This window comes from Neoarius graeffei, chromosome 21, assembly GCF_027579695.1.
Source record: "Neoarius graeffei isolate fNeoGra1 chromosome 21, fNeoGra1.pri, whole genome shotgun sequence".
Classification (NCBI taxonomy): Eukaryota; Metazoa; Chordata; class Actinopteri; order Siluriformes; family Ariidae; genus Neoarius; species Neoarius graeffei.
The window spans coordinates 26,556,447-26,700,625 of record NC_083589.1 but is presented as its reverse complement, the minus strand read 5'-3'; the positions used below and the strand labels follow the sequence as shown (position 1 = coordinate 26,700,625).

General features: G+C 42.4%; 4 protein-coding genes and 1 pseudogene across 7 annotated transcripts in view; 4 read left to right on the top strand and 1 right to left on the bottom strand.

The window, feature by feature from the left end:
- Positions 1-19,660, top strand: part of LOC132870057 (angiopoietin-related protein 5-like) — a 32,133-nt gene extending 12,473 nt beyond the window's left edge. Inside the window, exons 3-6 of the mRNA XM_060903601.1 lie at positions 6,586-6,677; positions 6,964-7,081; positions 17,608-17,793; positions 18,314-19,660. Coding sequence (XP_060759584.1) covers positions 6,586-6,677; positions 6,964-7,081; positions 17,608-17,793; positions 18,314-18,615 — 698 coding nt within the window. The 3' untranslated portion in view covers positions 18,616-19,660. The remainder of the gene's footprint in view (positions 1-6,585; positions 6,678-6,963; positions 7,082-17,607; positions 17,794-18,313) is intronic.
- Positions 19,661-28,604: 8,944 nt separating this feature from the next.
- On the top strand, positions 28,605-65,397 carry mapk11 (mitogen-activated protein kinase 11). The gene is made up of 12 exons (XM_060902909.1): positions 28,605-28,717; positions 43,323-43,452; positions 49,835-49,893; positions 50,171-50,282; positions 50,427-50,456; positions 52,292-52,339; positions 52,482-52,596; positions 55,793-55,864; positions 57,124-57,203; positions 57,450-57,528; positions 64,992-65,165; positions 65,324-65,397. The coding sequence occupies exons 1-12, from the start codon at positions 28,605-28,607 to the stop codon at positions 65,395-65,397; spliced, it is 1,086 nt and encodes a 361-aa protein (XP_060758892.1).
- A 10,202-nt stretch (positions 65,398-75,599) lies between these two features.
- On the top strand, positions 75,600-90,287 carry LOC132870056 (mitogen-activated protein kinase 12-like; annotated as a pseudogene).
- Positions 90,288-103,870: 13,583 nt separating this feature from the next.
- On the top strand, positions 103,871-119,678 carry LOC132869613 (uncharacterized). The gene is made up of 5 exons (XM_060902896.1): positions 103,871-103,937; positions 104,126-104,188; positions 110,971-111,219; positions 111,347-111,601; positions 119,348-119,678. The coding sequence occupies exons 1-5, from the start codon at positions 103,883-103,885 to the stop codon at positions 119,437-119,439; spliced, it is 714 nt and encodes a 237-aa protein (XP_060758879.1). The 5' UTR covers positions 103,871-103,882; the 3' UTR covers positions 119,440-119,678.
- The window catches only part of rpap3 (RNA polymerase II associated protein 3), a 66,771-nt gene continuing 41,914 nt past the window's right edge, over positions 119,323-144,179 (bottom strand). For all 4 annotated transcript variants that reach the window (XM_060902892.1, XM_060902894.1, XM_060902895.1 and 1 more), the window contains exons 2-17: positions 143,372-143,544; positions 142,942-143,088; positions 142,742-142,852; positions 138,895-139,022; positions 136,647-136,768; positions 136,433-136,503; positions 134,176-134,313; positions 133,899-134,026; positions 132,467-132,588; positions 130,612-130,682; positions 130,194-130,283; positions 128,137-128,360; positions 126,608-126,806; positions 125,475-125,572; positions 125,163-125,263; positions 119,323-119,880 (exon numbers count right to left, since the gene is read on the bottom strand). In XM_060902892.1, coding sequence (XP_060758875.1) covers positions 119,795-119,880; positions 125,163-125,263; positions 125,475-125,572; positions 126,608-126,806; positions 128,137-128,360; positions 130,194-130,283; positions 130,612-130,682; positions 132,467-132,588; positions 133,899-134,026; positions 134,176-134,313; positions 136,433-136,503; positions 136,647-136,768; positions 138,895-139,022; positions 142,742-142,852; positions 142,942-143,088; positions 143,372-143,524 — 1,989 coding nt within the window. In that variant the 5' untranslated portion in view covers positions 143,525-143,544 and the 3' untranslated portion in view covers positions 119,323-119,794. The remainder of the gene's footprint in view (positions 119,881-125,162; positions 125,264-125,474; positions 125,573-126,607; positions 126,807-128,136; positions 128,361-130,193; positions 130,284-130,611; positions 130,683-132,466; positions 132,589-133,898; positions 134,027-134,175; positions 134,314-136,432; positions 136,504-136,646; positions 136,769-138,894; positions 139,023-142,741; positions 142,853-142,941; positions 143,089-143,371; positions 143,545-144,179) is intronic.

The window sequence follows — 144,179 nt, the reverse complement described above, 5'->3', positions numbered from 1 at the left end:
TGAATGCATGACGTCACGGATTGATGCCCGCATTTACATAGAAAAACGTTATTTTATAAATCTATAATTTATTGTCAAATTGTAGAGAATATTGATGTTGGAGCTAACTTATCTTTTACAAATATAAAAACAAAACAAAACAACAAAACAGTCCCTATGAAAAGGGCACTTTGGACAGCAAACAGAAAAGGGGCAGGGGCTAGAGCACCTGTAGCACCGGTTCATTGCACGTGGGTGATTTACAGGGTCTCTTCTGTTTGAGATCCATGCCCTCTGGACCACTGAGGGGGTGTGTTGGTATGACCTATGTGTCCAATGAGAAGCTCTGCCAGAGGACTGAACAACCAAATATCCTCTGCATCATTGCACAATGCCGTGTTCGTTGGCTTGGACACGTCCTGTGCTGCACAGACACGTCCTGCACTGCACAGACGACCACTGCACAAGAGCCATTTACAAGTTTGATCCGCCAGTGGTGGGATGGAGACACCCTTGCGGCTGACCATGCACCCGTTGGAATGATGTCATTCGTCAAGACCTCCAGCTGATTAATTTGAGGTTGGAGGACGTCTTGGCACTCAGCCAAGATTGTAAGAGATGGTGGAGTTTGGTGGCACTGGTGGGTTCAACGCCATGCTGGCATGAGGTTTAGGAGAAGGAGGGTTCTGTTGAGAGGTGAAAAAAATATATCAAAGGAAAATGTGTCTTCTTTCTGCCTCTCTTTTCCTAAAAGTGATGTCATGCTCCGCTCCGGACATCCACTCCGCAGATTACGAATCTCTCACGCCAGCACCGATCCGAATCCGGAACGGGAATTCCTTCATGCCTGCATTCACTTCCTGGTTTTCCTCTGCTGTTATAAAAATGCCTTTCTCAGACAGGAACTTTGCCAGAACATCTCGCTTTGCTTCTAGCCATTTCTGTGCCTCTGTTATGTTTCATGGTTGTTTGCTCAAGCTCACTTTCCTATTTCATGGTTTTTGCACTTAGGGTTTATTTCTAGTTCATGATTTTTGCACTAAGGCTTTATTCTAGTTCATGTTTTTTTTGCACTGGTTTTTTTTTTTTTTCTTGTTTTTTTTTTTTGTCCTTGCCTGTTTCGTGTTTTTGTCTAGTTCTCTGTCTCTTGTTATCTGGATTATTTTTGCCATTTGTTTTTGTCCTGTTTGTTTACCCTTGTGCCACACCCTTTTCCCTGGATTAAATCTCTCTATTTATTTGATTACTGTCTGTGTTCTGCTTGTGGATCCTTATCTCACCACACCTCCACGACCCCTAACAGTATGTTCTGGCCAACATGGATCCAGCAGAACTCACCCGTCTGAAAACAGCCATCCAGCAGCAAGGGACTCACCTTGGGACCCATCAACAAAACCTCCAACAGATTACACAGAACCTCGCCACCCTGTCCAACTCACTCAACCTCCTCACCACACAAATGCAGCACTATCAAGCCGTGCCTACCTCTGTCCAGCAGTCTCCAACTTCAGCTCCTGCCACTGCCTTTTCCCGTGAGCAGAGACTCCCAGCTCCTCAGCCCTACAATGGAGAGCCAGGTACTTATGGATTGTTCTTGTCTCAATGCTCATTGATCATGGAGCTGCAACCTCTGACCTTCGCCACAGAATGCTCCCGGGTGGCATCATCATGCTTCTCACTGGCAAGGCCAGGGAGTGGGGAACAGCGGTCTGGGATGCTGACGCTCCCTTCTGCTCCTGTTTCAAAGATTTCTCTGAAGAGATGAGGCGAACTTTCGACCCCTCTCTGTCTGGCCGGGAGGCTGCTAGGGAACTTATGGAGCTGCGGCAGGGGTCCCGGTCTGCCTCGGACTATGCCATCGAGTTCCGGACATTGGTGGCATCGTGCGGTTGGAATGAGAATGACCAGGTCGATGCATTCCTGCATGGCTTGTCTGACGTCATTAAGGATGAGCTGGTATCATGGGAACTGCCATCAGACCTCTCCAGTCTCATGGACCTCACCAACTGCATTGATGCCTGGATCCAGCAACAGAGGAGAGAGAAGACCCACCCCAGCTTCACCTCCTCTCCACCTCCCGCCTTGTCCGTCGAACCTATGCAGGTAGACCGGGTACAGGTGTCAGTGGAGGAACGACAATGCCGGCGGAGCACAGGGTCCTGTTTCTACTGCGGTCAGCAAGGACACACCTGCTGAGCCTGCCCGCTAAAAGGATGAGTCCCACCAGTGAATCGAGGGGCCCTGGTGGGCAACACTCGGAACCATCCCCCCGCTGATCAACCATTACTCCCTGTCATCATTATCCACGACAACCAGCATCACTATCTCCAGGCCCTTGTCAACTCGGGGGCAGACAGGAACCTAATCTGCTCCACCACTGCCAAGCCAAGCGTCTGGGCTACTCGTCCTCGACGTCCCTCTCACAGTCTTGACACTCAATGGCACCGGCTTGACCACCATCACCCACCTTACTGCCCCACTCACCCTGAGGATTTCTGGTAACCACTCAGAAACCATCCAGCTCCATGTCATGAACAACCCCCACATGCCCATCATCCTAGGATTACCCTAGTTAATGCTGCACAACCCTCACCTAAACTGGGCCAATAACACCATCCTAGGCTGGAGCCATTCCTGCCTGAACTCCGCTCTGCCTCCTGCCAGACCATTGCAGCCTCCAGCCAGCAAGTTTCCCGACCTCTCTCATGTGCCTCCGGAATACCTGGACTTAAGACTTGTTTTCAGCAAGACCCAAGCAGTGTCCCTCCCTCCTCACAGACCCTATGACTGTGGAATCGACCTCCTGCCCGGGACAGCGCCACCCAAAGGGCGACTCTACTCTCTGTCTCCCGTCGAAAGTCAAGCTATGGAGAAGTACATCTCTGAGTCTCTGGCAGCTGAGATCATCTGCCCTTCTTCCTCCCCAGCAGGGGTGGGATTCTTCTTCATGGATAAGAAGGACAAGTCTCTCCGCCCATGCATTGATTATCGAGCTCTCAACAACATCACAGTCAAGAACCGCTACCCACTACCGCTCATGACTAAGGCCTTTGAACTACTCCAGGGAGCCAAGATATTCACCAAGTTGGACTTACACAATGCCTACCATCTCATCAGGGAGGGGGACTAGTGGAAGATTGCCTTCAACACCACCACTGGCCACTACGAGTACCTCGTGGTCCCTTTCGGCCTGACCAATGTGCCTGCAGTCTTCCAGGCACTCGTCAGCAACATCCTGAGGGATTTTCTCAACATCTTTGTTTTTGTGTACCTGGATGACTTCCTGATCTTCTCTCGCTCCCTGGAGGAACATCAGGGCCATGTCCGGCAGGTCCTCCAGCACCTACTAGAAAATAAGCTATATGTCAAGGTGGAGAAAAGCAAATTTCACCAAAGCTCTTTCTCATTTCTGGGGTTCATCATCTCCCCAGCTAGGATCCAGATGGACCCCTTCAAGCTTGAGGCAGTCACTGACTGGCCCACCCCATCCTCGTGACGAGAGCTTCAGCGTCTCTTGGGATTCGCCAATTTCTACAGGCGCTTTATCCGCAACTTCAGCACAGTGGCTGGACCTCTCACAGCTTTAACCTCAACTAAGACCTCATTCAAGTGGGGGGAGGAAGCGGAGAGAGCCTTCTCCATGCTCAAGCACAAGTTCACCACAGCACCCATTCTCACCATACCCGATCCCACAAAACAGTTTATTGTGGAGGTCGATGCTTCTGAGTCTGGGGTCAGAGCCATCCTCTCCCAGAGGGCCAATGATAACAAGGTCCACCCCTGCTCCTTCTTCTCTCGTTGGCTGTCCCCTGCTGAATGAAATTACAACATCGGCGATGGAGAGCTGTTAGCCGTCAAGCTAGCCTTAGAGGAGTGGAGGCACTGGCTCGAGGGGTAGGATGTCCCCTTCCTTGTCTGGACCGACCACAAGAATCTGGAATACCTCAAATCCGCCAAACGCCTTAACTCACAGCAAGCCCGATGGTCTCTCTTCCTGTTTCCAATTCACGCTCTCCTACTGCCCAGGCTCCAAGAACGGCAAACCCGACGCCCTGTCCAGGATATTCTCTGCCAGCCAGGAGGAGTCTAGTATGCCTGAAACCATCCTCCCTCCATGCTGTCTGGTGGGGGCTGCCCTACTTAGGGTAGAGACATTGGTGCAGAAGGCCCTGGAGCAGGATCCCGGAGAAGGTAACTCAAGCAACATACCACCTAACCATCTGCTTGTTCCCTGTTCTGTGTGAATCCAGGTGCTGCAGTGGGGTCATGGCTCCAAGTTGGCTTGTCATCCGGGAGCTGCTCGAACCCTGGCACTCATCCAACAGTGCTTCTGGTGGCCATCCATCAAGGAAGACATCCAGGAGTTCGTGGCAGCCTGTGACACATGTACCCAGAACAAGACAGCCAATTGACCCCCTGCCAGCCTGCTAAGACCCCTCCCGATTCCTCATCGACCCTGGTCTCACATCGCCCTGGACTTCGTCGCAGGACTCCCCAACTTAGGTGGCAACGCATACATCCTCACCGCTTCTCCAAGACTGTCCATTTCATCCCTCTGCCCAAGCTTCCCACAGCTAAAGAAACCACTGAATTACTCATCCTTCATGTTTTCTGCCTACACGGACTCCCTACTGACATCGTTTCCGACCAGGGTCCTCAGTTCACTGCGCAATTCTGGAGGGCCTTCTGCAAACTCATCGGGGCCTCCTGTAGCCTCTCCTCAGGGTTCCATCCTCAAACCAATTGCCAGGCGGAACGGGCGAATCAAGCTTTGAAGGTGACACTCAGGTGCATGACGTCCAGGGATGCTGCTTCTTGGAGTAAGTACTTACCTTGGGTCGAGTACACTCAACACTCTCCCTTCATCTGCCACAGGCCTCTTGCCCTTCCAGTGCTCCCTAGGTTACCAACCACCACTCTTCCCCAACCAAGAGGAGGAGTTCGCCGTACCCTCAGCCCAGACCTTCATACGCTGCTGCAGGAGGACGTGGGCATCAGCTCTGAGAAGACTCATTCACTCCACCCTAGCATCCAAGAGGCAGGCCAACAAACACCGCTCTAAGGCACCCACTTACCGGGTGGGGCAGCGAGTCATGCTCTCCACGCACCATCTGCCACTCAGAACTGTCTCCCGCAAGCTGGCTCCCAGATACCTAGGACCCTTCCTCATCAGCAAGCTAATCAATCCATGTTCCATCAGACTGGCATTACCACTCACCATGTGACATTCACCCCACTTTCCATGTGTCACAGCTTAAACCTCTGGTCTCTAGTTCTTTGTCCTAGCATTTTTTGTCCTTGCCTGTCTCGTGTTTGTCTAGTTTTCTGTCTCTTGTTATCTGGATCATTTTTGCCGTTTGTTTACCCTTGTGCCATGCCCTTTTCCCTGGATTAAATCTCTCCATTTATTTGATTTACTGTCTGTGTTCTGCGTGTGGATCCTTATCTCACCACACCTCCACGACCCCTAACAGATGTATAGATGTTATTTTAATTACAACCCCGATTCCAAAAAAGTTGGGACAAAGTATAAATTGTAAATAAAAACGGAATGCAATAATTTACAAATCTCAAAAACTGATATTGTATTTACAATAGAACATAGACAAGATATCAAATGTTGAAAGTGAGACATTTTGAAATTTCATCAATTTCAATGCATCAATTACAGCATCATGGCTGCATAGAAGAAGGGTCCAGGCACTGAACTGGCCAGCCTGCAGTCCAGATCTTTCACCCATAGAAAACATTTGGCATATCATAAAATGGAAGATACGACAAAAAAGACCTAAGACAGTTGAGCAACTAGAATCCTACATTAGACAAGAATGGGTTAACATTCCTATCCCTAAACTTGAGCAACTTGTCTCCTCAGTCCCCAGACGTTTACAGACTGTTGTAAAGAGAAAAGGGGATGTCTCACAGTGGTAAACGTGGCCTTGTCCCAACTTTTTTGAGATGTGTTGTTGTCATGAAATTTAAAAATCACCTAATTTTTCTCTTTTAAATGATACATTTTCTCAGTTTAAATATTTGATATGTCATCTATGTTCTATTCTGAATAAAATATGGAATTTTGAAACTTCCACATCATTGCATTCCGTTTTTATTTACAAATTGTACTTTGTCCCAACTTTTTTGGAATCGGGGTTGTAATTCAGTATTTTTAGAGCTGGGTTTCTGGTACTAGGATTTGTTTTTGCTTGAATGCATGGATTGTTATTTTGAAGCTGAATAGCATTAATGTACAAGGGCATGTCCAAAAATATAAAAAAACCTTCAACGTGTGACATAAAATTGTTTCCAGAGAAGTCTGGACATTCATTAAACACTGGAACACATGCCCTGAAGGAAATGGAGATTATGTAGAAAAATGTTACTCTTTTGTGACACCTATTTGCAATTAAAAAAAAAAAGGTTTACATGTGATTCACCCTCATTTTATGGGTTAGTTAATTTTTAAGTTGTCGAACAAAGATACTGGTTCTGTGGGCTGAGTTTTTTGTTTTGAGGATATCTTTTTTTTTAATAGGAGGATAAACAGAACTTGGATCTCTCTCTCTCTCTCTCTCTCTCTCTCTCTCTCTCTCTCTCTCTCTCTCTCAGGGCCAGACTGCACACAAATAAAAACAACTTCCCCGACTGCAGAGAGTGGTGTCTATACTATTAAACCATCTGGGGTTAAAAAACCATTCAAGGTAAGAACATTTTATCAATAGTCAAATCAAAAATAACAGCTGAAAGACTGTTTTCAAATAATCTACATTATAGGTGGGAACAGTTTAAATGCATTTTCAAAGCAATGGCCATAAGAGTATTTTAAATTAAACTACATGTATATTTATATGTACAATTTCAGGTTTATTTATTTAATGTAAATATCCTGCTGCACTGTACAGGTCAAGTTATCTTTGATCAGTCATGTACAGTAGCACTTTACCCAGTGCCCATACACATTTTAAACACTTTTACTGTGGTTTATAGGTTTACTGCGAGATGCGAAAGGATGGGGGATGGACTGTTATCCAGAGGAGGTCTGGTGGAAAGGTTTCCTTCCACAGGAACTGGAAAGAATATAAGGAGGGATTTGGAAACCTTCTGGGTTCGTGCTGTCTATCAGGAATTTTTACATCCACGTTAACTGGATATTAGCAATTGCATGCTCTGATTGGCTACTCTACTACTAGGCTATCAGCTCATATACCATACCATGAGTAGGGAAAAACAAAATGGTGGATGTTTACATCAGGTGAATACTATTGGATTGTTTTATGTGGTTATCCCCTTTCTAAGGAACCAAAAGCAACTGGACCAACTAATCCATCCATCCATTATCTGTAGCCGCTTATCCTTTGCAGGGTCACATGCAAGCTAGAGCCTATCCCAGCTGACTATGGGTGAGAGGTGGGGTACACCCTAGACAAGTCACCAAATCATCGCAGGGCTGACACATAGAGACAAACAACCATTCACACTCACACCTACAGTCAATTTAGAGCCACCGATTAGCCTAACCTGCATGTCTTTGGACTGTGGGGGAATCTGGAACACCCAGAGGAAACCCACGCAGACATAGGGAGAACATGCAAACTCCACACAGAAAGGTCCCCGTTGGCCACTGGGCTCGAACCCAGAAACGTTTTGCTGTGAGGCAACAGTGCTAACTATTACACCACCGTGCTGCCCTGGACCAACTAATATAATCGTAAATTAAATAATCATTTTTATTCCCTGCTGGCTGAAAGGCCCGAAGGGGGATTATGTCGTGGCGATGTCTGTCTGTCCATCTGTCAGTTGGTTGTTCGGTCGGTCGAAGGAAACTCACCTTCTGAAATCAACTCTCACAATTTTGGGGGGAATTTCACAAAACTTGACAGGATTCTTTGTTATATGTCAGTGTGACAGTTCGTATGAGTGGGAGGAGCACAGAAGAACAGCAGGCCAGAACTGAGTTCACAAAACTCTTTTATTTTGCTCTTTTCAGTCGCAATTTACTCTCCCAGCCACGCACGCACGCGCACACACAAGTCGTCTGGTTGGGGAGAGAGCTCTCCTCCTCTGCTCTCTCTCGTTATATAGGGCGCGGTCACTGGGGAAGACACACAAACAGACGTTAATAGACATCAGGTGCAGTGATTCTGCCACTTACCTCCCCTGACTCCGCCCTCCAGTCACAGACCGATGCTTGACCACGCCCCTGCTGCCACATACCCCCACCACCCGACTCAGGCCCGGCGGCCGTCCGGCCTGCAGCCGACTCCCCCCGACGGGAGAGGAAGTCCGCCACGACCATCTGCGTCCCCGGCCTGTGGATCACCTTGAAGTTAAAGGGTTGGAGTGCCAGATACCAACAGGTGATCCGCGCGTTGGCATCCTTCATGTGGTGGAGCCACTGGAGGGGCACGTGGTCCGAACAGAGGGTGAAAGGGCGTCCCAGCAGGTGGTAGCGGAGGGCGAGGACCGCCCACTTGATGGCCAGGCACTCTTTCTCAATGGTGCTGTAGCGCCCCTCACGCACCGACAGCTTTCTGCTGATATATAGCACTGGATGGTCCTCCCCCTCCACCTCCTGGGACAGAACAGCCCCCAGCCCTCTGTCCGACACGTCCGTCTGCAACATAAAGGGGAGAGAAAAGTCAGGGGAGTGTAACAGTGGCCCCCCACACAGTGCAGCCTTCACCTCTGAGAAAGCCCACTGGCATCACTCCATTCCACTGGACCAGATTTGGTGCCCCCTTTTTAGTGAGATCAGTCAGCGGGCTGATGACGTCCGAATAATTAGGTATAAACCTACGATAGTAGCCAGCCAGCCCCAGGAACTGTCTCACCCCCTTTTTGGTTTTGGGCCTCGGGCAGGCCGCAATTGCTGCGGTCTTGTTAATTTGGGGATGCACCTGCCCGTTGCCCAAGTGGAAGCCCAGATACCGTACTTCCACCCGACCAATCACACACTTCTTCGGGTTGGCTGTGAGACCCACCCGCCTCAGCGACCTAAGGACGGCCCTCAGATGTTGCAGGTGCCACAGCCAGTCATTACTGTAGATAATGATGTCATCGAGGTATGCAGCCGCATAGGTGGCGTGGGGGCAGAGGACCATATTCATCAGCCGCTGGAACGTAGCAGGTGCCCCAAACAGCCCAAAAGGTAGTGTGACAAACTGGTGTAAGCCAAATGGTGTGGAAAAGGCAGTTTTTTCTCAGGATAATGGAGTCAAGGGGATCTGCCAATAACCCTTTGTCAAATCCAGTGTCGAGTAAAAGCGAACCGTGCCTAGTCGATGGAGCAACTCATCAATACGAGGCATTGGGTACGTGTCGAATTTAGACACCGCGTTGACTTTTCTATAATCTACACAGAACCGGACCGACCCGTCGGCCTTGGGTACCAAGACCACCGGGCTGCACCAGTCACTGTGGGACTCCTCGACAATGCCCATTTCAAGCATGGCCTTGAGTTCTTCCCAAACCACTTTTTTCTTGTGTTTGGGTAGCCTGTAAGGGCGGCTGTGCACTACCACCCCCGGGGGCATCTCAATGTGGTGCTTTATGAGGTCGGTGCGGCCGGGCAGGGGCGAGAACACGTCTGAAAATTCAGTCTGCAACTGGGCGACCTCCTTGAGTTGGGTCGGGGAGAGGTGGTCTCCACAGGGGACCAGAGAGGTACGCGATGCCAGTGTTCCCTTTTGAACCACCGGCCCCAGCTCCGCCTTCTCTGGAACCACCGACACCAACGCCACGGGGACCTCCTCGTTCCAGAGTTTGAGCAGATTGAGGTGGTAAATCTGTAGTGCCCCACCCCTGTCCGTTCACCTCACCTCATAGTCGACGTCCCCGACTCGCCGTGTGACCTCAAAGGGTCCTTGCCACTTGGCGATCAATTTGGAGCTCAATGTGGGCAGCAGTACGAGTACTTTATCTCCCGGTGCGAACTCCCTAAGGCGCGTCGCGTACCCCTGTCGTACAGGCAGGTTTGCCATTCTTGGGTCTGCTGCAAATTCTCCTGGGTTTAGGTGTGTGTGTGTGTGTGGAGTTTTGCACGCAGGTCAATAACGTATTGAATTTCATTTTTACTAGGTGAAGGTCCCTCCTCCCAATTTTCTCGCAGCACATCTAGAATGCCGCGCGGCTTACGCCCATATAACAATTCGGACGGGAAGAACCCCGTGGAGGCTTGTAGGACCTCTCGCACTGCAAATAACAAGGGTTCGAGCCATTTATCCCAATTACGTGCGTCCTCACTTAGGAATTTTTTAATTATATTTTTGAGGGTGCGATTGAACCGTTCAACTAAACCGTCTGTTTGTGGGTGATGAACGCTGGTGCGGATCGGCTTAATTCCTAATAACCCATACAGTTTGTTCAGTGTGCGTAACATAAACGAGGTGCCTTGATCAGTCAGAATCTCTTTGGGGATTCCAACTCGGGAGATGACGCGGAAGAGTGCTTCCGCAATACTGCGTGCTGAGATATTGCGAAGAGGCACTGCTTCCGGGTATCACGTTGCATAGTCCACCAGAACTAAAATAAAGCGATACCCTCGTGTTGACCGATCTAATGGCCCGACGAGATCCATCTCAATTCTTTCGAACGGGGTCTCGATGAATGGGAGGGGGCGCAAAGGCGCTTTTGGAATGGCCGCTGGATTTACTAATTGGCATTCGCGGCACGCCGTACACCACCTACAGACATCGCTGCGAATCCCTGGCCAATAGAACCACGCCATTATTCGGGCTAGTGTCTTATCCACCCCTAAGTGTCCAGCCATGGGATTAAAGTGAGCCGCCTGGAATACCAATTCCCAGCGGCTCTTTGGAATCAAAAGCTGCGTGACTTGTTCTTTAGTCTGAGTGTCCTGCGTCACTCGATATAATCTATCCTTCATAATAGAAAAATAGGGGAAGGACAGGGTGGCGTTTGGCTGGAGCGTTTGACCATCGATTACTCTCACTTGATCAAACGCATGCCACAGAGTCTTGTCTCGCGACTGCTCTAATGGAAAATCCACGAGGGATTCCCCAATAGAAGGAGGGGCCTGCTGCTCCTCACTCTGTCGTGGAGATGACCTAGACGGCTCTGTGACGGCTGCTTCCACCAATGCGACACCGGGACCTCCCCCTGCTGAACTATGGCAGGACCCACTCTTCACTAAATGACTCATTAACTCCCCAAATCCCAGGTTTCAGCACCACTGTGACAGTTTGTATGAGTGGGAGGAGCACAGAAGGACGGCAGGCCAGAACTGAGTTCACAAAACTCTTTTATTTTGCACTTTTCAGTCGCAATTTACTCTCCCAGCCACGCGCACACAAGTCGTCTGGTTGGGGAGAGAGCTCTCCTCCTCTGCTCTCTCTCTCTCTCTCTTTAAATAGTATGCTCTCTACATGAACGCTGTCTAGTGTGCATGCTCTCTACATGAACACTGTCTAGTGTGCATGCTCTCTACACGAACGCTGTCTAGTGCAGACATAACCAAGTCTCCCGGAAGTTCCAGGAGTCTCCCGCATATTGTTAGTGGCTCCCTGATGCCTGCAAACTGGATAATATCTCCCGGAATCTAGAGCATGCATGCAAAACATTACTGTCTGCATCGCGCATATGACAGAGTGCACGAGGGAGAGCGAGAGAGACTGCGTGTGTGCCTGTTCATGTAGCGCATGCTAGACAAAGAGCATCCTGATTGGTTTACAGACATCCAAACTCATTTCAGGGAGGTGTCGTGACACCGCTGATGGGGAAAAAAGTCATGCATCATGACACCTCCCTGAAATGAGTTTCTGCAGGTTGGGATGTCTGCTAGTGTGTATACTCCATTGTTCACAGACTCGTGTTTCTGCCTCCGTTTAACATGTCGCAATGTGCTGATAGAGCACAAACATGTCATGATGAACACACAACTAGAAGATGACCACGCTGTCCGTTAATGTAAATATGATGGCTAAACATGCTGCTAACGTTAGAGTAGCCAGGTGTGCTGCTGCTCATTTAGACATATTAAGGCTACAGGTCTGAAAAGCTACATTTCCCCCCGTATGTTTCACAGTAACTCAAATATGGGTCAATATATGACAAAGCATTCAGTTGTTGTCCCACCAAAAATCCCTGCAGGACAAGTTTTACTCATGACATGTTAATTGAATTTAAGTTAGCTTAACCAAGCCAACTTTAGCATGAAGCTAGCGCTCCCATTCATTTTCGCCAGGTCACGGTGTTGTGGAAAACTTCATAGGAAATTCATCACAGACCGATTGTTGAGTGACATTAACCAAAACTAGCAAACGTATACATAATCTGTTAAGGACTTCTAACTTACCGTCGCAGAAATAGCAGCATGGTGAGCCTTTAGATGCCTCTTGAGGTTGGTCGTATTCGTGCCACGTAGTTTATAGCCACAGCGTGTACCTCTGTCTCCCACTACAAGGCATTCCGTTTTATTTTCTGCTGGATTATGTGTAAAGTATGTCCATAAATAGGGTGACCAGATTTCCCGAGTCTGAAACCGGGACACTTTTGCGCGCGATCATGCTCATGCACGCACACCTTTTTTTACGTAAACGTGACACTCAGAGAGGTGCTCTTATTTTGTTGAAGCTCACATTTAACAACATCTCACATGAAATAAAACAAACAGGCATTTTGTTATCTAGTAGCATAGTGGTATACAGATCAGTTAAATTATGGTCAGACAACAGATTTTGTAATGGCTGAGAATAGGCCAGGCTATGTCCATAGGCCAAATTTAAACTGATTTATTTCACCTGTTTGTGAGAACACCAAGAAGAATGCATATGCACATGTAGGCTATATCTCTAAAATTGTATGCACTATAGCATGAACTTAAAAAGTAGATATGTGACCTCAACATAGCCTAGGTCAGAATCAACCTTACTAACCATTCCCCACAACTGAATGAATAAAGCAAGAAGATGTGTACAAAAGTGAACACTTTAATGGAAGGTGCAACAAGCTGTTCAACACAGCAATATGGCCAAACTGTCAGAATGGTATGTTAAACAGAAACAAAAAAGAGACAAGTGATTTGAGAATATATACTACGGAAGCCGCGAGAGGCCCTTCTAGGGTTGCCAACCTTCTCTTATCCAAATGAGGGACACTTTGTTCCGGGTGTGGACAAGTACCGGTACAGGCCCTGTACACGCACCCCAGCGCCCCAAAATAGTTACCGAATCGCCTTTAGGTGAGGGTTTCAAATGTAGGCCACTACAAATTCATTTCTAAAATAGAGCTTTTAAAAATGAATAGACCAATTAATGGATTTTTTTTTACATGTATGTTTATTGATTTCACATATAAAAAGTACAATTGACATTGAAAGCTTCATTTTCCATTTTTTTTCCCTTCAAATAAACCCTTTCATTCCCCACCCTCTCCTACCCTCCTCACTACATACAATACAATGTGCATATAACAATGTAGCTAAACAAGCTACCTTCAGAGATGCATATAGGTATGTCCTTTTATCAGTTAACATGTAATTATGAAGAGAAAAAACCCAACATATATACATTATTTAACTGAGCACACATGAAAATTATAGAACAACAACAACCACACCAAAAAAAAAAAACAGAAGTCGGTTAGGGAGTAAGATAGCAAGGTCAAATTCTGCTTTAGCAATGCTTAAAGATCTTCAAGTGTTTTTAATTTATTTATGTATTCTAGTGCGGAGTTCCAGGTTAACTCAAATTTCTCAGGAGCCCCTCTTAAATTGTATTTGATTTTTTCCAGACTAAGAAACATCATGAGGTCTTTAAGCCATGTGGATGCTGTAGGGGCAAGCGGTGATTTCCAGCCCAGTAATATTCTTCTCCTCGCAAGTAGGGATGTAAAAGCAATGACGTTCTTTGCCCACTTTGTGACCTTCTCATGATTTGGTATTATCCCAAAGACACCAATTTCTACACTTGGTAGCAATGTGATATTTTTAAGTAACTTAATGCAAAATAACAAACAATTCTAATATTATTGTCTCATTTTTCTCTTTTAAACTTTGGCCAAATAATTCATCAGGCCATATTTATGAAGGCAATGTCATAACCCAAAAAAGTATTTGCTGTAGCTGTAAAACCCTGATATTTGCTTAATTGTCCATTTGAAAACCCTAAGAACTTTCTGCAATGCTTCATAGCAGAAGAAGAAGAGAGAAAGATATCACAAAGGCAGGAGTGAGGCAGAAAAGCTCCCCTTCTATAGGCTGAGGTCTATCCTTTTTCGGAAGGGTTTTTTTTAAGCTATCTGCTATCATTATCGAACAGTTAGGCTGTATCCACTGGCTGCACCATCTGCTGTAGTTTAATTTGATGCCTATTTTGTCAGTATAGCTTAAAAATTCAGGATATGGCAGCCTTTGACAGTGAATGATTTTAAATCGCAGATGACCGCGACTCGCGGTAATAACGCGATTTGTACCACAGCATTGGAGCGAGGGGCAGGATCTGTCCCTGACGGGACAAATTAAAATTACCCAAAAAACGGGATGTCCCGCCCAATACGGGACGGTTGGCAACCCTAGGCCCTTCATATAATCCTTTTTTTTTTATTCACCTTGTTATCCCGAGATAACGACATAATTAATTCAGAATCTCGAGAAAACAACACAACTAATTCGAGATCTCGAAAAAACAAAACCGTTATTCTGTGATCTCGAGAAAACAAAACAATTATTTCATGATCTCGAGTAAACAGCTGAGAAATGGTTCATTCAGGTGCGCCAAGAGACTTGTGATATGCTGACTTTGGGGCTATTTCTCATTCTGTATAGACGCAACTTTGGTCATTAGAATGTCTGGAATAATCGATCACCTAATAAGGCAATATTTTGATCAGGGGTTGACACAGGGAGAGATTGCATTAAGTCTTTTAATAAGGGATAATTTCAAAATTAGTCCGTGGCACCTCCGCAGAAGACTGGCCCGGCTTCGTCTCTACCGACGGAGATACAGTGATCCAGCTGAGATCATGAAATAATTGTTTTGTTTTCTCGAGATCTCGGAATAACGGTTTTGTTTTCTCGAGATCTCGAATTAATTATGTCGTTATCTCGGGATAACAAGGTGAATAAAAAAAGATTATATGAAGGGCCTCTCTCGGCTTCCGTAAATATACACTCAAACAAAACAGCAATAAAAGGAGGAGTGGGCGACAGCCCGAGGAAAGCCCCCACAGGAGCGCACAGCATTTGCAGCATAGGCTACCCAACTCAGTACAAGAACAAAGCGCTTACAGTGTGTGCAGTCGGCTTCGGGCGCATTGTTCTGCACCTCTCGGAGGAAGGGGTAGGTGCCCTGTAAATCTTTGGAAAAGGTAAATTTTCTTTTTGGCATAATTGCTGCGGCATTACTGCTGCTAGCTGCTAGACAAAGAACATTCATGCCAGTTAATGTTTATTTTATTGTTGCATGGCAACACCTTCTGTTGTCTGGAATAATGTGGCTAAATAAACACCCATGCCACAGGGCCAGGGGGCAGTAACCAGGAAAGTTTGCGATTCCTGTCAATTAATCAAAATAGTAAATGCAGACATTTCTCCGCTAATGATTCCCACGCTGCTCAGTCGCAAACGTCGCGAGTGGCGAAAACCGGGACATATCCATGTCCTGACAGACTTTTGTCGGGACTCGGGACACACAACCCCAAATCGGGACTGTCCCAGTAAAACCGGGACGTCTGGTCACCCTATCCATAAACCATCACGTCTTTTCCGCCCACCAAGCCCTTGTGCTGGCGTTGCCGCCGCCATGGTCCATGAACTGTGTGGCTGCCCCGATGTGCACCATGTCTGGACATTCCTGGTGGTGGGTGTGACCAAACAAGGACAGGATGCAGGTGCATTGCTGATATTTTCAGCATTTGGCAGACTGATTGCACGCACCGTTGGAGGAAACGCCATGCATTTTGATAGTCCTATAGCCAACCCACTAACATTTTTGTCTCGTCAACAAAAACAACAGATACGTCTCGTCATATTTTCGTGATCAAAGAGTTATGTTTAGCTCGTCACTGTTTCGTTTTAGTCATGAAAAAAGGTGCATTAATGAAATCATTGTCATCGTTAACGAAAACAACACTGCCTAATACTTAAGTGCCTTTGATTGGATAATTACTGCAGTGAATAGTATGTTTCAGTTGGCAAACATTCTTTTAACTCTAACTGATGCAGTGAGTAGCTTCATATTTCTTAAATAACCATGTCAGAAGATGTATCCCGTGGCCATAGAAAAGATATTTTGTTTCAGAAGGTCAAATTATTGGCCTGCATCAAGCAAAGAAAACAACTAAAGAGATTGCTGAAATGGCTGGAATTGAGAACTGTCTGACACATTATTAAAACCTGGAAGGCTAGTGGTGAACCATCAACTTCATGGAAGATATGTGGTCGGAAAGAAATCTTGACTGAGCGTGATCAGAGGTCACTTAAACGTTTGGTGAAGTAAAACAATCGACAGTAGAACTCATGGCTATTTTTTAATAGTGAAAGTAAGAGCATTTCCACACTCACAATGTGATGAAAACTCACAGGATTGGGACTAAACAGCTGTGTGGCCATAAGAAAACCACTTGTTAGTGAGGATAATCTGAAGAAAAGGCTTCAGTTTGCTAGGGAGCATAAAGATTGGACTCTGGAACAATGGAAAAAGGTCATGTGGTCTGATGAGTCCAGATTGACCCTATTCCTGAGAGATGGGTGTGTCAGGGTAAGAAGGGAAGCACCCATCATGCATAGTGTCTACTGTACAAAGCTCTGTAGGGAGTGTTATGATCTGGGGTTGCTACAGTTGGTCAGATTGAGACTCAGCAACATTATGGGGCAATAAAATAGTCAGCTGATGACCTGAATGTACTGAATGACCAATGATATCACATCAATGGATTTTTTTTCTTCTCTGATGGCACAGACATACAATTAGGGTTCAGATTGTGAGGGAGTGGGTGGCACAGTGGTGTAGTGCTTAGTACTGTCGCCTCACAGCAAGAAGGTCCTGGGTTTGAGCCCAGCAGCTGACATGGACCTTTCTGTGTGGAGTTTGCATGTTCTCCCCGTGTCTGCGTGGGTTTCCTCCGGGTGCTCTGGTTTCCCCCACAGTCCAAAGACATGCAAGTTAGGCTAATTGGTGGCTCTAAATTGACCGTAGGTGTGAGTGTGAATGGTTGTTTGTCTCCATGTGTTGGCCCTGCAATGATTTGGCGACTTGTCCAGGGTGTACCCCACCTCTCACCCATAGTCAGCTGGGATAGGCTCCAGCTTGCCTGCGACCCTGCACAGGATAAGCAGCTACAGATAATGGATGAATGGATGGATGGATTCTGAGAGAGTGGTTCAGGGAGCATGAAGAATCATTTTCACACATGAATTGGCCACCACAGAGTCCTGACCTTTGCAGAGTGGTTTGACTCTTCTGTCATCAAGAAAAGATCTAGGAGAGAAATTACTGTAACTCTGGATAGAAGTAAATGATGTGATGCTGTATAAGGTTGTTGAAACAATGCAATAGCGAATGCGTACCAGAATCAAAGCTAAAGGTGGTCCAAAAAAATATTAGTGTGTGACTTTTTTTCTTTTTTTTTGCTCGGGCAGTGTATATTTAACTTTTTTTTTTAACTTGTTTTCAGATGAACACTGGCTGGGCCTCGCCAAAATATGGGCTCTAACCAAAAGCAAACAACATAAATCAATGCTCAGAGTAGACCTGTGGGACTTTGAAGGAGGTTCTGTCTATGCTAATTACAAAAACTTTAGGATCGGCAGTGAGAAAACAGCCTATAAACTACATGTTGGAAAATACAGTGGCACTGCAGGTACAGTATCCTAACTGTACAACTTTATGCAAAAAAGATATGTTGTGGTAATCAGGCAGGTTCAACAGTCACCCCAGCATAAAACTAACCTGTCTTATGTTTATCCATGTTGGGTTACATGCTTAGGATACCAGGCCATCTCTTTTAATGTAAATACAGCAATAGTGTGAAGTATATTTTGAAACTATGACCTATGACAATTTGTTATATTGTACATGTGTGTACATTTAGGAGTGTGAATATGAATAGACATTGACTTAAATTTCCATTTTGTTTCTATATATATACCAAAACCTTTCTCTCACTTTGTAATGCTCAGCTCAAAATGACCTAAACTTACATAATATAAATAGTATTTCAGATATACTGACTGAGTAAGCAACTCACTAAGCAAACAAATACATTTAAGATAATTCAAATCAGCAGTGTGTGAACAGGATCTAATAGTTTACTTTGCACTAGATACTTGAACAAGATTCCTTTCAATAATTTAGTAAAAACCCCTTTCTCTCATCCTAAGGTGATGCAATCCGTGGGGCATATGCTGGCATTGACCAGAATGGCTATGGTTTCAGTACATATGACCGTGACAATGATGGCTGCTCCCCATGCATTTTTGGGGATATTGTGGCTGATGACTGTAGCGCTGAAGAAGGTGGAGGATGGTGGTTCAGTCGCTGTGGCTCAGCTGACCTGCATGGAGATTGGCACCCAAAGGGAAATAATCGTGGATGGGCAACTGGCCTCCACTGGCTCACCTGGAAATCCCCTGAGCCCTACTCGGCTAAGGCAACACGCATGATGATCAAGACCATTAAGTAATCAGTTTTGTGCATGTGCAGCAAGCAAGAAAGTAATGCATTGCTTTTCAGTTTTTAACACAATAAACATGTCAATTTCATGTATCTAGATGTTCACTTTGCATGGCTTTCTTCCAGGTTCTCCAGGTCCATAAACATGCACGTAGGCTAATTAGCAACACAGAATTACTCCTACAGTACCAATCAAAAATTTGTACACCCCTACTCATTCGTAGGTTTGTTATTCCCTGCTGGCCGAAAGGTCCGAAGGGGGATTATGTCGTTGCGATGTCCGTCCGTCCATCCTGGGAAGGGTACTTACCTTCTGAAATCAACTCCTCTCACGATTTTTGGAGGAATTTCACAAAACTTGGCAAAAGTCATTGTTGTATGTTGGTAGTATGCAGATTGTAATTTCATTAAATTCGGTCACATTTTACCAGAGTTACAGCCCTTGATTAACAAAATTATACTTTGACAATTTCATGAGAGTGTGTTTTCCTTCTGAAATCAACTCCTCTCACAATTTTTGGAGGAATTTCACCAAACTTGGCAAAAGGCATTGTTATATGTTGGTAGTAAGCATATTGTTATTTTGTTCAATTCAGTTGCATTTTACCAGGGTTATGGCCCTTGATTAACAACCTTGTACTTTCACAATTTCATGAAGGTGTCCTTGCCTTCTGACATCAACTCCTCTCACAATTTTTGGATGAATTTCTCGAAGCTTGGCAGAAAGCCTTGTTACATGACGGTAATACGCATATTGTAATTTAATTTTGTTTGTGAAAATTTTACCAGAGTTTTTACCCTTGATTAAATAACTTGTACTTTGACAATTTCATGAGGGTGTACATTCTTCTGAAATCAACTCCTCTCACAATTTGTGGAGGAATTTCACCAAACTTGGCAAACGGCTTTGTTATATGACAGTTGCGTGTCATATAAGTGTGTGATTGTGTGCATGGACTGGCATCCCATCCAGGGTGAATCCTCCCATCTTGCACTGAGTGTTACCAGGATTGGCTCCAGAGCCACCAAGAGCAAAATAAAGCAGTTACAATGCATGAATGTTCTGTTTTCTCTACCATTACTTTCCTATTATGAATGCTGGCTATATTCAATACACTTAAGGACTTGGCATTGATTTGGTGTTTATGAAATATTTAGCTAATTGCTTACAGAATAAACCACAGTATAACCAACTCTAAGGTGATGTTTGTTTGGTCTTGGGTTAGGTAACTTCTAGAACTTGTAAAGTCATTAAAAATATGGACCTTCACGAGGTTCTTGTGGGAGAAAACATGTCAAAGCAAGCTATTACTAACATAGGTGTAAACACAACATGGAGTCACCATTATCTTAGTTGGATATTCAGTTAGTTAACAGTTTGTCCGCAACTCTAAAGCCTCCTTTATGCTACCTTCCAAACATGGAAGTTAAATGGACCTTACAGTCCTTTAAACTAGCATGTACCTTTTTTATGTTGTTGGTTCATTTAAAAATGCTGTTATGAAGTAGAGTGAAATGCTTTTAAAAACATACTGTTATTGTGAAAATGCAAATAACAAAAATGCTTTCAGTGTTGGCAGTGATAAAAGTGACATTTGACATGTACACATGAGCAAAAATACAGTCTTACTCTCCCCTTATGCATTCTCATCCATCCATATAGAGACTAACATATACACAAACATGCAACAAAAGACAAGTAGTCTCATCCTTTCCCTTCCCATATACCCTCCCTTCCACCCATATTGCACATACAGTATTAATTATTACATAAGCAGGTCCTGACTTGAAACTCTTACACAACAGGAGGAAATTGGAGAGGTGTTGACCAGGATGTGTAGACTCCTTGACACATCTGTGTCTAACTGTCTGAGTATAGCTTAAAGTCCTTTGTTAAGTCTGAGGTCTGAACATGATGTGTCTTTCATCACTACTCAGAATTAACTCTGAACAAGAACCCAAATCCATATTTAACCTCTTCTTAAGGTCTCATTTCTTAAATGGTGTTCCATTATTAAGCTTTGTGTTTTGAGGCACAATGCCCATTTAGTACACACAGAGTACAGGAATTGTCACTGCAAGAGAACTCCACTTTGAGAATATTCATTAAAACAGGAGTTGAAAATGATATATGCTCCTGAGTCACCCAGATAAAGCATCATGATGTCCTACCTTAGGTATGCAAGAAGTCTGACTACATGGTGACAGGCAAGAGGATTCAAGGATTCAAAGGTTTTATTGTTGAAAATGGCTCATATTCTGTTGGTGATATCCCAAGCTGATGCCTAAAACATGACAGAATTACAAAATTACACAACATTCCAGTACAAATTGCAATAAATACAAAATAATTCAACAACTATTGCATGCACAAAACAGATTCAATATTAATATTGCAAGTTGGATTATTACACATAGGAATTAGGTGCGAAAACACCTTTTAAGCCCTCAAAACAAACTCGGAGCAATTAGTCAGCATTTTTTGCGCGTATGTGAAGACTGCAAATGAACTTGGACCCCTCTGAAATGAAAAGAACTGAGACCACCTCAGGAACTGTTGCCCACAAAGTTGGAAGCACACAATTGTCTAGATTGTCTATAGGATGTATATGAGCCCAAACCTGCTCCAGCATGACAATGCCCCTGTGCACAAAGCGAGCTCCATGAAGACATGGTTTGTTAGGGTTGGAGTGGAAGAACTCAAGTGCTCTGAATAGATCCTTGACCTCAACCCCACTGAACAATTTTGGGATGAAATGGAACACCAACTGCACCCCAGGCCTCCTCACCCAACATCATTATCTGATCTCACTAATGCTCTTGTAGCTGAATGATCACAAATCCCTACTGCCATGCCCCAAAATCTAGTGGAAAGCCTTCCCAGAAGAGTGGAGGTTATTATAACAGGAAAGGGAGACTAAATCTGGAATGGGATGTTCAACAAGCACATGTACTAGTGCATCTCAAACAATTACAATATTGTGAAAAAGTTAAATATTTTCCATCAGTTATTTAAGAAAGTGAAAATGTAATATAGTCTTGACTCATTACATGTAAACTAAAATGTCTGAAGCATTTTTATATTTTAATTTTGATAATAATGGCCTATAGTGCAAAAAATATATTTAAAAAATCTCAATATATTTGATTTCATTAAGAGTAAAACAGTATAAATACCATGTATCTCTTGGTCTAGTTCAGTACACACAACCACAATCATGGGGAAGACTGCTGACTTCACAGTTGTCCAGAAGACAATCATCGACACCCTCCACAAGGAGAGTAAGCCACAGAAGGTCATTGCTGAAAAGGCTGGCTGGAAAAGGTGCACAAGCAACAGGGATGACCACAGCCTTGACAGGATTGTCAAGAAAAGTAATAAGGAATGGATTGAGGCTGGTGTCAGTGCATCAAGAGCCACCACACACAGACGTCTTCAGGAAAAGGGCTACAACTGTTGCATTCCTAATATCAAGCCACTCCTGAACCAGAGACAATGTCAGAAGCATCGTACCTGAGCTAAGGAGAGAAAGAACTGGACTATTGCTCAGTGGTTCAAAGTCCTCTTTTGAGATGAAATTCAATTTTGCATTTCATTTGGGAATCCAGGTCCTAGAGTCTGGAGGAAGAGTGGAGAGGCACAGAATCCAAGGTGTTTGAAGTCTAGTGTGAAGTTTCAACAGTCTGTGATGCTTTGGGGTGCCATGTCATTTGCTGGTGTTGATCCACTGTGTTTTATCAAGTCCAAAGTCATCTCAGCCATCTATGCAGAGATTTTCAGGCCTCCATCTGCTGACAAGCTTTATGGAGATGCCAATTTCCTTTTCCAGCAGGAATTAGCACCTACCCACAGTGCCAAAACTACTACCAAATGGTTTTGCTGACCATGATATTACTGTGCTTGATTGGCCAGCCAACTCGTCTAACCTGAACCACATACAGAATCTATGGAGTATTGTCAAGAGGAAGATGAGAAACACTCAACCCAAAAATACAGACAAGCTGAAGGCCGCTATCAAAGTAACCTGGGCTTCAGTAACACCTCAGCAGTGCCACAGGCTGATTGCCTCCATGCCATGCCGTACTGATGCAGTAATTCGTAGTAATGCAGCCTCAACCAAGTACTGAGTGTATAAATGAACATCCATCCATCCATTATCTGTAGCTGCTTATCCTGTTCTACAGGGTCGCAGGCGAGATGGAGCCTATCCCAGCTAACTACGGGCGAGAGGTGGGGTACACCCTGGACAAGTCACCAAGTTATCGCAGGGCTGACACACAGAGACAAACAACCATTCACACCTATGGTCAATTTAGAGCCACCAATTAGCCTAACCTGCATGTCTTTGGACTGTGGGGGAAACCAGAGCACCCGGAGGAAACCCATGCAGCCAACATGCAAACTCCACACAGAAAGGCCCTCGCCGGCCGCTGGGCTCAAACCCAGGACCCTCTTGCTGTGAGGCAACAGTGCTAAGCACTACACCACCATGCTGCCCATAAACTAACATACTTTTCAGAAGTTGGACATTTCTGTATTGTAAATCCTTTTTTGATTGATCTTAGGAAATATTCTAATAATTTGAGATATTAGCTTTCTGATTTTCATGAGCTATAAACCATAACCATCAAAATTAAAACAAAAAAGGCCTGAATTTTTATGTGTAATGAATATAGAATATACAATGGTGCTTGAAAGTTTGTGAACCCTTTAGAATTTTCTATATTTCTTCATAAATATGACCTAAAACATCATCAGATATTCACACAAGTCCTAAAAGTAGATAAAGAGAACCCAGTTAAACAAATGAGACAAAAATATTATACTTGGTCATTTATTTATTGAGGAAAATGATCCAATATTACATATCTGTGAGTGGCAAAAGTATGTGAACCTCTAGGATTAGCAGTTAATTTGAAGGTGAAATTAGAGTCACGTGTTTTCAACCAATGGGATGACAATCAGGTGTGAGTGGGCACCCTGTTTTATTTAAAGAACAGGGATCTATCAAAGTCTGATCTTCACAACACATGTTTGTGGAAGTGTATCATGGCACGAACAAAGGAGATTTCTGAGGACCTCAGAAAAAGTGTTGTTGATGCTCATCAGGCTGGAAAAGGTTACAAAACCATCTCTAAAGAGTTTGGACTCCACCAATCCACAGTCAGACAGATTGTGTACAAATGGAGGAAATTCATGACCATTGTTACCCTCCCCAGGAGTGGTCGACCAACAAAGATCACTCCAAGAGCAAGGCGTGTAATAGTCGGCGAGGTCACAATGGATCCAGGGTAACTTCTAAGCAACTGAAGGCCTCTCTCACATTGGCTAATGTTCATGTTCATGAGTCCACCATCAGGAGAACACTGAACAACAATGGTGTGCATGGCAGGGTTGCAAGGAGAAAGCCACTGCTCTCTAAAAAGAACATTGCTGCTTGTCTGCAGTTTGCTAAAGATCACGTGGACAAGCCAGAAGGCTATTGGAAAAATGTTTTGTGGATGGATGAGACCAAAATAGAACTTTTTGGTTTAAATAAGAAGTGTTATGTTTGGAGAAAGGAAAACACTGCATTCCAGCATAAGAACCTTATCCCATCTGTGAAACATGGTGGTGGTAGTATCATGGTTTGGGCCTGTTTCGCTGCATCTGGGCCAGGACGGCTTGCCATCATTGATGGAACAATGAATTCTGAATTATACCAGAGAATTCTAAAGAAAAATGCCAGGACATCTGTCCCTGAACTGAATCTCAAGAGAAGATGGGTCATGCAGCAAGACAACGACTCTAAGCACACAAGTCATTCTACCGAAGAATGGTTAAAGAAGAATAAAGTTAATGTTTTGGAATGGCCAAGTCAAAGTCCTGACCTTAATCCAATGGAAATGTTGTGGAAGGACCTGAAGCGAGCAGTTCATGTGAGGAAACCCACCAACATCCCAGAGTTGAAGCTGTTCTGTATGGCAGAATGGGCTAAAATTCCTCCAAGCCGATGTGTAGGACTGATCAACAGTTACTGGAAATGTTTATTTGCAGTTATTGCTGCAAAAGGGGGTCACACCAGATACTGAAAGCAAAGGTTCATATACTTTTGCCACTCACAGATATGTAATATTGGATAATTTTCCTCAATAAATAAATAACCAAGTATATTATTTTTGTCTCATTTGTTTAACTGGGATCTCTTTATCTACTTTTAGGACTTGTGTGAAAATCTGATGATGTTTTAAGTCATATTTATGCAGAAATATAGAAAATTCTAAAGGGTTCACAAACTTTCAAGCACCACTGTATGAAAGTTTACACCTTTTTTGAATTAGATTACGAAAAAAAACCCACAACTTTTTCATGATATTCTAATTGTTTGATATGCACAAGTAGGTGTGGTGGGCAGGTGTCCACAAGCTTTTGGCCATATCATGTATATTATACACACCACTGTCACCTCTATAATTCTTGAGTTGGTAATTTTAATGGACACTGAAAAGCTTTTGACAGGGTGAACTGGAGTTCACAGTTTTACACATTGAAAAGTCAAAATTTTATATCACAGATCAGAGTGCTACATGCCACAACTCTAACCTAAGTGTACACCAATAACAATTATTCAAATTATTTCCCTCTGGTGATTGCACTCTGGTTAAACACTGAGGTTGCAAGCATCTCTCGGAGAAGATAGGAGCACAGATTGCTGTTAAATCCGCAAGCTCTATTGCTGTATATATCTGACCATGATATGATCTCTTTCTGCTGTACTTCAGGAATCTCTGACTATAAACAAATTTCCATAAAAGTGAACTCGTGCCAAGTAACACAGCATGTGGGACATAATCCCCATAGAAATGACCATTCAATAAGTTCCTTTGTAGCACTAAGTGTTTTGGTAACCACTGGTTTCTTCTTCTTTTTCCCATGGCTGTATTAAAACGAACATGCTTCCTAAATTCTTGTCTTTTTCATTGGATTCCTGTCTTTAAGCCAAGTACTTTCTCTGTTGCCTTGATAGCCTTATTTCCCAGTCGGTATGGAACAAAACCAAAGCCTGTAGGGGGCCCAGCTCTGCACAACCTCATACTGTGTAACTGGTCAGCAGATATGCTCTCTATCTTTATTACACTCATATTCTAATAAACATTGTGACCAACTTTCACTATCGTTGCAGATAGAAGGTGCCTCATGTATACCCTTTTTCACCTGCCTTACTTCTATCCACAATATCTCCATCCAAATATTCTTCTAACCTTATTGCTGACAATTGCCTAAAGTTTTGGTCCCAGTTTACACATCACTAAGGGTAGTATCTCACTGGGCTGCGACAGCCCGCGACTAGTTGGAGACACAACAATTGCGATAAAATATGCGAATTAGCGACAAATTTCACTTGGAATCACACTGAATTGATATTCGTATATTTTACCGCAATTGTTGTGTCTCCAACTAGTCACAGGCTGTCGCAGCCCTGCTTTCCCTCGGCAGGCAGAGAAGTAGAGGAAGCCTCACGGAAACTGACTTGAGAAGGGTTTGTGACGGCTTTGTGACACCAGCGACGCATTTGCGGCTATTTTGAGAGAAATTTTGTCGCACAAATTTTTTGAACATGTTCAAAATTTCAGCGACGAAGGAGCGACACTTTGCGACTCATGCGAGGAAACTGAGAAGCCCCGCGAATGTTTCAAGACACTTTTGAAACTCTCTCGCGAATGACGTTCGCAATTTATCGCAAGCTGTCGCAGCCCAGTGAGATACTGGCTTAAGGGTTTCATGCTACTCCTTTGTTGTCCCACCTTCACTTAAACCCCCCTGTTTCCTCCATCTGTCTCTGATAGAGCATATCCAGTTTGGGCAAATCATGGGATTACTGCAATTAATGATCTGTAAGTTGGTGGATTTTTTTTTGCCTCATTTCATCATTAAAACCGGTGTTTTGGTTTTGCCAAGACTTTTTAAAAAATATATATATATTTACAGGTCCATGATTTTGTGCATATAAAAGTTTCATTTTAGAACTTTTAAAATATTATAATTTAATTTACCTTAATTAGGGGATTAGTTCACAATACTGCCACACTTTGGAACTCTTCCACCTATGTTCTGCCATTAAATAATACACAAATACACAAATTTGAAACAAAATTTAGTCACAACCTGTATAAATAAATAAATAAATAAATAAATAAATATCTGTGTTGTGTTTAACTGTATCAGGCCACTAGATGGCGTTCCTTCATTATAAAAGGAGATCGGTATGAAGCAGTTGGGAGGGGGTTAGGCCCACCCAATCTAAAGGCTGACCCACCCACGCAAAAGGGAGAGAGAGAGAATTTGTGTTATCACAAAGATACACTAGTGCATCTCAAAATACTGGAATATCATGAAAAGATTCATTTTTTTGGAATTTAATTCAAAAAGCTAAACTTTCATATATTCTATATTCATTACATGTAAAGTGACATATTTCAAGGCGCTTTTTTTGTTTTAATTTTGATGATTTATGACTTACAGCTCATGAAAATCAGAAATCCAATATCTCAAAATATTAGAGTATTTCATTTTGAGTTTGAGTAAAACAGTATCAATACAGTGTATCTCTCGGTCTTGTTCAGTACACACAACCACAATCATGTTGAAGACTGCTGACTTGACAGTTGTTCAGAAGATAATCATCGACTCTTTCCACAAAGAGGGTAAGCCACAGAAGGTCATTGCTGAAAAGGGTGGCTGGAAAAGGTGCACAAGCAACAAGGATGACTACAGCCTTGAGAGGATTGTCAAGAAAAGTCAATTCAAAACCTTGGGAGAACTTCACAAGGAGTGGACTGAGGCTGGTGCCAGTGCATCAAGAGCCACCATGCACAGACGTCTTTAGGAAAGGGGCTACAACTGTTGCATTCCTAATATCAAGCCACTCCTGAATCAGAGACAACGTCAGAAGCGTCTCACCTGGGCTAAGGAGAGAAAGAACTGGACTGTGACTCAGTAGCACAAACTGCTGAAAAAATTAATGCTGGCTCAAACAGAATGGTATCAGCATGAACTGTTTCAGCAGTCTGTGCTACAATAGCTCTTCTGTGGGATTGGACCATATGGGCTAGCCTTCGTGCCTCATATGAATCAATGAGCCTTCAATACCCATGACCCTGTCTCCAGTTCACCAGTTGTCCTTTTTTGGACCACTTTTGGTTGGTACGAACGAACCACTGCATACTGGGACCACCCTATAAGATGTGCCATTTTGTTCGACCCAGTCATCTCGCCATCACAGTTTGGCCCTTGTCAAAGTCGCTCAGATCCTTACGCTTGCCCATTTTTCCTGCTTCCAACACATCAACTTCAAGAACTGACTGTTCTTGGTGGTGCAGTGGTTAGCACGGTCGCCTCACAGCAAGAAGGTTCTGGGTTTAAACCCAGCGGCCGGCGAGGGCCTTTCTGTGTGGAGTTTGTATGTTGCCTGCGTGAGTTTCCTCCGGGTGCTCTGGTTTCCTCCAAAGACATGCAGTTAGGTTAACGTGGGGTGGCCTTGGGCTGAAGTGCCCTTGAGCAAGGTGCCTGGGTGCTCTAGTGTGGCTGCCCACTGCTGTGTGTGGGTGTGTTCACTGCTTCAAATGGGTTAAATGCAGAGGATGATGTGACAAATAAAGGTTTCTTCTTCTCTTAATACAGTATATCCCACTCCTTGACAGGTGCCACTGTAATGAGATACTAATCAATGTTATTCACTTCACCTGTCAGTGGTCATAGTGTCATGTCTGATCGGTGTGCAGGGTATTGGGATGCTGATGAGGAGAGGATGAGGAGGAGGAGGAGGAGGAGGAGGAGGAGGTGTGCGCGTGCGCGCGCACCGCGCCCCCACACACCACCAGACGGAGCCTCTCCCATTCTGGTAAACTGCGAACCCAGAAAGAGGCGCTGGGATTTTTCATCAGTGCATCCTCTGGAGTCGAAAAGGTGAATCCTGTAGCTGGGAACAGGACAGGGGGTTTCTGTGTGGATTAGTGATCATGTCAGGCCGACCGGGATTCTATCGCCAGGAGCTCAATAAGACGGTCTGGGAGGTGCCCGAGCGGTACCAGATCCTCACTCCAGTCGGCTCTGGCGCGTACGGCTCCGTGTGGTGAGTGCCAACCTGAGAGACATGAGACAGCCGGCTATACTATAGCCTACACCCAGAGAATGCTTCATCATATCAAATACAAACAAACAAACAAACCCAGATAACAGTGCATTTCTTATTTTTTCCAGACATTAATTTAAAAAAATTGGCCTACTATGGATTAAGCTTATTGTAAACACTCAGTGCCTGACAGCAGTCATCACTCAGCAGTGCAAAATGGGTTATAATAATAATAATAATAATAATAATAATAATAATAATAATAAATATTATTAGTATAATAATAATAATTGTTATAATAATATTTTTTATTATTATTTTAAGGCATTTATTTTAAAATTTATTATTAAATTTTAACCCTTTGATGCAAAACATGGGTCAAAAGTGACCCGGCTGAGTTTTTATCTTCTATATCTTTGCAATAAATTAATCCCATCATTCAGTATTCAAGGCATTCCTCAATTAACTTGGTTTTGATCATCATACATCCTTATTTTATTTTTTTCCTTTCTTACTTTTTGAATAAAAACCCTTTTTGTATCACTACCCTTCTAATGGGTCAAAAACGACCTGCATTCATTTTCCAGGTTATTTCATGTATGGCTGAGTGTTTCTATGATATACTTTTGAAATAAATTCATTTTGTCATTTACTTTTCCAAATATGCAGTAAATATCTTGTTTTAGTTCAGGGCAAATCATGATTTTTATTTTTCCTTTCTTAAGTTATGAACAAGCACAGCTTTTGCAATTCTACATCAAGTTTACACACATGGGTCAGAACCGGCCCGCATGCATTTACTACAGCGTTTGGTGGGAACTGTGAATTGTGCTCGTGTCAGACATTTCACAGCTCAGCACAGCGCCCTTTGCCCATCTAATACATGCAAGTAATGTTTTTCAATTGTTCTAACATTACCTTAGAAAAAAATTGATTATGTTTAGGTTACCTTGAGAGTGAGTAGATTACTTGTCAGAAAGTTACAAGTAATTACTATTAGCTACCGAGCTGTTGACATATTCTACTTTAGTTAGCTAATTTTATTGTAGTTGGCTTAGCTAACTACATCATTAATAAATAAATAACTGGCCCCATTCACTGCTAAAGTAATTACTTGAAACAAATTATTATTATAGTATTAAGACATTTAATTTTAATTTTAAATCAGGGCGGCACGGTGGTGTAGTGGTTAGCACTGTCGCCTCACAGCAAGAAGGTCCGGGTTCGAGCCCCGTGGCCGGCGAGGGCCTTTCTGTGTGGAGTTTGCATGTTCTCCCCGTGTCCGCGTGGGTTTCCTCCGGGTGCTCCAGTTTCCCCCACAGTCCAAAGACATGCAGATTAGGTTAACGGGTGACTCTAAATTGACCGTAGGTGTGAATGCGAGTGTGAATGGTTGTCTGTGTCTATGTGTCAGCCCTGTGATGACCTGGCGACTTGTCCAGGGTGTACCCCACCTTTCGCCCGTAGTCAGCTGGGATAGGCTCCAGCTTGCCTGCGACCCTGTAGAACAGGATAAAGCGGCTAGAGATAATGAGATGAGAGATGAGATGAATTTTAAATTACACTTGGATGACCCATGTGTAGTCATATAAAAAGTATTTTTGTTCATAAAGTAGGAAAGAAAAAAATTAATTAATGATTTGTGGTAATTAAAAACAAGATATTTAAAGAATACTTGGAATATTCAACCATAAAATAAATTGATTTCAAAAGATAGAGCAAAGAAAAACTCAGTCAGCATGAAATAACCTGGAAAATGAATGCGGGTCATTTTTGACCCATGTTGTGCATTAGAAGGGGTGTGCATATGTTTTGCATCAAAGGGTTAAGGCAGCCCGGGTACTAACACTGATCTATGGTTATTTTTGTGTGTGCACAATATAATTATCTTTATATTATCTTATAAGTCATTATAAGATAAAAACCTATGTATACAAGATATAAAAATATCACCTTTCAGGATTTTAGGGGCTCCATATTCCCTTGAAGTCTAACAAGCAAATGTATTTGATGATGCCTTCTCACTTCTGAGAAGTGTGAACCCTTAGGCCTGTGCATATGCACTTCATTTAAACAATGGAAACAGTCCAAGCCCATGGAAACAAAAAGTAGAAGATGATAGCTTTCTCACTCTTCTATGTTCACCATGTCACCGTGTCATAATGTAGATAATAGTTGAATGTAGCCAGTTTTTCTATGATTAATTCATTGTCTAGTATCCATCACATTAGTTTTGGTGCATAAGCATCCAATGTAACTCAATGTCCTCCTGATCAGGGCTTTGATATAAACAGCTGTTGTAGGTTTGTAGCATGTTGGAGAATGCATGTCATACACAAAGCTGACTCTGTATTTAAGCAATTGATTATCATTCAAACAATGCCTAATGTGTGCACACAGTCCTTCTGTTGGTGAGCACATGCAAATGCCTCGAAGCTATATGATTAGACCACCCAGTGACATGCCCAGTATAGTTGCCATGGTGAGCTGTCATGGTGATATTTTTTCCTGCATCATCTTAAAATATCTGTCTAGTCTTGGTGCCTTTGAGCAATGATAAACTTTTATTATTAACTTACACTGGGGCGGCACGGTGGTGTAGTGGTTAGCACTGTCGCCTCACAGCAAGAAGGTCCGGGTTCAAAGACATGCAGGTTAGGTTAACTAGTGACTCTAAATTGACCGTAGGTGTGAATGTGAGTGTGAATGGTTGTCTGTGTCTATGTCTTAGCCCTGTGATGACCTGGCGACTTGTCCAGGGTGTACCCTGCCTCTTGCCCATAGTCAGCTGGGATAGGCTCCAGCTTGCCTGTGACGCTGTAGGACAGGATAAAGCCGCTACAGATAATGGATGGATGGACTTACACTGAGAAATAAGGCCATATGATTCACAGTGTATGTAAGTGTTTATCAATTCCCACCAATCTGGAAATGTGAAGGAAAGCATGTATTTTATTTTACTTGTGAAACCAGCAGTGTTTTCAAATTTCTGCTCATGCAATGTCTTGAGCAATGTCACAGGGCAACACTCATAAGGTAGAGCAGTCTAATAAGTGAGTGTGTGTATTTGAGTTGCCAGACCCCCATGAATAGTCAGCTGGTGGACTGGCAGGACAGAGGATCTAAGCCATTTTTCCCAGAGTCTTTTGGATGTCTGCCCATGAACTGCCCATTAATTTCTATACACTATACAGCCAAAAGTATGTGGACACCTGAGTACTGAACATCACATTCCAAAACCATGGGCATTCATATTGAGTTGTTGTAGCTACGCCACTATGTCATCGTGTTGTAAGATTGTAAGAATGATTGTAACAATAGCACACTGCACATGCGCATATGCATACAGGTGTTCCTATTAAAATGGCCGGTGAGTGTACGCAATTCGGTTCACCATTCGAAATAAATGGACTAGACTAAAGAAATCGCTTTCAGACATGTTTATGCTTATTACAGAGGGAAAGTGCGTTCGTATTTTAAAATATACTCCAGGTCATCCCCCTTTCCTCGCCTTCTTCAGCCGGTGGTCCCATGTGTGATGTAGATATGATGCACTTCCGAGTTGTTACAGGAAGTTGTTGAAAAGAGTATTGAGACCACTGAGCTCTAGCGCCGGGCCTTTTCCGGGAAATAAGAGTTTCGGTCATGGCGACAGCATGTGTACGTCAGCCTTGGTTCGGAGGTTTCAGTTTCGAAAACTGTAAGAGGTAAGAGTAGAATAATATAAAGTACAGACACTTGGGGCGGCACGGTGGTGTAGTGGTTAGCACTGTCGCCTCACAGCAAGAAGGTCCTGGGTTCGAGCCCCGGGGCCGGCGAGGGCCTTTCTGTGCGGAGTTTGCATGTTCTCCCCGTGTCCGCGTGGGTTTCCTCCGGGTGCTCCGGTTTCCCCCACAGTCCAAAGACATGCAGGTTAGGTTAACTGGTGACTCTAAATTGACCGTAGGTGTGAATGTGAGTGTGAATGGTTGTCTGTGTCTATGTGTCAGCCCTGTGATGACCTGGCGACTTGTCCAGGGTGTACCCCGCCTTTCGCCCGTAGTCAGCTGGGATAGGCTCCAGCTTGCCTGCGACCCTGTAGAAGGATAAAGCGGCTAGAGATAATGTGATGTGATGTGTGTGACAGACACTTGGTATATTTTACTTTTGTGATTTTTAAATTGTTAATTTTTGGATTATGCTTCATTTTTTGTGGCCTCATAGAGTAAATGTCTCATCTCATCTCATTATCTCTAGCCGCTTTATCCTGTTCTACAGGGTTGCAGGCAAGCTGGAGCCTATCCCAGCTGACTACAGGCAAAAGGCGGGGTACACCCTGGACAAGTTGCCAGGTCATCACAGGGCTGACACATAGACACAGACAACCATTCACACCTACAGTCAATTTAGAGTCACCAATTAACCTAACCTGCATGTCTTTGGACTGTGGGGGAAACCGGAGCGCCCGGAGGAAACCCACGTGGACACGGGGAGAACATGCAAACTCCGCACAGAAAGGCCCTCGCCGACCACGGGGCTTGAACCCGAACCTTCTTGCTGTGAGGCGACAGCGCTAACCACTACACCACCGTGCTGCCCCTAGAGTAAATATATATATGCTATATTTACTGTATGGACATGGTATCAGAAAACAATTTTATATATCAGCAGTAGCCACATGCACCCATAGGGTACCTATTTTTGTCCCTTTGCTGCTATAATGCACTTTCACTTTTCTGGGAAGGCTTTCCACTAGATTTTGGAGCATTGCTTTGCAGATTTGTGATCATTCAACCACAAGAGCGTTCGTGAGGTCAGGCACTGCTGCTGGGTGTTGCAGTTTATCCCAAAGGTGTTCAGTGGGGTTGAGGTCAGGGCTTAGTGCAGGCCACATCAACCTTGGCATACCATGGACCTCACTTTGTACCCAGGGGCTTTATCATGCTGAAACAGGTTTGGGCCTCCTGGTTGCAGTGAAAGGAGATCTTAAGGCGATAGCATACAAAGCCATTCTAAACAATCGTGTGTTTCCAACTTTGAGGCAACAGGTTGGGAAAGACCTTTATATAAGAAGAAGAAGAAGCCTTTATTTGTCACATATACACGCAAGAACAGAAAAATTCTTCCTCTGCATTTAACCCATCTGAAGCAGTGAACACACACATGCATATACAAGTGAGCAGTGACCACACACAAATACCCAGAGCAGTGGGCAGCTATGCTACAGCGCCCAGGGAGCAGTTGGGGGTTAGGTGCCTTGCTCAAGGGCACTTCAGCCATGATACACAGGGAGGGGAAAATGCTGTTCATTCACTCAACTCCCTTCACATCTCTCCTGCCGATCCCAGGAATTGAACTGGTGACCCTTTGGGCCCAAGGCTGCTTCTCCATATGGGTGTTATGGACAGGTGTCCAAATACTTTTTGCTATATAGTGTACTTATATACACCATTATATATGTTATCCTCTATCCTGTATTGGGAATCCCCAAAACAATGAGTGTGGTATAATAGATTACAAAAGCTGATTGTAGAGTGAGTTACAAATATTAAAAATCCCTTCAATTATTTCCTAATATCTTAAATAATAAATTAATTGAACCTCATACAGTGCCTCATTTTATAATTTACTGTCCATTTAAATTTCTGATGTACTTAATTTGCTGAATTCTTATTAATGTATTATTGACTTTATTGTTCAGTATTTCCTTTATTTCCTATTTTACGCAAAGGCATAAACTCATGCAGATACAGGGTCAAGAGCTTCAGTTAATGTTCAAATCAAACATCAGACTGAGAAAAAAATGTGATCTCAGTAACTTTGACTGTCATGATTATTGGTGCCAGATGGACTGGTGTAAAGAGGTGCTTTAAAGTTTGTGAACCCTTTAGAATTTTCTATATTTCTGCATAAATATGACCTAAAACATCATCAGATTTTCACACAAGTCCTAAAAGTAGATAAAGAGAATCCAATTAAACAAATGAGACAAAAATATTATACTTGGTCATTTATTTATTGAGGAAAATGATCCAATATTACATATCTGTGAGTGGCAAAAGTATATGAACCTCTAGGATTAGCAGTTAATTTGAAGGTGAAATTAGAGTCAGGTGTTTTCAATCAATGGGATGACAATCAGGTGTGAGTGGGCACCCCGTTTTATTTAAAGAACAGGGATCTATCAAAGTCTGAGCTTCACAACACATGTTTGTGGAAGTGTATCATGGCATGAACAAAGGAGATTTCTGAGGACCTCAGAAAAAGCATTGTTGATGCTCATCAGGCTGGAAAAGTTTACAAAACCATCTCTAAAGAGTTTGGACTCCACCAATCCACAGTCAGACAGACTGTGTACAAATGGAGGAAATTCAAGACCATTGTTACCCTCCCCAGGAGTGGTCGACCAACAAAGATCACTCCAAGAGCAAGGCGTGTAACAGTCGGTGAGATCACAAAGGACCCCAGGGTAACTTCTAAGCAGCTGAAGGCCTCTCTCACATTGGCTAATGTTAATGTTCATGAGTCTGCCATCAGGAGAACACTGAACAACAATGGTGTGCATGGCAGGGTTGCAAGGAGAAAGCAACTGCTCTCCAAAAAGAACATTGCTGCTCATCTGCAGTTTGCTAAAGATCACATGGACAAGCCAGAAGGCTACTGGAAAAATGTTTTGTGGACAGATGAGACCAAAATAGAACTTTTTGGTTTAAATGAGAAGCGTTATGTTTGGAGAAAGGAAAACACTGCATTCCAGCACAAGAACCTTATCCCATCTGTGAAACATGGTGGTGGCAGTATCATGGTTTGTGCCTGTTTTGCTGCATCTGGGCCAGGACGGCTTGCCATCATTGATGGAACAATGAATTCTGAATTATACCAGAGAATTCTAAAGGAAAATATCAGGACATCTGTCCGTGAACTGAATCTCAAGAGAAGGTGGGTCATTCAGCAAGACAACGACCCTAAGCACACAAGTCGTTCTACCAACGAATGGTTAAAGAAGAATAAAGTTCATGTTTTGGAATGGCCAAGTCAAAGTCCTGACCTTAATCCAATGGAAATGTTGTGGAAGGATCTGAAGCCAGCAGTTCATGTGAGGAAACCCACCAACATCCCAGAGTTGAAGCTGTTCTGTACAGAGGAATGGGCTAAAATTCCTCCAAGCCAGTGTGCAGGACTGATCAGCAATTACTGGAAACGTTTATTTGCAGTTATTGCTGCAAAAGGGGGTCACACCAGATACTGAAAGCAAAGGTTCACATACAGTTAGGTCCATATATATTTGGACACTGACACAAGTTTTGTTTTTTTACCTGTTAACTGAAACATATTCAAGTTAGAGTTATATAATGGACATGGACATAAAGTCCAGACTTTCAGCTTTCATTTGAGGGTATCCACATTAAAATTGGATGAAGGGTTTAGGAGTTTCAGCTCCTTAACATGTGCCACCCTGTTTTTAAAGGAACCAAAAGTAATTGGACAATTGACTCAAAGGCTATTTCATGGGCAGGTGTGGGAAATTCCTTCGTTATGTCATTCTCAATTAAGCAGATAAAAGACCTGGAGTTGATTTGAGGTGTGGTGCTTGCATTTGGAAGATTTTGCTGTGAAGAAAACACGTGGTCAAAGGAGCTCTCCATGCAGGTGAAACAAGCCATCCTTAAGCTGCGAAAACAGAAAAAACCCATCTGAGAAATTGCTACAATATTAGGAGTGGCAAAATCTACAGTTTGGTACATCCTGAGAAAAAATGAAAGCACTGGTGAACTCATCAATGCAAAAAGACCTGGACGCCCACAGAAGACAACAGTGGTGGATGATCACAGAATAATTTCCATGGTGAAGAGAAACCCCTTCACAACAGCCAACCAAGTGAACAACACTCTCCAGGAGGTAGGTGTATCAATATCCAAATCTACCATAAAGAGAAGACTGCATGAAAGTAAATACAGAGGGTTCACTGCATGGTGCAAGACACTCATAAGCCTCAAGAATAAAAAGGCTAGATTGGACTTTGCTAAAAAAAACATCTAAAAAAGCCAGCACAGTTCTGGAAGAACATTCTTTCGACAGATGAAACCAAGATCAGCCTCTACCAGAATGATGGAAAGAAAAAAATATGGCAAAGGCGTGGCACAGCTCATGATCCAAAGCATACCACATCATCTGTAAAACACGGCGGAGGCAGTGTGATGGCTTGGGCATGCATGGCTGCCAGTGGCACTGGGTCACTAGTGTTTATTGATGATGTGACACAGGACAGAAGCAGCCAGATGAATTCTGAGGTATTCAGAGACATACTGTGTGCTCAAATCCAGCCAAATGCAGCCAAACTGATTGGTCGGCGTTTCATAATACAGATGGGCAGTGACCCAAAACATAAAGCCAAAGCAACCCAAGGAGTTTATTCAAGCAAAGAAGTGGAATATTCTTGAATGGCCAAGTCAGTCACCTGATTTCAACCCAATTGAGCATGCATTTCACTTGTTAAAGACTAAACTTCAGACAGAAAGGCCCACAAACAAACAGCAACTGAAAACCGCTGCAGTAAAGGCCTGGCAGAGCATTAAAAAGGAGGAAACACAGCATCTGGTGATGTCCATGGGTTCAAGACTTCAGGCAGTCATTGCCAACAAAGGGTTTTCAACCAAGTATTAGAAACGAACATTTTATTTACAATTATTTAATTTGTCCAATTACTTTTGAGCCCCTGAAATGAAGGGATTGCGTTTAAAAAATGCTTTAGTTCCTCACATTTTTATGCAATCATTTTGTTCAACCCACTGAATTAAAGCTGAAAGTCTGAACTTCAACTGCATCTGAATTGTTTTGTTCAAAATTCATTGTGGTAATGTACAGAACCAAAATTAGAAAAATGTTGTCTCTGTCCAAATATTTATGGACCTAACTGTACTTTTGCTACTCACAGATATGTAATATTGGATCATTTTCCTCAATAAATAAATGACCAAGTATAATATTTTTTGTCTCATTTGTTTAACTGGGTTCTCTTTATCTACTTTTAGGACTTGTGTGAAAATCTGATGATGTTTTAGGTCATATTTATGCAGAAATATAGAAAATTCTAAAGGGTTCACAAACTTTCAAGCACCACTGTATGTAAGCTGTAACTGTGCTAGAAACTCAGTAATTTATCCCTGGAATCACTGCATCCCTGATGTTATTTTCAGAGCACTTCCTGGAGTGTCTCTATACTGAACAACAACAGTAACAAAAAAGTATTTTCCCATACAGTACAATTAAATTTTTACCAATATGACACTTTAAATAGGACATATACTGCTCATTTTAGAGGTAAAGTATGTCCTCTGTGCACACACAATCTGAAAACTTTACTGACATGACAGATTCAGATGAGACTAAAATGCTAGAAATTCTCTGGTAATGATTACTTTGCCCCACGTCCACACTGTAAACAATTTCATATCTCTGAAACATAAAATTTTCTAGTGATACATTGTACCTATTTTTTTTTTAATTCAGTTAAAGTTCGGTGAGCTTCAACTTTAAGTTGTAGTAACAACCCTATAATGAATGAAATAGAAATAGAAAGCTGTGTCAGTTAAACATTATTTTTTATTCCCTATATATACAGCTAGTGAGTTCAATAATATAATTTGTATTGTAAGCTAGTTTTGTTTAGTTTACTTAACTATTACACCATGATCAGAAATTTGACTTAGCTATAAATATTGCACTGTACCAATCAGAAGGAAATTATATAGTGTATAATGAATGATACGTGGTTCACTTACTTTTAGTAACCACTTTATCCGTGTTATATTTACTGCAAATATCCGTGGAAAGATGTTGTCTTGAAGGCAGAATCTGTCACTCCAAAATATCAATGTACTTTTCTGCATTAATGTTACCATCACAGAAATGTAAGTTATCTTTAGCAAGGGCATTGACACAACTCCATACCATGACAGACCCTGGCTTTTGGACTTGTTCCTGGTAACAGTCTGGATGGTCCTTTTTGTCTTTGGTCCAGAGCCCACGGCGTCCATTTTTTACAAAAAATACCTGGAATACTGATTTGTCTGACCACAATACACGTTTCCACTGTGTGATGGTCCATCCCAGATGCCTCTGAGCCCAAAGAAATCAACAGTGCTTCTGGACATAATTAACATAAGGCTTCCTTTTGCACAGTAAAGTTTTAACTGGCATTTGTGGATGTAACTCTGTATTGTAGTGCTTGACAAAGGTTTGCCAAAGTAATCCCGAGCCCATGTGGTTCTATCAGCTATAGATGAATGACGGTTCTTGATGCAGTGCCGTCTGAGGGATTGGAGATCACAGGTGTTCAGATTAGGCTTGCGCCCTTGCCCTTTATGCACCGAAATTCCTCCAGATTTCTTGAATCATTTAATGATAATATGGACCACTGAGGGTGAAATATCCAAATCCCTTCTTATCTTTCTTTGAGGAACATTGTTTTTAAACATTTCAATAATTTTCTCATGCATTTGTTGATAAACTGGAGATCCTTGTCCCATCTTTGCTTCTCAAAGACTAGGCCTTTCCTGGATACTGATTTTGTGCCAAATCATGATTACAATCGCCTGTTGACATCACCTGTTTCAAATCACATCATTATTTAACTGATTACCTAATTCCATCCATCCATTTCGGCATATCACTACAGTGATGTGGCTGCTCTGACGGCTTCAGCCATCAAAGTGTCTAGGGAACGTTACAGTAGTGGTTTCCCGTTGCCTTCTACTAGATTATTATAGAGGTTTTCTCCTCTCAACCATTCACACTCACATTCACACCTATGGACAATTTAGAGCCACCAATTAGCCTAACCTGCATGTATTTGGACTGTGGGGGAAACCAGAGCACCCGGAGGAAACCTGGGCAGACACGGGGAGAACATGCAAACTCCACACAGAAAGGCCCTCGTCGGCCACTAGGCTCAAATCCAGAACCTTCTTGCTGTGAGGCGACAGTGCTAACCACTACACCACCGTGCCGCCGATTACCTCATTACTAGCCCAAAATTGCTCCATCCCAACTTTTTTTGGAATGTCTTGCAGGTCTGAAACGCAGGGATGGATGTATATTAATAAATAAAATGAAGTTGACCAGACAAAACATGAAATATCTTGGGTTCATACTGTCTGCAATGAAATAAAAGTCTTAGTAAATTTAGAAATCACTGCTTTCTTTTGTTATTTGCATTTTCCATACTGTCCCAACTTTTTCTGATTTGGGCTTGTAGGTGCAACGAGTCACTAGAAAATTTTCAGTTAGTGAGGCTTGACTTTTTTTTTTAATTATTATTATTTTTTTACAGTGCTGATGTAAACTAATCCAGTTTGAATAGTTTTTGTTTTTTAAGATGATGTTTTTGTTATATTTTTTTAAAATGAAATTTTCCACAGTTGCTCCTGTCAGAGGAATGAAAGAGTTCATTGGAGTGATGCCTAGAAGAATCATTTTTGGTTATTAAAGAACCTTTTGGGCAGCACGGTGGTGTAGTGGTTAGCGCTGTCGCCTCACAGCAAGAAGGTCCGGGTTCGAGCCCCGTGGCCGGCGAGGGCCTTTCTGTGTGGAGTTTGCATGTTCTCCCCATGTCTGCTTGGGTTTCCTCCGGGTGCCCCGGTTTCCCCCACAGTCCAAAGGCATGCAGGTTAGGTTAACTGGTGACTCTAAATTGACCGTAGGTGTGAATGTGAGTGTGAATGGTTGTCTGTGTCTATGCCCATGTTTACATTAGACCGTAAAAGCGGATCATCAGATTAACGTTTTTAAAACGATTAGTGTGCACACAGCAACACCAATACACGATTTGCATGCACACAGCAATACCAATACACGGATACGCTCGGCTCCGCAGGCATCCTACGCTCCAAATCACTCCGCCCTGAACAGCGAGTGCCCTCTGGAGGGTGCGCACTCCGGCCTTGCGCAGCTCACAGAGCACGCGAGTGAAGTGAACAAGCTGTGATTCGGGACTGAGCCGCTGTGTGTGTGTGATCCCAGCGCATATCACTTACCACTTGCAAGTGGAAGGATGGCAAGCCTAAAGACAATCATAACTACACAATGGGCAGTATTTGCATCAGTATTTGCAGTATTTTCATACTTTTATACTCTTTAATGAAAGGTGATACAAGGCGGAAGTCCGTGCCGTTTTTCAGCAGTCGCGTCACATGACCAACGCCAGCGAATCAGGAAGGTGGATGTCACAGTGACGTTGTCCAATGAGACGCCAGCTAGAGCTCAGCACAGCGTAACCGCGTATTCTGAATGTTTACACAGCACCGGAGCTGACACGATCTGGATTGAATACGTGGATGCTGGCGGATTCCCGTTTCCCGGCGTTTCCAGGCGGTTTAATGTAAACGGACAGTGCATCCGCGAAGAAAACGAGACAGATACGGTCTAATGTAAACATAGCCTATGTGTAAGCCCTGTGATGACCTGGTGACTTGTCCAGGGTGTACCCCGCCTTTCGCCTGTAGTCAGCTGGGATAGGCTCCAGCTTGCCTGCGACCCTGTAGAACAGGATAAAGCGGCTAGAGATAATGAGATGAGAAGAACCTTTTGGCTGATGGATCTTTAGCCATTTTGTTGGTGCCACATACAACTAAAAATCACACTAGAAATATTATCATTATGTGAAAGAATCTTTGTCATCGAAATTATTTTTTGGTTCATTGCGGCAACAACAAAAAATGATTAAAGAACTTTGGACCAAAAGTGTGTAATTCCTGTGATGAAATATAACACTACAGTGTACAATCACACTTTAGGGAATTTTGTTTTCCCTACGTTGGGTAACACTTTGAGGAAGGGGGTAAAGTAGGTGTGTAGAAGATAGTGTTGGGTGTCTTACAGCTCCAGTGTCCATGGTTTGGTACAAATCGCTTTCAAAAATATGTTAGAAGATGGATTAGCTACTCTAAATTGCACCTATGAATCTTACAGCTGTTTGAATGTGACCAGGATGAAGAATGAATGCCATCCATCCATCCATTTTGGCATATCACTACATTGACGTGGCCACTCTGACGGCTTCAGCCATCAAAGTGTCTAGGGAGCATTACAGTAGTGGTTTCCCGTTGCCTTCTACTGGATTATTATAGATGTTTTCTCCTCTCAACCATTCACACCCACACCTATGGACAATTTAGAGCCACCGATTAGCCTAACCTGCATCTCTTTGGACTGTGGGGGAAACCAGAGCAGACACCGGGGAGAACATGCAAACTCCACACAGAAAGGCCCTTGTCAGCTGCTGGGCTCAAACTCAGAACCTTCTTGCTGTGAGGCAGTACACCACTGTGCCTCCTAAAGAGTGAATGAAGGATGATTAATTTGGGCGAGGCTCTTTCATATTACAGCACAGCAAATACCCCTGTGTACAGATTAGGTGTCTCATAAAAGATTCTCTATTTAAATACAGCTGAAATATGGTGTGATCTCATTAATGTTCTTATTGTTCAAATCCATGCACCAATATTCTGTCTGTGTCTAATTAAACCCTTGAGTGTTTCCAGGTGTTTGTCACTATAGCAAAGGAGGACTACAGGAAAAAAAATGTTAGTTAGGCAGATGCAGAGATACTTTTTTGGCATATGATGTATGGTGTTCAATAATGTTCTCTATGACATATCACATATTCTATAATAACTTTTTTACAAGATTTTGTTTCGCTTTATTATACTCCAGCAATATTCAGAATTTCAGTAATGTTCCAGCAATATTCAGAATTTCAGTAATGTTCATTTAACAGTTATTCCACGAAATCAACTTGTACATGAGCTGATAGCTCAACGAGATTGAGTGGAATAACTGTTTTATTCTATCCACATTCACTGGCTTTTCAGAAACATAACATTTTTATTTTTATTTTTTGCAAATTCGATAAATAAAAACTTTGTACAAAACGTCCAACAAAATAATTTCTGCTTAGAATGTAAATGGAAAAATGACAGCAGCAATTTGTGAAAAATGCAATAATAATAATTCTTGAAAAATAAAAAAAGATATGTTCTTATCATCAAATACTTTCATTCCGTATTTTGTTGCTTTTTTATTTTTGGGGCTTTTCTTCTTCTTCTTTAGGTTTTTTTTTTGGCGGTTGGCAAACCAACGTAAAGGTGCATTACCACCACCAACTGGGCTGGAGTATGGAACAGGAGATATTTGGGGGGGGGACTATATTCTTTTAGCCATTTCTGTTTATTTTAAATATTTGATAACAATTTTGGGGGTTTTGGTTTCAAGTAGAGTTTTTATTTCGTCCTCGGTTGGTTCAGTAACATGCTCTGCCATTTTGTTTTTCTCTACTCACGGTATATGAGCTGATATCCTCGTAGTAGAGCAGCCAATCAGAGCACACGATTTCTCATATCCAGTGAATGTGGATAGAATAAATATTGATATTGAATTTCACCAAGTCTTGTTTTGGATCTAAATAGAAATAGCATAGTACACTTTCAAGATTTTAATCCAGCATTCTCTCTGTTTTTCACTCTCCTGTTATCTTCATGGTCTTTTGTCAAGCTATAATTTTTCATGCCTTACATGACTAACATAACCACTTCTCTTCCCATGTTTACCTCCCTTCGCTTTCCTTTAGCTCGGCGTATGATGTGCAGCTTCGTCAAAAGGTAGCCATTAAGAAGCTCTCTCGGCCATTCCAGTCTCTCATTCACAGTCGGCGCACCTACAGAGAACTGCGATTGCTCAAGCATATGAAACACGAGAATGTGAGTTAGCCACACACAACACGCATAAATTAATTTACCCAAATACAGATACTACATAGTTGTATTTACTTGGTTACAGATATTTAATTGAGGTATTCTACGATTTGTGCTTCATGGATATTGTATTTTTGCTTAATCATATTTGTCTGTGTAGAAATGCATGAGTTTCAGTCTGAGAATGATGCAAATTCCTTAAACTGCCCAAATTCCAGTATACATATTCACATATGTTTTGTAGAGCAGTATGTGAGAGATGACTACGTAGTGATATGAAACAGGAAGCAGAATTTGAATCATTAGATTCCATACCACTCAGCTCTACGGATTAAATGACATCAGATCCAGTAAGTCTGGTGCAGCGAGAGTAGTCCAGTGTAGCACTATGCTCATCCTCCTGTAATCACTCTAACATCATCTGCAGTTTATTTATAAACATTTAGAAGTATTTCTGAAGACGTCATGCAGAGGCGGTTGTTGTAGATACAGTGAATATAGAAAGTTGACACACCCTTGTTCAAATCGCAGGTTTTTCTGATGTAAAAAATGAAACAGATGTAAATCAGTTCAAGCTTTTTTTCCACTGCTAATAATAGAGTAACCAACAGAATTCAAGTCAAATACAAGTAGAAACATTTGAGGGTAAAAAGAACAAACTGAGAATAATCTGATTGCGTAAATATGCACACCCTTTAATAATGTAGTATGTGACTGTCCTTACAATTAACCAATCACATTTACAATTAATCTTCCAAAGTAATTATCATACACCTCTTTTCAATGAAGTGATTCTGAGTAACCCCAAATATAGATCAGCTGTTTCTGTAAGCTTTTCTTGGCCTCTTCTTGGTTTCATCCACCGGCTGGTCCACAAAGAGCTTACAAAGCATGTACAGGGTCTCAGTGTTGAAAGATTTTGATCAGGAGAGAGGAACAAAAGAATTTTACAGTACATTAGATCTCCCATGGAGCACTGTGAAGACCATCATCAACAAGTGGACAAAAGAGACATTACACCGACATTGCCAAGAACAGGATGTTTCTCAAAAATTGAAGAAAAGACAAGATGAAAACTTATCAGGAACGCTGCCAAGAGACTCACAGCAACAGGAATATTTAGCAAGTACTGATCACTCATTGTATGTGACAACAATCATTAGTCTTCATCACATGTCTAGGTTATGGGGTTAGGTGGCTTAATAGAAGCCTGTTTTCACAAAAATAAACCATCCAATCCCACTTAGGCTACATCCACACGACAACGGCAACAAGATGTTATTTAAGAATATATCGCGTCCAAATGGGCAACGATCAGTAAAATATCAGGTCCATATGGCAACGCAATGCTTGCTGAAAACGATGCAATACACATGCCACACCTCTAGGGGCGCTGTAAGACGGTCCCTTCGGAGACACCAGAACAATAGAAGAAGTAAGGATGCATGCGCATAAACTATTATGCGTGAGACTTCATATTAGCCACAAAGTCAGGAAAATCTGTTCGTAAAATTACATTATAATTACCAAATACAATGAAAAGTATTTTTCCAGTCTCACCTGTGAAAGGTAATCCCATGTGATCTCGTTTGGACGGCAAACCTGTTGGTACAGTTAAACACAGCTAATCTTTATTCTCCGCTTTGACCTATCCAATATGGCGGCGAGGATGACGTATGATTCTACGCGGAAGGCGGCGTCTTTAATGGTCCGGAATAAATTGAATGCTACACGTTGATGGATTAATTTGTTGTTTCTCACCTGTGAAAGGTAATCCCATGTGATCTCGTTTGGACGGTAAACCTGTTGATACAGTTAAACGCAGCACATGAATCTTTATTCTCCGCTTTGACCTATCCAATATGGCAGCGAGGATGACGTATGATTCTATGCGGAAGGCGGCGTCTTTAATGGTCCGGAATAAATTGAATGCTACACGTTGATGGATTAATTTGCTCTTCTACGCCCTTTTTGAGGAATGTATTCTAAGACTTAAACCAACATCTGAAGAGGTGAGATCGCTCCTTTTTTCCCCTATTTTTGCTGGCGGGATTGACTCTGCCCTAAGGGCAGAGTCTCTCTCTCTCTCTCTCTCTCTCTCTCTCTCTCACTTTGCACCATTACACAATAAATATTCACAGTGAAAATATTTTGTAAGCGCGTTTCATGAACCAAGTTATAGGATTTGTTGACAACTCGCATCGAGTTCGTTACACTTCTACCCGGCGTGAAGCACTCACAGTCATGTGGTTGTGACGTCATCGTAAACAAATCCGTTCTACTCATCCAGACGACTTCACAACGGCAACGTTGCCAGATCTTTCCACTCTGGAACCCGTTCTCAAAAAGATTGCGTTTTAGGCACCCAAAACGCCGGTGCCGTGTGGACGCCAGGCCTAAACGATAAGCAATTGTATCGGAGTCACCTGAATCCGTTGCCGTGTGGACAGGGCCTTAAATTTTGCCAACACCATGTGGAAAAATATGTGAGGGTCAAATGAAACCAAATTAGAACTTTTTGGGCATAAGATATATTTGGTGTGAAAACAAGACAGCTCATCATTTAAAGAACACTTTAACTATGGTGAAGCATGGTGGTGGCAGCATCGTGCGATGTGACTGCTTCTCTTTAGCTGGATCTGGGGCTCTAATCACAATAGAGAGAATCATGGATAGCTCCTAATACCAATCTGTTTTGACACAAAATCTGTAGGCCTCTGTTAGACAGCTGAAAGAATGCCTGCAAAAGAAGAAGATCAATATTTTGGAATGGCCCAGTAAGAGCCCTAATCTAAATCCTATTGAAAACCTGTGGAAGAGGGACTTGAAGAGGGTTGTGCAGAGGAGAGCCTCTCACAATTTAATAGATGTGGAACATCCATCCATCCATTCATCCATCCATTATCCATAACCCCTTATCCTGTGCAGGGTCGCAGGCAAGCTGGAGCCTATCCCAGCTGACTATGGGCGAGAGGCAGGGTACATCCTGGACAAGTCACCAGATCATCGCAGGGCTGACACATAGAGACAACCAACCATTCACACTCACATTCACATCTCCGGTCAATTTAGAGCCACCAATTAACCTAACCTGCATGTCTTTGAACTGTGGGGGAAACCGGAGAACCCAGAGGAAACCCACACAGACACGGGGAAAACATGCAAACTCCACACAGAAAGGCCCCCTGTCAGCCACTGGGCTTGAATCTAGAACCTTCTTGCTGTGAGGTGGTAGTGCTAACCACTATACCACTGTGCTGCCCTAGATATAGAACATTTTTGCAATAATGAGTGGAATAAACTTGCCAAATCAAGATGTGCTAATTTGACTCATTACTCTATTACAAGCAAAAGGTGCTTTGACAAATAATTAGTAAAGGGGTGTGTACACTTATGCAACCAAGTTATTGTAAATTTTATCATTTTGAAGACTGAGAAAACATATGTTTTTTTTTATTGTTGCTTGTTTACATGGCAGACAGACAATAATGTATAATGAAAGAAAAGCAAATAAAGATACTGTTGAGAGACGGAGAGAGATATTACATTAATATACGTAGGAAAAACAGGACTCAGATGTGCCACAGTAGTCATTATCTCTCTAGCTTGTCCCCCAAACATTTCCCTCTTTCTGCATACTGCCATTAAACCATGCCCCCACCCGCTACATAGTCCCACAGACTGGGGAGCTGTTTAGTCTGTGACCTTCTCCCCACCCTGACAATAGAGAAAGTCAGCACTACCATCTGCGCCCCTAGCTTGTTATCCGCTGTAAACTTAATAGGATGTAATGGCAGATAACAAAGAATGATCCATGTATTGGCATCCTTTACGTGATGGAGTTACTACAGGGGAGCAATGCATGAACACAGAGTGAATAGCTGCGCCAATATCAAAGGGTGAGAATTGCCCACTTAATAGCCAGAACCTCTTTTCAATGGTGGAATACTTGGATCTCCCATGAAGAGCTAGTGTCCAGTTAATGTTCTCGTTCTCCACCACCTGGGACAGAACAGCCCCCAACCCAGAGTCCAACACATAAGGTGGGGTTTACATTAGACCGTATCAGCGGATCATCAGATTAACGTTTTTAAAACGATTAGCGTGCACACAGCAACGCCAATACACGATTCGCGTGCACACAGCAACGCCAATATACGGATACGCTCGGCTCCACAGGCATCCTGCGCTCCAAATCACTCCGCCCTGAACAGTGAGTGCCCTCTGGAGGGTGCGCACTCCGGCCCTGCGCAGCTCACAGAGCGCGCGAGTGAAGCGCACGAGCAGTGATTCGGGACTGAGCCGCTGTGTGTGTGATCCCAGTGCATATCGGGCATGCGCGTCACTTACCACTTGCAAGTGGAAGGATGGCAAGCCTAAAGACAATCATAACTACACAATGGGCAGTATTTGCATCAGTATTTGCAGTATTTTCATACTTTTATACTCTTTAATGAAAGGTGATACAAGGCGGAAGTCCGTGCCATTTTTCAGCAGTCGCGTCACATGACCAACGCCAGCGAATCAGGAAGGTGGATGTCACAGTGACGTTGTCCAATGACGACGCCAGCTAGAGATCAGCACAGTGTATCCGCGTATCCGCGTATTCTCAATGTTTACACAGCACCGGACCAGACACGATCTGGATTGAATACGTGGACCCTAGCGGATTCCCGTTTCCCGGCGTTTCCAGACAGTGCATCCGCGAAGAAAACGAGACAGATACGGTCTAAAGTAAACTTGGCCTAAGTTTGCAACAAAAGTCAAGGACATAAATCAAGGCACTGCTCTGGTGCTTCCGTTTTTAGCAAGATCATACCTCTTAGCATGCCTCTGAGGTCTGAATAATCAGGTAGAACCCTGGGGTTAGTTCCTGCCAGCTCCAGAAACTGTCTCATCTGCTTTTTGGTCTTGGCTTGTGGGCAGTCCACAATTCCAGCTGTTTTATTCATTTGGGATGCACTTGCCCATGACCCAAGTGGAAGCCCATCTTCTTCTTCTTTAGTGTGCTGCCTGATGGCAGGTCCTGCTCTGACGGCTCCAGCCATCGAAGTTACTAGGGAAGAATTACAATAGTGGTTTCCCGTTGCCTTCTACTGGATTATTATAGAGGTTTTTTCCTCTCAACTAATGACACATATTGACACCAATGGGCAATATAGAGTAGCCAGTTTACCTAACCTGCATGTCTTTGGACTGTGGGGAAACCAGAGCACCTTGAGGAAACCCACGTAGACACGGGGAGAACATGCAAACTCCACACAGAAAGGACCCCTTGGCCACTGGGCTCGAACCCAGAACCTTCTTGCTGTGAGGCAACAGTGCTAACCACTACACCACTGTGTTGCCTGGAAGCCCATAATTCTGTGGATTTTTGTAAAAATTGTGAAACAGCATTCACCTCACAAAAGTCCAGAGTCTACAGGACTGTCCTATCAGGCTTGAGTACCCTGGGGCTGTTCCAGTTACTGGTTGAATCCCTTAACACTTTCATCTCTAGCAATTGTCTCTATACATCCTGAACCACTTTCCTTTGGCCTCACAGATCTCAGCTATACTGAACATTATTTTTATTGAGTGTTCAACCATCCTTCCAATATTCTTTAAGTACATATAACACCCTCCTGGGACTTCGACTCATATAGAAACTCAGTGGAGGCCTTGGGTACCTCCCAGACTGCAAATTACACAGTGACTAACCATTTATCCCCAAATTCACCTGTCATTCTTTATAAACTTCCACATCGTATTTTAAGTGTTCTAATAACGTTTTTACCCCCCGCTGGCCAAAAGGGCCGAAGAAGGATTATGTCATGGCAATGTCCATCCGGCCGTCCTGGGAAGGGTACTCACCTTCTGAAATCAACTCCTCTCACAATTTTTGGAGGAATTTCACAAAACTTGACATGATTCTTTGTTATATGTCGGTAATATACATATTGTAATTTTGTTCAGTTCAGTCACATTTTACCAGAGTTATGGCATAGTTGCCAGCGGGAGATATTTTGCTCTCAAAGTGCTGTTTTGGGGTTTGTATTTGTATTTTGCTTGATGTAAGTGCTGTGCCTAGATCAGTTAGGATCCCTATATGCTACACCAACCTACACCTACAGTAATTCCATAGAGTTGAAATGGTTCCACGTCTTACTTTTATGTGACACTTGGACAACATTGTCATCCAATCAGTGACTACAGCAAACAACACATGACTGCATGTTGACTACAGCATACATTGGATTATTTACAGTAATAAAGTGCTGGAGTGCTACGTGACCCCTGTTGGTTGGATAAAGGTTAATGTCTACACACCCTTTTTTTTACACACCCTTTAATTACACGCCCAACCTGAAACTAAAGCACTGTATTGATCATTTGTTCATATTCCTAGGTTATTGGTTTGCTAGATGTTTTCTCTCCTGCAGCGTCATTAGAAGAATTTAATGAGGTGTAAGTATCTACCTGTACTTCTACCTACAGTTTGGTTCAGAGTACAGCAGTGACTGCTTGCAGCAAGTGAATTTACCTGTGGGAGAATAAATGTATATGATAAAGGATAAATATATATATGATCAGTCCTACAAATGGTGCACCAGAAAATATGTTATGGTACAGAATAACATTTTTAGATTATACACGTTCAGACTGTTACTTATCATCAAATCTAATTCTTTAACAATCATCCAGTTGCAGTACCATGTAAATTGTCACACCTCTGTTTTTTCAGCTACCTTGTCACTAATCTGATGGGAGCAGACCTCAACAACATAGTCAAATTTCAACGCCTTTCCGATGAGCATGTGCAGTTCCTCATTTATCAGTTACTTCGTGGCCTTAAGGTATTTCAGGGATTGGAATTATATTTTAACAAAGGCTGTTATTTTTTGATAGCTTTAAAATTTTCTTCTGATTTCTCTTTGCATTTTGGCTTCCCTTAATATTTATGTATAATTCAAGTTCTCTCTTCCTTTCTCCCAAAACAGTATATCCATTCAGCTGGACTAATACACAGAGTGAGTTTTTTCCTTTTGCTTTGCTCTTTGCTTATTCTATGTTCTGTTAAGAAACTATGTATATCGATGCAGATGCCTGTATGAGCTGATTTGCTAAATTAATTACCATGTACCTGTGTAATGCAGTAATGCACTATGTAATTGGGTAATCATTTTCCACCAACATTAAATTTTGCATGTGTTCTTAGACCATTGGAACACGTGGCAAAGTAACAGTGCAATTATATTAATACATATATTAATATTAGTGTCAAAAAGGTTTATACATATACACCGATCAGCCATAAAATTAAAAACATTGACTATTAAAATGAATCACATTGATTACCTCATTACAATGGCACCTGTCAAGGGGTGGGATATATTAGGCAGCAAGAGAACAGTCAGTTCTTGAAGTTGATGTGTTGGAAGCAGGAAAAATGGGCAAGCATAAGGATCTGAGAGACTTTGACAAGGACCAAATTATGATGGCTAGATGACTGGGTCTGAGCATCTCCAAAATGGCACATCTTGTGGGGTGTTCCTGGTATGCAGTGGTTAGTACCTACGAAAAGTTGACCAAGGAAGGACAACTGGTGAACCGGCGACAGGGTTATGCGTATCGAAGGATCATTGATTTACATGGGGCACGAAGGCTAGCCCATATGGTCCAATTCCACAGAAGAGCTACTGTAGCACAAACTGCTGAAACAGTTCTTGCTGATACCCTTCTGTTTTAGCCAGCATTAACTTTTTCAGCATTTTGTGCTACTGAGAAACAGTCCAGTTCTTTCGTTCTTTAGCCCACGTAAGACACTTCTGACGTTGTCTCTGGTTCAAGACAGCTGACTTAACAGTTCTCCAGAAGATGATCATCGACACCCTCCACAAGGAGGGTAAGCCACAGAAGGTCATTGCTGAAAAGGTTGGCTGAAAAAGGTGCACAAGCAACAGGGATGACTGCAGCCTTGAGAGGATTGTCAAGAAAAGTCAATTCAAGACCTTGGGAGAGCTTCACAAGGAGTGGACTGAGGCTGGTGTCAGTGCATCAAGAGCCACCACACACAGATGTCTTCAGGAAAGGGGCCACAACTGTTGCATTCCTAATATCAAGCCACTCCTGAACCAGAGACAACGTCAGAAATGTCTTACCTGGGCTAAGGAGAGAAAGAACTGGACTGTTGCTCAGTAGCACAGACTGCTGAAAAAGTTAATGCTGGCTAAAACAGAAAGGTATCAGCATGAACTGTTTCAGTAGTTCATGCTACAATAGCTCTTCTGTGGGATTGGACCATATGGGCTAGCCTTCATGCCCCATGTGAATCAATGATCCTTTGATACCCATGACCCTGTCACCAGTTCACCAGTTGTCCTTGGACCACTTTTGTTATGTACTAACCACTGTATACAAGGAACACCCCACAAGATTTGCCATTTTGGAGATGCTCAGACCCAGTCATCTAGCCATCACAATTTGGTCCTTGTTAAAGTCGCTCAGATCCTTACGCTTGCCCATTTTTCTTTCTTCCAACACATCAACTTCAAGAACTGTTTGTTCTCTTGCTGCCTAATAGAGCCCACCTCTTGACAGGTGTCATTGTCATAAGATAATCGATGTAACTCACTTCACCTGTCAGTGTTTTTAATTTTATGGCTGATTGGTATATATATTATTTCTTGTACAAATAAAATCTGGACTGTTGAAGTTATTGCAAGAACGAAAATATTCATAAAGACATTTGAGCTTCTGCTAATAGTATGTGGATGTATATTGTATAAGACTGGTGTTTAAGTTGTATATCATGTACATTATTATATATCATGTGTTATTTTTTAAATCAAATATTTGTTTAAAGGATCTAAAACCAAGCAATGTTGCTGTGAATGAAGACTGTGAACTGAGGGTGAGAACTGTACTGCACAATTTATAGTCAATTCCTAATAAAGTGAGAATATTTTATAATAATAAATATTCAATATAACAATATAAAAACTTGGAGGAGAAAAGTGGTCTGAATGGCTGATTGCATTTGATCATGTCATCAGATCCTGGATTTCGGATTGGCCAGGCAGACAGATGATGAGATGACTGGGTATGTGGCTACACGCTGGTACAGAGCACCTGAAATTATGCTCAACTGGATGCATTATAATCAGACAGGTGAGAAAGTCTTACCAAAGCAATCATTACCATTTGATAGTCTTATTTTACCTACTTGTGTACTGTTATTAAAGATGTAATTGGATGGAAGATGGAGGTGTATCTTGGTCACAAGACATTTTTGCTTGATTATTGTTTTTCCCTCAATGTTAAAAAATTAGATAAAAGTAACAATTTTTAAAAAGCTGCACAGAAGAGCTACTGTAGCACAAACTGCTGAAAAAGTTAATGCTGGCTAAAACAGAAAGGTATCAGCAGTAACTTTTTCAGCAGTCTGTGCTACAGTAGCTCTTCTGTGGGATTGGATCATATGGGCTAGCCTTCGTATCCCATGTGAATCAATGAGCCTTCGACACCCATGACCCTGTTGCCAGTTCACCAGGTGTCCTTCCTTGGACCACTTTTGGTAGGTACTAACCACCGCATACTGGGAACACCCCACAAGATGTGCCATTTTGGAGGTGGGACTAACCCAGTCATCTCGCCATCACAATTTGGCCCTTGTCAAAGTCACTCAGATCCTTACGCTTGCCCATTTTTCTTGCTTCCAATGCATCAACTTCAAAAACTGACTGTTCTCTTGCTGCCTAATATATCCCACCCCTTGACAGGTGCCACTGTAACGAGATAATCAATGTAATTCACGTTACCTGTCAGTGTTTTTAATTTTATGGCTGATCGGTGTATGTACTTTTCTAACTTTCCTGTCTGGTTAATTTGGTTGATGGATATTGGCATTGGCTCTTCAGTAGAGAACATAAAAACATAATTAATCTTTGGATTTTGGCAACACCATTATGTTCACCACTCAGCTTAGATTAAACCAAAACTTTGAAGTGTAATGTTAATACCAGTGTTGTAGTCGAGTCACTAAACCTCATGTCTGAGTCCAGTCTCGAGTCCCCAGTGTTCAAGTCCAAGTCATCCAAGAAAATTTCGAGTCGAGTCCAAGATTGACTTGAATTGAGTCCGAGTACAAGACTCCAACCGCACCATTTGACGGTGGCTGTTGCTGCCTTTATGTGAAAGCGTCTCTGCTATTGTGTTGGATTAACGTTACTGCTTGAGTGCCCCATTTTAGTGAATAGGCTACAGATAAAAAGCTTGTTCATTCCTCAGCAAGCCCCGCCCACTATCAACAGGGCAAATAACATGAGAGAGGGTTAACACTAGCTAGTTCATCGGTTGGCAAGCCCCGCTATCAACAGAGCAATGAACATAGCATGCCACTTCCTTCTCTGGGTGGAGTCTTGCCAAATGATGATTGAAATTCGAGGTTGTCCCTGTCGTCTCCTCAATAGTTCTTCTACATATGGAACACACAGCAGTGCATTTTTTCCCGCTGCACGAGAAGTCTGTATAGAGAGTGTGCACGTGACGTCACGAGGTCACGTGATATTTGTTTATCTGCCATCTTGGACAGCATGGCTGCGCATAGAACTTAGACGAACCCATTCTAATTATCAAGTGTGTGGGAGTAGATCTTTCGAGAATGGTTATATCTTGTTCAGCATTTGGTTGTACCAATAGACAGGGCCAAAAGGAGGGCCTGTCATTTTATAGATTCCCCGCAGACGAGGAGAGACGCGCTAAATGGGTGTCCGCTGTGCGAAGAGAAAACTGGTAACCCAGTTCTACCAGCCGAATTTGTAGTGAACACTTCATATCAGGTAGGTGTAATCTTCTAATTCAATACTCCTAGTACATCTGTTAAGTTGATTTTCGGATTGAATGATAACTGCATACTTAGAAACTAGACAGAACAGTGTTTGTGGCCATCAGTCCGCTTGATCTCTAACGTTTAAAATGGCTATGCCTAGCCCTACTACCCTGGCCTAGTCTATGACAATGTTTTATCTTTTTGGCTCATATATGCCTTTGAAGGGCCAATCCATAGTAGGGATGGCGAAAACTAAAAAAAATCTTGACCAACCACCGAGCCTCATTAGCCGGTTAAAGTCGGTTAACCTATGAGTTTAATTTAAACTCATAGGTTAACCGATAAGTAAACCTCGGTTACTAAGTAATCGGTTACTAAGGAGTAAATTCTGTGTTAAAATTACTAAATAACCAAATGCTGTTACAGTCCATGAAACATAGGAAGTATGAGAAGAAAACAGTAAATCAGAAAGCTGCGCACATTTTCGCAGAAGCTGCACAAATGTGCACAGCTTTCTGATTTACTGTTTTCTTCTCATATCTGGAACTGAGTTTAGATTTCGAACATTCTTACGATAAAACGTCCTGCATAGTCTCTTTATGATAAACGTCTTAATGCCACTTACCCGTAAGGTTATCAAGTAGACATTCTTCTTCGGAACCTTCCAGAGGTATAGTTGGGATACCCATCCCGCAACAAAATATTTATAAGCTTCCAGGCTCTTGTAAGCTTTGAGGGCTTTGCCAGTGTAACACAATTCACGATTAACAAGAAAATTGTAAATGTCGTGGTAGGCCAGATCAGGCAAATCGCCGGCACCGCAGCTCCGAATTTCCCTGAACAAGGATTGTGGCAAGTTGTACGGATCTGCAATCCCCAACCTGGAACACTTTTCCACATAACGCTGCCTCACGTCACCTTCAAGATGCTGAACAAACTTAGACAAGTTATCGCGCGATGTAGATGGGGTATTTTCCGAATTTTCTTGGGGATTACTCCCTGGATCCATTACGCTCACGCAAGGTACACAATCCTGAAGCTGTCCAATATGGCGGAGTATACACGGACGGGTCACGTGACTGCACATCCTCTATAAGCAAAGCAGACAATCGTAGGGGCTTCTCTACAGGCATTTTAGCGCCATTAACGTTAGTTTGTTCCTGAACATGATGTATGAAAAGGTGAATGTGCGTTCTCTTGCATGAAATTAGTATAAAAATTAATGTACATATGAATATTTTATGACAAATTATTATGGCATGTTACAAAAAATAAAGAAAAAAATCCAAGTCCTCGTCTCCAATTTATAAGTCCAAATGCAGTTAATGTACGAGTCCAAGTCCGAGTCATCAGTGCTTCAGTGCTCAAGTCCAAGTCAAGTCACGAGTCCTTAAAATTAGGGCACGAGTCAGACTCGAGTACTACAAGCCTGGTTAATGTCTATCTGTATTTCTATCTTAAATATTTTAACAAGGCAGTATTTAGAGTTCATGTTGTTTATAACCATGTGCTTGATTGGCCATTGTTCTTTCTCAGTGGATATCTGGTCTGTGGGATGCATTATGGGTGAGCTTATCAAAGGGAAGGTCTTGTTTCCAGGAAATGACTGTATCCTTTATCTACCCAAGATTATGCATGTTTAAGTGTTGCCTTTAAAAAAGCTGCTTTCTCTCTTTAGAAAGACAGAAGATTGCAGTGTCATAGTCTAATGTATATTATATAATCTGATCACAGGAACAAAGTATTAAATTTTAAATATTAAATATTTTTAAAATAAATGTTTTAAATATATTCAGTAGTAAATATTTCATTTTGAGTGTAAGATAGGGAATTATGATGGCACATTAGGGCCATTGTATGTAGGGGGAAGGGGATACTATTCTGAGAAAAAAATCAAAATTTTCGAGATTAAAGTAAGAAATTTACGAAAAATAAAAACTCAGATATTGAGTTGATAGCTGCTATATGAGATTGTAAAGTCATAAATTTTACAGAAATTCTCTGAGATTAAAGTTGTAATTTTACAAGAAAACTTAGTCTTTTTTTGTTTTTGGCAGGGAACCATATCAGTTCCCTTTTAAGGTTGGATCAAACTCATCACACCACAGACATCACCACGTACCGGTACTCCTGATTTTAGCTGGCTATCGACCTAGCATAGGACCTGCGAGCTAGTCAATGCGTGTTACTTGTTAAGTGACTCATGACCTACCAATTTAATTAATTTCAACATAGTTAAACTTACCTGATGAAACCATGTCCCATACTGTTGTAAATTTTCACTAAGTGTCGCTGTTTACTGGTGGCATCTGTGTTGTTTTTCTCGTAAATTTGTGACTTTAATCTCAGAGGATATCTGAGTTTTTTCTCACAAATTTATGACTTTATAATCTCTGAGAACTTCCGAGTTCTTTCTTGTAAATTTACAACTTTAATCTCAGAAATTTTTTTTTTTTTTTTTAAGATATTTTTTTGGGCTTTTTGCACCTTTATTGGATAGGACAGTGTAGAGACAGGAAATGAGCGGGAGAGAGAGACGGGAAGGGATCGGGAAATGACCTCGGGCCGGAATCGAACCCGGGTCGCCCGCATTCATGGTATGGCGCCTTAACCACCTGAGCCACGACGCCCCCAAAATCTCAGAAATTTTAAGTTTTCCCTTGGAACATTATCCCCCTCCCCAGGTCCATAGGCTAATGGCCCTAATACGCCATCATAGGGAATCAAGCTGATTCATTAGTATAATTCATATCTATGAAATGTCATATATTGATTATTCTCACAAAATAGCAGTCAGATTCTATGGCAGTGGTACAGAGCTATATAAGACTTTTATGCCGTGATGATCTTTAATGCTGCTTCTTCAGATATAGATCAGCTGAAGAGAATCATGGAGGTGGTTGGTACCCCAACTCCTGACCTTCTGAAGAAGATCTCTTCAGAGCATGTGAGATTTACTGCATGTGTATGGGTGGATTGTAATTTGTAACATTTTTCTAGGTCCAAGTGTTGTACAAATGCTTTAGAAAAGTTAAGACCCAGAGGTTTGTTTAACTGGCTGTATGGAATCCAGTAGAATAACTGACTCTAATGTTTAATGGGTCGCATCCACATACTACAGTATATATGTAAATGGTAAGCCCATCAGCAGCTGATAGTGTGGATGTTTGATGCTTGAACTTTTATTGTCCAGGCCCAGAAATACATCCAGTCCCTTCCATATATGCCCCAGCAGGATTTGGGGAAGATTTTCAGAGGAGCCAATCCACAGGGTGAGACTTATGGCCCTTTTCCACTACTCTTTTTCAGCTCACTTCAGCTCACTTCAGCCCGACACGGCTCGCGTTTCGACTATCTAAAAACAGCATGACTCAGCTCGCTTCAGCCCTGCTTAGCCCCCAAAACTCGCACGGTTTTGGAGTGGGGCTGAAGCGAGCCAAACCGAGCTGAGTGAGGCTAGGGGCGTGAGCAGACACTCCCCTGTGCACTGATTGGTGAGGAGGAGTGTCCTCACACGCCCCGCGAGCACGCTGGGATCTGTAAACACCGTAAACCCGGAAGAAGGAGAATTATGAATTACGAGAATTTCTGAAGCCTTATGCGCCTCGCCTCATCTATACGCTCTTGCCAGTATCTGTTGGCGTTGTTGGTGACAACAAGCCACAGCACCAAGACCAGCAACACTAACGACTCCATGTCCTCCATGTTTATTGTTTACTCTCCGGGTCGTGAGACTACCGCTTAAAAGATCACTGATGTCACTGTTTGCGCCGCCTAACGACATCACCTGACGTCCACCCACTTTCGCTAACTCCACCCAATGTGTCCACCCACTTCCAGCCAGCACGGTTCAGCGCGGTTGTAGTCGAAATGCAACTCCAACAGCCCCGCTCAGCTCGACTCAGCCCGACTCAGCACGGCACGGCTCAGCCGCGTTGGTAGTGGAAAAGCGGCATTAGATGGATAAAAAAACAGTTGATGCCAAAGGTTTATTAACCAAGGTTGAAGATATTCAAAATCAATTTTTCACAACTCCACACATTTTATGTTATCAAACATTTCTTGTATTAAGTCAATGAGGGTATCTACTTTATTTCCATAAGAGGTCATTTCAAAAATAATCGCTAACATGAAAAATTATTTCAGCTTTTATTTACTATATCAGATTTTCCAGTTTACATACACTTTGTTAGTGTTTGGTGTCGTCGCTTTTTAATTGCTTGAACTTGAATCAAATGCTTGGGGTAGCCTTCTACAAGATTCTCACAAAACTTTGCTGGAATTTTTGCTTATTTTTCCTGACAGAACTGCTGTCACTAATTCAGGTTTGTGGGTCTCTTTGCTCAGACGTGCTTTTTCACTTCAGTCCACAAATTTTCTGTCAGATTCAGATCAGGTCTTTGAGATGGCCACTCCAGTTCATCCAGTTATATTACTGTGGCAGCGGGGGCATGGTCAAGCGCCGGTCTGTGACAGGAGGGCGGAGTCAGGGAAGGTAAGTGGCAGAGTCACTACACCTGAGAGCAATTAACCTGTTTGTGTGTCTTCCCAGTGACCGCGCCCTATATAAGGAGGGAGAGCAGACAGCAGAAGAGCCCAACCCTGAACGAGACACTCGTCGTGTGTGTGTGTCTGTTTGAGTAATTGTTAGACTGAAAAGTGTGACAATAAACGTTAAGTTGAACCTGATCTCTGTCCTGCCGTCCTCTGTGCTCCACCCACCAGTATTGAACTACTACAGTGGTGCCGAAACTCGGGTGATTGTGGAGTACAGCAGCCGATCAGCCCCATGGAGTCCTCCCCGTTCGCCAACCTGGTCCACGCCCTCGCCACGGCCCAGCAAAGCCAGCACCAGGCGCTCGTCACCCTCTGCAAGGAACAAGAACGGCGCTTCGAGGCCCTGGTGCTGGCCCAGCAAGAGGATCAGGAGGCGTTCCGGCACCTCCTCGCGTCGGCGGGGTCCACCAGCGCTCCCACCGCGGGCCCATCCCCCCTCACCGTAACCAAGATGGGTCCGCAGGACGACCCCGAGGCATTCATCACGCTCTTTGAACAAGTCGCAGAGGCCTCGGGGTGGCCGATGGAGCAGTGCGCGGTGCGCCTCCTCCCTCTGCTAACGGGAGAGGCACAGCTGACCGCGCTACAGCTCCCCGCCGACCTCCGGCTGGCCTACGTGGACCTCTGCCGGGCCGTCCTCCAGCGCATGGGGCGCACCCCGGAACAGCAGCGCCAGCGCTTCCGTGCCTTGCGCTTGGAGGAAGTCGGCTGGCCGTTCGCATTTGGCCAGCAACTCCGGGACGCCTGCTGGTGGTGGCTGAGGGCCAACAACCGCGACGCCGAGGAGATCGTCGATCAGGTGGTGCTGGAGCAGTTCGTCGCGCGCTTGCCAGCAGGAACCGCGGAGTGGGTCCAGTGCCACCGCCCGGCGTCGCTGGATCAGGCCATTGAGCTGGCGGAGGACCATTTGGCGGCTGTTCCGGCGGCAGGACAGCAGACAGCCTCTTCTCTTCTCTCCTCTTCTCTCTCTCTCTCTCTCTCTCTCCCCTCCTCCTGTGTCCCGTCCTCGCCCCATTCCCCCACTGCGGAGGCGGGGGCCGGCACCACCCCAGCTGGCCCGCCGCACCCACAGTGCCCTCCCGTGTCTCCCTTCTGTGTCTGTCTCTCCCCCCCTTCAGGTGAGTGAGCCCCAGAACACCGGTGCAGAGAGGAAGTCCGGGCCGGTTTGCTGGCGCTGCGGGGAACCGGGCCACCTCCAACAGCAGTGCACGGCAATGGAGGTGGGCGCGGTGGTTCGGATCCCTGACGTGCCGGAAGCCGCCCTCGATTGGGCCAGAGCGTATCGCATACCGGTGAGTATCCAAGGGGATACATATCAGGCGTTGGTGGATTCTGGTTGTAATCAGACCTCAATTCACCAAAGCCTGGTGCAAAACGAGGCATTGGGGGGAGCACAGGGGGTGAAGGTGTTGTGTGTGCACGGGGATGTTCACAGTTACCCTTTGGTGTCAGTCCACATTTTTTTCCAAGGGGAAAAATCTATAGTGAAGGCGGCAGTTAATCCTCGCCTTACCCACTCTTTAATTTTGGGGACCGATTGGCCAGGATTTCGGGATTTAATGACACACTTAGTAGAGAGTGGGTCCTGCCATTTAGCAGGGGGAGGTCCCGGTGTCGCTTTGGCGGGAGCAGCTGTCACAGAGCCGTCTACGTCATCTCCGCGGCAGAGTGAGGAGCCCCAGGCTCCTCCTCTCTCTCTCGGGGAATTCCTTGCGGATTTCCCGTTAGAACAATCGCGAGACGAGACTCTGCGACATGCGTTTGACCAAGTGAGAGTAATCGATGGTCAAACGCTCCCGCCGAACGCCACCCCGTCCTTCCCCTACTTTGCGATCATGAAGGATAGATTATACCGAGTGACGCAGGACACTCAGACGAAACAGCGAGTCACGCAGCTTTTAATTCCAAAGAGCCGCCGGGAATTGGTATTCCAGGCGGCTCACTTTAATCCCATGGCTAGACACCTAGGGCAGGATAAGACACTAGCCCGAATAATGGCCCGATTCTATTGGCCGGGGATTCACAGCGATGTCCGTAGGTGGTGTACGGTGTGCCACGAATGCCAGTTAGTAAATCCAGCGGCCATTCCAAAAGCGCCTTTGCGCCCTCTACCGTTAATCGAGACCCCGTTTGAAAGAATTGGGATGGATCTCGTCGGGCCATTAGATCGGTCAGCATGAGGGTACCGCTTTATATTAGTCCTGGTGGACTATGCAACGCGATACCCGGAAGCAGTGCCTCTGCGCAATATCTCAGCACGCAGTATTGCGGAGGCGCTCTTCCGCGTTATCTCCCGAGTTGGAATCCCGAAAGAGATTCTGACTGATCAAGGTACCACATTTATGTCACGGACACTGCGTGAACTGTATGGGTTATTGGGGATTAAGCCGATCCGCACCAGCGTGTATCACCCACAAATGGACGGGTTAGTGGAACGGTTCAATCGCACCCTCAAAAATATCATTAAAAAATTCGTAAGTGAGGACGCACGTAATTGGGATAAGTGGCTCGAGCCCTTGTTGTTCTCAGTGCGAGAGGTCCCCCAAGCCTCCACGGGGTTCTCCCCGTTTGAATTATTATATGGGCGTAAGCCACGCAGCATTCTAGACATGCTGCGGGAAAATTGGGAGGAGGGACCTTCACAAAGTAAGAACGAAATTCAATACGTTATGGACCTGCACGCAAAACTCCACATGCTCACCCACCTAACCCAGGAGAATTTGCGGCAGGCCCAAGAACGGCAAGCCCGCCTGTACAACAAGTGTACGTGCCGTAGGGAGTTCACACCGGGAGATAAAGTACTCGTACTGTTGCCCACGTCAAGCTCCAAATTGATTGCCAAGTGGCAAGGACCCTTTGAGGTCACACGGCAAGTCGGGGACGTCGACTATGAGGTGAGGCGAATGGACAGGGGTAGGGCGCTACAGATTTACCACCTCAATCTGCTTAAACTCTGGAATGAGGAGGTCTCCGTGGCGTTGGTGTTGGTGGTTCTGGAGAAGGCGGAGCTGGGGCCGGAGGTTCAAAAGGGGGCATTGGCATCACGTACCTCTCCGGTCCCCTGTGGAGACCACCTCTCCCCGACCCAACTCACGGAGGTCGCCCAGTTGCAGGCCGAGTTTTCGGATGTGTTCTCGCCCCTGCCCGGTCGCAGTAACCTCATAGAGCACCACATAGAGATGCCCCCGGGGGTGGTAGTGCGTAGCCGCCCTTACAGGCTACCCGAACACAAAAAAAAGGTGGTTCGGGAAGAACTTCAGACCATGCTCGAAATGGGCATCGTCGAGGAGTCCCACAGTGACTGGAGCAGCCCGGTGGTCTTGGTACCCAAGGCCGATGGGTCGGTCCGGTTCTGTGTGGACTATAGAAAAGTCAACGCGGTGTCTAAATTTGACGCATACCCAATGCCTCATATTGATGAGTTGCTCGATCAACTAGGCACGGCTCGCTTTTATTCGACACTGGATTTGACGAAGGGATATTGGCAGATCCCCTTGACTCCACTATCCCGAGAAAAAACGGCCTTTTCCACACCATTTGGCTTACACCAATTCGTCACACTTCCGTTTGGTCTGTTTGGGGTGCCCGCTACGTTTCAGCGGCTGATGGACAGGGTCCTCCGCCCCCACACCACCTATGCGGCCGCCTATCTTGATGACATCGTCATATATAGTAATGACTGGCCGAGGCACCTTGAACACCTAAGGGCCGTCCTTAGGTCGCTGAGGCGAGTGGGTCTCACAGCCAACCCAAAGAAGTGTGCGATTGGGTGGGTGGAAGTACGGTATCTGGGCTTCCACTTGGGCAACGGGCAGGTGCGTCCCCAAATTAACAAGACCGCAGCAATTGCGGCCTGCCCGAGGCCCAAGACCAAAAAGGGGGTGAGACAGTTCCTGGAGCTGGCGGGCTATTATCGTAGGTTTATACCCAATTATTCGGACGTCACCAGCCCGCTGACTGATCTCACTAAAAAGGGGGCACCAGATCCGATCCAGTGGACGGAGCAATGCCAGCGGGCTTTTTCGGAGGTAAAGGCCGCACTGTGTGGGGGGCCACTTCTACACTCCTCTGACTTTTCTCTCCCCTTTATGTTGCAGACCGATGCGTCAGACAGATGGCTGGGGGCGGTTTTGTCCCAGGAGGTGGAGGACCGCCCTGTCCTGTATATCAGCAGGAAGCTGTCGGTGTGTGAGGGGCGCTACAGCACCATAGAGAAAGAGTGTCTGGCCATCAAGTGGGCGGTCCTTGCCCTCCGGTACTACCTGCTGGGGCGCCCTTTCACCCTCTGTTCGGACCACACGCCCCTCCAGTGGCTCCACCGCATGAAAGATGCCAACGCGCAGATCACCCGTTGGTATCTGGCACTCCAACCCTTTAATTTCAAGGTGGTCCACAGGCCGGGGGCGCAGATGGTCGTGGCGGACTTCCTCTCCCGTCAAGGGGGGGGAGTCGGCTGCAGGCCGGACGGCCGCCCGGCCTGAGTCGGGCGGTGGGGGTATGTGGCAGCGGGGGCGTGGTCAAGCGCCGGTCTGTGACAGGAGGGCGGAGTCAGGGAAGGTAAGTGGCAGAGTCACTACACCTGAGAGAAATTAACCTGTTTGTGTGTCTTCCCAGTGACCGCGCCCTATATAAGGAGGGAGAGCAGAGAGCAGAAGAGCTCAACCCTGAACGAGACACTCGTCGTGTGTGTGTGTCTGTTTGAGTAATTGTTAGACTGAAAAGTGTGACAATAAACGCTAAGTTGAACCTGATCTCTGTCCTGCCGTCCTCTGTGCTCCACCCACCAGTATTGAACTACTACAATTACATTAATGGCATTTAGCAGACGATCTTATCCAGAGCAACATACAACATACCCAGAGCAGCCTGGGAAGCAGTTGGGGGTTAGGTGCCTTGCTCAAGGGCACTTCAGCCATTCCTGCTGGTCCAGGGAATTAAACCGGCGACCTTTTGGTCCCAAAGCTGCTTCTCTAACCATTAGGCTATAGCTTCCCTATTTTATTTGCCATTTTGTTACAACTTTGGAGATATGATTAGAATCACTGTCCTGCTGGAAGACCCAATTTAGGTGTTACTAGATTTCTATTTCTGGATAATTCTCTTTCCTCATGATGCATTCTACTTTCTGAAGTGCACCAGTCCCTTTCCCAGCAAAACAACCCCACAACATTATGCTGCCACCCCCATGCTTAACAGTTGGGATGGTATTCTTCAGACTAAAAGCCGCCCTCTTTATCCCCCATATATAGCACTGATCATTATTGCCAAACAGTAAATTTTTGTCCTCCAAAAGGCTGGTGATCACCTGCAAACTTCAGTCTGCCTTTTAATATTGATCATGGAGTAGGAGCTTCTTTCTTGTGCAGCAGCCTTTCAGGCCATAGTGATGGGGGTAGCTGCAGTGTCTGTGCAGTCCCAAGATTTTTATATTTGCATACAACTGTTTGTATAGATGCTCTTAGTACTTTCATGTTCTTGTTTGGAAATTATTCCTAAGGAGGAACCAGATGTGTCAAGGTCCACAATTTTTTTCTGAGCTCTTGACTGAGTTGTTTGGATTTTCCCATGGTATCAAGAGAAAAAAAGGCACTGGCTCCAACTAACTTAGGTCCTTAAATACAACCACAAATGTGGTCCCAATTCACTCGTAATGATGGGTTTGGCCAATCAGAAGCTTCTAAAATCTAAAACCAACTAGAATTCTGGAATTAAAGCTGAAATAAATCTCTCTCTAATCAACTGTTTTGAAATGATGTCTGATGTGAACAAAGTAGACATTCTAATCGACTCATTAAAAGAAATGCATGGTAACGTTTGGAAATGTGTGGAGTTGTAAAAAATTGAGTTTGAATATCTTTAGCCTGGGTGTATGTAAACTTTTGGCCTCAACATTACCAGCTTAACTTTATTCTTTCTTTCGGAAGACATTCTTAAATTACGTGAAAGGTCAGATGATGATGATGATGATGATGCATTTACCTTCTAACCAAATCCAAACACAACACTTATCATAGATAGTACGATCTACTGTATGTTACATCTATGCCTTCAGCTAATGGAGCATATATTTTTAGTCAGGCTGATCAATATATACCTCCTGTAATCTTATACCTAATTTTACTTCATGTGCTTCTTACCTTCATTTCTCCCTTTCTCTGTTTATCCCTGTATCTCTCAGCGGTAGATTTGTTGAAGAGAATGTTGGTATTAGACTGCGACAGGCGGATCTCTGCCAATGAAGCCCTGTCCCACCCTTATTTCTCTCAGTATCATGATCCGGAAGATGAGCCTGAGGCACCAGTATATGACCAAACCCCAGAGAGCAAGGACCGCACACTGGAGGAATGGAAGGGTCAGAGAAAAAGAGGCGCTGTTTTAAATATTGAATAAAGTTGCTTGACAGAATTTGACCTTGCGTAAACTTGCTCCAATGTATAAGTGGATATGTTTTAAAATTGAAAGCATAACTGATTTATTTTCATTTATCTTCCCTTCGTACTTTTTCTACAGAGCTGGTGTTTGAGGAAGTTAACAGTTTTAAAGCACCTGCCAACCAAACAGACAGCCTCCAGGCCGAGCAGTAAAAGTCACTGTTCAACATTCCAAACCCGAGTCAAACCAACTACCCAAGAAGGACAAGCACTGTTGATTTATCCATCATTCGACTCAAGACTGAAGATCTGAGGACCTGCCGGTTAGACAACTAGAAAATGAGAACAAAGCATTCCATAAGTGTAAAGGCTTGTGTGTGTGTGTGTGTGTGTGTGTGTGTGTGTGTGTGTGTATACCGATCAGCCATAACATTATGAGCACTGACAGGTAAAGTTAATAACATTGATTATCTCATTACATTGGCACCTGTCAAGGGGTGGGATATATTAGGCAGCAAGAGAACAGTCAGTTCTTGAAGTTGATGTGTTGGAAGCAGGAAAAATGGGCAAGTGTAAGGATCTGAGAGATTTGGGGCCAAACTGTGATGGCGAGATGGCAGCATTAACTTTTTCAGCAGTTTATGCTACAGTTGCTTTTCTGTGGGATTGGACCATATGGGCTAGTCTTCGTGCCCCATGCAAATCAATGAGCCTTTGACACCCATGACCCTGTCGCTGGTTCACCGGTTGTTCTTCCTTGGACCACTTTTGGTAGGTACTAACCACTGCATACCGGGAACACCCCACAAGATGTGCCATTTTGTTTGATGCTCAGACCCAGTCACCTCGCCATCACAGTTTGGCCCTTGTCAAAGTCACTCAGATCCTTACGCTTGCCCATTTTTCCTGCTTCCAACACATCAACTTCAAGAACTGACTGTTCTCTTGCTGCCTGATATATCCCACCCCTTAGCAGGTGCCATTGTAATGAGATTATCAATGTTATTCACTTTACCTGTCAGTGCTCATAATGTTATGAGTCTGATCGGTGTATATTATATACTTATGAATGCTGGAAAGTAATATGTCTCTACTTTCTAGGATACATTATAGACTTTTACATGCACAACCAATATATTATTATAGGGAGCATGTTGTGTTTTTATTGTACTTTTTTACTGTATGAGGATGATACAAGAAATGTGTAGCAAAATACAGATGTCAATCAAACCAAGGCGAAGCGGACAAGGTCAGCCTGAATTCGACATGTTTACAGAGAAGGGTTGAGTGAAATGCACTAACATTGGGCAAACAACACAACAGTGTTTGATTCACTAGATGAAAAGTGAATCAAATCTATAAAAGAAGCATTACATTTTTCCTCATTTAATAATAATAATAATAATAATAATAATAATAATAATAATAATAATTTTATGTACAGTGGTGCTTGCAAGTTTGTGAACCCTTGAGAATTTTCTACAACCCTGATTCCAAAAAAGTTGGGACAAAGTACAAATTGTAAATAAAAACGGAATGCAATGATGTGGAAGTTTCAAAATTCCATATTTTATTCAGAATAGAACATGGATGACATATCAAATGTTCAAACTGAGAAAATGTATCATTTAAAGAGAAAAATTAGGTGATTTTAAATTTCATGACAACAACACATCTCAAAAAAGTTGAGACATCCCCTTTTCTCTTTACAACAGTCTGTAAACGTCTGGGGACTGAGGAGACAAGTTGCTCAAGTTTAGGGATAGGAATGTTAACCCATTCTTGTCTAATGTAGGATTCTAGTTGCTCAACTGTCTTAGGTCTTTTTTATCGTATCTTCCGTTTTATGATGCACCAAATGTTTTCTATGGGTGAAAGATCTGGACTGCAGGCTGGCCAGTTCAGTACCCGGACCCTTCTTCTACGCAGCCATGATGCTGTAATTGATGCAGTATGTGGTTTGGCATTGTCATGTTGGAAAATGCAAGGTCTTCCCTGAAAGAGACGTCGTCTGGATGGGAGCATATGTTGCTCTAGAACCTGGATATACCTTTCAGCATTGATGGTGTATTTCCAGATGTGTAAGCTGCCCATGCCACACGCACTAATGCAACCCCATACCATCAGAGATGCAGGCTTCTGAACTGAGCGCTGATAACAACTTGGGTCGTCCTTCTCCTCTTTAGTCCGAATGACACGGCGTCCCTGATTTCCATAAAGAACTTCAAATTTTGATTCGTCTGACCACAGAACAGTTTTCCACTTTGCCACAGTCCATTTTAAATGAGCCTTGGCCCAGAGAAGACATCTGCGCTTCTGGATCATGTTTAGATACGGCTTCTTCTTTGAACTATAGAGTTTTAGCTGGCAACGGCGGATGGCACGGTGAATTGTGTTGACAGATAATGTTCTCTGGAAATATTCCTGAGCCCATTTTGTGATTTCCAATACAGAAGCATGCCTGTATGTGATGCAGTGCCGTCTAAGGGCCCGAAGATCACGGGCACCCAGTATGGTTTTCCGGCGTTGACCCTTATGCACAGAGATTCTTCCAGATTCTCTGAATCTTTTGATGATATTATGCACTGTAGATGATGATATGTTCAAACTCTTTGCAATTTTACACTGTCGAACTCCTTTTTGATATTGCTCCACTATTTGTCGATGCAGAATTAGGGGGATTGGTGATCCTCTTCCCATCTTTACTTCTGAGAGCCGCTGCCACTCCAAGATGCTCTTTTTATACCCAGTCATGTTAATGACCTATTGCCAGTTGACCTAATGAGTTGCAATTTGGTCCTCCAGCTGCTCCTTTTTTGTACCTTTAACTTTTCCAGCCTCTTATTGCCCCTGTCCCAACTTTTTTGAGATGTGTTGCTGTCATGAAACTTCAAATGAGCCAGTATTTGGCATGAAATTTCAAAATGTCTCACTTTCGACATTTGATATTTTGTCTATGTTCTATTGTGAATACAATGTCAGTTTTTGAGATTTGTAAATTATTGCATTCCGTTTTTATTTACAATGTGTACTTTGTCCCAACTTTTTTGGAATCAGGGTTGTATATTTCTGCATAAATATAACCTAAAACATCATCAGATTTTCACACAAGTCCTAAAAGTAGATAAAGAGAACCCAGTTAAACAAATGAGACAAAAATCTTATACTTGGTCATTTATTTATTGAGGAAAATGATCCAATGTTACATATCTGTGAGTGGCAAAAGTATGTGAACCTCTAGGATTAGCAGTTAATTTGAAGGTGAAATTAAAGTCAGGTGTTTTCAATCAGTTGGGATGACAATCAGATGTGAGTGGACACCCTGTTTTATTTAAAGAACAGGGATCTATCAAAGTCTGATCTTCACTTAATATACGAGGACCTCAGAAATAGCTTTGTTGATGCTCATCAGGCTGGAAAAATTACAAAACCATCTCTAAAGAGTTTGAACTCCACCAATCCACAGTCAAACAGATTGTTTACAAATGGAGGAAATTCAAGACCATTGTTACCCTCCCCAGGAGTGGTCGACCAACAAAGATTGCTCCAAGAGCAAGGCGTGTAATAGTCGGCGAGGTCACAATGGACCCCAGGGTAACTTCTAAGCAACTGAAGGCCTCTCTCACATTGGCTAATGTTAATGTTCATGAGTCCACCATCAGGAGAACACTGAACAACAGTGGTGTGCATGGCAGGGTTGCAAGGAGAAAGCCACTACTCTCCAAAAAGAACATTGCTGCTTGTCTGCAGTTTGCTAAAGATCACGTGGACAAGCCAGAAGACTATTGGAAAAATGTTTTGTGGATGGATGAGACCAAAATAGAATGTTTTGGTTTAAATGAGAAGCGTTACGTTTGGAGAAAGGAAAACACTGCATTCCAGAATAAGAACTTTATCCTGTCTGTGAAACATGGTGGTGGTAGTATCATGGTTTGGGCCTGTTTCGCTGCATCTGGGCCAGGACGGCTTGCCATCATTGATGGAACAATGAATTCTGAATTATACCAGCGAATTCTAAAGGAAAATGTCAGAACATCTGTTCATGAACTGAGTTCATGAGAAGGTGGGTCATGCTGCAAAACAATGACCCTAAGCACACAAGTCGTTCTACCAAAAAATGATTAAAGAAGAATAAAGTTAATGTTTTGGAATGGCCAAGTCAAAGTCCTGACCTTAATCCAATCGAAATGTTGCGGAATGACCTGATGTGAGCAGTTCATATGAGGAAACCCACCTGCATCCCAGAGTTGAAGCTATTCTGTACGGAGGAATGGGCTAAAATTCCTCCAAGCTGGTGTGCAGGACTGATCAACAGTTACTGGAAACGTTAGTTGCAGTTATTGCTGCACAAGGGGGTCACACCAGATACTGAAAGCAAAGGTTCACATACTTTTGCCACTCACAGATATGTAATATTGGATCATTTTCCTCAATAAATAAATGACCAAGTATAATATTTTTGTCTCGTTTGTTTAACTGGGTTCTCTTTATCTACTTTTAGGACTTGTGTGAAAATCTGATGATGTTTAAGGTCATATTTATGCAGAAATATAGAAAATTCTAAAGGGTTCACAAACTTTCAAGCACCACTGTAATAAAATACTTAGATGGAGGATGAACTTTTGGCATTTTGAAGTAGTGTTGTAGACAAGACCACCTAAACCGAGACCAAGTCATGACCAAGACCAAAGCATATTGAGACCAAGACAAGGCCAGAACTTTGAGGGGTTGAGATCAAACCAGGACCAAGGCAAGGTGATACCGAGTCAAGACCAGGACCAGAACAGTGTGTGTGAAGGGGGAGGTGAGGGGTGACAGTTGTTAACAGGAAGAAAATTTTCAAATTAGCAATGAATCACGCTATTGGTTACATTTAAAGCAGGAAGTTTTACATCAAATAACAGTAACGATGTTAACAAATAAATCAGAAAATGCATAAGCAGTTTAGTGAAATCCCTACAGTTGTGGTCTTGATCAGTCTTGAAATAAAATCCAGAGTCTTCTATGTCTGAGACCGAGAAAAGACAGAGTAAAAATGTGGTCGATTCCAAGACATGACCGAGACTTTCAAAAAGTGGTCTTGAGACCGGTCTCAAATACTACAACACAATTATGAAGTAACGAGCATGGTTCAAATTATGAAAACAGCAGAGTTAGTATTGGTTTGTTTTGCCAAAGACAAAAGGAAACCAAAATACGTATAGATTGGTAACAAATTAAAAGAAAACCTGGTGACTGTTATGCTGTGAAGGTATTTTGCTGGCATGTGGCATTTGTGTTCATTTGTCCTTTTGGAGAGAAGACTCATGGGAAAGCATTACAAAGTTCCTCTGACTGATCGCTTTTATCATATGAAGAAACATTTCTCTTCCAGGATCACAGTGCTCCCATCCACAAGGCACTAAATCTCACTGAATGATTTGATGAGTGTGAAAATGATGTAAGTCATGTGTAATGATCTTAACCGTAACCAGATCTCAACCTAACTGAATGTCTATGAGAGATTTTTGACAAATGTGTTTGATCGTGTTCTTTACCACCGTTATCAGAACACCATCTATAGGAATACAGTAGCTTTCAGAGGACCAACATGCCACATCTCCAGTACAGTACCAGAGACTTGTAGAATTGGGTTTTCTTTCAGTTTATTTGACCTGTAGATAGTGTATTACCTTATTTCCATTCTTTTGTTAACCTTCATTTATAATCTATATTATATGTATGCATACACATACATACTGTATACTATGGTGAAGGACAAAAGTTTGCATTTCCTTAATTTGTAATGAAACCAACAACATTCAAAAAGTGAATGTTAAGATGTTACTAGTTAACAAAATTATATTTCTGAATGTGCTCTAAACATGGATGTTATTCCATATACAGTACCTCTAAAGCCTTCTTCAGGTCTCCTGTTGTTTACTTTGACTCTTAAGTATTGTGTCTTTCTGTTTGTCGTTCTTACATTTCTCAGTAATGGTTTTAACTGCTGGTGATGGTTACGCTAACACACTGATGTCTAATTTTACCTCTGTAAAAAGCAATCTTTTATTTTCGGTCTTGTGAAAGCACCTTTCTTGATGTCACTGACTCGACTGCTTACATCACACAGCTTACACATAAGTGTGTTTGAAATGTGCATGCTTCGCATAAGACTTGTCGAAAGTAAACATGTGGTTTAACTCTTTAGACACCATAATGAGGCACTTTTAAATAAATTAACTATTGAAACAGGGATACGATAGGATTACTGTAACATGCAGCATGTCTAAATATCTCACTATTCAAGATCTTCTGTATATCATTTCAAACAATTGATCCTAATACTGTTTAAGCATCTTAAATACCTCAGTTGCTTTTGTGAGTGTGTGAATATGAATTGTCTGACTTGAAAGTGGAACATGTACTGTATCATGTTGACGTGTGTTGTTTTTAATAGCTGTTCTTCCACAGACTGAATGAACTGGTGCTTGATTGACTATAGTGAGTCCCTCAGTTTGTTTATTGCCTTACGGAATATCAACGTGTTTTCAACACTTCACTCACACACCAGTTATTAGGCAAATAAGATATCTACAGTTGGTTTGCATTTGCACTGCACTGGTTTAAGCTACAGTTTTAATCTGAATTCTTTAGACCTCAAATGTTTTTGCAAAATAAATGAATAAACTTCATCAAGCCCCTCAGTACAGACTTATTTCATGAGCATAATCCAGCTATCCAAATAATGCAATGGAATAATATTTGGACTGTTTCTTGGAACCATCAAGGTTTTTATTCCTGAACTTTCCACTCACCGGACACTTAAAAAAATTTACATGAAATTCAAGTTGAAATGATTTATGGGTTCAATTCAAGTGAACAGTCAGACAATCTAAAACTACAGAAACACAATATTTAAATAATATTGGCTGGCTTCTTTTGGTGGTATATCAGATATATTCCATTCAGCTAGCATGATATTGAATGAGTCGAAGACAAATTCAATATCATGCTAGCTGAATGGAATATGGCTGATAAAGCACAAAAAAAGCCAGCCAATATTATTATTATTTTACATACACATTCGTGTCCTCTTTCAAAATTCTCTCAAAATCTTCCATATTTAATGAAGCAAACCTGGCAGCCATGTTTGTTTACAAATTGTCACAGTTGCTCGTTAGCATGGAAGTTTTACATGTAATACGTATCTTATGGCATTTCCAATTCATTTGACAAAGAACAAGGAAATGCTTGTGTGCATGGGCAGCAGAAAACTTTCTCATTGGATATTTACATCAGCTCTGACGTGTGACGTCATGTTGTCTTGACAACCATGCAATATCATAAAACCATACTCAACGCTCATTCTCCACTGGGTAGAGTGACATAATACATGTAGGATAGACTTAGACAAAACTTTATTTATCCCCGAAGGGCAATTAGAAGAGATATGATAAGAGATATGATAACAATATTGCATGCTATCAAGCCAAAGGAATGAATGAAACCCACTAGAAGGGAACAGAATACATGTTTTTATTCCATCGAAAAAGTGTCCTGTATGTATAATAATAATAATAACACAACTCTGGCAGTGTTGACTCATGATGTCCATCAGGTGGAACAAGATTATGAATGCTTCACCATCAATACTTCATTAAAACATTAAACATCAGATTAATGCTTTCTTAAAACTATTAGCACAATAATGAAAAATACATGCAGTTTTTTAAATGATTATAAAAGTGCAGTTATAAAAAAAAATAGGATTTCACAGACCAACTCCTAAACGATTGTCAGTGTTTATATTCTCCATTCATTAAGAGCAGTGTTTACTTTAAATGTATCTGAATTATAGCACACGATGTAGCCATTTGTGAATTATGTTTTATTTTTCATTAGTGAAGTTAATTTTAAAAACTAGATTTAGTAACTATACTTTTCAGTATAGCTGTGTTACTATAGCACTAGTATTTCTTTAGTGTTTTTACATTTCAATATAATTTTACAAGGCTGTGGACTTGAGTCTGAACTCAAGATGTTTTTTCTATTGTCTTGGACTTGTCTGGATTTTGGCCTTTGTTCTCATCAAATATTCTAACTGGTATCAACTGAGTCCAGCTGCCCTTTAAAATATGTGTTATTGTTTTTTTTCTCAAGTAACTCTTCCTTCAAAACAAAATAACTGATGAAGTGAGCTTGTTCAGAAATAAGTGGTCTCAAAGAGGCTTTTTTTCTGTCTCTGTCTTGACTCTCTCATTTGGACTCGGTCTTGACTTGGATTCAAACCTCATTGGACTTGGTCTTGACTTGGACTCACACCTCTTTGGACTCGGTCTGGACTTGGACTCAAACCTCTTTGGACTTGGTCCTGACTTGGTCTCAAACCTCTTCAGACTTGGTTTTGACTTGGACTTGATTCTCTTTAGACTCTGTCTTGACTTAAACTCAAACTTCTTTGGACTCAGTCTTGACTTGGACTCTGTCTTGACTTGGATTTGAACCTCATTGGAATTGGTCTTGACTTGGACTCGGTCTTGACTTGGACTCAGAACTCTTTGGACTAGGTCCTGATTTGGACTTGGTCTTGACTTGGACTCAAACCTCTTTGAAATCGAACCTCATTGGACTCAGTCTTGACTTGGACTTGATTCTCTTTAGACTCTGTCTTGACTTGGACTCAAACTTCTTTGGACTCAGTCTTGACTTGGACTCTGTCTTGACTTGGATTCAAACCTCATTGGACTTGGTCTTGACTTGGACTCAGTCTTGACTTGGACTCAGAACTCTTTGGACTTGGTCCTGACTTGGTCTCAAACCTCTTTGGACTTGGTTTTGACTTGGACTTGATTCTTTTTATACTCTGTCTTGACTTGGATTCAAACCTCTTTGGACTCAGTCTTGACTTGGACTCAGTCTTGACTTGGACTCAAACCTCTTTGGACTAGGTCCTGACTTGGATTCGAATCTCTTTGGACTCAGTCTTGACTTGGACATGATTCTCTTTAGACTCTGTCTTGACTTGGACTCAAACCTCTTTGGACTCAGTCTTGACTTGGACTCAAACCTCCTTGGACTGGGTTCTGACTTGAACTCAAACTTCTTTGGACTCGGTCTTGACTTGGACTCAAACCTCTTTGGACTCCGTCTTGACTTGTACTCGATTCTCTTTAGACTCAGTCTTGACTTGGACTCAAACCTCTTTGGACTCTGCCTTTACTTGGACTCAGTCCTGACTTGAACTCAAATCTCTTTTGAACTCAGTCTTAACTTGGACTCAAACTTCTTTGGACTCGGTCTTGACTTGGAGTCAATCTTGCCTGGGACTTGAATCTCTTTGGGCTTGGTTTTGACTTGGACTCGAACCTCTTTGGACTTGGTCTTGACTTGGATTTGAATCTCTTTGGACTTGGTCCTGACTTGGTCTCAAACCTCTTTGGACTTGGTTTTGACTTGGACTCAATCTTGACTTGGTCTCAAACCTCTGTGGACTCGGTCCTGAATTGGACTTGGTCTTGACTTGGACTTGAATTTCTTCAGACTCGGTTTTGACTTGGACTCGAACCTCTTTGGATTTGGTCATGAATTGGACTTAGTCTTGACTTGGACTCAAATCTCTTTTTACTCGGTCTTGACTTGGACTTGAATCTCTTAAGACTCTGTCTTGACTTGGACTCAAACCTCTTTGGACTCAGTTTTGACAAGTCCTGGTGTTGGACTTGTCCTGGACTCAACAAAGGTGATCTTGACTACAGCTCTGTTATTACATTATAAAGTGGAATTTAAAATGACTATCTTTAGCACGAGTCAGAAGAATGTTGGAATTCGTTATTTTTTGTCTTCTACTTTTAGAATCAAACATACACACCATTTTCACTGATTTGCACAACAAAACTGTGGTTTAGAAGCATCTGTGAATAGCTGTATAACTAAAACAACATATAGATGAATTTCCATAGCTGAAAAAATAATAGGCTAGTGGTCAGTCCTAGCTGGTTTATTGTTTATGTTGGTTTGATGAGTTTGATTCCCAAAGTGCATTCTGGGACAAACGGGATGGTTTTTTGTGCTGTTGGTCTCTATGCATGTTTGTAAAACAATTACTCTTTAGGGGTTCTTTAAGGACAAGAAGAATTGCTAGGCCTTTGTTAAGAGCCCCTATTCAAGTGTGAGCTCTCCAGCCCTCCCTCCCCCTCACAAAAGTCAGGGGTTACGCATGGGTTTAGTATATTCAGGCTAAAATAAATGATAAATGATGTATTAACAAAGTGCCTTTCTATGATTAAAAATAAAATATACAAAATAGAATAGGTCATAAATTTAAATGAAAAAAATCACATCATATAATTTAATGTAATATCATATAATATAATATCAGACTTCCTGTAAAAGACTATAAAAGAATTTGAATAGGCTAAAAAGTTTACTTTTTAATGCAAACTGCTTTTGTTGGAATCAGATTTATACTGTTGCTGTATAGATGTGTGTGAAGTGGAGAGGATGTTGAACACCCCCTGTTTCCCTGCAGTCTGGTGCGCACTAGTAGTTGGTGTGAACCCATGAGACAGAAGGCAGACCAAAACACACGTTGACTTTCCAACATGTCACTCTGTATAAGGACTGGATTTTACCGCCAAGAGATCAACAAAACTGTTTGGGATGTACCAGAAAGATACCGAGATCTCATCCAAGTGGGCACCGGCGCGTATGGAACAGTTTGGTGAGTTCAGTCCTGTTGCGCAAAGATGCACATGCAGCCTATTGTCATTTTAACACACAGTGGCTCACTGAGCTGAGAGACAAAGCTCAGCCTAATCATAGCACTCTTAAACAGCATGTTTAGATCATGCAAAAAATAAGTTTTTACATTCTTCCAAAAAGGTGCATGAAAAAAGGCTAGCTTTTCTTGATAAAATCAGTGGAATTTAAAAAAAATTGTTGTATCCTTTAAAGTTATATAGCTCTGTGTAAAAGTCTTAGGCACATACAAAAAATTTTGTAGAGCATTTTTTAAGATATCTTCAAAAATAATGAAATGACATGAAATGTTTCCGCATTTAAAAAATACAGTACTACAAAGAGTACACAGTAAGCAGTAATAAATGGTACACTCTAAAAAATAATGGGGCCAGTACCGGTTCTTCAGGGCAATGCCACAGAAGAACCTTTTTCAGGGCTTCAAAGAACCATTCATGCAACAGTTCTTTAAAGAACCATTTAAACCATTTGTTTGAGCAGTGAAGACAGATTTGTGTAAACATAGCCTATGTGCATTGACCAGGTAAGAGAATGCCATGGCTCTGAAGAACCATTTCCAATGTGAAGAACCTTTCGCATAATGTAATGGTTCATCACAGAGGTTTGAGTCTCCATGGAACCATCCAGAGATTTGAAGAACCACTGAAGCACCTTTATTTTTTAGAGTGTAATAAATGAAAAAAGCCAATATGTGTTTTAATGACTCTTGGATTAAAAAGAAGAAGAAGAAGAAGAGAATAGTAATCTCAGGTGTAATGAGTGCAGTTTTATAAGGAAATGAGCTGTAGGTTTTACTGAGCATCTTGCAGAACCAGCCACAGTTCTTCTGGACACTTTGACTGTCTTAGTTCTGCAGTAAAATCCAGCCATCTTCATTATGTTTTTTTTTTTTTTTGTCTGAAAGGTGACCTCTTATATTTAATTTTGTCCTGAAAAACTAATATTTGGAAATCTAAAATGTAAAAGTTTTTGCCCTAACTCAATAATGTAGAAGTCATCAAATAAAAAAAACTATCACAAAGGTTGCCTAAGACTTTTGCACAGTAATAGAGGATGATCTTTGTTAGTCAGGAAACTTCAGCAGGCTATTTGTAATTCTGTTATTTTTGTTATATTGTATGCACTGCAATGATCATTTAAATAGTTTCTGGTTCAAGTTAAACCTTAGCATAGATATCTGAATACTTTCCTTATTACCATAAGAATCATTATTAAATGTTTGAAGGTTTAGTGCAGAACAGAAGATTTCCCTGTGAGACATGATCAACTCTCCAAAGAACCATTACAGAACATTAGTAATCATTGATTCGCAATGCTTCATTGTATGAACGTCAGAATTTAAAAGCAGACTTGTTAGTTTATTTAATGTGTGAAGGTTAAAAAGTGGGCTAAATACCATATTCTGTCCTTTCACAGCTCTGCTATCGACAGAAAGACAGGTATACGTGTTGCTATCAAGAAACTCCATCGTCCTTTCCAATCTCGACTCTTTGCCAAGCGAGCTTACAGAGAACTGCGACTAGTCAAACACATGAAGCATGAGAATGTAAGTTAGTAGCACTGGAGAATGGTCATTGATTATATCCACCATCACGTTTTTCTAATCTCTGATTCATTGCATTATAATTATCAAAGTCAAATTTTATTGGCTGAAACAGGTTATTGGACTGTTGGATGTCTTTACAGCTGAATTATCCCTCGACAGGTTCCATGACTTGTGAGTTTATCCTTTTTATTCAGTGTTGAGGATAGAATGCACATTTCTAGTCTTGAAACACTTGAGTATCACAAATGCTTCTGTCGTTCTCGTTCTGCTAGTTATTTAGTAATGCCGTTCATGGGCACTGACCTTGGGAAGCTTATGAAGATGGAAAGGTTGTCTGAAGACAGAGTGCAGTTTCTTGTGTATCAAATGCTCAGGGGACTGAAGGTTCGAGACACTCATGCACACTTCTAAGTTGCATGCATTTTATTCAACTTCTACAGAATTGAAGAATGTATGGCAATTTCCCTTTGGGTTTTCTCAACTGACTTGTTGCCTCTCTTTCTCCACAGTATATTCATTCTGCTGGGATCATTCACCGAGTATGTGACCTCTGACATGTTAATTATATGCCTGGGGGTTGGGTGGTAGGACGGCCACTCCATTCAACACCCACATTCATTCTCTGTCTATAGCTCTTCTGTCTTTTTCTTCCACTGAATGGATCTGGAAGTGAGATGAAACTTGATAAACGTGACTCTTGGGATAAATAATTTGAGTGTGCAGTGTAGCAAAATTATTACTCCAGTGATTTTGCTGCATTGTGTGTGAGAATAAAAGTGATAAATAGAGTATCTCAGTGGAAAATCATAGCATTAAACATGAAAACGACTTGCAAGTATCTTTTTCATAAACCATAAGAGCCAATCAGGTTCCAATATGTGAGTGCAGCTCTTCTAACCTTCTGACACCTTTTCCATCCATCCATTATCCTTAACCGCTTATCCTGTGCAGGGCCACAGGCAAGCTGGAGCCTATCCCAGCTGACTATGGGCGAGAGGTGGACAAGTCGCCAGGTCATCGCAGGGCTGACATGTAGAGACAAACAACCATTCACACTCACACCTACAGTCAATTTAGAGCCACCAGTTAACCTAACCTGCATGTCTTTGGACTGTGGGGGAAACTGGAGCACCCGGAGGAAACCCACGCAGACATGGGGACAGCATGCAAACTCCACACAGAAAGGCCCTCACCGGCCAGTGGGCTCAAAGCCAGAACCTTCTTGCTGTGAGGCAACAGTGCTAACCACGACGCCACCGTGCCGCCCTAACACCTTTTCCAATTAGCATACAGTATTTAGGGATTTTTTTGTTTATCCTGGTAAAGGAGTAGGCATTTCTGTGCCATTTGTGTTAACATTTTTTTTTTGGTGGCACTGCCATGTCAAGCAATTTATCATTCAACTGAAGGAAAAACATGGTCTTAAATCCATTTATGAGTAACATTAAAGATGCTTTTTCTGTTTCTTTAAAAAGAGTGTTGTTTTTCTGTACATAGAGTTTTAGCATTTGTGGAAATCAAATATTCCTAAGACGATCAGAAATAACTAGACAGGCTAACAATTGTGTGTATATGTGAATAACCACAAGGTTATGTGTCTTCTTTGGTTGATCATCAGGATCTAAAACCAGGGAACTTGGCTGTGAATCAGAACTGTGAGCTAAAGGTAATCATTCTTCAAAAAATGGAAACAGAGAGTACATCTCTTCAATCAAAGAGCTGTCTGACATTTATTATTATTATTATTATTATTATTAAAATGTATTGGAAATATACATCTTTAAAGGTGACATATTGTACCCCTTTTCCACAAGTTGAGACAGTTCCCTGAGGTATTAATGAAATATCTGTGACATACTTTGATCAAAATACCAAAAGGATAAAACACCACAGCTCCCTTCTCACCCTGTCTAAACAGCTCTGTTCAAAATGGATGATTTAAGTTCCTGTTCCTTTAAATGCTAATGAGCCACTGTTCATCCCACACCTCTCTTCTGCCAGCCAATCAGATAGCACTTTCTTCCTGAATATTCTTTTGCAAGGGCAGTTTTCAAGCCATGAATGGAGATACTCAGTTGAGGGGGTGGGATTATTCTAATGAGCTCTGTGACATAGAAAGTGGAGGAAAAGCTGAAAGACTTGTTGAAGCTCATGTTTTCTGAAATAGCCAGAACAAAAGAAACTGACTATGGTCTTATTTCAGAGTTTGTAATGGTGGTTGGTCGGCTCCAGATATTCAAGTGTATGAGCACAAGCACTGAAAATCTCATCTCATTATCTCTAGCCACTTTATCCTGTTCTACAGGGTCACAGGCAAGCTGGAGCCTATCCCAGCTGACTATGGGTGAAAGGCGGGGTACACCCTGGACAAGTTGCCAGGTCATCACAGGGCTGACACATAGACACAGACAACCATTCACACTCACATTCACACCTACGGTCAATTTAGAGTCACCAGTTAACCTAACCTGCATGTCTTTGGACTGTGGGGGAAACCGGAGCACCCGGAGGAAACCCACGCGGAAACAGGGAGAACATGCAAACTCCGCACAGAAAGGCCCTCGCTGGCCCCGGTTCTCGAACCCGGACCTTCTTGCTGTGAGGCGACATCGCTGACCACTGCACCACCGTGCCGCCCAGCACTGAAAATGTTTTCATAATAATATGTCCCCTTTACATCATTCTCTGCCAAAAATGGGTGTAGAAAAAGTTATGTTAAGAAAGTGTTTGATGTCACCTGTTATTCATGCATGGTGATTATTATGAGTTGAAATGTCCCTGTATTTCTTTCAGATTCTGGATTTTGGCCTGGCCAGGCAGGCAGACTCAGAGATGACGGGTTATGTGGTCACTAGGTGGTACAGAGCACCCGAAGTAATCCTGAACTGGATGCACTATTCACAAACAGGTAACACACAAACAGTTAAACTTATGGTAGCAATTACACATGCAGGGGTTCTTATCACTGACCCGTGAATGTGCAGTTTCCTAGTTTTCTTACTGCATTGAAATTTCAAAGTGACAGAGTTCAGAGGAAGTAATAAAGAAGAAACAGTAAGAAAATAACTTGCATTTTTCAATAAAATGACCCATGACCTGAAAATGTGTAAAGAATAAAAGGTTAGTCTTTACTATGGTGAAATAGTTCACTTTATGTCATGAAATCAGTTTCCTGTTGTTGCTGTTTCTTGTGTCTTGCAGTTGATATCTGGTCAGTCGGTTGTATCATGGCAGAGATGCTTCTTGGAAGGCCACTCTTCAAAGGAAATGACCGTATCCTTTCTATATCATGATACTCCAACCAGTGAAACCCAGTTTCACTTGATTTCTCATCTCATCTCATTATCTCTAGCCGCTTTATCCTGTTCTACAGGGTCACAGGCAAGCTGGAGCCTATCCCAGCTGACTATGGGTGAAAGGCGGGGTACACCCTGGACAAGTCGCCAGGTCATCACAGGGCTGACAGACACAGACAACCATTCACACTCACATTCACACCTACGGTCAATTTAGAGTCACCAGTTAACCTAACCTGCATGTCTTTGGACTGTGGGGGAAACCGGAGCACCCAGAGGAAACCCACGCGGACACGGGGAGAACATGCAAACTCCACACAGAAAGGCCCTCGCCGGCCACGGGGCTCGAACCCGGACCTTCTTGCTGTGAGGCGACAGCGCTAACCACTACACCACCGTGCCGCCCACTTGATTTCTGTTAAAAAAAAAAAAAGTATCTGCATTTGGTTGTGCAGTGTAAACATACACTCACCAGCCACTTTAATAGGAACTTGTTCTTGATTCTAAGGTTCCTGTTCTTGGCTGCAGGAGTGGAACCCAATGTGGTCTTCTGTTGTTGCATGCTGAAATGCTTTTCTGCTCACCACGGTTGTAAATTGTGATTATATGAGTTACTATATCCTTCCTAGCAGCTGGAACCAATCTGGCCATTTTCTTCTGACCTCTCTTATCAACAAGGCGTTTGTTTCCACCCACAGAACTGTCGCTCACTTGATGTTTTTGTGTTTTTCGCACCATTCTATATGAACTCTAGAGACTGTTGTGTGTGAAAACCCCAGGAGATCAGGAGTTTCTGAAATACTCAAACCAGTCCATCTGGCTCAAATCAACACCCATGCCACAGTCAAAGTCACACTTTGAGATCACAATTTTTCCCATTCTGATGCTTGACGTGAACATTAACTGAAGCTCTTGATTTGTATTGTAGTAAGCCCTGATGTAGGTGGAGTACTGAAGCACAGCAGGCAGATGATGTTCACACACACTTTATTTTCAAGATTGTCGCTTTTCAGCTTCATTCATTCACACGCTCACACACGCACACACGTGTTCTGGTCGGGAGAGCTCCTTTCTCTTTGCTCTCTCCCTCCATTTCTACCCTCCGCCATCACTGTAAAAACACACACACAGAACATTAATTGATAACACATGCATTGATTTTGCCATTCGCAAGCCTATCCTTGGCCACGTCCCCGCTGCCACAGTATCTGCATGATTTTATGCTTTGTACTGCTGTCAAGGGATTGGCTGATTACAGAACTGCATCAAATGGCAGGTGTATGGGTGTTCCTAATAAAGTGACCAATGAGTGAATGTTTGAAATGACAAATTGACTTCAGTTGGCAGCATTTAGATCCAAAATGGTCGACTTCCTAGTTTGGACCTATGAAACCTTTATTACTATGTGAATTAATCCCTGACCCTGAGCTATAGATTTGGACCAGTTGAGAGAAATTATGAAAATCACAGGGACACCAGCACAGGATTTTATCATGAAACTCCAGAGTCAGGATGTGAGTGGTGTAAAATCACACATGGCCAAATAATCATAATGCACAATGATACCATTATTGGCATTTTGTATTTATGTCCATGTGTCGCTTTTTCAGGCCAAAAACTACATCAGAAGTTTGCCTAACGTGCCAAAGAAAGACTTGAACACTATTTTCTTTAAATCCAGCTCAGATGGTAAGTAAAACAAGATATGTCCTAAATTAACACACACACACACACACACACACACACACACACACACACAGAGAGAGAGAGAGAGAGAGAGAGAGAGAGAGAGAGAGAGAGAGAGAGTCTTGCAAAAGTATTCATCCCCATTGGTGTTTGTCCTGTTTTATTGCATTACAAGGTGGAATTAAAATTGATTTACACTACATGCCTACCACTTTAAAGGTGAAAATTGTTGTTTTATTGTGTGACAAACAATAATTAAGATGAAAAAAACCCCACGTTTTTTCTGGAGTGTGCATAAGTATTCACCCCCTTTCGTATGAAACCCCTAAATAAGAGCTGGTTCAACCAATTCATGTCATAAGTGACTGTGGCAGTTCGGAATAGGTGGGTGGAGCACAGAGGACGGCAGGACAGAGATCAGGTTCCAATTTAGCATTTATTGTCACACTTTTCAGTCTAACAGTCACTCAAACACACACACACGCACACACACACACGACGGGTGTCTGTTCAGGGAAGAGCTCCTCTGCTGTCTGCTCTCCCTCCTTATATAGGGTGCGGTCACTGGGAAGACACACAAACACAGGTTAATTGCTCTCAGGTGTAGTGATTCTGCCACTCACCTTCCCTGACTCCGCCCTCCTGTCACAGACCGGCGCTTGACCACGCCCCCGCTGCCACATACCCCCACCGCCTGGCCGTCCGGCCTGCAGCCGACTCCCCCCCCCCCCCCTTGACGGGAGAGGAAGTCCGCCACGACCATCTGCGCCCCCGGCCTGTGGACCACCTTGAAATTGAAGGGTTGGAGTGCCGGATACCAAAGGGTGATCTGCGCGTTGGCATCCTTCATGCGGTGGAGCCACTGGAGGGGCGCGTGGTCCGAACAGAGGGTGAAAGGGTGCCCCAGCAGGTAGTAACGGAGGGCGAGGACCGCCCACTTGATCGCTAGACACTCTTTTTCAATTGTGCTGTAGTGCCCCTCACGCACTGACAGCTTCCTGCTAATGTACAGGAAGGGGCGGTCCTCCCCCTCCACCTCCTGGGACAAAACCGCCCCCAGCCCTCTGTCCGACGCGTTGGTCTGCAACACAAAAGGGAGAGAAAAGTCAGGGGAGTGTAATAGTGGCCCCCCACACAGTGCAGCCTTTACCTCAGAGAAAGCCCGCTGGCATTGCTCTGTCCACTGGACCGGATCTGGTGCCCCCTTTTTAGTGAGATCAGTCAGCGGGCTGGTGACGTCCGAATAATTGGGTATAAACCTACGATAATAGCCAGCCAGCCCCAGGAACTGTCTCACCCCCTTTTTGGTCTTGGGCCTCGGGCAGGACGCAATTGCTGTGGTCTTGTTAATTTGGGGACGCACCTGCCCGTTGCCCAAGTGGAAGACCAGATACCGTACTTCCACCCGCCCAATCGCACACTTCTTTGGGTTGGCTGTGAGACCCGCTCACCTCAGCGACCTAAGGACAGCCCTTAGGTGTTCAAGGTGCCTCGGCCAGTCATTACTATATATGATGATGTCATCAAGATAGGCGGTCGCATAGGTGGTGTGGGGGCGGAGGACCTGGTCCATCAGCCACTGAAACGTAGCGGGCGCCCCAAACAGCCCAAACGGAAGGGTGACGAATTGGTGTAACCCAAACGGTGTGGGGCCGTTTTTTCTTGGGATAGTGGAGTCAAGGGGATCTGCCAATATCCCTTCATCAAATCCAGTGTCGAATAAAAGCGAGCCGTGCCTAGTCGATCGAGCAACTCATCAATACGAGGCATTGGGTACGCGTCGAATTTAGATACCGCGTTGACTTTTCAATAGTCCACACAGAACCGGACCGACCCGTCGGCCTTGGGTACCAAGACCACCGGGCTGCTCCAGTCACTGTGGTACTCCTCGATGATGCCCATTTCGAGCATGGTCTGAAGTTCTTCCCGAACCACCTTTTTTGTGTGTTCAGGTAGCCTGTAAGGGCAGCTACGCACTACCACCCCTGGGGGCGTCTCTATGTGGTGCTCTATGAGGTTAGTGCGACCGGGCAGGGGCGAGAACACATCCGAAAACTTGGCCTGCAACTGGGCGACCTCCGTGAGTTGGGTCAGGGAGAAGTGGTCTCCACAGGGGACCGGAGAGGTACGTGATGCCAATGTCCCTTTTTGAACCTCTGGCCCCAGCTCCGCCTTCTCCGGAACCACCAACACCAACGCCACGGGGACCTCCTCGTTCCAGAGTTTAAGCAGATTGAGGTGGTAAATCTGTAGCGCCCCACTCCTGTCCGTTCGCCTCACCTCATAGTCGACATCCCTGACTCGCCGTGTGACCTCAAAGGGTCCTTGCCACTTGGCGATCAATTTGGAGCTCGACATGGGCAACAGTATGAGTACCTTATCTCCCGGTGTGAACTCTCTAAGGCGTGTACCCTTGTTGTACAGGCGGGCTTGCCGTTCCTGGGCCTGCCGCAAATTCTCCTGAGTTAGGTGGGTGAGCGTGTGGAGTTTTGTGCGCAGGTCCATAACGTACTGAATATCGTTCTTGCTTTGTGAAGGTCCCTCCTCCCAATTTTCCTGCAGCACGTCCAGGATGCCGCGCGGCTTACGCCCATATAATAATTCGAACGGGGAGAACCCCGTGGAGGCTTGGGGGACCTCTCGCACTGAGAACAACAAGGGTTCGAGCCACTTATCCCAATTACGTGCGTCCTCACTTACGAATTTTTTAATAATATTTTTGAGGGTGGGCGTCACGGTGGTGTAGTGGTTAGCGCTGTCGCCTCACAGCAAGAAGGTCCTGGGTTCGAGCCCCGGGGCCGGCGAGGGCCTTTCTGTGTGGAGTTTGCATGTTCTCCCCATGTCCGCGTGGGTTTCCTCCGGGTGCTCCGGTTTCCCCCACAGTCCAAAGACATGCAGGTCAGGTTAGGTTGACTGGTGACTCTAAATTGACCGTAGGTGTGAATGTGAGTGTGAATGGTTGTCTGTGTCTATGTGTCAGCCCTGTGATGACCTGGCGACTTGTCCATGGTGTACCCCGCCTTTCGCCCGTAGTCAGCTGGGATAGGCTCTAGCTTGCCTGCAACCCTGTAGAAGGATAAAGCGGCTAGAGATAATGAGATGAGATGAGATTTTTGAGGGTGCGGTTGAACCGTTCCATTAAACCGTCCGTTTGTGGGTGATACACGCTGGTGCGGATCGGCTTAATCCCCAGTAACCCATACAGTTCACGCAGTGTTCGTGACATAAATGTAGTGCCTTGATCAGTCAGAATCTCTTTCGGGATTCCAACTCGGGAGATGACGCGGAAGAGCGCCTCTGCAATACTGCGTGCTGAGATATTGCGCAGAGGCACTGCTTCCGGGTATCGCGTTGCGTAGTCCACCAGAACTAATATAAAGCGGTACCCTCGTGCTGAGCGATCTAATGGCCTGACGAGATCCATCCCAATTCTCTCAAATGGGGTCTCGATTAATGGAAGAGGGCGCAAAGGTGCTTTTGGAATGGCCGCTGGATTTACTAACTGGCATTCGCGGCATGCCGTACACCACCTACGGACATCGCCGCGAATCCCTGGCCAATAGAATCGGGCCATTATCCGGGCTAGTGTTTTATCCTGCCCCAAGTGTCCAGCCATGGGATTAAAGTGAGCCGCCCGGAATACCAATTCCCGGTGGCTCTTTGGAATTAAAAGCTGCGTGACTCGCTCTTTAGTTTGAGTGTCCTGCATCACTCGGTATAATCTATCCTTCATAATCACGAAGTAGGGGAAGGATGGGGTGGCGTTCGGCTGGAGCGTTTGACCATCGATTACTCTCACTTGGTCAAACGCATGCTGCAGAGTCTCGTCTCGCGACTGCTCTAATGGGAAATCTGCGAGGGATTCCCCAATAGAGAGAGGAGGAGCCGGCAGCTCCTCACTCTGACGCGGAGATGACGTAGACGGCTCTGTGACAGCTGCTCTCGCCAAAGCAACACCGGGACCTCCCCCTGTCAAATGGCAGGACCCACTCTTTACTAGGCATGTCATTAAACCCCGAAATCCCGGCCAATCAGTCCCCAAAATTAAAGCGTGGGTAAGGCGAGGATTAACCGCCGCCTTCACTATAAATTTTTCCCCTCTGAAAATAATGTGGACCGACACCAAAGGGTAGCGGTGAACATCCCCGTGCGCACACAACACCTTCACCCCTTGTGCTCCCCCCAATGCCTTGTTTTGAAACAGGCTTTGGCGAATTGAGGTCTGATTACAACCAGAATCCACCAACGCCTGATATGTAGCCCCTTGGATACTCACCGGTATGCGATACGCTCCGGCCCGATCGAGGGCGGCCTCTGGCGTGTCGGGGATCTGAACCACCGCGCCCACTTCCATTGCCGTGCACTGCTGTTGAAGGTGGCCCGGCTCCCCGCAGCGCCAGCAAACCGGCCCGGGCTTTCCCTCTGCACCGGTGATCTGGGGCTCACTCACCTGAGGTGGGGGAGAGACAGACACAGAAGGGAGAAACAGGAGGGCACCGCAGGTGCGGCGGGCCGGCTGGGGTGGTGCCGGCCCCCGCCTCCGCGGTGGGGGAATGGGGCGAGGACGGGACACAGGAGGAGGGGGAGAGAGAAAGAGAGAAGAGGAGAGAAGAGAAGAGGCTGTCTGCTGTCCTGACGCCGGGACAGCCGCCAAATGGTCCTCCGCCAGCTCGACTGCCTGATCCAGCGACGCCGGGCGGTGGCACCGGACCCACTCCGCAGTTCCTGCTGGCAAGCGAGTGACGAACTGTTCCAGCACCACCTGGTCGATGATTCCTTCGGCGTCACGGTTGTTGGCCCTCAGCCACCGCCAGCAGGCGTCCCGGAGCTGCTGGCCAAATGCGAACGACCGGCCGACTTCCTCCAAGCGCAGGACGGCCCGGCGGAGGTCCGCGTAGGCCAGCCGGCGGTTGGCGGGGAGCTGTAGCACGGCCAGCTGTGCTTCTCCCGTGAGCAGGGGGAGGAGGTGCGCCGCGCGCTGCTCCATCGGCCACCCCGAGGCTTCGGCGACTTGCTCAAAGAGCGTGATGAACGCCTCGGGGTCGTCCTGCGGGCCCATCTTGGTTACGGTGAGGGGAGACGGGCCCGCGGTAGGAGCGCTGGTGGACCCCGCCGATGCGAGGAGGTGCCGGAATGCCTGTCGATCTTCTTGCTGGGCCAACACCAGGGCCTCGAACCGCTGTTCCTGCTCCTTTCGGAGGGTGAGTAGCGCCTGGTGCTGGCTTTGCTGGGCCGTGGCGAGGGCGTGGACCAGTTCAGCGAATGGGGAGGACTCCATGGGGCTGTGAGGCTGCTGTGCTCCAGATCCCAGGTTTCAGCACCACTGTGGCAGTTCGGAGTAGGTGGGTGGAGCACAGAGGACGGCAGGACAGAGATCAGGTTCCAATTTAGCATTTATTGTCACACTTTTCAGTCTAACAGTCACTCAAACACACACACACGACAGGTGTCTGTTCAGGGAAGAGCTCCTCTGCTGTCTGCTCTCCCTCCTTATATAGGGCGCGGTCACTGGGAAGACACACAAACACAGGTTAATTGCTCTCAGGTGTAGTGATTCTGCCACTCACCTTCCCTGACTCCGCCCTCCTGTCACAGACCGGCGCTTGACCACGCCCCCACTGCCACAGTCACATAATTAGTTGATTAAGATCCACCTGTGTATAATCAAAGTGTCACATGATGTCTGTATAAATCAACCTGTTCTGGAAGGACCCTGACTCTGCAACACTACTAAGCAAGCAGCATGAAAACCAAGGAGCCTCCAAACAGGTCAGAGACAAAGTTGTGGAGAAGTATAAATCAGGGTTGGGTTGCAGTGGTGCTTGAAAGTTTGTGAACCCTTTAGAACTTTCTATATTTCTGCATAAATATGATGTAAAACATCAGATTTTCACACAAGTCCTAAAAGTAGATAAAGAGAACCCAGTTAAACAAATGAGAGAAAAATATTATACTTGGTAATTTATTTATTGAGGAAAATGATCCAATATTACATATCTGAGTGGCAAAAGTATGTGAACCTTTGCTTTCAGTATCTGGTGTGACCCCCTTGTGCAGCAATAACTGCAACTAAACATTTCCAGTAACTGTTGGTCAGTCCTGCACACCGGCTTGGAGTTTTAGCCCATTCCTCCGTACAGAACAGCTTCAACTCTGGGATGTTGGTGGGTTTCCTCACATGAACTGCTCGCTTCAGGTCCATCCACAACATTTCGATTGGATTAAGGTCAGGACTTTGACTTGGCCATTCCAAAACATTAACTTTATTCTTCTTTAATCATTTTTTGGTAGAATGACTTGTGTGCTTAGGGTCGTTGTCTTGTTACATGACCCACTTTTTCCTGAGAATCAGTTCATGGACAGATGTCCTGACATTTTCCTTTAGAATTCTCTGGTATAATTCAGAATTTATTGTTCCATCAATAATGGCAAACCATCCTGGCCCAGATGCAGCAAAACAGTCCCAAACCATGATACTATCACCACCATGTTTCACAGATGGGATAAGGTTCTTATACTGGAATGCAGCATTTTCCTTTTTCCAAACATGGCACTTCTCATTTAAACCAAAAAGTTCTATTTTGGTCTCATCCATCCACAAAACATTTTTCCAATAGCCTTCTGGCTTGTCCACGTGATCTTTAGCAAACTACAGATGAGCAGCAATGTTATTTTTGGAGAGCAGTGGCTTTCTCCTTGCAACCCTGCCATGCACACCATTGTTGTTCAGTGTTCTCCTGATGGTGGATTCATGAACATTAACATTAGCCAATGTAAGAGAGGCCTTCAGTTGCTTAGAAGTTACCCTGGGGTCGTTTGTGACCTCGCCAGCTATTACACGCCTTGCTTTTGGAGTGATCTTTGTTGGTCGACCACTCCTGGGGAAGGTAACAATGGTCTTGAATTTCCTCCATTTGTACACAATCTGTCTGACTGTGGACTGGTGGAGTCCAAACTCTTTAGAGATGGTTTTGTAACCTTTTCCAGCCTGATGAGCATCAACAATGCTTTTTCTGAGGTCTTCAGAAATCTCCTTTGTTCGTGCCATGATACACTTCCACAAACATGTGTTGTGAAGATCAGACTTTGATATATCCCTGTTCTTTAAATAAAACAGGGTGCCCACTCACACCTGATTGTCATCCCATTGATCGAAAACATCCGACTCTCATTTCACCTTCAAATTAACTGCTAATCCTAGAGGTTCACATACTTTTGCCACCCACAGATGTGTAATATTAGATCATTTTCCTCAATAAATAAATGACCAAGTATAATATTTTTGTCTCATTTGTTTAACTGGGTTCTCTTTATCTGATGATGATTTAGATCATATTTATGCAGATATATATAAATAAATTTTTCAAGCTCCATTTAAAGTGCATGTATGTGATATCTCTGTTTCTCTTCAAGTGGTCAGTGCCGTGGACAAGATGCTTGTGTTGGACCCTGACAAGCGTGTGAGTGCCTCAATGGCTCTGGAGCTTCCCATGTTTGCTGACTTTCGAGAGCCTGAAGAAGAGACAGAGACTTTGCCCTATGACCACTCCATGGACAATGCTGACTTGCCTCTTGAGCAGTGGAAACGTAAGAACAGGGAGGGAGGTAGACAGAACAGAAATTTAAAAAAAATTATGGAAATACGAGAAGGAAGATGGTTGTGAAAAATGGTGACATGTCTATTTAGCATTTATGTGAGAAGAAGTGAAGCCAGAGTATTTCTCAGAATTGATCATCTTATCCCTGTCTTCTCGACAGGTCACACTTTTACAGAGATCCTGTCCTTCCAGCCACCGCTTATCGAGATCAGAGACTCCAAAGACAGTTCTCTCTGAGTGGATATACACACACACATAATAGTGTCATATACCAATGAAAAAACTTCCATTTAAACGATGTGCATGCTAGAAATCATAGAAGAATTTCTGGAAAACTATATTTTGTAGACAGATTATTTGTGTACCTCATGTAGCTTGTATATTTTTATAAAGCAATTTAGAAAGAAGTGAAACGATTTCTGAATAAAATGTACAGGATCAGTAAATCAGCTCATATTTAATGTGAACAATTTTGTTCTTGGAGTTCAGTTCCTTCATATAATTTAGTTAATAAAAGAAATGTTTTCCAGCCAACACAGGTCTGTGACAAGCAAAGTAAGTGAAAGGTAACTTAACTTCGAAAAGGGAGTGCAGCTAGCAACAATATTTCAAATTTAAGTTTTATTATTGCCAAAGGTCTCATAATAAAATAAGAAACATTAAACAAGGGAAACAGTATTACAGTTCCCATTGATTTTCTCTTGAGTATAAAACAGACATACACTGTGTGGGTGTGAAAGTCATCTGGTTGAAACTGTATTGTGGACATATCTCATCTCTAGCCGCTTTATCCTTCTACAGGGTCGCAGGCAAGCTGGAGCCTATCCCAGCTGACTACGGGCGAAAGGCGGGGTACACCCTGGACAAGTCGCCAGGTCATCACAGGGCTGACACATAGACACAGACAACCATTCACACTCACATTCACACCTACGGTCAATTTAGAGTCACCAGTTAACCTAACCTGCATGTCTTTGGACTGTGGGGGAAACTGGAGCACCCGGAGGAAACCCACGCGGACACGGGGAGAACATGCAAACTCCACACAGAAAGGCCCTCGCCGGCCCCGGGGCTCGAACCCAGGACCTTCTTGCTGTGAGGCGACAGCGCTAACCACTACACCACCGTGCCGCCCCTATTGTGGACATATTAGTTCTTTAATGACTCATGAGATAATAAATTGCTTTATCTATTAGTTTGAATGTAGTGAGTAAAGTCAACATTTGCGTAACTTACAAATGGCAAAAAGAACCGGTACCAGTGAAAAGTTTGTACACCCCTACTCATTCATATCCAGGTTTTTCTGTGTTGTGACTATTTTCTACATTGCAGAACAATACTGATGACATCAAAATTATGAAATAACCTATGGAGCATATATGGAATTATGTGGTAAATAAAAGTGTTAAAAAAAACAAAGTATGTTTCATATTTTAGATTCTTCAAAGTAGCCTTGATGATGCTTTGCACACTATTTGCATTATCTTAAAGGTGCCCTTCCACCAAAACCGTTTAATACTGGCTCTTTTTGAAATACCATAGTTCACTCCGAGTTGCATATGCATGCTGCATGCGAAAATGTAATTCTACCCCCATTCACTGTATTAGCTTATGAAAGAAAATAGTCGGGAAAATGAGTGGATCTGAAAAAGCCATACGATCTTACGTCACTTCGTAAATTAGTATTAATGGCCTCGCCCACCTTGGCTTGCGACCGCCCACGAGAAGGAAGTTCGGATTTAAGCACGAGGAGAGATAGCAGAGCCAGTGTTGCCAGATTGGGCGGTTTTAAGTGCATTTTGGTGGATTTGAACATATTTTGGGCTGGAAAACGTCAGCAGTATCTGGCAACACTCAGACCCTCCAGGATTTCGCGATGTTGCGATTTGCAACTTCAACACAAATTCAACCAATCCCTGCGAATTCAGGGCGGTGTTGCAATTATATCCAATCACCGCAACTTTCCCGCAAATTTGACCAATCGTTGGCGTCGTCTTGAGGTGATGTCAACAAACTATCTTCCGCCTTACTTCCATGTATACGTTCAAGAGAAGCAGCATGTGCGAGTCAGTGTTTATATCAGCTTAAATTCTGTTACTGAAAGTGTTACGTTTATAGTGAAGGAATGTGTGCACTTTATTTTTTTTTTAACTTAATACAATAAATTAATGGATGCCAACTTTTTTGCCAAAATGGTATTTTATTTTCCATTGTTTAGGCAGCTTCAGCATCATACTGTGAGAATCTGTTCAAATTGTTTTTTTTCTTCTATGAAGCCTGAGCCATTTATTTTATTAGTTTATAATTGTTTAATTTAGTCTTCAGGAGAGACTGCCTGCACACAGTAGGGGAGAGCGGGGTAAGATGAGCCACTTTTTACATTTTTCATCATAACTACATGTTAAAGCCATTTTTGCTTCCAGTCTACACACCATACCAAATTTCAAAGTGTACTGTTACTATCTGAGCAAAAAATAATTGATAAGCTCTTATGGTTAGAGTGATATTACCTCTTGAAAAAAAAATGTCAAGTGGCTCAACTTACCCCATGCACGGGGTAAGATGAGCCACTGTGTGGGGTAAATTGAGCCAACACAAAACATGTTAGGTTAACAAAGTAAACAACTTTTATTATTAGAAATGCAATCAGTGAATCAAGTCAAGTCAATCAAGTGGGGGATAGGGCCATTGCATAGAGAAGGGGAGATGAAGAGAGAGGTGATAGAACGAGATGGGATAGGGAGGGATAGACAGATGGATAGAGAGAGAGATATGCGTAGATAGATAGAAAGAGGGATGGTTAGAGAGGGAATGAGAGATGTACTATATTATAGAAATTACTAAAACAGTAGAACAGTGCCAAAAAATCTTATTTCTTTCAGTAGGTTAAAACATGCAGCAATCATTCCATCCATAATAATTTCATCATTATTCAATGTTCCAAGCGTTCAAATTGCAAGGGAACACCATTTACCTCTCCCTCCGTGCTGTCCCCCCAACAGTAAAGGGGCGGGGCAATTTTTTCACAATATCCTGTCTTGACAGGACAGCCTCATCTTTCTCTTTGAAGACAAAGGTTGGCTTTCTTGCAGAGCCATGGCATGACCGGCTTCTTCTGAGAAATCTTGCCTCTATTTCGAAGACATCCAATTTGATTATCTGGCCAATGAAGAAATGCACTTTCTTCTTCCCTGTGAATTTTGCCACAACGTAATCCCCCACATCTAACAACTGGTCTTCCTCATCTGATGTCATATATGTGTTATATATGACCAGTAAATGTGAAAACTTAAGTGTCATCCATATTGGGTAAGCTCAGCCACCAATGGGGTAAGTTGAGCCAGTGGCTCAACTTGCCCCACATCTAATGGCTCATCTTACCCCGTGGCCACCATTTTGTAGAAAAATGCTAATAAAGGGGATTAGGCTAATCAAAATTATTTTTATTAGCATTCATATCATAGCTTAGAAAGCCACTAACTTAACCCTAATGTGTCTAAATATTATTCTACTTTTGTCTTCTCTAAATCATCTTCACTGTGGACAAACATGGAATTGACTTAGAAAGCACAAAAACAAATTTTTATAAATATCTCCCTCACCTAGTTTGACATGTGGTGCTCCTCTCCACAAGTGTAAGTAACTGGTCCCGCCCCCCTTTGAATGTGGTCACATGGTCACATTTGTGTACTGTTTCTTAGAAACAGGGGGTGGCTCATCTTACCCCCTGGCTCATCTTACCCCGCTCTCCCCTACTAGTATTAATAGTTTTTTTTCTTACATGAAAGCTGAGGCATTTATATTATATTTTAAGGTAACTTCATGTTGTGCTGTGAGGTTCTATGCACTTTAACTTTTGAACCAACAGGTGCATTTGGATAAGTAAAGCCTATTTTTCTGCATTTTTGTAGTCCTGGTAATCTTTTATATTGGTAAAGTTGTTTATAGGACCATTTCTCAGCATCTTTGTTTTTTTAATCAATAGTTTTTCAGTAATAACTTTAATATGTAACATATCACTCAATTTTAATCACAAAAAAAGAAAATCGCAACAATTTCTCGCAACTTTCACTTCCTCCCGCAATGTAATCGCAACGAAAACCTAAAAAACACCGCAACTTTCATCGCAATTTTTTTTGGAAAACCCCCGCAACATCAGACATTTTAGCCCATAACAATCACAAAGGCCCGCGGAATCCTGGGGGGACTGAACACTGAGCAGAGCCCATCTCGTCAGTAGCTAACGAAGAGGACCTAACAGCAAGTTGAAAACATGTCTGAACAAGTTCGTGCCTGTGTTATTTGTGGCAGTAACACATCAACGTTGCATTTCTTGCCCAAGATAGAAGAGGTAAAGAAGAAATGGTTGGAATTTATCTTTGGAACACCACCAGCGAAGTATAATGCAACGTTAGTACTGTGTTTTGATCATTTCAACCACAATGACTTTTCAAACTTCGGTGCCTTCAGTAGTGGTTTTGCTTCGAGGTTGCATTTAATCCCTGGATCTGTACCGTCAAGACGATCGACCACCAGCTCACAAGCTGTAAGTAAAACATGAACTTTTTGTTCGAAGGTTTTTGTTACAAAATAGCATGTTCATATTCTCCACGTTAGCATGCATGACATGGTCACAAGCTAGGCAGGGATGAGAGTTTCCCGCTTTTTCTGAGTAACACATGACCTTTTTATATTATGCCAAATCCGTTGATTTAATTTGTTTTATTAATTTCGGGGGGTTGGGGTATGTTCCTTCATGCTGTTCAAACTTTAACTCCAACGATGTTTACACATTATTTGTAAGTTGCCATCTTTAGTCTCGTTTAAATCTCGTTGAATGTGATGTAAAATTCGTGTTATCTACATTGTTATTGGTCAAAACATCGATGTCGAGACCATAATAGCCAATCAAAACACTTTACAAAGACACCCACATTCTTTTTTTTAAGTCACTCATTCATTTTATTCATTTGTTTGTTCAGTAAAAACCCAAACATTTGTTGAATTTTTCTTATTTCCTTGCATCGCACCTCAATGACGTCAGCGCGTGGTATTTTTCCCTTCGCGGTTTGTTCCTTCTCTCTCGCCGTAGTAAGACACCCACATCCGCTTGTTCTGACTCACTGGAGGTGGCGTCACAGTGCTGTTAGCCAATCAGAGGTAACACGTTTACATGTCATGAATATTAATGAGTAAGAGCTGAAATCCTGTCGTTCTCCCGCCACCCACTCCTCCAGCAAACTAAAACAGCCTGAAACAGGAGAACCACAGCATTTTTTTTCACCAAAACCGGCTCACAGGGCATTCATTCATACTAGAGACCACCGCACAATTAATGAAAAAACGATGCAAGGAGACCTTTAATACAAGTGAAGACGGTAAACAATCCAGAATGGCAGGCAAAATCATAAAACAGGCAATAGGTCGCGTGAGGCACAAACAGGCTATTGTAGACTTGGCAGAATCAAAGACGAGAAACAGTAAATCAGGGATCAGGAAACGAAATAAGGCTCAGTAATGTGTCAGCAACACAACTCAATACTTCTCAAAGTAAATGTGTTTTCACAGTTTTTATACAGGCGCGCTGATTGCGCCTTAATCCTGTGCAGGTGCAAGTCGTTTACAGCGCGCGCACACGAGATGCATACGCCAAGGTGCACAGGCGTGACACTCTTGCATGAAATTAGTACAAAAATTAATGTAGATATAAATATCTCATCTCATTATCTCTAGCCGCTTTATCCCATTCTATAGGGTCGCAGGCAAGCTGGAGCCTATCCCAGCTGACTACGGGCAAAAAGCGGGGTACCAAGGTCATCACATTGACAAGTCGCCAGGTCATCACAGGGCTCGATATAAATATCTTGGGCCAAATTATTATGGCATGTTACAAAAAAAATTAAGAAAAAAATCAGAGTCCTCGTCTCCATTTTACAAGTCCGAATGCAGTTATTGCATGAATCCAAGTCATCAGTGCTCAAGTCCAAGTCAACGAATCCTTAAAGCAGATACGCAGAGCCATGGCCTCACTTTCATTTATAAATGCCTCGAGACCTCAAGAATGGCACAGGAATAGTTTTAAGCGTTAACAAGAAATCTAATATCGTAATTTTTACGATTAAAGTGATTCATATAGGTAGCGGTCTGAGTGAATGCCCTTGACGTCTATAACGTCACAGCAGGAAGTCGTCTTCTTCTTTCGGTTTTAATGGCGGTTGGCAACCAACTAGAAAGGTGCATTACCGCCACCAACTGGGCTGGAGTGTGGAACAGGTAGACGTTGGAGGTACTCTATATGTAAAACAAGCAAACAAAAAAAAAAGGAAAGAAAATAAATACTCAGCAGGAAGTCTATTGGCCTCATCGCCATTTCCGCTATACTGAAACACAGAGCTGACTGCAACTTCAGTCCTCCATTTTGAGCAGTGTTGCCAGAGTGTGCGGTTTTCTTCTTCTTCTTCTTTAGGGTTTTATGGCGGTTGGCAACCAACTTAAAGGAGCATTACCGCCACCAACTGGGCTGGAGTGTGGAACAGGTAGATATTGGATTAAATAAACAAACAAAAAAAAAAAAGGAAAAAAACCTTGTATTCTCTGGGCTAGCCCAGTTTCTTTGAAAAATCTGAGAACAAAATGATATATATGGCTAGATGCCTTACCCAAGATGCCAGGTAGATTAAAACCTCTGTGTTTCACTGTGCTTAATGACTGACAAAGGTTTCTTCTTTCTTCCTCATACTGTTTGCAGTGAAATAAAACATGCTCTACTGTTTCCAGCTGGCTACAGTAATCACTGTTTCCTGTGTGGTGTTTACCTATTATTTTTAGTGTACCATTAAGCCCTGTGTGACCAGTTCTTAGACGGGTTATCATGCTCTCATCTTTCCTACTTCTACCTTCCATTCTTCCTTTGTCCACCTGTTTTTGGATGTTGTACAGATGTCTGCCCTTTTCATTATCATCCCAGTATTCCTGCCAGATTGACTTGGCATGATTCTTTATAAGGACCTTAGCCTCCGCCTTACTCACAGGGATTAGTAAATCTCCCTCTTTATGCTTGAGTGTTTGTTTGGCTAACTTGTCCACCTGCTCATTACCCTCAACACCAGCATGTGCTGGTACCCAAAGAAAATTAGTTACTATTCCTACTGCTTCTAGATGGAATAATGTACTGTATACTTCATTGATGAGGTCGCCTCTGAATGATCTACCTGACTGTATGCTTTGTAGAGCTGAATAACTATCTGAGATGATGACAGTATTGTGAATTTTGTTTTCTTTTATCTATTCCAGGGCCAACCAGATCGCTACTAACTCTGTAGTGTAAACAGATAAGTTGCCATCTATTCTTTTCAAAATGCTCACATCATTTGCTGGAATGTGTTGGGCGCAGAGCTCTACACTAACTTTTTTTTTTCAGGAGCACACGTGCTCCTAAGTTAAAAATTTTAGGAGCACAGGGAAAAAAATGGGGGCACAAGCACAAGTAGGTTTTCATTTTAAAGGTTTATTGCAGCGCAAACCACCAACACATAAAACGCAAAATTCAATTGAGAATGAATGAATGAACGAATGAACAAACAAATGAATAACGAACAACTGAATGAATGAACAAACAGTAGCTAAACAGAGAGCAGAGCTCAGCAGAGCTAACAACATCATCAAGGACAGCTCCCACCCTGGCTCTGAGTTCTTTGACTTGCTGCCCTCAGGCAGGCGTTATAGGTGCATCACAGCAAGGACCAACAGACTCAAAAACAGTTTTTCCCCACAGGCCATAACCACCTTGAACAATTAGCCTTTTTCACATTACGTCACTTGCAGGGGAACTCATATCCGTTTTCAGCCTTTTGAATGGAAGAAGAGGTATACGGTGGCAACATATGTTAACAAAACTGTGTCATTCACAGATAAGATTGATAATAATATTGCGCATTGTTGTTTATCATTACGTATTGTTAGCGACCATTCCAGTCACCTATCTGCCTTGTTTTGGAAAGGAAGTTTACTGACTTTCTATGGTTGCTACTTGTTAGCCAGCAGATTAGCATGCCGCCTCTTCTTCCATTCAAAAGGCTGAAAACGGATGTGAGCTTCTTCTGCAAGTGACGTAATGTGAAAAAGGCTAATTACATGCACTGACTGATGCCACTTCTGGCAGGTGCAACAATGCACCAACAAGGACCTAAAAGGACAATATTCTCACACTTACCTGATACAGTGCAATACTTATTACAGTGCAACCTCACAGAGCAACTTTTTAGTTTTTATAGCTTTTGTATATTTTTATATTTATATTTCTACACTTTTACATCCATACCCAATACAATGCAATACCAAATACAGTGCAATATCCTGAGTTTTGTAGCTGAACTGAGTTTCTATAACTAATGTGCAATTAACATCTGCAACTCAACACGCCCAGTTGTATATATATTCTTTGTTTTTCTGCTGTGTTGTATGTTCCCATCTAAATGTTTGCACTGGGGTGTGTGCTTTCCATCTCATTATATAATTTTCCCGCACCTTCTCCCGTCATTCTAGCTTTCTTCACTACACTTTCTTCCTCGTCCGTTCTTTTACTCTTGTTTCCACCATCATTGCTTTTAAAAAACACTGTTATTCTCTGCATAGCGAATATATTTCTCAGCTCAGTCCGAACCAGCTCTCAGTTATCTCTCAGTTGAATGATCTGATGAATCCCTAAAAAGCACTTTTCCCACCTAATGCCACACCCACAACATACAACCTTGGGAAAGAGGGGCAATCGCAGAAAGATGTGGCAGAACGGCAAAAAAATTTAACTTTTTCACTCCCCCCGCCTGCCATGGGAACCACCGCAGGTGCAAGACAGAGGCAATTCACGCAACTACAGACAGGGAGCAAGGCGCAGGCAGAACACACACACACACACACACACTGAACACACACACTTACAACAATACAGGCCGTTACTCGTTACACTATATTAGGTAGGCTATCCACCGCTGGATTTACATACTTTGCAGTTTAACGTTTGATACATTTTAGAATGTTAAACTCGTCGCGTCTGTGCTCAGTGCTTTCCTAAATTGTCGGCCGCAAGAAGCCCTCGCACGAATGCACATTTTTTTTCATTGTTCGCATGCTGAAAAATTCGCTCGCAAATGCGAGTGAAACATGCGCACTGTAGAGCCCTGGTTGGGCGGTTTTGAATTCTACTTTGCGGGCAAAAAATGGCTTGGGCTGGTTGACAAAAATTGGGCGGGTTTTTATCAGATGTTTTATAAATATTTCACACCAACGTTCTGTGTGAGAATGCAGCCAGAGACACTTATATAGCCTTACACTACGTTCAGACTGCAACCTGAAACGACCCATATCCGATTTGTTGTGAAATCCGATTTTTTTGTTAGGCCGTTCACATTACCAATTATATGAGACTTGTATGCGATCTCCAATATGAATGGAAAACGACCCAAAAGTGTCCCGCATGCGCAAATTGACATGTAATAAGCACATCTACGTAATACGTAAACAAAAAAAAAAAGCGCACGCTTGTTTGCAAGTAAAGCATGGAGATGAGGCGAGACCTGGCGATGTGGTTTTTGTGGCGGCGGCGGAACTCACACAATAATCTGATTAATGTGGGCAGCAGACTAATGAGACCGAAAGGTGTCAAATTACTGGAAATTTCCAGAACAATCTTATAATCTTGTAATACAGGATGATTTAACATCCAGGTCCCTACCAAATCCACCATTAGCTTGATCAATTCTATAAAAGTCTATTTAAATTCTGAAAACTGTAAAAATGTTGTTGTTTTCCACCAAAGAGGTGGGATTAGCCAACGCAGAATAGTGACGTTTGTCTCTTGTTGATGACGTGTAGGTCGCATGAATGCGACCTGTCCGGTCAGACTGCAGTCACATGTGAAAATAACGGATATGCATCGGAATTAGGACCACATATCCAAGCGGCCTGGGTCGCATGTGAAAAAATCGGATCTGTGTCGTTCAGATTGTCAATAACAAATCGGATACAGGTCGCATATGGGCAAAAAAATCGGATATGGGTCGTTTCGGGTGCAGTCTGAACGTAGTCTTAGAAGGACTTTGATGCAGCACATTCTATATACTATCTACGTCCACTAGTCTACATCCAATCCAATCCATATTAAACACTTCTGTAACCCAATCAGGAAAAACAGCTATCTTTGGTCAACTGAGGCAAGTCATAGACCTAGCTTACCCAGCACCCCTTAGGTATTTTAAACAACCAAAATCGAGCATTGACCTAAATTAATCATTAACAATAAACATTAATCTCATTAAGTATTATTTAAACAAAAAAGGTCTATGTAACTGTAAGACTAATATGAATGTGTGTAATATAGTGCAGAAACTGAACTCATAAACTAGTAAATAAGAATGACTCAATCCATTTTCCATTTTCTCTTCTCATGTTACATTCAGCCATGCATCGTAGCCTAACTTTTTTTTTTTAAATTGAAGTATATAAAACAGGTACAATCTAACAAATCCACAAAAATCAGGATAACAGATGAAGAAAATACATGGATGTAGACAAAAATAAATTAAGCAGAATAACTAGGCCTATAAAATTAATAAAACAGGATAAATAAATAAAAGACAAATAAAGGGCGGCACGGTGGTGTAGTGGTTAGCGCTGTCGCCTCACAATAAGAAGGTCCGGGTTCGAGCCCCATGGCCGGCGAGGGCCTTTCTGTGCGGAGTTTGCATGTTCTCCCCGTGTCCGCGTGGGTTTCCTCCGGGTGCTCCGGTTTCCCCCACAGTCCAAAGACATGCAGGTTAGGTTAACTGGTGACTCTAAATTGACCGTAGGTGTGAATGTGAGTGTGAATGGTTGTCTGTGTCTATGTGTCAGCCCTGTGATGACCTGGCGACTTGTCCAGGGTGTACCCCGCCTTTCGCCCGTAGTCAGCTGGGATAGGGTCCAGCTTGCCTGCGACCCTGTAGAATGATAAAGCGGCTAGAGATGATGAGATGAGATGACAAATAAAAAATAAATAACCTCAGCAATGCAGATGTTAGATATGCATCGTAGCCTAACATAGCCTACATAATATTATGCGTGTGCGTCACCTACTGAACACAGCAGATGATTGCAAAGTTATAATCTGATTCAACCATACGTAGCCTAGTACCAGACAGCAGATTTTTCACCTCCAGCACTGACTGTCTCATGTTGCCATTTAGAAGTTGTTTGCATTGTTGTTTGATTTACAAATAGTATACTGGTCTTTAGCTGCATATTTTTACTTGTACTTGATGCCTATCTTGTAATTTTACATTTTGGGTGGTTTTAAGTGCATTTTGGCGGGTTTTGAACATATTTTGGGCTGGAAAACGTCGGCAGTATCTGGCAACACTGATTTTGAGCCAGTTTATCGTCATGCCACGTAGATGACAGAAGGTGGATTTACGCTGCATTCATGGCCCAAGAATGTTCAAACTGCAAAGATTTGGACGCATTTTGCAAGTTCACGGGCACATTGGGCGCCTATGAAGTGGTCTCTCCTCTGCTCTGCACATTTTACTGAAGACTCGTACGAGACCTCTGATCTGTTGAGGAGCATTGGCTATAAGCCCGTATTGAAAGAGGGTGCAGTACCAACAATTAAAGGAAAAGAAAACTACAAGAAAAGGAAAGTATTTATTTTATTTTATTTTTTTTTAAAGCAAAGTTCAGTTGAACCAGTCCTTCTGGAGTGAGCCGAGGGTTGTTGCTAAAACCCAGGATGGAACAGGACGTGACCTCCCCGCGGTTGTTGCTAAAACTGGTGATGTCCCGTCCTGGGTTTGAGTAATTGCCTGAGCCGAGCAGTAATGGCGGAGTACTCAGTATGGACAAAATAGAGAATGAGTGGACCAGCCGTCTTATTTTTAAACTGGATACTGCTGCCATCTCGCCCTTGCGTGGAAGAAGCGAATGAATGGAGAACTGAATGAACAGTTGAAAGTCAGATTGTTTCAAAACAATTGGCCACAAGATCGGCCTTCAAGAAGCGAGAACACAGATGGGTAACCTCCGACTCTCATTTGGATAAAAAAACAACAACAACAAAAACAACACGTTGTTTACCTGCATTTAGATTAATACATGTAACTTGTATTGTGTATTTAAGTTACCGGTATAAGATGATTTAATTTGCTTCAGAATGTGATTGTCTCAGTTCATCTGATTATTTAATTAGCCTTTTATGTTTTATCAGTGAAAATGCATGCATGTACATGTATGTTGCATAAGTTATAACACCTATCCTGTTTTAATGAGTCAACCCACAATCCATGAAGTCAAATCAGGCTTAGTTGAGCAAGTCGGTAATGGTATTTCTTTCTTTCACCATAAATTTTTATTTATATGACTTTGGTCTATAGCTGTCAAAGGCCTCGGCCTTAAAACCGGTTACCGCAGTGACATCACGCAGTCAGGGCTGGCTGGCTCAGCGGGGCTCGAATGCCAACTTTGCGGTCGATTTTAACTCTCAAAAATATATATATTTTATTCCCGTTTATGCAGCATACAAGGGTCAAGGATTGAGATACTATCCACTCAGAAATGTATTTAAAAATAAAGGTTCTGCGTATCTGCTTTAAAATTGGGGCACAAGTTGGACTCGAGTACTACAAGCCTGGTTTGAGATCAAACAGTAAATAATAAAAATACAGTAAATAGCCCTTTTCCACAACTGTAGTAATCTATATATCATGTCAAGAACCACTCAACTAAGTAAAAAGAAACGACATCCATCATTACTTTTAAGACATGAAGTGACTTTTAATGAATAACAATACAGAAAAACATTGAATTAGAATTTGGTGTGTCTAAACTTTTGGCTGGTACTGTATGTATAATTTCAATCCTATGTTGATTTCAGGAACACAAAATAAATAAACTTGTGTACCAAATTCTTTTTTTCTCTCTTAAAGATGTACGTTGTACAATCAATCATTCTTCCTCATAAAATGAACATCTCATCTCATTATCTCATCTCATTATCTCTAGCCGCTTTATCCTGTTCTACAGGGTCGCAGGCAAGCTGGAGCCTATCCCAGCTGACTACGGGCGAAAGGCAGGGTACACCCTGGACAAGTCGCCAGGTCATCACAGGGCTGACACATAGACACAGACAACCATTCACACTCACATTCACACCTACGGTCAATTTAGAGTCGCCAGTTAACCTAACCTGCATGTCTTTGGACTGTGGGGGAAACCGGAGCACCCGGAGGAAACCCACACGGACACGGGGAGAACATGCAAACTCCGCACAGAAAGGCCCTTGCCGGCCACGTGGCTCGAACCCGGACCTTCTTGCTGTGAGGCGACAGCACCGTGCCGCCCACTAAAATGAACATTTCAAAGAAATAACTGAAAACCCAATACTGCCATGATATTCATGATCATGATGAGTGGATTTAAATTTCTGATTACACCCGTAGTCAGCTGGGATAGGCTTCAGCTTGCCTGCGGCCCTGTAGAACAGGATAAAGCGGCTAGAGATAATGAGAACTATATATAGTAAAGGAGCAAGTAACAACATGTTTGAGGGGAAAGCTGAGGCTGATGTGAGCGAGCCTTCTTATTGTCCATTTACCCTCCCAACAGTGATATGTGAGCATGTAAATACTAAGCTACAGAGATTGCAGGAGAACTAAAGCTAGAGAAAGAGAAGTACAGAGAAAGGGAACATGTTGCTGGTTGGCTAATTTTCCTGATTAAGGTGTTTGCTTTCTTACTCATACAGTGTGTACGCAGCCTCACCTATCTCAAAATCCTCCACTGTACACATTTCATATTTTCCAACCATGGCGTACATACATATTTCACTTTGTCTGCTTCTGCATTTACTCCATTTTACAGGTATGGCATTTTAAACTGTACTTTTTAAAATTAGTGCTAATCATTTTAAAAAATAATATCCTTAGTGTATAATATACTGTTCAAGTTATATAGAAATACAATAGCATATATGTATTAACAATTTTTAGATAAAACGATTTCATAAACCATATGAATGTAACGTATGTAATGTGTTGTGTCTTGACAAGCTCATGGTGTTGACATGGTAGAAAAGGACCCTTCAAACATGCAGTCTAATGTCAACGAAACATGTGAGTAACTGCAAATATACAAGTTATATTTTAACTTTCAAATTGTGTTAACTGCATTAATACTCTTAAGAAATAAAGAAGCTTATATTTCAAAATAGATGAGATTTTAATTGAAGCGTTGCTCAAGCATGACTACGTATTGGTGCCAGGGTTCATGTGTTTCTTGATAAGAGGACAAGCTCAATACTTGTAATACGTGACACGAGACATTGCAGTTTTTTTTTCAGTAATCACTGTTTTAGATTTAAGGTATAACTTGGTCTAAAATACCGATTATAGAAAATTTACTTCCTAGTTAGCAGACAGTAAAGTAAATATAGTCTAGTCTACTAGTCATATAATATAAATAGGCTCATACGCTGTTGTCAACAAAGCAGGATGGTTTTCCACCTATGCTGATCATTTTAATAAAACTCCCTGATACACGATTACACAATCAATCAGACAAAGGTTACCTGCTAATTTGAAGAACTTTGCCTCCATCTTGTATATTGTTTTAGATGTGGATACTTGTGCTCTTATGACAATACAGTACTGTGTGAGTCTTAGGCACCCTATTTTTTTTTCATACAAACTTTGTTATAGATTTATACTTTATGACTTCTACGGTACATTATCGAGTCAGTACAAAAACATTTTAGAGTTCCAAATGTTCGTTTTCCAGCACAAAATTTAAATGTGACAGAAAAACAAATGCAAACAAAACAATCTGTGAGCTACTGCTCACTGACTTATCCCCCTGCTCTCGGTTATATCAGAATGCAAGCAATCGAAGGCACAAGACACTTATTATGAATGTTGACTTCAACAAATAATGAACCCTGAAAAAAGCAAGTAAAGAGCAGTGTTCTCCCCAGGGATTTCAAATAGCATCCTGGTAAACTGTCATTTTGAAATAGCATTTTGTTTCTTGAAATAGCGTCAAAATCCACCCTATATGTTTCATAAATACATTCAGTCGGTAAACAGGAAGTCGATGTGTGACAGACCTGAAAACAGTACACACGGTATAGAACCCCAAGCTGAAGCTCAGTACCGAATATCAAGCAGTTGTGCTTTGTAGTTGCTGAGAAAAGTGTTATGAAAATTTTGTAAATCCATGCTATATGTTTCATAAATACAGTGGTGTTTGAAAGTTTGTGAACCCTTTAGAATTTTCTATATTTCTGCATAAATTTGACCTAAAACATCATCAGATTTTCACACAAGTCCTAAAAGTAGATAAAGAGATCCCAGTTAAACAAATGAGACAAAAATATTATGCTTGGCCATTTATTTATTGAGGAAAATGATCCAATATTACACATCTGTGAGTGGCAAAAGTACGGTATGTGAACCTCTAAGATTAGTAGTTAATTTGAAGGTAATATTAGTCAGGTGTTCTCAATCAATGGGATGACAATCAGGTGTGAGTGGGCACCCTGTTTTATTTAAAGAACAGGGATCTATCAAAGTCTGATCTTCACAACACATGTTTGTGGAAGTGTATCATGGCACGAACAAAGGAAATTTCTGAAGACCTCAGAAAAAGCGTTGTTAATGCTCATCAGGCTGGAAAAGGTTACAAAACCATCTCTAAAGAGTTTGTACTCCATCAATCCACAGTCAGACAGATTGTATACAAATGGAGGAAATTCAAGACCATTGTTACCCTCCCCAGGAGTGGTCGACCAACAAAGATCACTCCAAAAGCAAGGCGTGTAATAGCCGGCGAGGTCACAAAGGACCCCAGGGTAACTTCTAAGCAACTGAAGGCCTCTCTCACATTGGCTAATGTTCATGTTCATGAGTCCACCATCAGGAGAACACTGAACAACAATGGTGTGCATGGCAAGGTTGCAAGGAGAAAACCACTGCTCTCCAAAAAGAACATTGCTGCTCGTCTGCAGTTTGCTAAAGATCACATGGACAAGCCAGAAGGCTATTGGAAAAATGTTTTGTGGACGGATGAGACCAAAATAGAACTTTTTGGTTTAAATGAGAAGCGTTATATTTGGAGAAAGGAAAACACTGCATTCCAGCATAAGAACCTTATCCCATCTGTGAAACATGGTGGTGGTAGTATCATGGTTTGGGCCTGTTTTGATGCATCTGGGCCATGGACGGCTTGCCATCATTGATGGAACAATGAATTCTGAATTATACCAGCGAATTCTAAAGGAAAATGTCAGGACATCTGTCTATGAACTGAATCTCAAGAGAAGGTGGGTCATGCAGGAAGACAACGACCCTAAGCACACAAGTCATTCTACCAAAAAATGGCTAAAGAAGAATAAAGTTAATGTTTTGGAATGGCCAAGTCAAAGTCCTGACCTTAATCCAATCGAAATGTTGTGGAAGGACCTGAAGTGAGCAGTTCATGTGAGGAAACCCACCAACATCCCAAAGTTGAAGCTGTTCTGTACGGAGGAATGGGCTAAAATTCCTCCAAGCCGGTGTGCAGGACTGATCAACAGTTACCGGAAACGTTTAGTTGCAGTTATTGCTGCACAAGGGGGTCACACCAGATACTGAAAGCAAAGGTTCACATACTTTTGCCACTCACAGATATGTAATATTGGATCATTTTCCTCAATGAATAAACGACCAAGTATATTTTTGTCTCATTTGTTTAACTGGGTTCTCTTTATCTACTTTCAGGACTTGTGTGAAAATCTGATGATGTTTTAGGTCATATTTATGCAAAAATGTAGAAAATTCTAAAGGGTTCACAAACTTTCAAGCACCACTGTACATTCAGTCGGTAAACAGGAAGTCGATGTGCGACATGCGTGGTATAGAACCCCAAGCTGAAGTTTGGTACCAAGTACCAGGTGGCTATGATTTGTGGTTGCTGAGAAAAAGGGTGTTTTAGACAGACGGAGATACGGATGGACAGAGGTAAACCAGTATATCCCCCACCCCCTTCAGAGCTGGGGTATAAAAAAAAACGTTTGTATCCGAGCAGCATATTATATATTACATAAGAGACGACTTTTCAGATTAAAAAAGAACACATAATGAAAGCTGCTGTTTTGGTGCAAAATTAAGAAGCAAGTATGACAGTGTCCAGAAGAACTGTGGCTGGTTCTGTAAGATGCTCTGTAAAACCTACAGCTCATTTCCTTATAAAACTGCACTTATTGTACCTGAGACTACCTCTATTTTAAGCAAAGGGTCCTCTCACACTAAATATTGACCAGTAAGCCATATTCATTTATTATGGCTTACTGCTTACAATTTTTATTTTTTTTTTAAATATGTTAAAACATTTCATTATTTTTAGCCTCCTAAGACCCGAACTCTTGTATGGCATGTAGTTTTAATTTCTCTTTGCTATTTGGGCTGATTGGCACCTGATGAGTGTAAAAACAAAGAATTATCTTTTTACATGATGTAGTTTCTGAGAAAAAATGATGTCCACCTATGATGACTTTCGTTTTAGATTTCAATAAAACACAATGAAGTCACAATTAAGTAACGATGTGCAAAACTCTTTATTTTGTGCCTGAACACAGCAGCATTTTTCTTGAGTGCAAAACACAAATAGTAACAACAATTGTGCCCTTTTGAGCAATATGGCTCATTTAAAGTGCTGCTTCAACAGTTGCACAAAGACGTAACGAAGTAAAAAACAAACATTTTGCATTGTTACTGTTCATTTAAATTTCTGAACACTGCATGAACATTGCATGAAACATTTCACTTACACTCCAAAACCGCTACTTCAAACTTTTTTTTTCCCTATGGGAACATGTTTACACCTATGTGTGAAAGGCTGTGTAACAGTTGCGATCTGCCTGTAAGCAGAGGAACACCTTGCATGTAACACACTGCACTCGAGTTTTCCCTAAGCAACCTTTGGCTCTGCAGCGTGCTGCATTCATGTTTACCATCTCTGGCAGATGTGCATTAGCCCTCCTGCGGAATGAGACATGGGGCAATGGCTTCACTGGACGCTTTTTCCCTTGGAATGACACGTCTGGGTCATCTTCCTGCTCTGAAAAGTCAGAGTTGTCATTGGCATGCTGAGCCAAGAAGGTCATGGCCACTTCCATACGAAATTCAAGGAACTGCATGATGTTCTTCTTTGGTGTGCCACATACAGTGAGGTCTTTGCGATACAGTAGCCAGCTGTTGGCTAAAGCCAGATCTGTAAAGTGCATTAGCATCCGCAGCGTCCATTTCTTTGTACGGCCACTCATGCGATAGTAACTCATCATTCTATCGACAAGGTCAACTCCACCCATCTTGGAGTTGTATATTTGGTCGTGAGATGGTCACATATCGCTTTAGCTTTTTGTCCCATCTCTGGCAGTAGTCTTCTGGCTCTCTATCATGAACAGCAGACATCATCAATACCAGTTTATTGTCATACCACTTCACCACGCAAATCTTTCCATCCTCAGTGGCAACTTGTGCTGAGATACCTCTTCCATCCTTTTTAATTCTTTTGTCAGTTGGTAGCTTCTGTACTGCTGCAGCGACCCGATTCTTCATAACTGTACCAGTTACATACATCTGCTTCTTCATCATGTGTTCCACACCTTGGATGGATGTGAAGAACCGATCACAGTAGATATTTGTATTAGGATGCAGAGTTTGAGACAGACGATCTATAACCAAGCCTCCCAAACCCAGATCCCCTGGTTCTTCAACCTGCTCAAGGAGTGCATCTTCACCTTGATAAATGTCAAAATCCAGCACAATACCATCTGCTGTTGCACAAACAAAGTTTTTCATGCCAACTGGACTTGGTTTCATTGGCAGATATTGTTGGCACGGACAAGCTCCTGTGAATGGAATCATCTGCTCATCAATGGAAACGCATTCTGGTCGAGTTTGAGATTTGCAGCCTTTCAGAATGCGGTTCAGAAAAGGCCTCACCTTCCAGAATTTATCACACTCTCTCAGATCCTCTGGAACATCATCAATGAGCACTTTGAGTGATCTCCTCAGTCTGAAGAATCTGTCACGTGTGAACTTGTCAGTGATGGCAGGGAATTTAAAGGTTTTGGACCAGTACATCATGATTGCAGGATACGGTATGCAAGACATCAAAATACAGGCACCAAAAAAATGATATATTTCATCAGTGGATGTGTTGAGTGGGTTCCCACATCTAGCCAGTGATGTAGCATTAGAGCAATCTGCAATCATTTTCATCAAATCTTTATCAATATACTGTTCTATGTAGTCCAGTAGGGTCCAGTTCTCTATGTCCTGCACAGTTTCCTCCTCATGCTCAAACTGGGCTTGATTTGGTGTTAGTGAAGAAGCCCTCCATCACATCCCACACCCTTTCTTGGACTGTTCTTGATGGCTTGGTCCTGGTGTTTCTTCAGGGACGTTGTTTGAGACATCAGCCTCATCTTGCTGTGTCCAAGAGCGACGTCTAGGAGTGCGTGATCTGGCAATGTCACGATCTGAACGATATCCTTCATATTCATTACGGAGACATTTACGTCCCCTGATAAGCTGAGAGGGCTGTGGAATGGGGTCCTCATACCCACTACTGTCCTCCTCACTGCTGCTTGGCTCCTGTCATGGGGGTTGATATTCAGCATCCCCTACGGGATCATCGATGTCTGACAAATCTTCCACCTCCGAGTTGTCTCCACCAATTAACTCCAGTGCTTTTGACAGAGAATAACGCTCTGGAAAAATACATCATGAGAAAAATCAAATTAAAAATTATGTAGATTTATTTATAAAACATGCTATATCTGCTTGTACTGTAGTAAACTATTGTTTTTTTTTTTTGCCTAAATCATCCCAAAATACAATTTCATTCTCACATTTTGTTGCTAGCATAATATGACTCCCTCTGTCCACATTTGTGGACATTGTCAACAAACTAACAAAACTAAGTCCGCAAGTCCCCATATGTGTACATCATGTTTAGTGACATAGTAAATTGCTACAGTTACTAACTTTTTTTGTAAAATTTGACTTCCATAACAAACATTGAACACTTTTATACATATCTGAACAAGAATCAGCCACAAATCTGATCAAATTTTTTACCTGGTCGATGTTTGTTTGGATCGGGAGTTGCCATCTGAACTTCTGGGTGTGTTGTCAGCCATCTTGAATCTAACCTGTAATGTGTTATACTCTTCTGCCACCACTAGGTAACAGTATAATGGCCTCATAAGTGGACACCAGGCCCTTGTAGAGCAAAATTTAGTGTTGTGGTCTAGACAACCCAAAATGTGATGTCCACGCATATGGACGCCAGGTCCTAGGAGATTAAGCCATTTATGGTCTACAGCATTTCTTTACATGTGCCTCAGACTTTACAGTACTGCCCGTGAGAAACAACATACTGCAATATCTATCACTGAATTATTTTCTAACATTGGAGCACACATTGCCAGAAAGACGAGCGTCCTACAAAGCTAAACATTCTATGACGGAAATGTGACATAAGTTAATCTGAACATAAAACTTTGTTTTACATAAATATTAACAAAAATAACGCACTGACTGCATTTACTGAAGCCCATGAGGACAAAAGCAGCTCGGATGATGAATAAGGAGACCACCTGGGAAAAAAAATGTTGGCAAAATATTTAATTCTGCAAATCATTATTTTACAAGGATACTGTTTTAAGATAATTGTATTAATCCTAGTGACTATTCATTTTGATGAAAAACTAGAAATTTTTTTGAACCTTTTTTGTAACATCTATTTTTAATTTGATATTGAAATATTACTTATAACTTCAGCAGGAAAAGAAGAATTTGATGAATATAGAAGTAAAGGGTGGTAAATAAAGACCTCTGTTAATTTATTTCAGATGGACCACGGGATCTGACCATTCAGGGTCCAAGTGCAGTGACTGTCGGAATCCCATGCAGCTATATTTGTTCTGCTGATTGCTCACCTCAGTGCACTTACACAATTGGTGTTGATGGCCAGTCTGGAGAGGGCAATGAGGTACAACTTAAATTAAAACAGTGGGTGAGCTCCACATGGGTGACCTGCACTGCAAAAAACACAGCCACAGGAAATACCGCCACAACCAGAAAAACCCTGCATGTTTTGGGTATGATGTCATAACGCTGCTCAAAGTAAACTGCTCAACACACTCACTCGCTTCTCATTATGACAGTAAAGGCTCTCAAGAGTTTTCAAAACCAACTGTTATGTTGTGCACTGATTTTCCTTTCCAGAGGGACCAGCAAATGTCGTAATCAGCGGGCCAGAGACTCTAACACCAGGCAAAACGCAGCGTTTTCTGTGCAGTGCGACCTGTAAACCCTCCTGCACTTACACCTGGGTTGTTGATGGAGATTTGGTTTCTGGCTCTGGGGATGAGGTGGTAATCAAAGCACCTTTGGAGGCCACCTCAGGAACCATGATCTGCAAGGCCACAAACAATGTGTCTGGATTGTTTGCAGCAGCGATCCGAAAATTAAACGTTACAAGTAAGTGGTGCAATATTTCCAGGAGGTGCATGATACATTTCACTGCTGGGTCATTTTTATTCAAAGCAAGTCTCCAATTTACTGAAAGAACAGTTGAGGCCAAAAGGTTACAGACACGGAGACTAACAATACCTAAACTCTATTTTTCAGAATTCCACACATTTCATATTACCACATTTCCAGTGTTAAAGGTTCTGACTGCAAAGTTGAATTCTGGGCAAAAATGTTCTATTTCTGTTGCTGTTGGAGTTTTGAGATGTTTCGCTGCTGCACACACTCTGTATCCTGTGTGTAAATGTTTTGCTGAGATAAAACGTGTCCTGCATTTCACGATTCCCGAGCATGCCGAAACAAGTGAGCAACAATATCATGTGACCACTGTGGGGCGTTTGACCTACTTTTAACCAAAACAAGTCAGCATGGGCAAACGTGGTGGACTCCGCTCTCCCATCAGCTAAAAGCCAGCAGAAAAGAAAAGGACAGCCTGCCTAGTGAGTGCAGCTGCAAGACAGAGCAAGGTTAGATGACATTTTTCTAGACAGATAAAATTATTCTAGCTAGTGCTTAGCTATCTTAGCCTTAGAATGCATAGGCTTGACTCCACGGTAGTGAGTATGGAGTTATACACCAATGTACTTACAGAGAAATAAACAAGAACACAAAAGCAGTAACACAAAAGCAGTCTTTTGTTTTACAGATCTATTCGCAAATGTCGACCACAAATTATATACTTGCGACTCAAAACTCTCCGAGGTCGATGCAGAGTCACGATGTTTTCCACGCGTCTCCATCTCAGTGTGATGCAGTTCCATAGTTATGTTAATTAGTTCAAGTTCCTCGCGTTCGGCTGTTTCCATAGAGCCATACTGTTTACCTCAAGAGGGAGGATATTCGGTCCCAAAATGGAGAAAAGCAACCCTCAGCAAATCAAAATGATCACATCTCGTCCGCATGATATTGTTCTTGCAAGACATAGGAAAATACCATGCGCAATAAAAAATTTTAAATTTCAGATGACTTTGCAGTCAGTATCTTGCAGTCAGTATCTTTATTTCCATATCATTGCCAAGTTACAGCTTTTCAGCTTTGATGTACTAAATCATGTATTCAGTATTCATGCTTTGTTAGCTTCTCACAACACTTGGCTGGAATTTTTACTCATTCCTCTTGACAGAACTGGGTGTAACTCATTCAGCTTTGTGGACCTCCTTTCTGAGACACACTTTTTTAGTTCAGTCCACAAAATGTCTGAAATTGCCACGCCAATACTTCCACCTTGTCTTTAAGAAATTTTGTTACAACTTTGGAGATGTGCTTAGGATATGCTCGTCTTTCTGGAAGACCCAGTTGCGACCAAGTTTTAACTTTCTGGCTGCTGTCTTGAGGCCTTGCTTCAGCATTTCAACATAATCCTCCTTCCTCATGATTTCTATTTTCTGAAGTGTACCAGTCCCTTTTCCAGCAAAAGTGCCCCACATCATGATGCTACCACCCCCCATGTTTCATTGTTGGGATGGTATTCTTCAGAGTAAGGGCCTCTGCATGCTCTTGCGACAAGGCTTTCGCAGATAGCTTTTCGCAGACAGTTGTAATTTATCGTTGAGCGGGGAGTAATAGGCGTGCGCGATGTTATTCACCGCCACAACGCAAGGGGGCGCGAAGTCACGAAATCGCTAGTAGTTGGTGGGTGTGATTAGTGGAGCGTTTATCCTCCGGTTACTTATAATGACTAGAACTGGAGTCGTATAGATGTACGTACTTCCTCACTTCCTCGATCAACCGCTCTTCGTGCTGCTCCCTCTTCGCTCGTGTTTTTAAAAATGGTGGTAGTGAAAACAAAACAAACCGGGAAAGTAGGGAAGCGGAAGTGCGTGTACAGCGGATGTAGAGTGGACCAATCAGAGCCCTCTTGTCTGCGAGGCTTCTGCGGTGGTCACAATTTTTGGGAGGTGCGCGCAGAGCATCTGCGAAGGGGGGGGGACTACGCAGACGCCATCTGCGAGGACTGCGTTGTCAGCATAAATTGGCCTTAAAAGCCTCATCATTTTCCCTCCACACATGGAGATAATCATTATCTGACCAGAGGGACCCCCCCCCCCCCCCAAAAAAGTCCTCATCCTAGTGATGTCTGTGAAGATTCTCAATCATCCAGGTCATAGTAAACTGTGGGTGGTAGAAAAGGGCAACTGGACTTGCTTGAAGATTCTTGAAAACGTTTCACCTCTCGTCCAAAAGGCTTCCTCAGTTCTGTCTGACTAATAGGGAGTATCAGATATTTATCCTCTCCTGGCTCAGAATCAGAATTCTGATGACCAGCTCATCTAAGGTGTCACTGAGGCATCATGTTGGTGTGGGTCGCTGGAGGCTGGGTGTGAATGGCGAGTCATTAGGGTGATCAAAGGATTGCCCGTTAGGGTGATCAATGGCAATCTGACTCTCTCTGTCCTCCTGTGAGTCCCCGAAAACAGCTGGGTCCTGGCGTACACCCAGCCGTCTGGGAAGAGTGTCCAAGACCACCTTGTAGATGGTTGACAAATGATGTCTTAGACCCCCACCTCTGTTCAGTGATGGCCGTTCCAGGTTTACAAAAATGGCTTCTTTGACTCCTCGCTCATACCAACGATCCTCTCTGGCTAAAATGCGTACGTCACAATCCCGAAATGAGTGTCCTTCATTGTTAAGATGAATGTAGACAGCCGAGTCCTGGCCTGAGGAGCTGGCTCTCCTGTGTTGGGCCAAGCGCCTGTATAGCGGTTGCTTCGTCTCCCCAATATACGAATTTGTGCAATTCTCACTGCACTGAATTGCATACACTACGTTGTCCTGTTTGTGTCTGGGTATTCTGTCCTTAGGGTGGACCAGTTTCTGCTTCAGGGTGTTATTGGGTCTGAAATGTACCGGAATGTTGTGTTTGTAGAAGATCCTCCTGAGTTTCTCAGATAGACCAGAAATGTAGGGAATGACAATGTTCTTGCGTTTGTTCCTGTTATCATCCTTATCAGTTATGTTCCTTTTTATGCTCTTTAGGAAAGCCCAGTTGGGATAACCGCAATTCTGAAGTGCTTTCTTGATATGGTTCTGCTCCTTCTCTTTTCCCTCTAATGTTGTAGGAATGTTCTGAGCCCTGTGTTGCAAGGTCCTAATGACCCCCAATTTATGTTCCAGTGGGTGGTGAGAGTCGAAAAGTAGGTACTGGTCTGTGTGTGTGGGTTTCCGGTAGACCTCGATACTAAGGCTTCTGTCTTGTCTAATGTGTACATCACAATCCAAGAAGGCTAGATTATTCCCACTGACATCCTCCCGAGTGAAGTTGATGTTGCTATCCACTGCATTGATGTGTTTCGAGAAAGCTTCCACCTCCTGGATTTTGATTTTAACCCAAGTATCATCCACGTATCTAAACCAATGGCTGGGAGCAACTCCTGCAAAAGTGGTCAAAGCTATATGTTCCACTTCCTCCATGTATAAATTAGCCACAATAGGGGACACTGGTGATCCCATGGCGCATCCATGCTTCTGTCTGTAGAAACTTTCATTAAACTGGAAATAAGTGGTAGTCAGGCAGAGGTCAAGCAGGGTAAATGTACTTGTCTCACTCTCTCATTGAGAAGCCACTTCTGGGAAATAATCCTGCAGAAAGCCCAGAAGTGGCTTCTCAATGAGAGAGTGAGACAAGTACATTTCACCATCGATGCTCTCCAGAACAAGACTAAACTGAGGTTTGAGGAGTTGACAGCCCTTCTTCCCAGTGAAGTTTTGGAACGAGTCTCTGATCTCACTGAGAAGGCACAGCTTTCACAACACACCAAAGGTAAGGAACGTCAGATGCGCAAATTTCAAAAATTGCTGTCTAAAACCACCTCCTCTGGCAAGACAGAAGGTCTGACTTGGAGGAAGAAATCTGACCAGGCTACACAACCGGACATAGAAGAGAAATGGGTGAAGAACTTATCCAACAGGGTACTCACCCAACCAGAGAGAGATGTCTTATCCAAGGGTCTTAACTTTGCAGTTTCACCTGAGTGGATACCGGTAGTAGAACTCATCACAGCCACAGAGACAGCCATCAGGAACAACAACCTGACCAACACGGAGTCAGAACAACTTAGACTGAAGATATCAGCTGCTCTATCCAGTGCGAAAGCACCTCCCTCCAACCTCACCAGCCAAGAAAGGAGGGCTCTTACAGTGCTTCAAAGAGACCGGAACATCACCATCCTTCCTGCTGACAAAGGGAGATGCACAGTGGTGCTAAACACAGCGGACTACCACTCCAGGATGACCAGTCTCCTCAGTGATACAACCACTTATGAAACATTGAGGAGGGACCCCACAAGTGTTTACAAAAAGAAAGTTGTTAGCTGCTTGCAACAACTAGAAAAGGACCAAGCCATCAACCGAGCTCTTTACTACAGATTGTACCCTGGGGAAGCCGTACCTCTCATATACGGACTCCCCAAGATTCACAAAGAAGGAGCTCCTCTCAGACCTATTATCAGCAGTATAAACTCGGTCACATATAACATTGCTAAACACCTAGCCACAATCTTGGCTCCTCTGGTTGGGAATACACCATATCATGTCAAAAATTCCCAAGATTTTGCTTCTAAAGTTGCAGACCTCAAACTAGATTCAGATGAAACCATGGTTTCCTACGATGTCACTTCTCTGTTCACCTGCATTCCCACCACAGAAGCAGTCGAATCTGTAAGAAAACGACTCCTTCAGGATAGCTCCTTACTGGATAGAACGAAACTCACCACGGATCAGATTTGCACCCTGCTTGACCTCTGCCTGACTACCACTTATTTCCAGTTTAATGAAAGTTTCTACAGACAGAAGCATGGATGCGCCATGGGATCACCAGTGTCCCCTATTGTGGCTAATTTATACATGGAGGAAGTGGAACATATAGCTTTGACCACTTTTGCAGGAGTTGCTCCCAGCCATTGGTTTAGATACGTGGATGATACTTGGGTTAAAATCAAAATCCAGGAGGTGGAAGCTTTCTCGAAACACATCAATGCAGTGGATAGCAACATCAACTTCACTCGGGAGGATGTCAGTGGGAATAATCTAGCCTTCTTGGATTGTGATGTACACATTAGACAAGACAGAAGCCTTAGTATCGAGGTCTACCGGAAACCCACACACACAGACCAGTACCTACTTTTCGACTCTCACCACCCACTGGAACATAAATTGGGGGCCATTAGGACCTTGCAACACAGGGCTCAGAACATTCCTACAACATTAGAGGGAAAAGAGAAGGAGCAGAACCATATCAAGGAAGCACTTCAGAATTGCGGTTATCCCAACTGGGCTTTCCTAAAGAGCATAAAAAGGAACATAACTGATAAGGATGATAACAGGAACAAACGCAAGAACATTGTCATTCCCTACATTTCTGGTCTATCTGAGAAACTCAGGAGGATCTTCTACAAACACAACATTCCAGTACATTTCAGACCCAATAACACCCTGAAGCAGAAACTGGTCCACCCTAAGGACAGAATACCCAGACACAAACAGGACAACGTAGTGTATGCAATTCAGTGCAGTGAGAATTGCACAAATTCGTATATTGGGGAGACGAAGCAACCGCTATACAGGCACTTGGCCCAACACAGGAGAGCCAGCTCCTCAGGCCAGGACTCGGCTGTCTACATTCATCTTAACAATGAAGGACACTCATTTCGGGATTGTGACGTACGCATTTTAGCCAGAGAGGATCGTTGGTATGAGCGAGGAGTCAAAGAAGCCATTTTTGTAAACCTGGAACAGCCATCACTGAACAGAGGTGGGGGTCTAAGACATCATTTGTCAACCATCTACAAGGTGGTCTTGGACACTCTTCCCAGACGGCTGGGTGTACGCCAGGACCCAGCTGTTTTCGAGGACTCACAGGAGGACAGAGAGAGTCAGATTGCCATTGATCACCCTAACGGGCAATCCTTTGATCACCCTAATGACTCGCCATTCACACCCAGCCTCCAGCGACCCACACCAACATGATGCCTCAGTGACACCTTAGATGAGCTGGTCATCAGAATTCTGATTCTGAGCCAGGAGAGGATAAATATCTGATACTCCCTATTAGTCAGACAGAACTGAGGAAGCCTTTTGGACGAGAGGTGAAATGTTTTCAAGAATCTTCAAGCAAGTCCAGTTGCCCTTTTCTACCACCCACAGTCATCCTAGTGATGTACTGCAAACTTGACTCTGGCTTTCATCTTTGCCAGGTCTTTCAGTAGGGGCTTCTTCCTTGCATGACAGCCTTCCAAGCCAATGGAGGATGTACATACTTTGGTACCTGATGCCTCCAACTCCTTCACCAGTTCCATTTTAGTTGGCTTGGAGTTCAGTTGAACCTTTCAGACCAAACTTCTTCCAACCCACCGGAGTTGATTTGTGCCTCTTTCCTGAATGATGCAGTGTTTGTGTGGTCCCAACTGTTTGTACAGATGCTCATGGTCTTTTCAATTGTATGGAAATTGCTCTGAAAAAGGAACCAGACTTGTGGAGAACCATGTGTTTGTTTTTTCTCTGAGGTCTTAGCTGAGTTGACTTGATTTTACCATGGAAGCAGTGGCAAAAAGGCACTAGCTCTAATACAAGTATGCTCCCACTTAACTATAACATTGGCCAATCAGAAGCTTGCATTAATTTCTGGAATCTTCCAGACTGTTTAAAGTGTTTGTATGCAAACTTTGGACTTAGACTCCCACTGGAATTCTGATATAGAGAACTAGAGCTAATAAGATGTTTTAAAATAACTTTTGATGTGAATAAAGTAGATGCACTAATTGACTTGCCAACAGAAATGTATAGTAACATGAAATGTGTGGAGCTGTGAAAAACAGATCGAATATCTTTAAGTGTATGTAAACCTTTGTCCTCAACTGCATTGAGTCTCTTAAGATGATTTGTAGAGTAATTTGTCATCAAGACCAAATGTTTTAAAGGACTGTTTCATTTGACTAAACCCAGGCTAATGAAATGTGTTTACATTTAACTTCTGGTACCTGGCTATCAATGAATTTGTGTCACAGCCTGGACACCATAATGGTTGCCCTTGTGCAATAAAATGATGTGCTTTGGGACTTTTAAGCTTATGATAGCTAAATCAGGTAGCTGCACTTGTGCATTATTATAATTGGGGCTTGTACTATCAATATCAGGGTGGCACGGTGGTGTAGTGGTTAGCACTGTCGCCTCACAGCAAGAAGGTCCGGGTTCGAGCCCTTTCTGTGTGGAGTTTGCATGTTCTCCCCGTATCCGCGTGGGTTTCCTCCGGGTGCTCCGGTTTCCCCCACAGTCCAAAGACATGCAGGTTAGGTTAACCGGTGACTCTAAATTGACCGTAGGTGTGAGTGTGAATGGTTGTCTGTGTCTATGTGTCAGCCCTGTGATGACCTGGCGACTTATCCAGGGTGTACCCCACCTTTCGCCCGTAGTCAGCTGGGATAGGCTCCAGCTTGCCTGTGACCCTGTAGAACAGGATAAAGCAGCTAGAGATAATGAGATGAGACTATCAATATCAATCATGTTTAAAACAGTGTACTGGTACTCAAAGTGTCCCAATGTTTTTTATATTAAAAAAAAAAAAAAAAAATTGTTTCAAAGCCATATGAAAATACAGCAGTAGAAAATCTTAAAAAGGTACCACCATGTTTTATAGTTATTTTTTCATATACAGAAAATTACAATTTATGACTGTGTGAATGTTGCATGTTTATTTTGCAGAAAAATATTCGTCCACGGCGGAACGAGTGGAGATGCTGCCAACACTGGTGTTCGCAAGCATTATACAGTTTGGTATAATGATTACATTATGACCAAGTAGAGGATATCATTGCTGAAGAAGAGAGAGTTAACTTGGAGTTTTATTCCCTCAATAGTATCAATCTGGACATAAAATAGCTAAATTGTGATGAACAAACTTGGTTGTTTATATATTATTTAAAAAAAAAAGAAATGAATAAAGTTTCATGGAAGCCAAAAAATTAAAAGGGGGACAAAAAAAATCAATCACTTTACAACATGTTTAATTAATTTAACTCTAGACGAGGTAAAAAGATCACTCAAACATTCATGATTTAACAATAACAGACTTGTTTGGAGTACAAGCTTTTCAAAAACAGCCACTAATATTGTACAGTTTGTCTCCTCTGTCCCTCCACAATGTAGATGTTATACTCCATATTTCTTCTTTAGGGCTTGGACTGAATCGTCTTCCAGTCCAGCATGTGAAATGCACTGAAACAGCTCCTGTAACACTGGGGGGGAAATAAGAGGAAAAAATAAAATTAATTTCCTGCATTCACTGGGACACAAGTGTATAAAAATATCACAAATTAGATGAAGCTTGTTGTTAAGAAAGGATGTGTACACTCCACTTGTGTACGTGTTGTGATTGTGTACCGGTGTCAGAGATAATGCTATATATAATCAAAATACCCAAGTATATTTGTAATACACAGGTTGTTTAGTATGGCAGTAAACGGAGTGCATGGTTTACTGTGTTGTGTGAATATAAAATGTCCAGAAACTGATGCTTCTGTATAAAATCACAATGCTACAAAAAGGTGGCCAATTATTAGTTGCACCCCCAATATACACTATATAGCCAAAAATTTGCAGACACCTGAACAGCCCATTCCAGATTTAGTCCATCTTTGTTGTTTTAGTAACCTCCAGTCTTCTGGGATTTGTGATAATTAGTGAGGTCACAGATGTTGGGTGAGGGTGGAGTAGATGTTCCAGTTCATTCCAAAGGTGTTCACAGGGGTTGTGGTCAGAGCTCTGCACAGGACACTCAAGTGAACCCCATGAGGACATAGAAGAATTTTGTTCCTTGTCTTAGTTCCAATGAAGGGAAATTGTAAGAAAGATAATGAACAAAATTTTTTCCATGTGTCTTCATGGAGTTCCAGAGAAGGGAACTTGTCAGTCCTGGGTATGACTTTAAACTGTAACTGGTAGGGAGTCTCAGGTCCAGGAGGACTTGAGTATTGTGGAAAATGGAGTTACCCCTTAATCACCATTGCTCCCAGGTCCGTTCTGACCCGGAGTGGTAGCAACTACCTAGGTTCCAGCTACAGTGGTGCTTGAAAGTTTGTGAGCCCTTTAGAATTTTCTATATTTATGCATAAATATGACCTAAAACATCATCAGATTTTCACACAAGTCCTAAAAGTAGATAAAGAGAACCCAGTTAAACAAATGAGACAAAAATATTATACTTGGTCATTTATTCATTGAGGAAAATGATCCAATAATACATATCTGCGAGTGGCAAAAGTATGTGAACCTTTGCTTTCAGTATCTGGTGTGACCCCCTTGTGCAGCAATAACTGCAACTAAACGTTTCCGGTAACTGTTGATCATCGCGGCACACCGGCTTGGAGGAATTTTAGCCCATTCCTCCGTACAGAACAGCTTCAACTCGGGGATGTTGGTGGGTTTCCTCACATGAACTGCTCGCTTCAGGTCCTTCCACAACATTTCGATTGGATTAAGGTCAGGACTTTGACTTGGCCATTCCAAAACATGAACTTTATTCTTCTTTAATCATTCTTTGGTAGAACGACTTGTATGCTTAGGGTTGTTGTCTTGCTGCATGACCCACCTTCTCTTGAGATTCAGTTCATGGACAGATGTCCTGACATTTTTCCTTTAGAATTCGCTGGTATAATTCAGAATTCATTGCTCCATTAATGATGGCAAACCATCCTGGCCCAGATGCAGCAAAACAGGCCCAAATCATGATACTATCACCACCATGTTTCATAGATGGGACAAGGTTCTTATGCTGAGATGCAGGGTTTTCCTTTCTCCAAACATAACGCTTCTCATTGAAACCAAAAAGTTCTATTTTGGTCTCATCTGTCCACAAAACATTTTTCCAATAGCCTTCTGGCTTGTCCACATGATCTTTAGCAAACTGCAGACGAGCAGCAAGGTTCTTTTTGGAGAGCAGTGGCTTTCTCCTTGCAACCCTGCCATACACACCATTGTTGTTCAGTGTTCTCCTGATGGTGGATTCATGAACATTAGCCAATGTGAGAGAGGCCTTCAGTTGCTTAGAAGTAGTTACCCTGGGGGGTCCTTTGTGACCTTGCTGACTATTACACGCCTTGCTCTTGGACTGATCTTTGTTGGTCGACCACTCCTAGGGAGGGTCACAATGGTCTTGAATTTCCTCCATTTGTACACAATCTGTCTGTCTCTGTGGATTGGTGGAGTCCAAACTCTTTTGAGATGGTTTTGTAACGTTTTCCAGCCTGATGAGCATCAACAACACTTTTTCTGAGGTCCTCAGAAATCTCCTTTGTTCGTGCCATGATACACTTTCACAAACACGTGTTGTGAAGATCAGACTTTGAGAGATCCCTGTTCTTTAAATAAAACAGGGTGCCCACGCACACCTGATTGTCATCCCATTGAATGAAAACACCTAATTTCACCTTCAAATTAACTGCTAATCCTCGAGGTTCACATACTTTTGCCACTCACAGATATGTAATATTGGATCATTTTCCTCAATAAATAAATGACCAAGTATAATATTTGTCTCATTTGTTTAACTGGGTTCTCTTTATCTACTTTTAGGACTTGTGTGAAAATCTGATGTTTTAGGTCATATTTATGCAGAAATATAGAAAATTCTAAAGGGTTCACAAACTTTCAAGCACCACTGTATGGGTTAAATAGTACATTACCAATAAGGCGCTGGCAGCAGGGTGCTTTTCAGTGCATTGTAACAGATGAACCCAACAGGGTCAATGGCACACCACCAGATGGCATGCGGAAGAGCCACTTAAATGGCCAACGGATGGCATCACTCAGCAAGTCAGCAGTCACTGTGGGGCAACTTCCATACCCATCAGGTAGGTCTGTGGCAATTTTTGTGCACCACCTGGCATCAGGTCTGGAGGTCCAGAGAGACAACATGAAGGGGGCACAATACCATTTTTCATACCATACTGTGCAAGGCGCTTCATTAGGAAAGGAAAGTAAGAAAGCCCTGTGGTGATGGAGTAAATGCAACAGCAGCAGGTCTGAGAAGCTGGAAGTTGCTAACATACAAGGGCTAATGAAGCCAGTCATTCCATGACAGCTCAGCCAGGCTGTTTGTGCCACCATTGCGAATGACTCTGTTGCGGGCCTCGCAGCCCATCTGCGTTTCTGTACATCCTAACGAAGCAGTTATCATCGCTAGTGATGGATAGCCGATGAAGGGAAATTGTAATGCTTCAAACACTGTGGCAACAGTTCAGGGTGAGAACGTATGGCTGTGATGGTCTGCTGTCCACAAACTTTTGGTGATATAGTATGTGTGTACAATTACTGATTGTGGCCCAGCTGTTGTTACTATCCACAATTTGTCTACTCCACACACATTACGGGCATTTAGCAGATGCTCTTATCCAGAGTGATGTACAACATATCCAGAGTAGCCTGGGGAGCAGTTGGGGGTTAGGTGCCTTGCTCAAGGGCACTTCAGCCATTCCTGCTAGTCCAGGGAATCAAACCAGCAACCTTTTGGTCCCAAAGCTGCTTCTCTAACCTTTAAGCCATGGCTTTCCCTGACAACCATATGACCACCACTGGTCAAGATATTTGGCAGTGGATAATTCTCAGCACAGCACTGACAGTACCATGATACTGTATGTGGTGCTGGTGTGATAAAGTGCACCAAGAAGGTAGGTGTGTCTAATAAAATGACCAGTATGAACACACGATGCACATATGCCAGTACCACAGAACCATGGTCTGTGTCAGTACTGTTGTCTGAGGATAGCCCCTCAGCATGAACGTCGACTAGAGACATGAGCACCGGAGTGGAAATTGGACTCTTTTTGCACCTTGTCAAACCGCTTTACCTTCATGGCTAAAGATTAGATGAAAGAAGCAAACACTCAATTAAAACCCACTAATAATGTGTATTTAGACTTAATGAACACAAAATATACACAACTGCAGCACATTGCCTGTACGATTTATTAAATTAAAAAAAAAAAAAAAGGAGGATCTCATTAGTAAATTTTGAGCCTGTCAGGGTTCCACATACGAAGGCAGGTACATTACAACCCCGCTATAACGAACTCCTTGGGGGACGTCCAAATAGTTTGTTATACCAAAAAAAAAAAGTTTGCAATACTGAAATGGACCCACTTGCTACACCAAACACATTTTCTTAGGTAAAACAAGACCAACTGTGTTCATCTTATATTTACACTTAATTCACTTACATATTTATGACATAAAGGAAATAATTCTTAAGTAAAGCAAAGAAGTTACACTTGCCATCATTTGCTTGCTGCATCTTCTTTCTTTTCAGCCCATCATGCTAACTGCAGTTATGGATGAAGTCTCTGAACTCTTTCTTAAAAAGTTGAAACTGAATTTTTCGGTACATCATATTCTTTCGACAAATTTGTTTTCTCACCATGCTATAGATGGTCCAGGATATGAAGTTTGTCTTCGATGGCGTCATGCCTCGAACTGCTACTCACGTACATGCGCGCAGCACCATTAGGACTAATTACCATGCACCTGTTCCATACTGGAGCACAATCACAGCACTTATAAGGACTCTCACTACACACAGACTTTGAGTGTACACGCTGTACCTTGTGTCTCACGTCACCCAGCCTTTTGTAGCACTGTTGATATTCTGGTTTCTGACTCCAGTTTGTATTTTGCCCTTTGTCTCTATTTGATACCCTGTCTGTGCTTTGCTTGACCATTGCTTGTTTCTTGACACTAATTTTTGATCACTGATTTCAATCTGTTTGCCAGCGTGTTTTTCAACAATAAAACTCTTCCAGGGATTACATCCGTCTATTGCCTGCATTTTCTGACAGATGGAGAGTATCTTACGTTTACAAGTAGCCACGATAACAGTGCTTACAGAGTAAAGACTCGATTAAAACTACTTTTAGCTTGAAACATAAGGTCCTTTTAAGGGATTTTTTTGAAGTCAGTGATTGCCATTCTTGATAATTGTTAGTGACTGATACCCAAGTGAGGTTTGTTAAGCCTTTATTTGATGGCGTTAACACGTATTGTTAATTTGACTGCGGACTTGATTACTTATTGTCTGTCTCTGGTGGGAAGAGGAATGCATGGCTCAGTGATTTTTTATTTTTTTTTGAAGACTCCGACTCATTGTCATTAAAGGTGCGGGACACGAAGTTAGTTGATTATATGCAAAAGTTAATAGTAGAAAGAGTTAATTATAGCAGGGTTGCAGTGTAATGCAAACAGTTGCTTGTCTTTTGCCAGCTATCATTCATAGCATTTCAAACCTTCAAATTCTAATTTTTTAGATTCAAAAATTTGGAAAACTTTTGAGCCATCAGTTCAAACCATGTAACCAGCTACTAATGATAAGTGATGAGACTTCTAGAGGATTTCCAGAACATTCATTTAAGAGGAGACTGGCTATGTGAGGAACAATTCACTACCATGTACTGCTAATAGATACAATCCAGAGGTAAGCTAGAAAAAACTAAACAAAATATCCTGGTGAATCAAGAGAGAGAGCACACACCTTGCTTTTCAGCGGACGACATAAGCATAACAGCTATGTCAAATCTTCCCGCACTTGACAAGCTTTTCAGGATGGCCAATATGACTGATGGGTCCTCATTTCTGAAGAATACATAAGGACAAGAAAGTATTAGAGGAGTGTATTTGTGAGAAAATTAGTAATGGGAAAGTATTATAAAAGGAGTGATAACCATATATAATACACCACTGTCAGAAGATAGCACGAGATCAAGAACATAGTACACTGTAGAGATATCTGCAGGATTAGAATATGTTGCTGTATGTGTGTTTGGACCATTTGAATTCAACTTACTTGATGTAAAATCTATGAAGCACTTTCAATATCTTGTTAAGTAGCTCAGGCTCCAGAAAGTCTTGGAAAATCGTTTGAAAAGCATCAGGCTGAATTTGCTGAAATAAAACAAGACCATCATAAGAGACACAATGTAACAGAATTGTACTGCATGTACATAAAATTATATTAGTTTTAGGCTACATCCACACAACAACAAGATTTTTTTTTTTTTAAATATCGCGTCCACATGGGCAACGGATCAGTAAAATTTCAGGTACATATGGCAACGCAACGCTTGCTGAAAACGATGCAATACACATGCCACACCTCTACGTGCGCTGTAAGATGGTCCCATCGGAGACACCAGAACAATAGAAGAAGACGCATGCGCATAAACCCCTTCTTCTGTAGCATTAGCCACATAAAGTTTTGATTATTAATCAGTAGCGTAAAACAAAAGACGCGGAAAGAGGAATGAATGGGGGTAGATGGAAGCCGGTACGCCAACATTCTGATATCCTCCAGAATTCTTTAATGGTCCGGAATAAATTGAATGCTACACGTTGATGGATTACTTTGTTCTTCTACGCCCTTTTTGAGGAATGTATTGTCGGACTTAAACCAACATCTGAAGAAGTGAGATCGCTCCTTTTTTTCCCCCTATTTTTGCTGGCGGGATTGTTTTTGTTTTTGGAAAGCGCACGGGCGGTGCGCGGTTTGGTACTGCTTCCGCAGTGTTTGGACTAAAGACTCTGCCCTAAGGGCTATTCTCTCACTCTCTCTCTCACTTTGCACCATGACAAATATTCACAGTGAAAATATTTTGTAAGCGCGTTTCATGAACCAAGTTATAGGATTTGTTGACAACTCGCATCGAGTTCGTTACACTTCTACCCGGCGTGAAGCACTGACAGTCACGTGGTTGTGATGTCATCGTAAACAAATCCGTTCTACTCATCCAGACGACTTTGCAACGGCGCCGTTGCCAGATTTTTCCACTCTGGAACCCGTTCTCAAAAGATTTCGTTTTGGGGCACCCAAAACGCTGGTGCCGTGTGGACGCCAGGCCAAAACGATAAACAATTTTATCAGATTCACCTGAATCCGTTGCCGTGTGGACAGGGCCTTAAACAATAACAAGCAGCATCTACCTTTAAATACTGGTAGGCAAGTTCAGGGTGATTACTGAGCCTCCTTAGATCTACTTCTAGCTGGAAGCTGTAAATGGGGGGTGGCGGAATCACTTCAACCTGGACTGAAGAGGCAGGTAATGATTGGTCTGTTTTACCAGGCACGGTTTCCTTTTTGTGCAATACGTTTTGTTTTCCAAAGAATTCTCCATCTGGGTCTCTGAAATACAGCAATTAAAAACCAAGTTCAACTGAGCTGGTTGTTCAACACGAGTCAAACATCTAAAAAGGTACAGTGTGCGTGTGTCTGTGTGTTGACTTATCCCCTTAGAGGGGTCACTGCAAATCAATATAAAGTTCTTCTGACTGATCACCATGGGAGTGGAAGTGGTCTTCACATATGACAATGCTCCCATCCACAGGGCACGAGGGCTCACTCACCAGCCATGTTATTAGAAACGCCCACACACCTGCTGTTTGATGCATTTCTCTAAATCAGCCAATCCTTTGACAGCAGCACAATACATCAAATCACGCAGATACAAATCAAGAGCTTTAGTTAATGTTCACTTCAAACATCAGAATGGGAAAATTGTGATAAAGTGTGACTTTCACTGTGGCATGGGTGTTGGTTTGAGCCAGATGGACTGGTTTGAGTATTTCAGAAACTGCTGATCTCCTGAGGTTTTCTCTCTCACACACACACGTACGTCTCTAGAGTTTACACAGAATGGTGTGAAAAACAAAAAACACTATGTAAGTGAGTGAGTTCTGCGGGTGGAAACACCTTGTTGTTGTTAAGTCAGAAGAAAATGGACAGATTGGTTCAAGCTGCCATGAAAGACAGTAACTCAAATCAAATCACTCTTTACAACTGTGGTGAGCAGAAAGCATCTCAGCATGCAACAGCAGATGATCACACTGGGTTCCACTCCTGCCAGCCAAGAACAGGAGTCTTAGACTCAAGAACAAGTCCCTATTAAAGTGGCCGGTGAGTGTAGCTTGAAGAGTATAAAAATGATGCAAGTCGTATGCTGTGGCAAACACAGTCACCAGATTTCAACCCAACTGAACGTTTTTGGTCCATCGTGTTAATGACCTCCACCACCATCATCATAAAAACACCAGCTGAGGTAATATCTTTTAGTAGAATGGTGTTTATTCTTCTAATACAGTCTCTGGGAGTTTTCTTTGTCCCCTGGCACACTGAAGCTGTTCTTGCAGATGACAGTGGCCAAACTCCTTAATAGGACACGCTCTATTGGTGTTTGCTTTATTATGTCACACTTCTGTACACTCTTAGGTGCATTAGTAAACAATTCAGTGAACGTCTGTAATTTGAATCAGTTAAACAGAAGCCAGACAAGTGCATGAAGATGAAATCTCCAAAACCACTGAACATCTCTTTGAGCTGCTGGACAACATGATGGGTCAGGTCAAGAAAGATGCTTTCCTGGAGAGTACTTGAGTGAGTAGATACTCAGGCTCTGAAGGTATTGATCTTGACCATAATAAAAACTCTGGATAAGAACTGTGTGGTATGGACTTACTTGGCTGGTCGTTCTGATGGAGGCTGTGATAGTTCCTCTATCTTCTGGATCTTAGCAAAAGGGAAGGATAAGCATGGAGAGGCCTCACATTTCCTCCCTCTATCTGATGAGCTGGATAATGTCTCAGACCTTGAAGAGCTTGCCTTGGCAGTGAGACTCTGAGGTTCGGCTATAGACGTGAGCTTTCCACCAACTTCCTCAATCTCTATTCTTCTCATTGGCTTCTGTAGCACAAGAGCAAATACAGGTTTCATCAGCTCACGCTAATATAGGCTGTCTCCTACAAAAAGTGTTTACCTGAAACTGATTCAATCAGTACAGTTATAAATAAAAGCATTAAATTAAGGATGTTGACTGAAAAAGCCTTTCTGAATAAAACAACCTATAGGGTTTTATTTCTTTATCTACAACCCCAATTCCAAAAAAGTTGGGACAAAGAACAAATTGTAAATAAAAACGGAATGCAATAGTTTACAAATCTCAAAAACTGATATTGTACTCACAATAGAACATAGACAACATATCAAATGTCGAAAGTGAGACATTTTGAAATTTCATGCCAAATATTGGCTCATTTGAAATTTCATGACAGCAACACATCTCAAAAAAGTTGGGACAGGGGCAATAAGAGGCTGGAAAAGTTAAAGGTATAAAAAAGGAACAGCTGGAGGACCAAACTGAAACTCATTAGGTCAATTGGCAATAGGTCATTAACATGACTGGGTATAAAAAGAGCATCTTGGAGTGGCAGCGGCTCTCAGAAGTAAAGATGGGAAGAGGATCACCAATCCCCCTAATTCTGCGCCGACAAATAGTGGAGCAATATCAGAAAGGAGTTCGACAGTGTAAAATTGCAAAGAATTTGAACACATTATCTACAGTGCATAATATCATCAAAAGATTCAGAGAATCTGGAAGAATCTCTGTGCGTAAGGGTCAAGGCCGGAAGACCATACTGGGTGCCCGTGATCTTCGGGCCCTTAGACAGCACTGCATCACATACAGGCATGCTTCTGTATTGGAAATCACAAAATGGGCTCAGGAATATTTCCAGAGAACATTATCTGTGAACACAATCCACCGTGCCATCCGCCGTTGCCAGCTAAAACTCTATAGTTCAAAGAAGTCGTCGTATCTAAACATGATCCAGAAGCGCAGACGTCTTCTCTGGGCCAAGGCTCATTTAAAATGGACTGTGGCAAAGTGGAAAACTGTTCTGTGGTCAGACGAATCAAAATTTGAAGTTCTTTATGGAAATCAGGGACGCCGTGTCATTCGGACTAAAGAGGAGAAGGATGACTCAAGTTGTTATCAGCGCTCAGTTCAGAAGCCTGCATCTCTGATGGTATGGGGTTGCATTAGTGTGTGTGGCATGGGCAGCTTACACATCTGGAAAGACACCATCAATGCTGAAAGGTATATCCAGGTTCTAGAACAACATATGCTCCCATCCAGACGACGTCTCTTTCAGGGAAGACCTTGCATTTTCCAACATGACAATGCCAAACCACATACTGCATCAATTACAGCATCATGGCTGCGTAGAAGAAGGGTCCGGGTACTGAACTGGCCAGCCTGCAGTCCAGATCTTTCACCCACAGAAAACATTTGGTGCATCATAAAGCGGAAGATACGACAAAAAAGACCTAAGACGGTTGAGCAACTAGAATCCTCCATTAGACAAGAATGGGTTAACATTCCTATCCCTAAACTTGAGCAACTTGTCTCCTCAGTCCCCAGACGTTTACAGACTGTTGTAAAGAGAAAAGGGGATGTCTCACAGTGGGAAACATGGCCTTGTCCCAACTTTTTTGAGATGTGTTGTTGTCATGAAATTTAAAATCACCTAATTTTTCTCTTTAAATGATACATTTTCTCAGTTTAAACATTTGATATGTCATCTAGGTTCTATTCTGAATAAAATATGGAATTTTGAAACTTCCACATCATTGCATTCTGTTTTTATTTACAATGTGTACTTTGTCCCAACTTTTTTGGAATCGGGGTTGTACAAAAGCTGCTAAACCACAACAAATTTGAGATCAATGGAGATTTACTGTGGATCTGAGGTGTTCTGGTTTGTCGATTGGCTGAACTGTTCTTCTTGGTATATCATCTGCTTGTTGCAGCCCAGTAGGCATCATCTCCTGAATAATATACAACCAATTTATTACACATTTATCAAGATCCTGGTTGGTAGAAATAAACTTCCAATGAGGCTTGAAAAAGCCCTAGGTAATGGCTTTAAATGTTCTTATTAACAAAAGGAAGCATTTCACTTTTTCGGTTATTGAGATTTTCATTGTAATGACTGCAACTGAAGAATAAAACAAAATCATACAATTTTTAAGAGTGCTTGGGTTGGGTTGTACTGTCATTATTCTGGCATCTCAGCATCAGTGTTAATCACAATGCAGTCCAAATACTGTTAAATAATAATTACTACTGTTCGATACTTCTTTGCACTGTGTTTACCATGTTAAGTTTTTTGAGCTCGTTCATCGCTTGCTTGTTTCCTGGTTCCAGCTTCAGAAGCTGCTCAAAATCTACAGAGAATAAATAATGGCATCACCATTAATATCATAATACTATATTGTGTTGTGAACTCGATGGCCAAGAATGTGGACTCCTGACTATCACACCCATACGTGCTTGTTGAACATCCCATTCCAGATTTAGTCCTCTCTTTGCTGTTATAATAACCCCCTCTCTTTTCTTCTGGGAAGGCTTTCCACTAGATTTTGGGGTGCATCTGTGGGGACTTGTGATCATGCAGCTACAAGAGCATTATAGTAAGATCAGGTACTGATGTTGGGTGATGAGGTCTATGGTGCAGTCGGTGTTCCAGCTTATCCCGAAGGTGTTCAGTGGGGTTGAGTTCGGTCAGGGCTCGGTGTAGGACACTCAAGTTCTTCCATTCCAACTTTGGTACACCATGTCTTCATGGCACTCACTTTGCAAAAAGGGGCACTGTTATGCTGGAACAAGGTTTGGGGCCCTTAGTACTACTAAAAGGGAGTTTTTAATACAACAGCATACAAATTGTGCATTCTATACAATTGTGTGCTTTCACATTTATGACAACTGTTTAGAGAAGGTCCACATATGGGTGTGAAGGTCAGCTGTCCACATACCTTTGGCCATATAGTGCATAAATAATAAACATTATAAAAATGTGGTCAATTAGACATAATGCAGCTTGCCTCCATTTTTATAGTACCAGGCATAGCCGTTAAAATTTACTGAGCCAGAAGTGCCCATCATTACCATATACACACTTCTATGCTAAATACTGTATATAAACTGTTAAATTCTAGACAAAGTTTCACTCCAAGTCACTCAGACACAGAGACTGTATACACACACACACACACAAAATTCACCAATATACAATATAAAATATACCAAATTTATTCTATCCACATTTACTGGACATAAGCAATCGCACGCTCTGATTGGCTACTCTACTACTAGGATATCAGCTCATATACCGTGATTAGAGGAAAAAAAAGGCAGCGCGCATCAAGTCAGATACATCACTTTGTTATCAAGTATTTAAAAGAAACAGAAATGGCTAAAAGAATATTAGTTCCCCCCCCCCAATATCTCCTGTTTCACACTCCAGCCCAGTCGGTGGCACCAGCCAAAAACCCTAAAGGAGAAGAAAATGGCAGACCGTTTTACTGAACCAACCGAGTACGAAATAAAAAGTCTACTCGAAAACAAAATCCCAAAAAATATGAAAAAAAAGCAACAATATGGAATAAAAGTAGTTGATGGCAAGAACGTCTCTCTTATTTTTCAAGAAATATCATAGCATTTTTCACAAACTGCTACTGTCATTTTGTCAGTTTGTTTACATTCTAAGCGGAAATTATTTTGTTGGACGTTTTGTATAAAAGTTTTTAATTTATAAAATTTGCAAAAAACAATAAAAATGCTCCGTTTCTCAAAGTCCAGTGAATGTGAATATGATAAAACAGTTATTCCACTTAATTTTGTCACATATGCCTTATAGTCAACTCGGTGCTTCGTGTCTCGTCGGCTATCAGCTCATGTAGGATTTGATTACGTGGAATAACTTAAATATTACAGTCCTGCCCAAAAGAAAATAAGACAAAATCAAATTCAGATATCTATTTCTTTTGGGGATGGTAACCTTTACCACAGATGCTATTACTAACAGTAAGAAGCCAATTATGAAAATAAGTTAACAGGGGTTTTAATGTATTTGTATACTAATGGAAGCACAATGTAGGCATGTTTGATGTTATTCAGAGCATGATATAGAGTATTATTGAAGAATTACATAGACGGAATGAATTCTAACCTGCTTTGGCTTCAGAAAGCCTTCCCAGAGCCAGTCTGGCTGTGCCACGTCGAGCAAAAGCTTTTGAGTAGGTGTTATCCAGAGCAATTGCTTTGGTGCAGTCTTCTTCAGCCTCAGCATACCTGCCCAGACACACACTTGTGAGTCTTTCTATTAATTTATGGCAGTGTTTCTCAAACTTTTTCAGACCAAGGACCACTTTATCCATTTAAAAAATAAAATAATTGCGGACCACCTAACCCCCTAAATATTCTGAAAAAAAACACACAAAAAAACCCCAAACAAACAATGAGCCTACTTCAACAGTATATTACAAATTACACACTAATGAAATTACAGTTTTACAAATAGTCCAGCCAACTCACTCATTGTTGTCCTCCTCTTAATAAGAAAAATGGTGCTGCTTATTCTGATACATCAGTGAAGCAATGTCTGGCTCCAAACTGGACAGTTTTAATCTCATATTGTGGGCCACATTGATCCGGCTGCACTGCTTTGTTTTCTCAAGCAAAGAATCATCATGTCTTTGCACTGTCCTTGCTCGTGTCAGATGTTTCTTGTGCTTTTCTTTTGACTGACCCGGTCTTCAGCCACCGATCCGTTTATCTTTTTGACAGTTTGATGCAAAGTCTAATTTGGTTACTCGCAGTTTCTCTGCATTCCACATTCCCTCCACATTCAGAGGTGATGTTGATATGAAAGTGTAATCTAAACTGACGTAGCTATAGGTAGTGTCACAAAACTGTTGGCTTGCTTAATGTCAGACAAATTCAAATAATAAAGCTACTATTTGAATTTACATAGGACTTTAATTCAATACAGAAAACTAATTTGTGCTACTCGTATCTTTGCTTCTGGAGTCACATAGGCAATTTGAGAAACACTGATAAAACGTGATATTTTATGATATCAACTTGTGGACCACCAGAGGGGACCACACTTTGAGAAACAGTGATTTATGGTGATATTAGCTTGCTTATGACTGTAAAAAACTGTTAACATATTCATGTTATTTCCTTTTTTTTTTTTAAATTAAATGAAAATGTACCTGGGCGGCACGGTGGTGTAGTGGTTAGCGCTGTCGCCTCACAGCAAGAAGGTCCGGGTTCGAGCCCCGTGGCCGGTGAGGGCCTTTCTGTGCGGAGTTTGCATGTTCTCCCCGTGTCCGCGTGGGTTTCCTCCGGGTGCTCCGGTTTCCCCCACAGTCCAAAGACATGCAGGTTAGGTTAACTGGTGACTCTAAATTGACCGTAGGTGTGAATGTGAGTGTGAATGGTTGTCTGTGTCTATGTGTCAGCCCTGTGATGACCTGGCGACTTGTCCAGGGTGTACCCCGCCTTTCACCCGTAGTCAGCTGGGATAGGCTCCAGCTTGCCTGCGACCCTGTAGAACAGGATAAAGCGGCTAGAGATAATGAGATGAGAAAATGTACCTCTCAAGTTTGAGGTTTGCCATGGCCCTGTTTGCAGCAAGCAGAACATTTGTGGCATCGGCCTCCATGCCTTTAGTGTAGCACTCCACAGCTACCTCGTATTTTCCTTCTTTAAAGTAAGCATTGCCCTATAAGAACATCAGAGAGCAAATTCACTTTTAATGAGTTTGCTAATTAAATGTACGCAATTTTGCAAACATGATCTTGTAGTGGTGTTGAAATAATAATAATAATAATAATAATAATAATAAATAAAAAAAACAGAGGATATGCTCACCAAGTCTTTTTGCACCACTGCCTCTTGTCTTTTCTGCTGTTCCGTATCCAGCTGTTTTGGTTTTACAGCCTCAATAAGTGGCACCTCAGCCACTGTCTTCTCAGTCTGCCCTTCATCCTGCTTTTGGGATCCTAAAACCTGAGGGGTGATGGAACATACAGTGTCAGCCAAAAGTTTGGACAGCTTCGAATTCAATGGTATTTCTTTATTCTTATTAATTAGGACATGAAGTGACTTTTAAAGTAATGATGGATGTTGTCTCTCTTTACTTAATCGAGTGGTTCTTGACATAATATGGATTACTACAGTTGTGGTGTGAACAGGGCTACTTACTGTATTTTTATTATTTACTATTTGATCTCAAACGCATTAAGGCGGCAAGAAACTCATCTACTAATTAACACACCTGTTAATTGAAAAGCATTCCAGGTGAAAACCTCATGAAGCTGATTAAGATAATACCAATAGTGTACAAAGCATCAACGTAAACGCTCTTTACTTTGAAGAATCTAAAATATCAAACACTGAGTTTTTTTTTTAAAACACTTTTTTTAAATTTACCACAAATTCATGTTATTTCATAGTTTTGAGGTCTTCAGTATTGTTCTACAATGTAGTCAAAATACAGAAAAATACACTCTGCAGCCGATATGTACAATACAGAAAAGAGCAATAAGGACAATAAACAAAACAGGATACAGAGATCACACAAACTCACTATTCATAAAATCAGACATGTTGAAATTTATGGATCTGGTCAAATTCAGAACAGCACAAATAATGTATAAAGCGAGAAATAATCTATTGCCAAAAAATATACAAGGAATGTTTAGTGAAAGAGAGGGGGGATATAATCTAAGGGGAGACCTAAATTTAAAAAAACCAAAGGTTCAAACAAATATGAAAAGCATGTGCGTATCAAGCTGTGGGGTAACTTTATGGAACAGACTGGAGACAGAAATAAAACAAAGTGTAAATATAAATCTGTTTAAAAAAAGGTACAAAAAATATTTTTAAACAAGTATATAGAAGAGGAAGTATGTTCACGGAGGATGATGAGGGATAAATAGAATAGGGTTGATTGTTACATTAGAACTAACTTAGTATATGGTATATATTTATTTATGGGGATAGTTTATATCTTCATATTTACAGGGATAGGTATGTAGTAGATATTTATTTTTGTAATTATATATTTATATAGATATTTATGAAGTATATATATATATATATATATATATATATATATATATATATATATATACACACACACACACTCACCGGCCACTTTAATAGACACTTGTTCTTGATTCCAAGGATTCCTGTTTTTGATTGGCAGGAGTGGAATCCAGTATGGTCTGCTGTTGCATGCTCAGATGCTTTTCTGCTCATCATGGTTGTAAAGAGTGATTATATGAGTTACTATATCCTTCCTGGCAGCTCAAACTAATCTGGCCATTTTCCTCTGACCTCCCGTATCAAAAAGGCATTTCCTATCATAGTCTTTCACTCAATGTTTTTTTTGTTTTGTTTTTTTTCTCACCATTTTGTGTCAACTCTAGAGACTGTTATGTGTGAAAACCCCAGGAGATCAGCAATTTCTGAAATACTCAAACCAGTCCATCTGGCACCAACACCCATGCCACAGTGAAAGTCACAGAGACCACAATTTTTCCCATTCTGATGCTTGAAGTGAACATTAACTGAAGCAAGATTTGTATCTGTATGATTTTATGCATTGTGTTGCTGTCAAGGGATTGGTTGATTAGATAACTGCATAAAACAGCAGGTGTATAAATGTACCTAATAAAGTGGCCAGTGAGTGTATATTATGTAGTATATATTTATTTTCGTAATTATATATTTATATAGATATTCATGAAGTGTATATATGGTATATATTTTTATAGGTGTATTAATGTAGTTTGGATTTCCGGGTAGTTAAAAAGGGGTGGGAAATTCAAAAAGTATTGTACTTCCTCCCACTCCTTTTTCGAACAATGTGCGGTGTATTGTAATGTCTTAGCTCTTTATGTTATTTATTTATTTTTGTCACTTTCTCGTTGTCTTTCTTTTGTATGTACAAATAGTTACATACATTTTTTTTATACATGTTCGAAATAAAAAAAAAAAAAAAACCCTGTATATTAATGAGCAGGGGTGTACAAACTTTTAACTGGTACTGTAGTAAGGAATAGAACTTCAAGCTTCATCCTTTAACACCAAAAATACAGGAAGTTGTAAAACAGGAACCAACCTGATTCAGTTTCTTTATCTCGTTCTGAGCATCAAGGTTCTCAGGATCCAACTTCAGAACCATTTCATAATCTTGTAAATGAAGATTACAATCAATCATCATTTAATTACAATAAGTGACTTCAGAGAACACAAAAACTTTTGGAATTACAGCAACATTCAGGAAACATAAGAACATCTCTTTAAAACACATTAATTTAGTTCAGTGCCCTCACCTTCTAGAGCACCTTGATGGTTTTTTAGAGCAAAACGTGCAGCTCCTCTTCGGCTGTAAGCTTTAAGGTATTTGCTGTCCAGTGCTATGGCCAGGTTACAGTCTGACTCTGCAACAGCATACCTACAACATTCAAAGACTTCAAACAAGGAACAGACTGAGGGAAATTAAATATTCTGGCAAAATCAAAACTTTATAAACAATTATAAAGCATTAGCAACAGTAGCTTTACAACTGCATACAGTAATAACTTTCATGAGAATTTTGTGGCTTGTTTGAATTTTGGTGCATAAAGCCGTGACACGTTGGATCTCAACATATACCAGTAGAAGGATCTGGACAATTTTCTAGCTTGAGCTCATTTTATGATTTTGTCACTCAGAATATCTGACAGGTCCTTGGTATTGTGTTTGCTCAGCTGAGTACGTCCTTCTAAATCTATCATTGATCTAAACATGGATATGAACTAGTTTTATCCTGGTTTGGTCATATGAAGTTCTCTATCATCTCATACAGCTATCTACTCTGTTAGCGAGCCAATCAGAACCCATTGCGGCTGTGTTAGTCCAGGGTCTGATACGCCAACACGTGACAAGACTGGCAATAGCCCACGTCCTTCACTCAGATGCAGGGGAAAACACGCCCAGCCCCCAATAATAGTTTTCGAGGCACTGATATACCCAGACGTTATTAGGTAATAGGCATATATCGTGTCAAGTTTATGATATGTAAATCGCGACACAAGTTTGAATCAATGAAATAATTGCGGTTCGTTATTTCTCGTTTTGTTTAACACTGCACTGTTTAGACAGCAGAGGGTACAATAACAAAATAGCAGGAATGCGTGTGACTTCAAAGTAGGCAGAAGTAGCGCAGCTCTAATGCTGTGAAAACACAAATGTAAAATGGGAAAGAGCTGTTGTGTGATTGACTGTACAGATTTAACATGAAATCGGAGCTCTCTTTTTACAGATTGCTGAAAGAAAGAAAAAGGAAGCGAATAGAGGTATTACAAATGTTCATAAAAGTTTAGAAAGAAAATACCTATTTGTTATTAACTAATTTTTATTAAAAGGAATATTTTAGTTAATATGCCATTTTATTTTACTTCAACCTTTACAAATGCGGGTAAATAATTGTTGCTTATTAAGAAAATGAGATACTTTTTTTAATTTAACAAAAGGAATGTTTAAGTTGATAAAGAATAAGAAAATGTTGCTTTTGTAGTAATAAAATTTTCTTTATTGAATATTATTTCAAAAAACATTGTGGGGAAATCGAATAGTGAACCCAACACTGCGACTCGATTCGAGTCGTGAACTGGGCAAATTGTTACATGCCTATCAAGTACAATGACACAGAACAGGGGTTATCAAAGGGGAACTGAAGGAAAATTTATCAAAATTCTACTTCTCATGTTATTAAATATAGGAATGCATTTTTGATAGCTATTGTGTCGCTGCTATAGCAAGTTGAGTGTTTGAAATATGCTCTGTAATATATCAGTCCATATGTCAAAGCAATGGCCGTAAACGAGATTCGTTGAGACCTGTGTGAGACATCGTAGGACGGAAGTAAAACGTACAGCGGAAATCAAAGTGACCAACATCTGCCAACGTTGTCAAAAGACGCACGCGCCCTCTTTCGAATGCTGACGTAATCAAGCCGGAAGTTTTGTTTGTTTTGATAGTAATCAGGAAAGTTCGAAAAAAAAGTAGGCAGTAATCGTCATTTAAACTTGTTTTTGTGCAATATTTCGTTTGGAAAACAGTTTTCAAAATGGTGGCGCTGACACCTGACGTTTTGAAGTCTCGCACAAGTTTCGTGAAGATCACGTGGATAAGCAACGCTTGCCGTGGACCAAACGAACTAAAGTCAACATGACTAAAAACTGAATAGGCCGACAAGTATAATATTTAATTGCAATTAGTTGCCAATACGAGTCACGATATAAGGTTACTAAAACCAAAAACGTAACTGAATAACACGTTAATTAAGAAATAAAGCAAGTTTAAAAATGACTTCAGTTCTCCTTTAAACCCAGTCCCAAGGACACAGTACACAGGGTACAGTTTGAAAAATCTGAAGTTTTTCCGAATGTCAAGATACCTGAGAAGCAAATGACTAAACCCAAAACCATCATGAGCTAAATCAGGTGTGTTGAGAGCAGGGAAAACTGTACAGGGCCTCAGGACTGGAGGTGAGAACTGCTGATGTAGAACAAACTGTATAAAGCACAACATTCTTACTTTTTAAGTCTGAAGAAGCAGGTTGCTCGGTTTGTGGGCAGAACGGGGCTGTATGGGTCTGCACTCATGCCTTTGGTATAGCACTCAATGGCATCATTATACTTTCCATCTTTGAAAAACTTGTTGCCCTGAGAAAACAGGGAAAAAAAAAACCCTGGTGACTTTTATAATCAGTTTGTATACTGCTCTGCATGTACAACATCATTAGAAGTTAGTCAGAGTGAACAATAAAAACTGCAAGAACAGCTATATTTCTATAATTAATATTACACATACAACCCCGATTCCAAAAAAGTTGGGACAAAGTACAAATTGTAAATTAAAGCCGCAAGCGGCCTCGACGGGCCCTCGCGCCAGCGGCCAAGGGGGGGCGGGGGCATGCGTCCCCGCGAAATACCTTCCACAGCTTCTTCGGCAAGAGACATTACTCCCACAATGGCGACAAAGCACAGAATTGGACACATGGCAACAATAGGGTCTCGCACTGTACGGTGCTCGGGGGGCGCTATAGAGGCCCTGAGGCCCGCCTGGATCTGGGCTTCTGGTTCTCAGTAGCGGTGGCAGTCTAAGAAAAAGGAGCCAAATTTCGCGCGTTGTTGACCATGGCAAGCGCCCCAATAAGGGTCTTGTAAAGAGGTTGCTTGCCAAGTTTGACAAATCAGAAGCTGCAATATCATTTCTGCCATAACCAGCACCCCCAGGGGCGAAAGTGCACAAAATTTGGCGTACACGTCAGGTGAGCTATGAAGAGTTTGCGTATGAAGTTTGATGAGAATTGAGTAAATAGAAGATGAGATATAGATTTTTGAAGAATAAATTTTTTGGTTTTTCCCATGTCAGAAGGTGGCGCTATGCTGTACATGAGCGATTATGAGTTGGAAAAATAAGTGTCTACAACAGCAACGCACTATCACAAGGTAGTGGTGTGAAGGAAAAGCATTATGGAATTATTTACCAAAAACCCGTTTTGGAGCAATTGCGTCGGCCAAAAACAGCGCCCCCCATGGACGAAAATTCCCAAAATGTGGTATACATGACATGGGAGGTAGTAAGAGGGTGGCCGTGAAGTTTGACCAAATTTGAGGAAAGATTGGATTTTTTGCCCAAAAATAGCGCCCCCAGTGGCGAAATATCACAGAAATTGGGTAACATGTCAGAAGCCCAATGAGTGGTTTGCGTGTGAAGTATGAGCAGTTTTGAGCAATTAGAAGATTTGTTATGAATTTTTAAGCATGTAAAATTTTGCATTGAAAATTGATTGACGTATAACTTCTGAACGGTTTATCCAACGTGAAACGTATTTAGTAACTTCTGTCAGCCATGTCTGTAGATGATGTGTATCAATTTTGGTGACATTCCTATGAACGGTCTAGGAGGAGTTGCGCCGTCTTCGTGGCCATGCATTTTGCACAAAAGTGAAATTACCTCACTTCCTGTTGGGCGTGGCTAATGCATTGGCATTACATTTTTGTCCGGCTTAGTGAGATACATATGCGTACCAAATTGCATGCCACTACTACAAACTACATGGCAACCAGGCACCTTAATGCAGGAGGCCAAAATCACAACGACTTAGGGGGCGCTATAGAGGCCCTGAGCCCCGGCCAAGTTTGGGCTTTTGGTTCTGAGTAGCGGTGGCAATTCTCGGAACTGGTGCCAAATTTCATGCGTTTTCGCCCATGGCAAGTGCCCCGAAAATGGCCCAACAGCGGAGAAAAATAAAGAAGAAGAAGAAGAAGAAGACGGAAGAATAATAATAGTGAACTCTTACAAGAACAATAGGGCCTTCGCCCATAGGGCTCGGGCCCTAATAAAAACGGAATGCAATAATTTACAAATCTCAAAAGCTGATATTGTATTCACAATAGAACATAGACAACATATCAAATGTCGAAAGAGAGACAGTTTGAAATTTCATGCCAAATATTGGCTCATTTGAAATTTCATGACAGCAACACATCTCAAAAAAGTTGGGACAGGGGCAATAAGAGGCTGGAAAAGTTAAAGGTACAAAAAAGAAACAGCTGGAGGACCAAATTGCAACTCATTAGGTCAATTGGCAATAGGTCATTAACATGACTGGGTATAAAAAGAGCATCTTGGAGTGGCAGCGGCTCTCAGAAGTAAAGATGGGAAGAGGATCACCAATCCCCCTAATTCTGCGCCGACAAATAGCGGAGCAATATCAGAAAGGAGTTCGACAGTGTAAAATTGCAAAGAGTTTGAACATATCATCTACAGTGCATAAGATCATCAAAAGATTCAGAGAATCTGGAAGAATCTCCGTGTGTAAGGGTCAAGGCCGGAAAACCATACTGGGTGCCCGTGATCTTCGGGCCCTGAGACGGCACTGCATCACATACAGGCATGCTTCTGTATTGGAAATCACAAAATGGGCTCAGGAATATTTCCAGAGAACATTATCTGTGAACACAATTCACCGTGCCATCCGCCGTTGCCAGCTGAAACTCTATAGTTCAAAGAAGAAGCCGTATCTAAACATGATCCAGAAGCGCAGACGTCTTCTCTGGGCCAAGGCTCATTTAAAATGGACTGTGGCAAAGTGGAAAACTGTTCTGTGGTCAGACGAATCAAAATTTGAAGTTCTTTATGGAAATCAGGGACGCCGTGTCATTCGGACTAAAGAGGAGAAGGACGACCCAAGTTGTTATCAGCGCTCAGTTCAGAAGCCTGCATCTCTGATGGTATGGGGTTGCATTAGTGTGTGTGGCATGGGCAGCTTACACATCTGGAAAGACACCATCAATGCTGAAAGGTATATCCAGGTTCTAGAGCAACATATGCTCCCATCCAGACGACGTCTCTTTCAGGGAAGACCTTGCATTTTCCAACATGACAATGCCAAACCACATACTGCATCAATTACAGCATCATGGCTGCGTAGAAGAAGGGTCCGGGTACTGAACTGGCCAGCCTGCAGTCCAGATCTTTCACCCATAGAAAACATTTGGCGCATCATAAAACGGAAGATACGACAAAAAAGACCTAAGACAGTTGAGCAACTAGAATCCTACATCAGACAAGAATGGGTTAACATTCCTATCCCTAAACTTGAGCAACTTGTCTCCTCAGTCCCCAGACGTTTACAGACTGTTGTAAAGAGAAAAGGGGATGTCTCACAGTGGTAAACATGGCCTTGTCCCAACTTTTTTGAGATGTGTTGTTGTCATGAAATTTAAAAATCACCTAATTTTTCTCTTTAAATGATACATTTTCTCAGTTTAAACATTTGTCATCTAGGTTCTATTCTGAATAAAATATGGAATTTTGAAACTTCCACATCATTGCATTCTGTTTTTATTTACAATTTGTACTTTGTCCCAACTTTTTTGGAATCGTGGTTGTATGCAGCATTTCATGTGCTCTAAACACCTAAATTCTGTGAATGAGGTTTTAAAATAAATGTAATAACTAGGCGGCACGGTGGTGTAGTGGTTAGCGCTGTCGCCTCACAGCAAGAAGGTCCGGGTTCGAGCCCCGTGGCCGGCGAGGGCCTTTCTGTGTGGAGTTTGCATGTTCTCCCCGTGTCCGCGTGGGTTTCCTCCGGGTGCTCCGGTTTCCCCCACAGTCCAAAGACATGCAGGTTAGGCTAACTGGTGACTCTAAATTGACCGTAGGTGTGAATGTGAGTGTGAATGGTTGTCTGTGTCTATGTGTCAGCCCTGTGATGACCTGGCGACTTGTCCAGGGTGTACCCCGCCTTTCGCCCGTAGTCAGCTGGGATAGGCTCCAGCTTGCCTGCGACCCTGTAGAACAGGATAAAGCGGCTAGAGATAATGAGATGAGATGAGATGTAATAACTATCCAAACCTCACGTCATCTTTACCTTCTCTTTCTCATTCATGGCTAAATCTCTGTCCACTTGCACTTCCTCAGAGTCTGAGTCATTAGATTCAGCTGGGCTGATGTCTTTGTCCAGTGCCTCAAGAGCATTCTCCTGTAATATACAATTATGATTTAGAAAAATCAACACCACCAAAACTTCCACGTCTTTAATTCGAAGCTAAACCAATGGCAATGCATTACCACGTCGAATTTGTCCCAAGATTTGTAGTCGGAGGATTTTATTCTTTGTACTGGCTTCTCCTCCCCTTGACCATTCTCAGCAGGGACTTGACTTCTGACCTTGCGCTTCTTCTTGTAATCCTTGTTTCTTACAGGTGGAAGAGTTTTCTGTGGTGTGAAGAAAACATTCAGAAAGCCAGGTCAGATGGGTAGCAGAAATAGAAGGGAAGGAGCAAGCAGCACTTAGTGTGTTTATGTGGGCACAGGAATGTGTGACAGTTTTGACCTTGTAATATTTAATCTGCTTTTTTTTTTTTTAAATTACAACTAAACTTTTGAATAATAATAACAACAACAACGAGCTAAAAAGGTGTTTGTTATGGAGTTTAAATTTCCTTTTATGTACAAGATGAACATTAAATGTCAAGGAAATAAAATTGAAGTTACACACCTGAAGGTCTTCTAGGTTTCCTACACGAAGCTGTTTATCTTTTTTCTTTATGTCCTCTTCCCAACTATCAAGCTCTTTCATAAAGTTATGAAGATCCTCTGCATTTTGACGTATCTGCATTTGCAACTCCATGGCTTTGTTGCCACCGGACATGATGGTGCTTTTCAGTCAGTCTGAAACAAGATCAGAATCCCCTTATTTTGTCAGTGCACAGAGTACAACGAAAGTGATTAGCTGTAACAGTGCACTGACAACACAAGAAGCAGCAAGAGCAAAACAAAAACACACATGCACACGCATGATTCAAATTCACCGGAGATGAGCAATTGCATGCTCTGATTGGCGACTCTACTACTAGGCTATTAGCTCATACTGTAAATAGAGAAAAACAAAATGGCGGAGTGTGTTGCTGAACCAACCGAGGATGAAATAACTCCACTCCAAAACAACCCCCCCAAAAAAAGTAACAAAATATGGAATAAAAGTATTTGATAAGAACGCATCTTTTTTCCCCCCTCCCAAGAATTATCACATTTTCCACAAATTGCTACTGTCATTTTGCCAGTTTGTTTACATTTTAAGCAGAAATTATTTTGTCGGATGTTTTGTATAAAAGTTTTTATTCATCAAATTTGCAATAAATAAATAAATTCTCTGTTTCTCAATCTTGTCATGCATGGTTTTTAGCCTACTTGGCGTTGCGCGCGTTGTCGGCTATGAGCTCATGTACGACTCGATTTCGTGGAATAACTTAAATACACGTGCATTTAAGTTATTCCACGAAATTGAGCTGTACATGAGCTGACAG

Coding starts and splice junctions, on each gene's coding strand:
- mapk11 (XM_060902909.1), top strand. CDS start 28,605: ATGTCAGGCCGACCGGGATTCTATCGCCAGGAGCTCAATAAGACGGTC. Junction 43,453..49,834: donor AGCATATGAAACACGAGAAT/GTGAGTTAGCCA, acceptor TCATATTCCTAG/GTTATTGGTTTGCTAGATGT. Junction 57,529..64,991: donor CAGAGGAGCCAATCCACAGG/GTGAGACTTATG, acceptor TGTATCTCTCAG/CGGTAGATTTGTTGAAGAGA.
- LOC132869613 (XM_060902896.1), top strand. CDS start 103,883: ATGGCGTACATACATATTTCACTTTGTCTGCTTCTGCATTTACTCCAT. Junction 103,938..104,125: donor GCATTTACTCCATTTTACAG/GTATGGCATTTT, acceptor TGTCTTGACAAG/CTCATGGTGTTGACATGGTA. Junction 111,220..111,346: donor AAAAACCCTGCATGTTTTGG/GTATGATGTCAT, acceptor TTTCCTTTCCAG/AGGGACCAGCAAATGTCGTA.